Here is a 132391-nt window from a genome sequence, read left to right as displayed (position 1 = left end):
CTGAACTTTTTCCAATGCTATAATATCTTTTTTGAGGTGTGGTGACCAGAATTGCAAATGAGACCACACCATCGATTTATACAGGGGCATTATGATACTGGCTGATTCGTTTTCAATTTCCTTCCTAATAATTCCCAGCGTGGCGTTGGGCTTTTTATTGCAATCGCACACTGCCTTGACATTTTCAGTGAGTTATCTACCACGACCCCAAGATCTTGGTCAGTCTCTGCCAGTTCACACCCCATCAACTTGTATTTGTAGCTGGGATTCTTGGCCCCAATGTGCATTACTTTGAACTTGGCCACATTGAACCTCATCTGCCATGTTGACGTCCACTCACCCAGCCTCAACAGATCCCTTTGGAGTGTCTCACAATCCTCTCTGGTTCTCACCACCCTGAACAATTTAGTGTCATCTGCAAACTTGGCCACTTCACTAAGACCCATACATATACATTTTTTGCAATATGTATAGGTCTCACTAAGTGCCGCAAGACTGTTATGCTGAACAATGTGCTCCTTTCCAGAGGCACTTATTTAAAGCTACAAGGGTGGGGGGATACCCTGTGTCGAGCTTGGATAGGCTATGCCAATTTACTTGTTTGCTATTATCCTCATTGCTGGATATGAAACCAAGGCTATAGTTGAAGTAGTCAGTGGATGTGGTACCCAACCTGGAACACTAAGCTCTGCTTAAGAATTTTTTGAAAATGCCTTTAGAAGCTGTTATATCACTGCATGCTTCTAACGAATGAGAGCTTAGGAACATTTCTGGTTGGAAAAGAAAAGAAGTACAAGCTGGTGCCCTTCAAAAATAACAGCATTCCAATCAAACCTCCTTAATATGCTCACCTTTGCCCTTCTAGATATTCCCTCTTGGCCATTCACTCTTATGATTTAAATAATTTGGGGGGGAGCTTTTTTCAGCTACTAACTGCAAAGCAAAGCGCACAAGAAGAATAGTTCTTATTTAATTTAGTAGGATATTTGGTATATATAAACAATCATAAACACTAATGTACACGTACGCATATGCGCGGAAACCAAGGGTGGAATTCTAGCAGGAGCTCCTTTGCATATTAGGTCACACACCCCTCATGTAGCCAATCCTCCAAGAGTTTACAAGGCTCTTTTTTGTAAGCTCTTGGAGGATTGGCTACATCAGTGGTCTATGGCCTCATATGCAAAGGAGCTCCTGCTAGAATTTCATCCCGGGTGGAAACCATCTTCCACTGGTCCTATAATAAGAAAGACTTTATGGGGCTGCTGATTGTTGAGGGGAGGGGGTTGTCCATTTTGAAGTTATTTGCTTGTTTATTTTGGAACACTATTTCTGGGGCAGTGATGCTCTGTACTCTTGGTGCTTGGGGGCAACAGTGGGAGGACCCTTGCACTGGCAGACCTCCTGATGGCATCTGGGTTTTTTCCACTTTGTGTGACACAGAATGTTGGACTTGATGGGCCATTGACATGATCCAACATGGTATGCCTTATATTTCTGTGTATTCAAGTTAAAGAAGAAAGTAAGTTAGTCTAGATTTCTGAACAGTTGCTCTGAGTACCTCTCATTAGGATCAGTTAAACTCCACAAAGTAGGTCCTAATAAATTGTTTTACCTTATTAATGTTTTGAATTATTTTCTATGGACCAGCAGAGCTATCTGCAATTTCTGTGTTCTCCTAAAGCAAAAACAAAACATAACTAACCAACCAACCAACCAACCCACCCCTCTCCCACTGAAATAGTCTTTACCTCAGTATCAGTGATCAGCTGGTTTTCTAATGCAATATAATCCATCAAAACCATATTGTTACAGTTCTTTTGTTGCAGTACTTTTGTTACATATTGTTACAGTAAAGGAAAATTTATGTTTATACACAGAATGCTTACTGTGTATCTCTACTGCCCTCTGCTGATATATGTTCCAAAATTCAGTTCAGTTTGAGCTTTGAAATTCTACTGAAGGAGTCTTCAGACTGCTTTACATGTTCATTCAATATGATGAAGCCAAAGATGATATATATGCATATGAATATTATATCAGCACAAGATACCTTACCATCGCAAAAAAATACCATTAATTACCATACAAAATGGGTACAGAGTCACAGTACACATTAGATGAGTGTATGAATATGCAGATGTATAATACAGAAAAGCTTTTCACCCCCTTCATCACAATTCACACATCTCAAGTGTAATTCTAATATTTGTAATTCAAATAGATTACAAACAACATTGTGCTACTGAAGATAATGATGCAGTCCAGAATTTCCACTGATTCACTGCTTTAACTGCCACTGGTATTTCTCGTGTTGTGTATGTGCCATAGAATGTGTCTATGAGCTGAACATAATCAGGATTCATCTTCAGTGATTCAGCCATTACAGTACTTGTAGAGATTCAGCAGAGTGGGTTATTCACAGATCTGCAATTCCCAATTGTAATATAGCATCCAAATTAGCTTCCAGTCTTACCTGATTAATTACCACTTGTGTTTGAAGCCATTTCTAGCTCTCTTGTGTTGTCAGAACATGAGCAGAAAAATTTAAAGTTGGTTCCTGTCCCCACTAGTTTCCTCCGCAACTTGCTGCATTGCAAAAGTCACACTTTCAGCTTATGAGAACATGTGCTTTCTTTCTCAAGCTACCTATTTTGATCTGTTTCCCCAATTAAGTTTCCAGCAAATGTGCCAAATTAAGAATGCTGGATACTGTTTTATTGTACTCCAGGGGACCTACAGTGCATTTTGTGCAGTTACTCCTTTCTAAGGCCATTGATTTATGTGGGCTCAGATGGGCAACTCTGCACAGAACTTCACTGCTAATGAATTGGTACCTGAAGTGACATACCCTGGACACTCTTAACAACAGTACTGCTGCAGCTCTTTAAAAATAAGCATGAACTCAAACCCTGTTTTCAACGAGTATATGAAATGTCTGCAAAACTGGAAAATTTGCACTCTTCTTTCTTTTACTGTCTCTGTGCCCCTCCCTCATACTGTTTGGTTGGGCTGCCAGCTCTGGGTTGGGAAATACCTGGAGATTTTGGGGGTGGAGCCTGAAGAGGGCACAGTTAAGGAAGGGGAGGGACTTCAGTGAGATATAATACCGTAGAATCCACCTTTCATTTTCTCCAGGCAAACTGATTTCTGTTGCCTGGAAACCAGTTGTAATCCCAGGAGATCTCCAGCTACCACCTGGAAGTTCATAGGGACCAGCAGTTTGAGGAGATCAGCAGGCTGCATCATGTGTGAGAGGGATGAAATTCTGTTAGTGGAATTCTGATTGTATTGTGGATCTAAGCCTTTATTTTTTAAAGAACTGGTATAGCAAGGAAAAACTGGATCTTAGGTATCATCAGTGGATATCCAGTAAAACAGCAAATCTTTCTGCTTTATTGATACAATCTCATATGCCTCCTCAATACAATACAGTAAAATCCAGGGCTTAATTGATAGTGGGGCGCCCCAGGCCTCAGTCTGCTTCTTACTGTAATACTAATTTGCATTGATAGTAACTCCAAACTGCTTAGAGTCTCTCATATTCGGTACATGAGTGCCCTTCTACATTAGATACTAAGGCTCAACAGAGGAGGAATGATCCAAGTGGGCAGCCGTGTTGGTCTGAAGCAGTTGAACAAAGCAGGAGTCAAGGTGCACCTTTAAGACCAACCAGTTTTTATTTAGAACATAAGCTTTCGTGTGCTCTTATGCATACTTCATCAGATGAGGAATCCAGCACAGTGAGCAAAGCCATACATAGCTGGTAGGCAGTGGCCCAGAATACAACATGATACAGATTTAAGAACCAATGACAGTGAAGTAAAAATGGTCCACCACCTGAGGTGAAAGACAGAAGCAGCCATTCCTAAGTTAGTTGAGTTCCCAAAACTGCATTTCTGCCTCTTTGTAAGGATATGCCCAAGTAAAGGTGAATTTAGCACTGGTCTCCATTATAAATTAAAGGACCAAGTTTAGTAACAATCATTTTGTGCAAGTGGCTCTTATCTTCTCAACAATAGTATGCTTGCCAAAGGTCATTAACCTTGTGCAGTTAAGCTGAAGTAGTAGACTGCTGACCCTATACATACAGGAACTCTGAAGAGTTAGCAGTTTCCCAAATTAAATACAGAAAGAAGAACTAAGATATAAACAAAAAGTTGTCCTGCTTTGTTTCATGGCACTGAAGATTTCCCTTTTTATGATGTTTGTCAAGGTGTGTTTTTGTTGGCTCTATTTAGGTGTTTACATACATATTTTAAACTTTGTGTGTCTAACAAAATGTATGTGAAGACGGTGCATTCACACTACACTAAATAATGAATTTTGCAACTGGATTTTTGTTATTCTTACACAGTAAAAATCCAGTTGAAAAACACATTATTTAGTGTGAATGCAGCCAAAGGTAAATAACAAGTACTTGTTATGTCTAATGGTGTGAGGCCTTGCCTTCAAATGATCAAAGAAGGTCTCCTTCTAAAAGAAAAGCATGACAGATGATTGTGCATTTTGAAGTAATATTATTTTGCCTGTGCATAGCGAGCAACCTGTTGGTAGCAATTCTTTGTTGTCTTATGACTAATAAAATTGGGTGGGGGGTATCTCTTATGATCTCAGTTGCTGTCCAATTTACACATCCTATTGACCTCTGAGAAAATAAAAATTTCTTTTACAGTGAATATTCTGGAAACAATATTATTCAGGGACCTCCCAGTTGTTTATTAATGCTAGGGCTATACTCCTTGACATCTTGCTGCTTAGCCACATTGACTCTAATCCTGAACATGACCCCGAATTTGGCATGCAACCATTGTCCAACTGATTGGATAACAACAAATCACAATAATATCAAATTCAACATAGACATAAGTGGGAAGTTTGCTGGAAAATCCCCAGGTTTTCTCTATAGACAGCATTCAGACAGAGACCTATTGCTGCCTAAGCCTGTTGTTGCTTAAAACAGAGGATATTGGACTGGTTCCTTGGTGGAAGTAGAGAATCATGGAAGAGCTGATTGTTAGTATGTTTTATTGGTATGAATATTTTGAATTGCTTTAAGCATATATAGAAAGTCAACCAGTAAAATACTTCAAATAAATAGTTCTGACCTTATTTTGAAATATAAGTATTGGATATACTAACTGGGACCTCAACAGCTACTTTAGCTCTTGGTCATTCCTGGGACCTCAACAGCTACTTTAGCTCTTGGTCATTCCTGGCTTTGGGTATGTCCAGACCCCAATGGCATAGTACAAGATGCTTATAAAACCTCCCTATATTTCAGAAGAAGAAATTATGCAACATGCGAGAAACACAAGTTCAAACATCTTTTATGTATGTGGAACAGGTTGCACAATTCTCTGGATTCAAGCCTTTTCCCCATCGTTCTTGTAAAGGTCTGGTTCGTATAACATACACAGTGCTGAAGCTAAAGAAAATAACAAGTAATTTCCCTATCAAGACTTTTTCAATCAAAGCTTGTAGTGAAATAGATATCCTTCCTATGCTAAGAATTCCATCCTTTGAATTCAGTGATTTACCTTGAACCAAATTAATAAGTGCTTCTTAAATTCAGTTATTCTCCCACTGTTGGTGACCAGACTTGTAAAACAGGAAGTTAATGTTATATCAGGTTTCTGAATTGATGGCTGTGCACTGAAAAGTGTAAGAAGGCTGTGTAATATGCTTGTTCAAGCAACTTTGCCTTCCCATCTGTTAAGTGTGACAATTACTGAAATAGTGCACCTGAGTTCTCAGGGTAAAAGACAGGAGGTAATACTCTCTTTTACTTGGGAACACACTGTCTTAAGCCCCAGCACCCTTCTTTCTTTCCCCACCTGTTTTACAAAATCAGCTCTGGACTGATTTATTTCTCTACAGTGACAGCTCATAGCCAAAACAACTTTTCAGGTTTATATAATTCAATGCAATCCAAAATGTAGTTATAGCCTTCAACCATTGAAGGCAATAGCTTTAAACAGTGCATTTCTGTTTAGGAATGCACCGTACACCATATAATATTTTAGTCATCTATATTTTGTTACTCATACCATGCTAGATTCTCTTACAGTACCTGTGCTCAGCGTTCTGTGTCCCATTTTACAGATGTAAAGGTTGGATGTAAAATGGATGTCCAGTTTTACAGATGTAAAGGTCATCCATAGTGGTGGTGTACAAATCTGCAAATCTGAATGTCCTTGGCCAATAAAAGGCAGATAGCTGAAGACCAGGTGAAGCAGGAAGATACAAAAGTTTATTGCAGTGAGCTAGGCCAAAGCCTGTAGTACCAAGCTGCTCTTACTTCTTTAACAGTCACAATCTTATATACCCTTGGTGACACATTGGCACATTTTAACATATACACATCCTAATTGGCCACAACATCCAGCATAACTTCATTGTAAGAGTCAGGTACACACTACTGATACACCTTGCCAGGCTGGCAACAGATCATTGGCTAAAAACTGTGACATAGCAAAAAAAAAAATACTTTACATATGCCTTGACCAAATAAATCCAGTTTGGGCTATAAGAGCCCCCTACTTCTATAGTTGCTTAGAAACACAGTAGAAATGCAGTAAGGCATCGTGCAAGGGTGTCAAACTCATTTGTTAGGAGGGCCGGATCTGACACAAATGAGACTTTGTGGGGCCAGGCCATGTGTCATAAAATGTAATGTGAGGAGTGGAGATATAAACTTTATAAAGGAAACAGACAAACACAAAGATATTATTTTTAAAACTTAAAATACAAACATGCTTAAAACTCTTGCAATATTTTGTTTAAAATGGAAAGGTGGGGGAATAGTGGGATTTGGCAATGCAATTTTTAAAATAAAACATCAAGAAAAAGCACAAGGATCAAAGCAGAAACTTAAAATATAAAATGTTCTGAGCCTGGGAAAACAATGAAATGGCATTGCAAGCTTCTCCCCCCCCCCCCCCACCTCCATCTCCCTGCATCTATTCAGATTGGCAGTGGCTCTCCAGTGTAATATTTCCCTTTGGCTGTGGGTTCCCAGATTACTCACTAGGTCAGGTCTATTGAGCAGAGACAAGCTTGTTCAAAGCATCAGCCCTTTATTTGCAAGGACATGACTCCAAGAAACTTGAGCTTCAGCTGTCTATATAGGAACATTTAAAGCAGGGGTGGGGAACCTCCGTCCCAAGAGCTGTATGCAGCCCTCGAGGTCACTTGGTGTGGCCCTCAGGGATTTCTGGGCTGAACCAAGCCATGCGGCAGCCTCCCTGGGGCCTGGCTGGCCAGTGAAGATTGTGGGGGCCCAGCCGCACTGTACAGCATCCTCCCCAGGGCCCAGCAGAGATCACAGGTCCCAGATGTACTGTGCAGCAGCCTCCCTGGGGTCTGGCCAGCCGGCCAGAATTGCTGCAGGGCCTGGAAAAGTTACTGTCACAGTTCGGGTAAGTTTCCCCCTCATTTCTTTCTTTCCCTTTCTTTGTTACCCTTTATTCCCCTTTCTTTATTGATTATCCCAGATGGTGTGGCCTAATATGCTAATGAGTTTGTGAGTTCCTGCTGGACTTTTTCTACAAAAAAAGCCCTGGATCTATGCATTTGCCTAGGTCAGCAGGCCGGGTGTGTGTGTGCCAGATTAGGCTCTCCCCACATGACTTCAAATAGAAAAACTATTTTCATTAATTTTGCTGGCCTGAATCATTCTCCCTTGGCAGAGCACTGTTTTTTAAGTTGATAATTTTGTATGGCCCACGAATGATGTTATAAATATCCATATGGCTCTTGGCAGAAGAAGGGTTCCCCACCCCTGACTTAAAGGAACCTGATCTTCACTCCATTGAAACACATTGCAGCACAGACAAAGCTGCAAAGAAAACGTGGAATGGACCTTCCAACAACGTCCCTGGGCCCTATCTATCTGGGCACAGAGACCTTAATAGAAAATCCACTGCACATTCTCCATGCAGCTTTGATGAAGAGTCTGTTCCACATTTTTCTTGCAGCTTTGTTGGTGCTGCAGCCTGAAAAGACAAGGCAGAAAAGACAGGGAACTGAAAGAGAAGGGAACTTCCTCAGTCTTGGAGCTTCAAATGGTGAGAACAGGGAGGGAGAGAATAGAGTCCCAGGGGCCTGATTAAAGCCCTGGGCAGGCTGATTCTGGTGCAGGATGGACATTTGACACCCCTGGCATTGTGCACCTTTCTGTTATAGATAAGACTGGAATGTTGGTAGCTCTTCTGGGTTTTTCTTCTTCTTCTCAGTCAGACCTAGCTGTGTGTTAACCCTTGAAGATGTTACTTAAGTGTGCTTGTGGCCTTCCCAGTTAAAGTTGTGTCCCACAGTGGGATGACTTGAAACACATCCACAATCCTTCATGGATGCTCTGAAGTGTCCATTCTGTCCAATGGCTGGGCCACTGCTACCAAACATTATGTTAATTTAACCTGATTGAAAATGAAATCTTATTAGCTCATAGTGGTTTCTTCAACAAAAAGTTATGACTCTTTTTTCTCTTGTGTAATAACTTTGCCATAAGGGTTAAGTATATTCCTAAAACATATTTTCCTTGAAGAAGCCCAGCTGGCAGAAAATGATTATTCTGGAACATACAGATGGATCAAACATATGGGATTGCAGATGTACTCACTGATATACAGAAGACTCTTTTGGGCTGAAGTGGTAATGAAGTAAATACAATTAGAAAACAAAAGCATGTGTGGGAATTATTGGGGCATATTTTCCCTTAATTGATTACGAAGCCTTCCTCATCAAAATATCCTTGAAGCCTGTACTCTCCATTGTCCATACTTAATCCTTCCCTGGAAGAGGATGCAGAATGAGAGGATACAGTTTCTTGGCAGAATTATCTGTTTCCCAAACCCCACAGACACTAGCCAGATGAAACATCTGTTTGTCTCACAGTCAAGAGGAAAATAAATTGCCAGGAGGAAAATATAATGATTTGCTGCCATCAACTCAGACAGGCTTGTGAGCTCGAAGCTTTGCTTGATTACAACACGATGGCCAAAGTGAAATTAGCAGAATTTCTGTATACAGATTTCAGAGTTGCTTATATAAAAATTTTGTTATTAAGCTCAAAGATTATACAAATCAAGTTGGAAGTACTTATGACACCATCTACCAGAGCAAGATTGCTCTTCCTATTTGTATTTTTTAATGTTAATGAACTTCAGGACCCTGACCAATAAGTCCAAAGCTGCAGTATAGAAGGTTGCTCCTCCTAATACCTACAGTGCTGACTACTGAGTGGGGAGAATTTTTAAAGTATAATGCAGGAAGGCTGAAGTCCAACTGGTTATTAAACCATTGTTACCTGAAAACCTGCTTCATTCTAACCAACCGTTAGACCTTGCAACAGGTAGAGAAGAGTCATGGTTTTGCAGCCCTACAAAAAACAAACAAACCTCCCTGCAAATAATTTTTTAAAAACAACTAGTCCCTACACATCTAGAAAGTTGTAGCTTAGCCCTTCACAGGGTGATAAAACTTTTTACTTAAATGAAGTTATTAATATAAATAAACCTAGATACACTATGGTGAAGCCCAGCAGCAGAAATTAGGAGACATTCATTAGGGATTAGGTTGTTGGAAAGGAGGTGATGACCCTGTGGCCCTACTGCTAAGCCATTTACTGTGATTAAGAAATAAGGAGTGTTACACCTGCACTGGCGCTATTGGGACTGTTATCTGAAAAGCAAGATGTAGGGAGTAATCCTGCCATTCCACACAGAGTTGCACCCTTCTAAGCCTACTGACTTTAATAGATTTAGAAAGGTGTGACTCTATTTTAGGATTATACTATAAGTATATCCAGGCTTGAGATGAAAAGAGGCAATAAACAATTTGCTATGTATATGCACACACACAAACTTTTTTTACAGTATATCAGAAGAGTTGAGGCAAGTTGTATAGATCAAACATTTTGTTATAAAACATGCATCTTTTGGCCTTCTTTGTAAAATACGGACCTAATTCTAACTAAGAGCAGAGACATGTACAGGTTACAGGAAATACACAGAAAGTAATGTTTTTGTTGAGGCCTGGAGGCTGTTCGAATTTCTAATTTATACCTTGTACAAATTCAGATCTCATAAAAAAACATTTTCCTGCTTTAACTACAAATCTGTCATCAAATGTAACAGTAATTATTTAAATGTGATTGTAGATATTTATAACACACACTTGGATAAGTTCCAAGAACAATATTTAAAACTCAAGATACCTCCTTCAGCGCCAGTGTACTTTTCACTTATTAGCCATAATACTCTTCTAAAAGACGTAATTTTAAAAAGAAATCATTTTTTATTCCCTAACAGTGTAGGCTGTTTGTATTATTGAAGAGCATATAAGGAATAAGTAATTTTTTTTGAGAATTTTACATGCATCAAATGTTATTCCCCAAATTAATACTGTTAATTTAATGGTGAATAAGTTGCAATAAGAGGATGGAACTGGCATTGCTTTTCTCAGATGCATTGTTTACAGATACATATGGCTAGAATCCAACATAAAGTCTTGGGTGTTCTGGCCCATTTAATTTGATGTCATTTTTTTCAAAACCTTTATTTGGTACTGCAGCATTATTTTTGTGCCATGAACCTGTAAAACTCCAGTGTTCCTCATCCAAATTCTGTAAGCATTCTGAAGTGCCAGCAATGCATGGAACATTCCCTTCAAGGCACTTCTTATACTGAGTATTTGGGACACAGTAGGAATTCATACACTGAACTGAACAGGAAAGCCCTTGCTCATCCACAAATTTCTCAGGCATGGAACTGCTGGTGAGGCTTGCCAACCTCCAAGTGGGGCCTAGAAATCTCTTGGAATTAGAACTGAACTCCAGGCTGCAGAAATCAGTTCCCCTGGATAAATCAGCTGCTTTGGAGACAGGCCTATAGCCAGGATTTCAAAGGAGGGGGGTATAAATACTAGTTGGGAGGCACTTCTCCCTCTGACGGAACTCAGGGTGTGCAGCTTAGAGCACCTGTTCTTCCCTTTCCTCCTACATCTTCCCTCCTTTAAATCATGTGGGAGGCCAGCTGCTGCTCCTGCCACCCCTCCTGTGTGATCTAAACAGCCCTCCCTCCTGCTGCCACCCCCGAGGTGAAAGCTGAAAGGGTGGGGGCTACCCTCCCATGCAGTGTTGGGGGACAGAGAGAACGTCAGGGGCCTTAGTAGGGGCACCCCAACAGGAAGTTTATGACTATGATTATGCTCCTGTTTGGAGGGTGGGCTCTGTGGCATTATATCTCTCTCTCCAAACCCTTCCCTCCCCAAACTCCATCCCCAAATCTTCAGGTGTTTCCCAATCAAGAGTTGGCCACCTAATGCAGGGCTATGGCAATCTTCTGGGACCCCATTATGGCAATTACAGAAAGGAGAAATGGTCTATGTGAACCCACCTTTCCATCTGTTATAGGTGACTATTGATGTTCCCTGTGATCTTAGCAACATGGTTCCCACTAATTTTTTTGTTATTTCAGAATGGGGTTTTTTGCTCCTAAGTTTTGTGACTTCTACAGGCCATTTAAGTATTTGGGAAGCAATACCTTCTCCAGATCAGTGTACAGCTTTACTTATTTAGAAATGTGAGTTCTCCCTCGCTCATTTACTGGCAGAGTAGCTGGATTTATAAGGAAAAGAGAAGGAAAGTAAAGAATCTTCCTATTCAGATATTTATTTTAGAATAATTACAAACAGCTGCAAAATGAAACTCTCATGCAAAAAGCCCCAACAACTTTCAAAGATTGTTAATATTATTGCTTTATTATTTATTCCTGCATTGTGCAGGGGGTTGAAATAGATGACCCTGGAAATCCCTTCCAACTCTGATTCCATGATTCTATTCTATGATTAAGGTTATCTCCGTGTTTAAGTGACACTAGTATTTGCTGCTGTCAATGGTTAAAATGGGGAGGGTGACGGACACTTATCAGGCATATGTAGCTTGCTGATATGCCTGTGTATAGGGAAGGGTATGGGGAGATGGCAGGTACCAGTGTATCAACAGTGTCAAGTAAAGTGTTGTGACTACAGATTTTTAGACAGTAATTCACACCAAGGGGGAACACTGGGGAATATATAAGAATGTTCCATAAAATAATTTTATATAAAACAAAGCACATTCGTAGCAGAAGAGCTAAACAAGTATTTTTCACATTATATAGACCCTACCTATACAGTAGAGCTGTACATAAAACAACCTTTAATATAGCTTATATACAACTCTGTTATTTAATGACAGACATTTAGGTATGTCAGCTTCTTGCTTGGTCTCAAATTCACAATGTGATTTTTAGATTTTCATTGTATTTAGGCTACAATGTTATAAAACTGTATCACTACAGTAAATACTACAATAGCCTTTAACATTAGAAACTCAGACAGCCAGCGTTAAGTGGTCTTCAGGACACTGGCCAGAAACCAGTATAACAGTGTCCACTCCAATTTCTCCAGTTTTACCTTTCCCACGTTCTGCCTCAAAAGTGACCTGGCATAGGTGAGAGAAAAAAACAACATTGATAAAGATATGCCTACCCTGAATTTACTCGATGCTCAGAAGAGAGAAAAATCATTAGTTATGGCATCTGCAAAAAGGTTAGGTTGTTAGCACAATTTTAAAATATGTGCACTTAAGGCCATGGAATGCCATGCCATCTTGTGTAGTCCCCTTGTATAAGAATAGAATAAGTTCTATTCTGTTTTAAAGACTAAGCTAGTTTTCATAGTCAGATCTAGGAGTGTGCATTTGGATACATCTGAGCTGACTGTGTACCCTAAAATATGTTAGTGATGTATTTTGGAATCCCAAAGCTATCCAGGATTTTTCAGAAAAATGAGAGAGAAATTCTGGAAACCCCCTCCCCCCCCAGTTGTGCTGGGCTTGCAAAATCCCCCCACCCCAGCTCAGACTTTTTGTAACACTGTGCTTTGAGATCAGTCCTTCTACATTTGCAGAGCCACAGTGGCACTGGGTTCTGTTGGACATTCTGTATACTGAACTGCTTGTGCTGGGCTTTAAAAAATGCCCCCTTCTTCAGTTTGTACTGCAGGGATTCTCTGGTTTTGCCATTCCTCTTTTGCTTGCATTGCCACAATGGCATTGGATTCTACAGGGCATTCTGTACACTGAATTGGTTGTGCTGGACTTGCATCCCTCACCTGTGCTTGGATTGTGATTCTGTGCTTCACATCAGTCCTGTTGAGCTGACATTTCTACAATGGCATTGGGTTCTGCTGAGAACTGTACATTGCACTGGTTCTGCTGGGCTTCCAAGCCCCTTGCTTGGGGTGTAATTCTGTGTTTGACATCAGTCCTGTTAAGCTGGCATTGCCACAATGGCACTGAGTTCTGCTGGTACTCTGTGCATTGCACTGGTTCTGCTGGGCGTGCAAAAATGGATATATCTGAGCTGACTTTCAGTTTATATTTTCAATTTATACTGTAGAAATTCTCTGGTTTGACCTTAGTCCTCTTGGGTTTGCACTGGTTCTGTTGGGCACATTGCACTGGTTCTACTGGACTTGCAAAAATGCCCTCCATCTTCAGTTTCTGCTGCAGAGATTCTCTGGGACTTTGATTCTGTTCTGCTAGGCTTCTATTGCCCTTGCCTTTTTCCCCCCTCCATTCAAAACAATGGAGGATGGGGCACCTTCTTTGGGGGCCCATAGAAATAGATTCCCCAGTCCAATCTTCTGAGGAGATGCACCAGCAGCTATGTTGCAAATTTGGTGCCTCTACCTCAAAAGATAGCCCCCCCCCCAAGATCCCCAGATACCCCTGGATAGATTCCCTATTGACTATAGTGACACTTATAGAGTATAATGGAGCTGAAGATTTCAGGATTCCCTTCCAAAATCCTGATTCTAAATACCACACAAGTACTGGAATTTTGGAATAGCAGGACATACCAGTATTTTTCAGGCCCAATATACCTGGGGAAAAAAAGCAAAAAAATTGCTGACCCTTAGCTGAACCTCATATTGAAATCTTCATGGGATTTTTTTGTTTAGAGTGAAATTGAGCTTAGCATTAGGGGAATGTTTATTGCCTCTTCCCACTTCAATAGCTTTAAGAACAACTTTCTCTTTAATATTCATCTCATTGTGTTATACAGTTGTTGACCAAAATTTGTTTTCTCTTTATTTTTGCAAGCCAAAAATCATTGCCTTCTGTTACCTTGAGGGTAGCGATACTGGCGTGAAGATGGGTTCCTAGAGATGTGGATCCTCCCTGTCTCCTCAACCTCTTATGGTTTCCTAACATAATATCCTGGTCAGCAAATACATTACAACCTGAGCAATTCATATTGCATCTTCAGGAAGACCAAGACCAAGCTTTGAGACCATTATGTATTTATGTGATGTATTTATTACATTTACCTCCTATCCTTCTTCACTGAAACTCAAAGTGGCATACAAGGCTGCAGTCCAAAGAACACTTCCTAGGATATGCCCCAAGGGGTATAATGGGAGCTATTTCAAAGGTGTTCTTAGATTGTTCTTAGATTGACTCTCATCCCAGATCTACTTTTTTTCTCCCAGCAAGATTACCACATCAAGTGCTTCAAGAGCATGTCCTGATCCTTATTATACCTCAGCAAGGTTCAGAATATCTGAATCAGTTGTCAGCATGAATATACAGCACACAACTATACATTACCATCTTAGTCTTTTAACTTACATTCATTGATGATTCAGCCCCCACAAATATTTCCATCTGTCCAGTCTTCCACCGTTCATCATCTGCCAAGCTCTGTTCCCAGGAAGGAGTATGGCTATCATTGCCTACTATTACTCGTAGTTTCCCCACTCTGTCACCTGCAAGTCGATAACTAAAAATGAGACAATGGATGCCCTTTGGCTTGAGGTCTGTAAGGAGAAGTTTCAGACGACCAACATTCTTCTTGTGCCCCATGAAGGCTGGAACTGCCATGTAATATCCATCACCTAGAGTTAAATATGTTTGTTCAGAAAAAAATAATGATACTTTTTAGTGGGAAAGTGTGTTACAACACTTACAGTCTTCATCCCCACAACATTTTTGTACTTTTTTGGGGGGGGGGTTGTTTTTTTAAGGGAAACAGTTAAAAAAGAATAAAAGGCCTGAGAGCAGGCACTAGGATGGAAATATTTTTCCTTGTTATTAAATCCTAATGGCATCATTTCAGATATGCAGCCATATAATGCTTACAGCTTTTATTACATTCTATAATGGCATATATTTTTACAATACTTCCACATGTAAAAAAGAAAAAAAAAATCTATGGAGCAAGCCAGGCCCACAGGGGAAAACATAGGTCTCTTTGTGACATGATATGATATTCACACATACATATAGGAAGCTTATGGAATTCACAATACACATATCTGAAGCAGTGTAATTTAGGATTCTACTCCTCAGCCTACCATCTCTTTGTGAATAATGTATAGATGATGTGTTATCAAAGATTTCAGGTTTTCACGGCTGGTAACATCATTAGGGTTTGTGGAATCTTTCGGGATCAAGTGCCGTGTTCTACTGGAGAAAGTTTTCTTCCAGATGTTTCGTTCTCAGCTGCGGAGAACATCCTCAGTGGCGTCGCAGCCGGAGCAGGCGCTCAGACCTTCTTGGCTGCTGTGCATTGAGTGGGGCCAGGGCTGCTGGAGAGCTGCTATTTCTAGGCTGGAGGGGGTGTGATGAAAGGGCAATTAGTTTGTGGATGTGCCCATTGCTTGGTGGGGCTTCCTGGAATCCACCAATCCACCAATCTTGGTACCCAGCTCTACAAAACACCCTACAGACTATAAATTGCAGAAAGTCTCAGAACAACCAGCAAATTCCACAGAACAATCAGCACAGTCAACAACCATCTTCCTTATCTTCAAACCCCTTCCAACCCTCCCAGCAATTAACACGGAACAATGGTCACATTCAACAGCCAGTTTCCTTATCATTACCCTTCCAGGAAGCCCCACCAAACAATGGGCACATCCACAAACTAATTGCCCTTTCATCACACCCCCTCCAGCCTAGAAATAGCAGCTCTCCAGCAGCCCTGGCCCCACTCAATGCACAGCAGCCAAGAAGGTCTGAGCGCCTGCTCCGGCTGCAATGCCACTGAGGATGTTCTCCGCAGCTGAGAACGAAACGTCTGGAAGGAAAACTTTTTCCAGTAGAACACGGCACTTGATCCCGAAAGATTCTACAAACCCTAATAATGTATAGATGAACTTTATAGACCTATAGATGAACTTTATAGGTCTGTAGGCATGTCAACTTAAACTTTTTTTTTAAAGCTCACTGACTTCTATCCATTAATTATAAAACACATGCCATGCATTGTATCCTCCTGACCAACAGGGTCTCTCTCACACATAGCCCCAAATGTTCAAGAGCTGGCACAACAAACTAAGCTGCACAGTGTGTATGGGGAGGTGACCTTTTTCATTTATGTATTCATTTATTAATTACCTATTAAAATATATGATAATTTCCCAAAAAGTATTGAATAAAATATGAACCAATATAAAGACAATGAATTGATGCTCAAAATACTTTACGCCACTTTAATATCTTAAAAGTATATGTAGTCTTCCTGTTCTTTATGATCTTGCACCATCTTTCACCTTATTTATATTTTATGGAAATAGTGGGGCATATGATCTATGAGGTCACCCAGTTGAAGTTTCAAACCCGATGACATAGTTCCACAGTTGCTGAAAATCATAATTTTAAAATAAAACGTGTGAGGAATACAGAGGTCAGGATCAAAATGCCCATGTATGTAGGTATGAATGCACAGTGGGGCTTTCCCACCATCTTGTTTGTCAAACACAAAAGAAAAAGCTTCCTTAAATGTCTCTCTGAAGTAGAATTCAATGTAATGCAAAACTTGACAGTCAAAAAGAAAAATCAGCAACTTCTTCCCCCTTTCTACAAGCAGAATTGCTGATGGTTGGTTCCCAGGCATAGCTAAATACCATTGTCATGATCTGCAGGATTCCAGTCAAAGTCATCACTTGCATCTTGCTGCCAGGCACAAATCCCTTGACCAAAGCTGCAGTCCACTGAGAAACAAAAGGTGTGGTTCAGAAAAAGGAGATATAAGATACTTTTTTTAAAACCAGAGTTGTGCTTTATTTATTTACTAGAAATAAATCCAAAATGTAAGGAATATTCCAAAAGCTGAAGAAAGCACAGCCATGGATATGCACAAAAAGTTATATTTCACTTAGAAAGACCAATATGAAATGGTACAAGTGAGAAATATGAACCAAATGCAGATATATAAAAGAGGGAGGTAAGAATGAACATTGTTCTGTAGGAAGATAAAAGATTTTAAACAGATTCAGAGAAAAGATGTCCAGTACTTACCAAGCAGAAAAGAGCAAGAGCCCAGTAGCACCTTTAACAAAATTTGTGGCAGGTTATGAGCTTTTGTGAGTCACTGCTCATTTACCATGTTCAGCTAGAATAGATTCTCTCAAATGTTAACATTTTGTTTCAAAACTTATATACCCTAGTAAATAAGAGTTGCCAAGGAAACACACAGTGCTAGATGAAAACTACTGTAGTAATTTAAAATTTGCCCACCTTCCAGCTCTGCTTTTTCTAGTGGAATTTTTCTTTGAACAGGGGGAGGACCAAAAGCAGCAGCTTCTTTGGCTAATTCATAAATGGGAAAAAGAAAACTTTTGTTAGTTCAACAAAAAAATTGCTTAATGATCATTAAGAGTCCACAGTACTGTTTAACAATTGACATGACACAAGTTGCAGTCCTAACAACTTCCTGGTAGTAAGTTCTACTGAATAAAATAGAACTTATCTGTTTACTCTTGCTTCCCTATACATATTTAGGTATTTATTTTGCACCCCACCTTTCCCCCCAGTGAGGACTCAAAGCAGTTTGTGTTGCTTCCTCTTCTCCATTATCTTCACAACAATCCTGTGGGCAGGGTTGATCAAGTATGCATGACTGGCCCATAATCATGCATTAGAGCAGGTATTCAAACCTGGGTCTCCAGCACTCTAATAACTACTTCACACTGGCTTTCAGTTGTGACAGCGATGACCACATTGGTTTGGGTGATGACATTTTTCAAAAATTAATTGTTCAAAACTAACAAATGACCAAGTTATCTTCTGATCAAGTCTAGTGTATAAAATCCACTTCTTAACATACACTGAAATAAAACCAGTCACAACGGCAAAAAAAATTATATCAGTTTTGGTTATAAAACAATTACAAGTTCAATTGGTATTTGAAATCAGTGGACCAACAGAAATTCTTCATCAGTGACTGCCGTACAGCATATGGGTTTCAAAATACCATCTTCCTTGTACATTTGTGAAGATGCATGGGAATCTTCTTTATCCATAGTAAAAAAATCCTAAAACTGCTACACATGGAGATAGATCAAGATAGGTAGCTATGTTTGTCTGTAGCAATAGAAAAAATCAAGTCTAGTAGACTAACAAAATTGTGGCAGGGTATGAGCTTTCGTGAGTCAAAGGAACAGTATATTTGCAGCCATTAGAACCTGACTCCCAGCTGATGAGGAATACATTTCTGATATCCTGCTGGGGAAATTTTGCTCTGTATCTGTGATGATGCTCCATCTCCAAAACTAGGAATTAGGGACTTACATTTCACCCCTACAAACGTTAAAAATATTTATAATTGATTTTTTTTTTTTTTTTTTTACTTCTTAGTCTTCTAGTTTTCAGTGGGGCAATGGCTGGGCAGGGTGCTACCCAGCACTCCCTCAGCCTACTATGAGGCTTGAAGAAACTACACAGTATATTAAAAACTGCTAAGAAACAGGTTAATTTCACAGCTTGGTTGTTCCTTAATTTACCTTTTCTCCAACTCTCTCAGAATTACTGTACCCAAGTTATTGGAGAGCTAGCACCTCATAAAACATAACACTCATAAAACAGCTTTCTTGTTAGACTGATTCAGACTTTTAGCATGAAGGCTTTAAGCTTTTAACTGGTTTTGACAGGAAAAGCACCCAAACCCTACCAATCAGACCCAACAGTGTGATGTGGTGGCTAAAAAGGCAAATGCAATTTTGGGCTGTATCAACAGAAGTATAGTGTCCAGATCACGTGATGTGATGGTATCGCTTTACTCTGCTCTGGTAAGACCTCACCTGGAGTATTGTGTTCAGTTTTGGGCACCACATTTTAAGAAGGATATAGACAAGCTGGAACGGATCCAGAGGAGGGTGACAAAGATAGTGAGGGGTCTGGAAACCAAGTCCTATGAGGAAAGGTTGAAGGAGCTGGGGATGTTTAGCCTGCAGAGGAGGCGGCTGAGAGGTGATATGATCTTCAAGTACTTGAAGGGCTGTCATATAGAGGATGGTGTGGAATTGTTTTCTGTGGCCCCAGAAGGTAGGACCAGAACCAATGGGTTGAAATTAAATCAAAAGAGTTTCCGGCTCAACATTAGGAAGAACTTCCTGACTGTTAGAGCGATTCGTCAGTGGAACAGGTCTCCTCAGGAGGTGGTGGGCTCTCCTTCCTTGAAGGTTTTAAACAGAGGCTAGATGGCCATCTGACAGCAATGAAGATACTGTGAATTTAGGGGGAGGTGTTTGTGAGTTTCCTGTATTGTGCAGGGGGTTGGACTAAATGACCCTGGACGTCCCTTCCAACTCTATGATTCTATGATCTTCAAAATATCTGCAGTCCCTAATGGACTGCAGTTCTCTAAGCAGCATATATCCTTACCCAGGGGTAACTGCCAAACTCCTCCTTTTTTGCTTTTATTTTCAACATTCAAACCCACAGTTTGAAAGTGCTTGACTGAAGCTCCTGGAGGGCAGAACTTGAAACTATCCTTCACAGTACCCAGGGGTTTGTTTGTTTGTTTTTTGGGGGGAGAGTGGTGTCAGCAACCAGACTTGCTGAGATGCAATACATTCCAGGAGGTGATCAAAATCCCAGATGATTTCTCTTTTCTTCTTCCCACCCAAAACTTTCAGCTTGGGCTGCAGAGGAGTGGAGGAAAGAGAAATGAGCTTTCTCATCTCCTTTTTGCAATGGGGAACTCAGTAGTATTGCTTCTGCCAGCCCACCCTGCTCCAGCTTAGGAGGGAATAACTTCTTGCTGCTATTCCTCTTGCAGCTTTACTGTATACCTATTTTGATGAGGAGAGGACCAGAACATGAGTCCTCCTAGCTGATCCCCTGTGTGTTGTCTCCTGAGCAGCTGCAAACTCATTTGGCAGCAGCTCAAGGTTGGTTGATGCAATACAAACATATCCCCAATCAGCTCACAGTCTAACTGTGAAAAAGAGCTGAACAGTTCACTGAGAAATTTGTGGCATCCACAATCACTTACAAGTTAGCACAGTGGAATGTACTTTACAAGAGTCAGTCCTTGAAATTTGGAGAAATTCCTGGAGAGTTCTGCTCTCTATTTCTTGACTACAGACAGCTTCAAAGTGCAAACAATCCCCATCCTTGCCTGCTTCCATTGACTCAAAGCTCTGAGCACCCTAGACAAAAAGAAGTAAGGCTGAATTCTCCTCTAACTCCATTATTATTTGAAATCCTAAGGCTAACTGACACAATCATCTCCACTATGTTGGTTGAAAAACAGCTTTAGGACCAATCCCTGGTGTTCCATTGTACTCAGGGGTCATTTTGTAGAAAAGCAGGTGGTGGAGCTCACCCAGGGATTGTTATGCAGCTGCACCTACTATTCAATGGACAAGGAGGTGGAACTCTCAGAAGGAGGAGGTAGAACTCAGAAAGGTTCAGGAGTTGTCTTCCTGTGAGCTCCCACTGAATCCGAGGCCTGATTCTACTTATTATTTAATTAATCATTATACTTCAAGCCTGCTGTTCCTCCAGAGTGCTCAGGATGGCTAATCCTGAGCACTCCTGTTTCAGCAGCAGACCTGCATCAATGCCTTCAGATCATTCTCTGGGTTATTATATTTATATATGTGGATATAACAAACAGATGAAAATTCGGTTTGGATATGTAAAACTGATTTCATCTTTAATTCAACCATAATCTAAATTTATACAAAGTATTTAAAAATTTGTTGCAATAATTTGGTGTATGAGGTTGTGCTTTAATACTCTGCAAAACTGAAAACAGGCAGTTCTCTTCAGAGACAACACGCAAAGCCTTTGACAGATGTTGCTTAAAAAACAAATTCCATAATCTCCTTCACTCATCTGAGAAGACACAGGGAGACAGAGAATTGGCCTTCAAGTAAGTTAACAATGTTCAGCCAAATACGATTCAAGAAATACTATTTATTCAATAACATCCTGCCAAAAGCTTGTCTTCTCTAGTAATGTTGCAGGATTCAAGAAACAAGACTATAGCTCAAATCACTTACAGTGTAATCCTGTGCAGCTACTCAATTTACCAATCAGCAAATTTAGATGTGTAGTTCTGCACTGGATTCCCCTGTTAGAGAATTTTTAAAAAACACACAACTACATCTGAATCTCAGTTTTGGTGCAAAAGAATGGATAGGTTGGCTATAGGTTGGTGAGGTATGTGTCATAAAGATTATGAATAAACTAAATGTATTAAATTACATAATGCTTTCAAAGGAAATAAAAAATACCTTGCAAATACTTTTATCATAAACGGAAATTATTTTGTATTTAAATCCTTCATTGGCAAGAATATTTTCAGTACTTTCAGCGATATATATTTTAAACACAATGTCTTAGGAAAAATATTAATGAAAATTTACTTTAAAGTAGTGGTTCTTAATGTGGCCAGTAGGTGATCTACACATTCAGAATTCTGTGAGGAAATTGGGAAGATTTAGGGTTGCTAGGGCTTACCTGGCTGCTGGCAGGGGACTCTAGTCCTCTTCCCCGGGACCTTTGTCACACATGCAAACTGCACATGGTGCAGTGATGTCACCAGAAGTGATGTCATTGCATTGAGCACATCACATGGGGGATGCCCAATCATTTCTGGGGGAAACTCTATGGTTATTACAGAGATCCCTGCCCAAAGATAGAGCATCTCCCTTGCAATATGCCAGGCATGATGACATCACTTCCAGGTGATGTCATTGCATCAGGTGCACCAGCGGTCTTCAGGGTAGGGTTCCCCCCCACAGCCAGTTCTGTGGTGGTGGTGAGATGGGGGTCGCAAAATCGGGGGGAACCCCACCCCCAGCAGGAGGCTGGGAGCCCTAGGGAGATTGCAGATTTCAGGCAGCCTCTTTTCTCATTTGCAATGGCTTCCAAAAGAATTATAATGCAGTGAGAAAAAAAATCTTGGTCTGAAATTACCATACATTCAGTAAACATACAGTCCATTCCCACTAAAACCCAATAAGACTTTCACCATTTTTCCAACACCCAATTGCCATCCTGCTTGAATGAAACTCACCTTAGCCCAACTAGAAATGGTTCTCTTACATCAGCAAACTAACAATGGCTTTTTTTGTAGAAAAAGCCCAGCAGGAACTCATTTGCATATTAGGCCCCACACACCGATGCCAAGCCAGCCAGAACTGCATTCCTGTGTGTTCCTGCTCAAAAAAAGCCCTGGAACTAACTAAAATTGCACCATTTCAGACTCTGAAAAAAATCTTGCTTAAAAGATAAGTAAAATACTTTTTCCCAGTTCTTAGCATGTCAGTACCTTGTCCAAGTTTTACCATGCCCAACAGAAGATGGCCCACATCATTCATGACATAGCTAGCAAATTTAGCATCAATCTAACTACTGATGTGGATTTAATAGAATGAAAGTCCGCTAGGGTTGTACTGGCAGTTTAAAAAGAAAATTCGGTATACTGTCTGAATTTCACTTAAGCAAGAACGCTGCAGCTGCATTACACTATAGTAGATCAGATGACAAAAACTTATTCACACTAAGGCTACATCCTACCACTCTGTGTACAGAAGGTGTAGTTTCCTGTGTTCCTTTCCATTGCTATGGCTCCTTCTGACTCCTGGAGAGATCAGTCCTGGGGGTGTGGGACCTAAGAATGGCCAGGCTGGTTGAGAGGGCTGGAATGAGGAGGGACAAGGAGTTGAAGTGGTTCCTTTTTCCTGACCCTCCTTGTCTCCTCTTGTTCCAACCCACCTACTTCCATGGCTGTTCCTCTGTGTGGATTCTGCATCCCATTCTTTTGGAGTGTCCTTTGTATGCTAATCTCAGGAGAAGTTGTATTTCACCATGTTGGCCAGATGCCAGTTCCGTCTAATATATAGTCTTATGACCTGATTACCCATCTACTTGCTGACAGGGATCCAAAAAGAACTCTAGCACTTGCATTTTTTAAAACTCCTTTTGTCTATTGGATGATAAGTTATTAACAACTATTCGCTTCTCAAGATCAATGTATCATAGAGCTTTTACCTGATAAAAGACAATAACTTTGTTTCTTAGCATTGCTTACAAATACGATAGCTTCTGATGTCCCCCTTAAGCCTTGAGCACTATGCTAACCTAATATTCCTTCAAAAGCACACAGCCCTAAGCATGGGAGAAAGTCCAACTGAATAAAATCGGGCTCACTTCTTCATAGACCTTCTTAGGAGTGCTTCCAAAGTGTGTGAGAAGAAAGGTTCTCTCCAGTTCTTCTTTTTAAAATTTACTTGCTGAGCAACTTCAGAAAAACCACACTTACAGCTATAATTTATGCTGCAATCCTGCACCACTGTTGCTTAACTCTTATTGAGATTTAAAGAATTTGTGCACACAAGTAGGAACTCCAGAAAGAGAATTTAGACTTATTTTCTTTGAATAGCAGTACTATCTCATTCTTCCATGGCAAAGGTTTAAGGCCCCAGGAAATTCCAAAACAATCTGGAATGTATCCTGCCACTCCACAATTACCTGAAGAAGAGCCAATTTTATTGGAGACTTCTTAAGTTGTAAGAAAGCTTGAGACTTGCATTAATAGAGTTGAAGGATACAAAGAATGGAATGGGAACCATCACTGGAAATTCTTGCCTTAGGTGTGCCTAAAGTAGTTCATTTGAGAATGGGTATGTGCGCATGTAAGATTTACACACAGGGGTGTTATGAGGGCCTGATCTGACACAAATGAGACCTTGCCGGGCCAGGCCACGTCAGGCCAGGTCGTGTGTGGTCCTATTTAAGATTAGGTAGCAGAGATATAAACTTTTTAAAGGACACAGACAAACACAATTAAAGATTTTTTTTTAAAAAAACCCTTAAAATAAAACATGCTTGAAACATTACCACTCATTGGTCTTAAAGGTGATTTCTTTGTATTTCTCCCATGAGATCCAGGGAACTGGGTAAAGGAAATTCTGGCTCATTCCTTCCTTTCCCAGGGGACCAGGAGGGGAAGGAGCCTCAGCCAACAGAAGGAAGAGAAGCTTGGCTCAGTATCTCTGCTGTGTGACTGAGAGAGCCTGGCAAAGATCCCCCCGCTTCCTCCCCAAGGGAGGAGCCTCAGCCAATGGAGAAAATAGAGGTTTTGCTCTGTAGCTCTTGTGCAATTGAGCAAGCCTGGCAAAGCAAGTTGTGATGCAGAAGGGAGCAAGAGAGAGAGAGAAGAAAGCAGATAGCCAGCTGCTTGGGGGCCTGATAAGAGCCCTCCAGGGGCCTGATTCAGCCCTCAAACCGTATGCTTGACACCCCTGATTTACAGTGTAATCCTAAACAGAAATCCTTCTAGGGCCACTGAAGCCAATGGGCTTAGGAAAAAGTGTAACTCTGCTTGGGACTGCATTGTTAGTAGCAACGTTCAATGCAGTATTGCATGTGAGGCATATGTGAGAGTGAGGTCAGAACTGTTTGCTACAAACAAATCAATTATGTCAATGAGCCTAGTAATTATTAATCAGCTCTGGTGGTGAACTGTCTCCACTGGAATGATTCCCGCTGTCTCATTTCAGTGATTTCTTGGCATCAACAAAAGAGGAGGCATTTTGGCGAGACATCTGAGGGACAATGAGATTAGGATGACAAACACAGGACAGCATAAATCTTCAGGGCATCATCTGGAAGAACTTTCATCACATTACTTTGTAATACTCTCTGATCTCTGAACAGGTAAATAAATATAAGCACCTCAATAGAATAATATTCAAGCCTGATAAAGCAACATTGCAATGAACAATACCCAGACCACCAAGTCACCATGGAACAAAAAAGCTCTGATCTAAACCACTAAATGCATTCCCACACCAGCTACTTCTATTTATAAGCCAGTGCTCAGTACATACTTAATTTAGTGAAATACCACTTTATCTGAAACATACAAGGTAGAATTATACAGTACAAGAGATACCTGTTTGCCAACAAAACTGACAGCTCTGCATCGCTTTCATCCTTTCTTATGTAGCACTGAGCAAGTAAAAATATTGTAAGTGATATCCTCGTGTCATAATTGTATTTCCTAAAGCAGCAGCTAATGAAGTGAAGAGAAAATGAAGCACTATGACATCACACACATTTTATGAACGAGATATGGAGGAGAAAGAGCTGCAGTTTTGGGCAACAGCCACACATCTCTTGTAACATCTAGTTCTATAACTTTACTTGATGGCAACATTATTTCATGCCTTCTTTTTGACTCAGATTATTAGCAATAGAATAACTAACAGGTATTTGCACATTCTGACATGTTACTATTTTATGGTTTCCCACTAGGGTTCCCAAGTCCAACCCCAGAAATATCTGGGGACTTTGGGGTGGAGCCAGGAGACACTGGGGTGGAGCTAGGGGGAGGGAGGGAAACGGCACCGGGGAGCGTGGCGAGCCTCCCCGTCTCGGAGCGGGCGAGGCCGCCGCGCCGCTGCCGCCTCTTCTCCGCTCGCTGTGGCTGCTCCTCCGAGATGGGCTCAGCCTGAGCCCATCTCAGAGGAGCAGCCATGGCGAGCGGAGAAGAGGCGGCAGCGGCACGGCGGCCTCGCCCGCTCCGCCTCTGGGGTAGAATCGGAGGGGGGGTGGAGGCGGCCAGGGGCGTGGCGAGCCACGAGTCCGGGTCCTAGAAGGGCCCGGATTTGCGGCTCGCCATGCTCCTGGCCTGCCTCGCCCTCCCCTGCGCTGCTGCCGCCTCTTGGCTGCTCCTCCGAGATGGGCTCAGCCTGGGACCTTCTCGGAGGAGCAGCTGCGGTGGGTTGGGAGGAGGCGGCAGCGGCGCGGCGGCCTCGCCCATTCCGGGATGCGGCGGCTCGCCATGCTCCCCAGCGCCGTTTCCCCCCTCCCCCCGCTTCCATTTTTTGGGGGAGCGAGGGAAGAGGGTGGAAATCCTGGGGCCCCCCGCCAGGGCGGGAGGGTTGGGAAGCCTATTTCCCACGCTAATTCAACCCAGATCAAAGGTTTTCTGAATTTGTTAATTTTACTATTCTGCTATTGGTTTTTAACTTTATACCACTTGGCATTCCACACCCCACCAGCTATATGTGGCTCTGCTTAATACTGTACCTCGTTCCTCGTCTGAAGAACTGTGCATGCACACAAAAGCTTACGTTCTGAATAAGTTGGTCTTAAAGGTACAATTGACTCCTATTTTGTTTATCACTTATGTAGTCTATCTCCAAATGTTTTACAGACTGAAGCACAGGAAAGGGGAAAGGTCAGAAACAAGTTAAGTTTTTCCAATAGTAGAAATGTTATCACCCATAACAGTTAGCTACATTATTCAGATGTTGAAGAGTACAGTAAGGGGAACCTGTTAAGTTTTGCATTCCATGTAAGAAATGCTAATAGAGGTATAGGGGGATGCAGAATGGTATAGTATAGCCCTATCTTATCAGATCTCAGAAGCTAAACATGGTCAGTACTTGGATGGGAAACCACCAAGGATGGCTTTGCAGAGGAAGGCAGTGACAAAACAACTCTTATACACACACAATAGAGGTACAGAACCTAGCACTGCTTGTTTAGAACCAGGAAACCTCTATATGGGCAGCCTTAAGAAATTCTGATCTCTCTCTCTCTCTCTCTCTCTGTGGAAAGGGTCCCTTTCTCCAATGATTGTGTAATTTATGGGGAATATCTTATAATATGTCTGCAATGGTGCTAATCCATGCGTCACAGCTGGGTCAGCAAGAGATATAGACAGGACAGTCACAGTTTTTCAAAATGAAGAAAAGAAATCATCGTCTGTTTTTCCAGTATCTTCAGCAGATTTAGAATCCAGGTTCACATTACTAAGGGCACAATCCTTAGGAGTAAGTATGACTGAACACAGAGGGACTTACTTCTGTGTAAATATACATACAGTTCCACTTCATATCAATCAGGCATTTTTAAAAAAAAAACAATGAAGGGTCCAAAAAATCAGTCAGTATGGCACCAATTAAATTATACATATAAACTTTTTTTTGAAAAAACCAATGCACTTTCTGTATTTTAAAAAGAACATTCCACCACATAAATATATAGAGGTCACTTGAATTTTCAGCAATTGATAACTCAAAGCCAGATCACATGCTATGACTGTCACAAGGATGCTGCTTTTTCTAAAAAAGGCTTTGAGGGGAATTATTCAGCACTATGCATGGGATCCACTACACTGTCAAATTCCAAGCCATATATTTCTGACAGCCACTAGGAGTGGTGTGGACATTCACAACATGATGCCCTTAATGTACCAGGTGAGTACTCCTGTATATTAGTGGAGGAGTATTCAGCCTATAATGCATGTTCTCAAAACCTGAGATTTCTGGTACATGTCTACAAAGAATCATTTTGGAGCCAATGAAAAACTGTTGAAGAGCTAAACACATGCCTAGCTTTAATAAATTACGAATGCAGCTTCCACTGGTTATTATCCATGTCTTATCAAAATGCAACATAAACAGCAAAGTGCTTGTTTATTTATTTGAACAATCTGCACTGCAAAGCATTAAAAAGCCACCTCAAGCTGCCCCCCCGGACCCCATCCTTGTCCCCCATGGGGGTCTTTAAGTGGGGGGGAGAGACTGGGGCTGTTTTTGCTTAAGTGTAAGGAAGCAATTGGTTCAAGTGTCACCTGTCTCATGAACTCTCTATGGTCATAGGTAAATCATTATGTCTTAGTTTCAGCCGCACATCTGAAGTATAATGATCACCCACCGTAAAGAATTGTGAGATTCACTAATCAGTTTGTGCATTATACAACAATAGATAATTCATTAGAAATTATAGCATATAAAAGTATTTAAAGCATAATTAAAGCATAGAAAAGTATTTTTCAATGTAAGTAATTTCCAGCAGGTTTCCATTTTTGATTTATTAACATGTTCTTTTCTTAAAGACAGTGCTTTTGCAAGTACATAGTTTCATACTACTAATTTTATCTAAACAAAGTCATCTCAAGTTCTCTACTCCCAATTCCCCTTTTCCCTTTTTCTTTCTAAACTTAATAAAATATTTAAAATGGAAAAAGAATTGTGAGAAATACTAATAACTAAAAGGTCCATAGAGCACCTGAGTAATCAAAAGTAAGGATGGGCACAAGCAAAAAAAAAAAATACAAATTGTGTTGGTTCATGGTTTGTTGCCAAACTACAAACTGAACCAGGAGGTTTGTTCATAAACCAAACTGGCTTGTGGCCCTGCAAACCCTGTTGAAAGAGACTAGAGTCCCTTTATATGGGGTTTGCAGAAGGCACTCCCCACTACTCAGCTGTTTTTTGGGGGCTTTCTTTAAACTTTAAAGGGACTGCAAAGCACTTGAATAATCAAAAGTAGGGATGGGCACAAACTGGGGAAATACTCTTTAAACTTTAAAGGGACTGCACAAGACAGCCCAAAACAGTTGAGCAGAAGGGAACAGGCTGCCTCCTCCTGCTGCTCAGCTGTTTTTGCAACTTTCACAGGGAACAGAAACCAGGAGTTTAAAGGGACCATGAACTGCCACAAAGTGCTTTAAAAGTTTGTAGAAGTTCGTGAGGGTAGACCTGTCATGAACGTTGGTTCATGAACCACAAAAAGGGCAAAAATTCATCACACATTTTGCAGCATGGTTCAGTTTGTGCCCATCCCTACTCAAACGTACTATATAAAATGTTGTATTACTCTACTAATTTGGTTTACTGTCCTACGCAGGTAAATTCATAAAAAGTGGTAGAACATGCCCTCCTTTCTCTGGCCATTAACAAGTTAGGAGAGCTAGTCAAAAACTTGAAAAAATATGGTAAACTGAAACTTACAAAAAACATCTCCTCGAAGTTTCTTCTCAGGCTCATTCTGGTTTTCATGGTCTTCCACCTCTTCTCTCTCTTCTATTCTTTCATATCTTCCAATATCTTCAGTGCCTTTCTCCTGTGTGCTATAGGGACCTTCTATATATATGCCATCTTCATAGTCTAAAGGCCTGACATGAACTTTAGAAGATGGAGTCAGAGGAGGTTCTAGAATCACATTTTTGATGTCTTCATGCTTTTTCACACTGTTTTTATGCATAAGCAATTTCTTGAATTTCTCTTTGGCAGCTCCAGAAATCTTAGGAATCTCTTTCACAGAATTTTCATGAATAACTAGAACAATGATAAATACAAAAAGATGCCTAAGTTAGCTGCCATTTTACACCTATTAGATTTATAAACAATACTTTGGTGAGATAAAATGCCAATTGGTAATCATTTTTACGAGATGCAGATGAATTCTTATTATATGCAAGGGTGTCTTCACACAGAGACACAGTAGAAAACTTGTACCATAAAGGCTGTTGTTTTCCTATACAACTCAGTTATCCACTGTCAGGCAAAGATACTAGCCACAGTATAATGAACAGGATAGTTTCTTGCATTTGTTTCCTGTGTAGAGAAGAAGAAACTTCTAGGAATGATGTTTCACTAGTACCACCAGCACTAGCACTCAGAAGAAGGTCTCCCAGAAATATAGGTCGTGGTGGACCCAATTCTACACATTTCCTCATTAAGTAGTTGAGATGTAAGTCAGCTCTGAGTCTACATGGCTTTGAAATTTCTGGATAAAATTAATGCTGGCCTCATTCTGGCACAGTTCCTAGACGTAGTGGGGAAGTTTCTCAATCCCTAGAGGTAGCCAAGGAAGCTGAAAAGCAATTATATATAATGGTAACATCTATGTTGTTAATACGAAGGATAAAACAAAGCTGAAAAGAAGTTATTCCAGGTGCTGATAGACACATCTTTGGCTCCCACAATTAATAGCTTTTGCTTGTCTGTTTCTGGGAAAATCTGGGGAATGAAACTCAGGGGAATGAAACTGAAAACAACAGGTGGTATTTCACATATGGCTCATTTAATAATGGCAGTAAAGGGGGACATCTATTATAAACAAAAAATGATAATCTGGATAAAGCTGTAATGCAGGACATGTCTTCAAAAGTATCTTTTCCACATATTATGCTGATTAATTTTCTCCAAACTTTTGCCACTTCCACCTGAGGATTTTTCCACACATGGACAGCAGGAAGTTCCTGCAGCAAAGGGCACAAATTCTCCTGGGAATGAAACTCTCTCTCTTTTTCTTTCTTTACTCCAAAGAAAATATGAAATTGATTTTCTCAGAATTAATAGGGAAATTTCAGGGTGCCTGTGGGGAGAAGCATCCATTTTGGACACTCCCTTGTAGACACCATGGGGAGGGAGGCAGACCTAAGCTCTGCCTTCCCAATAACAGAACTGAACTCTACATTCTCCTCCCCCCTTCAGCCATTAAAAGTGTGTTTTTGTTTGCTTCATTACCAAACTATGGAGCACTATAGCATGGCTGAAAAAGGCAAGAGAAAAGGGCTTTAAAGGGGAAGCTGTGGGTAGAGGGAGCTATACAACATGCAGGTATGACAAGGAAGAACAGAGGATAGGGGAAGGCAGTACAGCAAACTTTGTGGGGTCTGGGTGTGTAGACGCTGTTCTACCCATCCCTGTGCTACTTGCTTCTCCTGACATGGCAAAGATATGTTTTCCTGAGCCCATTTAGAAGCATCCCAACAAAAATAAAAGAAGCTAAGATTATTTTTCTCTTCTGCTTGAATATAAACAAATTTATTGGTGCACATTCTGGTAGCGCTGTTTCATGAGAATTTAACTACAGGTATTTCGCAAGCTAGAAAGTGTACAAACAAAACAGAACTGCAAGTTCTGCCTTCCCTATGGATAATGTCTGCAGGCTAGGTTTGCTTAAGTGCCTATATTTTAAGGCTTGCTCAGTGATTCTTTCCCTTAGATGTACTGCTTAAAAGAATGTACAATTTCATTGACATGGTTCACAGAATCTCTGTTCTGGATATGGCAAGGGCAAATTAACAGGAAACCTTGATTCCCAACAAATTTGCTTTTAACCATCACTAACACAACCCCCTAGTGTTTCAATAAAACGTCTATGGAGATTTTCAAACCAGGGATGACTGCTCAGCAAATTCAAACATCTGCTTGCACTTCCTCCTTTGAAGTCTTCATGTAGGAATGAAGTTTTCTTACAACTCCATATGACTGTTCTGGCTTCAGAAAGCAAAAGAGACATTGGCACAGTACTTAATTGGGGGCTTGGACTGAAATCTGCACATCCCACTTTTCTCAGCCAGGCATAGACATATCTGAGGTGTCACAGTCCACATGCTGAAACCAAAACTTGTCCACAGTTTCCCCTACTTCCCCAGGCCAAGATAATTCTGTTCCTGGGTCTTAGCTAGATAAATCAGTTTGATGTGATGAAAGTGTTTGTTCCTCAGGCGATCATGTATGCAGTGTCTAGACCAAACTGATGGAAAGATATGCAAGATGGGGGTAACAGAAAGGATCTGGGCTCTGTAATTTTAATCCCCCCTCAGGTGTTAATCACATTGATGTGTCATTGGAAGTATGCTTCGTGCACTGTTCAATGAAACTGAAAGCTGTCTATACAGCTTTGAAATCATGCTCTGAAAACACTTGTTCTAACAGAAAGCTGTTGCTTCATGGTGTTGTTAATGCTTTCAGGGATCACTGCTTTTCAAACCAGCAATTATCAACAGACACATGCTTTTATGCATTGACAATAGCCACCAGCCAGGGATGGAATGGCACCTGGGGTGTGTGGTCACCTCTGCTTTTCTGAGCAGGCCAGTGGGCCCAAGCAACCTCTAGACAGCAAATGCATCTGGTGTTTTCTGAGGATGAAGTGGTCAAAGTCTGTCTCCATGTTATGGTCTGTCCAGTGTCTTGTAGTATTGGACAGTACAGCAATGTTATGGATTAGCCCTTGAGCTGATTTTTTTTTTAATGTGCTAATGACCTGATAAACACTTGCAAGCAAGTTCCTCCTTTGGCTTGAGCCTTGCACATCCCCATGTTTCCTCTTGCTTAAACAGGAAACTGTGATTTCAGAGGGCATTGTGAGTCGCAGCATGAGGAAGGAATCAAGGAAGTCACAATCCACCAATGGAAAGCCATTCCATTCTGCAGAAATCTATGGGATCCAATCCCAAGAGTATATTATTGTTTAGTGGTTTGGATATAACAGAAAACTGGTTTGCTGCAAGCCGGGAAGGAAGGAAGCCATAATGGAAGGGGAGGCGAAAACACAACAGCCCAAGTTTTATTTATGTACCATCAAGTCATGGTTTGGTTTTGAAACCAAACCAGCCTACAGATTACTGAAACCACAAAATAGAGAAAATTAAAAAATTAAGAAATGGGCAGCAATAATTACATAGTCAACTGCAAAGCAACCTCATGTTGATATTCACTGAAGTAAATAAAAGGTTACATATTTCATTTGTAAAGGAACAGAAATCTTTTTCAAGTTTCCATTTAGGAATTTGTTTGTTATAAATAAGAAGTTTCATATGTACATAGCTTTTGTAGGGAAAAGATCTGAAGACATATATTGGATGTGGTCCAAATGTCTGTCTTTCTGGCTAAACTAGCCTGGGGTTACCTGACAGCAAGATACATATTGAGGCTTAAAAGGTACATAAGAAGGCCAAAACAAACTGAAGGAAATCTGAGACAGGGGCTTAGCAGCACATTATTCTTTAAGGTTCATTTTACTAGACAGTCAAAACAAGCCTTTATCAAAAGCTTTGAGAAGTTCCATAAGTGAAAATTCCAAACCAATGCATTAAATCCACATTCTCAAGCTATCTGTTTGGCTGACAATTGGCCCTTTAAGAATTCAGCGTGAAACTAAGCAAGAATTGGAGGACACTTCCATAATAATGGATCAAACCATGCTCCTTATTTTATTGAAGAATTTGCACCTATACAACTATATAAAGGTTTTGGTTATGCTCATATGTCCCATTTACTAGAAAATCAAAGATTTTTTACCACTCTTCTGTGAGTCTATTTCTGGATTTTTACATTTCTACATTTCATTTCTGAATGAAACTGATCCTTAAAATGAACAGCAGAATTAATGTCCCCATGTCCTGATTGTAGTTTGGTTTACAGACTAGGAGAGAGAGGATACAATTCCAAATACAAAGAAACCAAACAGCATCTCCACAGACTCTGGAAGTGATTGGACTCCCCCATCCTTTGAGCAGGGTGGACCAAACTAATGGTACTTTCTTTGCAATGTGCTGCTACTTACCAGAGCACGTCAATCCATTTCCTCTGTAGCCCAATTTACATTTGCATTTAAAGGAGCCCTGAGTATTGAGACATTCTGCATGAAGGTCACACTTCTGTGTATTTGTTGCACATTCATTTATATCTACAGAGGTTTGTTGTGAAAAAAATGAAACAAAACAGGAGAGAAGTCACTGAAGTCATAGATTCATAAACATCACCTTCATGCTGGGAAGAAACTGAACCTGCTTATTCTGAAAAGTCATACATTTGTTAAAGGCTCAGGAGCCTTTTCAGAAAGCCATGAGGACTGCCCCACTCCCAATAAGTCAAGCAGATCTTGAGCTGGCAAATAGTTGGCTATTCATCTGACTTTCAGTCTGATGTACCTGACCTACATTTTATGTTCTTAGCAGTATTACAAGAGTACTTCTAATATGTGGTCACTGTGGCGTGATGTTTAAGTTATGATGGGTATTGTACAACTCCACTGGAATGGTCACCTCAACCTGACTTCTCTTAGGTATGGAAGAAGGTCTGAGGAAAACAGGAATTCTTAGTCTCAGGAATTTAAGGTGCCTCCTCCATCAACTCTGAAGGCAGGAAGAAGGCCTCTCCTTATATAACCCATTTCATAATATGTTGTTCAATACAGCACATGCCAGAGCAAAAAAGAAGTAAATATTAAATACAATCTAACCCAATAGTAAATAAAAACCATCAAAAATAACAGTAAGCCCAACAGCAGCTAATAAAAATATTAAATACATCATTGCTTTCAACTCCCAAATCAAGTCTTTTAAACAAGCTGCAAGCACAAGGTCCAGAAAACTTCAAAACTGTATTAAAGAATGCGCTGAGGTTTGTTAGGGGGCGGGGGAAAGCAAGCAGAACTAGAACCCAGTTCTTACCTACACAGTCATATTGGCCATTCACATACTTCATTTCATACCCAATCTGGCAGTTGCAATAGTAGCTTCCAAATGTGTTGACACACCTACGGTTGAAAGAGCACATAGCTTTGCCAGTAGAGCACTCATCAATATCTAGGGCATGAAAATGAAATCTGGTAAGGTCAAGAAAAAAAGGATCAGGAGCTCTACAATTAGAGTATAACAGACACCACTGTGAATAAAATGGGATAATATTTGCTGGAATCATATAAGCTCTTGTAGCTCAGCTGCAAATGTTTATCGACTTATAGATAATGATTAGGTAAGCACAATCCTGCTGATGTATGCAAAAATAACATTTCCATTCAAAAACTCAACAAATTTGGGAGGAAGGGAACATGCTTTTCTTCCACGTTATATTTATTGTTTAGCAACCAAGTTAAGAATTCACATGGGCTCATTCTATGCTTTCTCACATAAAGAAAATAATATCAGGTCATGATATCCATGTACAACTTGCTGTTGCGGCTGCATGTCCAAAGGCTGCAAGATGTCTGCCGAGTGGGGCTTCCAGATTGATATGTTTAACGATTGTACTGCTTGAATGGTTATGAATGTCTGCAGTCACAATCAGAGTCACAATAAGAGTCTGCAGTCACAATCAGAGTTTGGTGGACTTGTGAAAGAGCGAAAAAGTGTTGGCAGATGATTCAACAAGAGATTTCTAAGATCTTGGGATACGAATTTAACAAAGTTGCAGAGACTTTTCTGTTGGGATTACAAATGGAAAAATTTCCAAAAGAAGACAGAACTTTAATCTGGTACTTGTTCTCAGCTGCTAGGACATTGTATGCGCAGTTGTGGAAGCAAGAAAAAATACCAGAGAAATGGGATTGGATTGTAAAAGTTATGATATGGAGCGAAATGGACAAGTTAACAAGAACCTCAAGAGACTATGATTTGGAAGTATTTAAGATGGAGTGGAAAAAGTTCAGAAGTTACGTAGAAAAAGAGTGGAAAATAAAAGGACATTGGACAATTTTTGATAATGATTACGTATAAGAGGGAGGAGGATTTTAATTGTGGTTCTTAATAATTAAGGGTACCTTTAATATTAATGTTTTAAGTTTAGTACACTGGCGGGGGTCAAGTAACGGGGGGAGGGGTGGGTAGAAAGTAATATATGGGATAGAGGGGAAAAGTGGTTATTAATGATGTAAGAAATTGACTATATTACCATATGTTACTAATAAATTGTTTGAAACCCAGAGTCACAATCAGAGTTCAGTTCCTGTGCTTGTCAAGTATCTCTGAGGTTCTAAATCCCCCAAAGACTCTTGGCATGAGGAAATATTCTGCCTGCCACAGATGATTCCTTGCTTCGTCTAATGCGTAGTACTCTGTCCAGCTTGGAAAGGCAACATCAGAGAAATTATGGGGGAAAGCTTATTTTACCACCTTTCAAGATACTGAACTCATACTGAACCAATATTCAGCATTGCAATATCCAGTTCCCAGGAAAGAGAGAACAATCTTGCAATGACTATTTTTGGCTTCTGCTTTTAAAAAAGAGAAAAAAACCAACCAGGAGAAATGTGCATGCCAGCACTGCAAACAAGAAACACACATACTTCAAAGTGCGTAAAAACTCCTGCTCCACTAAACACAGACTGTCCTGTGGTACATCAATTATCAGCCCTATCAGAGGTGGAGCCAAGACACAATGAGATTGTCTCTTGCTATTTCACACTTGTGTGACATACTTGTGAGACAGCGGGAGACAAACTAAGTTTGTCCCACCAGTACAAAGCTTCCTGCACTGCTCTGCAAATTAGGCAAGTTGTTTTAAAGGTGTTTTAAAGAAAGCTGGTAGAATGATGAAGTGTCTCAAGCATAATGAGCCATGACTTGGGAAGTCTTTATTTCCCATCTCATCCACAAGCTATAGACTCTCTTAAGCAATTCACTGTCTTTTTGCTTCAGGGTCAGTGCCGCAATATGGAAAGAATGTCAACTTGCTGGTGACACCTGAGATAATTACTTTTGCTTTACACATGGCATCTGTTTAGGATAGTGTTTCTGGCAGTTAGGTGTTCAGAACTCAGGAAGGGTAGATAACTGTAAACCGAGGCTTCTTGGGACTGCTAGGTCCTTAAATCTTATCCATCTGGCTCCCTCAACAGAACAGCTACACGAAGTTTCAAAAGGGACAATTTCCCTCCAAACACCTTTTGTTCTCTGCACTGCCAAAGGAAGAGAAAGAGCTTGTTTTATTTCCCTTCCATCCATACTGGGTGGGGACAGAAGCAAAGCTTTTAAGGCCTGCATTGCAAAATGGAGAGGAGAAAAAGCCAGTTTCTCTATCAGCTTTGGGTGAGAAGAACAAAAAGGAAATCAGCTGGGCTTCTCATCACTATCAGTAAATCTGCTGTGCCTCAGCAAGTCTTAGAGGTACCAAAGTTTCCAGGATGAGAGATCAGAAGAACCCGGCTGCCAACTGATCATTTGGGATTTGTCTCCTGATTTTCATCCCCATTTCTCTTTTTAAAATTCTTGCTGATCACCACAGGTGAATGGGAAGTAAATCGAACTGGCCTCTGTTTGACCATCCCTAGATGTAAATAGTGGCAAGGAAGGTGAATTTAAAAAATAGCAGGTAGGAGGGTGTTTTTGGAGCTTCAGGCTTCTAGTTAATTATTATTATGTAACTACACAATCTACACACCATTCAACAAGTAATTCCCAAATCTTCTGTCTAGAATTACAGTCACTCTCTAATCCATTGTGCTTATTAAGCACTGTCAGTTCAGGTTCTTATAAGAAGTTTTTGTTCATGATAATAAGGGCATAAAAACATCCAGAGGTACCTATGCATGTCTTCCCATTTGGTGCCAACTGCAGTCCACTTGATGGACACAAGCATCGCACATCATCTTTCACCTCTTCACAGCCATACTGGCAATTCACCATGGCACACGTCCTGGAATCTTTAAAAACATAATATTTGTACAAAGCCAGGGTAGCAATAGGGAATACTGCATCAGAGGATCTTAATATCTGCGCAGAATATGAACTTTTATGGGTGGCAAGCAAAAGGGGATATCAGTGCATAGAAGAATATATGTAGCCGAAATTTTGCTGTTTTGGTTGCTGTTATTCCCACTGCTGAAGAGACAAGCCTGTACACTTTCAAAAAGTGACTTGTTACTTTAGTAATAGAAATTGCCACAGCAAAAAATAGCAAATAAAGTGACTGTTTCATTCACATATCCCATGTGTCTCCCTTTCTTTTAAATTGTGGCCATTAACAGTGCCTTCCTAAACAGTTACATTTTTCTAAGTCCATTTACTTCAGCAGACTTAGATGGATGTTACTCCCTTTAGGATTGTGCTGCAGGTGTTTTTACTTAGGCCTATCATGCATGGGTGTGTTCCCTTGCTTTCACTATGCATGTCCATCAGGTTTTCTTTGACATTTCTACATTGATTTTTCTTTCTTCAATGTTCAGTTCATTTCTGGTCACTATTTCCCCTGTTTTTTGAAAAAGCATTTGTGCCAATTTTGCCTTCTTTTGCTTCCAAGCCCTTGATTTGCTTCCAAGCCAAAGGTAATTTAAAAGCATACAGATCCCTCCCTACCCTTTTGCCACCCCTCAAAGGTCACTGTCCCACCCACACTGAAGTTATTCTGCCCACTCTGCACCTTTTACCATCCTCCCCCATTCATTAAGAACATAAGAGAAGCCATGTTAGATCAGGCCAATGGCCCATCCAGTCCAACATTCTGTGTCACACAGCGGCCAAATATATATATATATATATATATACACACACACACACACACACACACACACACATACACACTGTGGCTAATAGCCACTGATGGACCTCTGCTCCATATTTTTATCTAACCCCCTCTTGAAGGTGGCCATGCTTGTGGCCGCCACCACCTCCTGTGGCAGTGAATTCCACATGTTAATCACCCTTTGGGTGAAGAAGTACTTCCTTTTATCCGTTTTAACCTGTCTGCTCAGCAATTTCATCGAATGCCCACGAGTTCTCGTATTGTGAGAAAGGGAGAAAAGTACTTCTTTCTCTACTTTCTCCATCCCATGCATTATCTTGTAAACCTCTATCATGTCACCCCTCAGTCGACGTTTCTCCAAGCTAAAGAGCCCTAAGCGTTTCAACCTTTCTTCATAGGGAAGGTGTTCAAGCTTAATTTCCCTCTCATTTTTAATTTTTAAAAACTTTTTACAAGCAGCATGAGCCTAGTGATATGAGATTATCACTAGTCTTGGATCGCTGAATTTTTTAAAAATCAAAATGACAGGAGGGGATTTAAAAAGAGCTGTGTGAGGCTTAGTTCTCTGGTAGTATTGATTTGAAAGGGGGATCAAAGAGGAGGCAAATGGCAGCATCCCCACTGCAAGAAAAATGTGGATTTTAGTGCTGCATGCAAACAAAATAAAGGGGTGGAATCGTCAGCATAGAATGAAATTTACATGAGATGTAAAGAGAGAAAGAGACATTGGGAAGAGAAGCCTAACTCTTTGAAAACATTTTTCTCTTTCATACTTAGTGAACAAAGGTTTTTTTGGGGAACCATTTTGGCAGTCTTTGGGAGACTAACATTAAAATGGTGCCTGAGTCACATAGACTGTCTGCAAATCACCAAACATAAGAATCACTTGGGACTGATCCATTTGGAGGAAGAGTGCAATTTGCACAGGACAGGCTCTAAAAAACTGCCAAGATAATAACCAGTGTGCAGGATCAAATTAGAGAATCACCTAGATAAAACCAAGCAAATTTGCAGTGTTATGATGCAACTGCAGTAGGCATCAGTGAAAATCTCCCCCATTTTTTTCCAATTTAGTGGGACAAGACTAAAAAAAAGCTCTCCAGAGCTTCTGTCAGAGGACTCCTGCTCCATACAAATTGCAGCCCTGTGCAAAGTGGGGTTGAGTTGTAGTCAACTTTACACAGGCACATGCACAGACACACATGTTGTCAATGATCACAGCTTGCAATGCCAGCTTGTTGGTTTTTTAAATGGAAGGTGCTTGCTGCATGCTACTGCACAAACAACTTTGGACTTCATGTGATGGACTGAAAAGCAGCCTGCATGAGTGACAGCTGAGACACTCACTGTGATTGGCTAATCACCTCCATGGTGACCAATGTAACAAGTTAAAGGGGGCAGGGAGAGAGAATTCTCCTCAGTTCAGAGCAGACTGAGCTGATGTTCAGTTGAGTTCCAGTTTAGCTCTGGTGGAGATCAGACAGAGACGTCTGGGTGAGATGGCAGTCTGAGACAGGGATGGTGTTTATTAGAGCTCTTGTCTGTGAGAGATCCTGTTTGTTAGAAGGGGGTATCAGTGACCTTTTTCTGAGAAGACTCTCAAGGCTGTGGCACAGTGTGTCACAAGGCAGAGTGAGATTTTAAGGCTCTGCTGATGAGCTCTGTTAGAGTCAAAAGGGTAGACTCCTGGTTTTAACAAAGATCACAAAACACACACTGTGAAGGGGACAAAAGGTTCTTGTGGTTGTGTAAAGATCCCAGAAGACAGACAGAGATCCTATCAGTTAAAGGGGACTTGGAACAAGTGTATGAGGTGTCAGTGTGAAGGGCCCTCAAGGGTGTCAGTCCAGGGTATAGTTCTTCAGTCAGGAGAATATCTACTTTGCTAGGGGAAAGGGTCTGTAATGGGAAGTTCTGTCACAAGTTCAGGCAGTCTTCTCAGGGAGTGAGATAGTGTGTGTGGAGATATATTTGAGCAGAAATCCATTATAAAAGTCTTTTTACTTATTAGTGCTATCCAGTTGAGGGAAACACTATTTGTTTTTATATTATAATAGCATAAGTTTTTTTCTGACCTCCAAAGCTACCAGGTTGTATTTTTAAGGAACATTCTTGTGTGTTCCTAATTCAATTTTCTGCCTGCCAACTGTTTTTTAAATATACCAGCTTTTGATATTATTTCCTCCCTTCCCAGCCTATGTGTACATAATAAAACCTGTTATATGTTTTGAACTTTAAAACTGCTATCTGTGCCATCTTTTATTTCTGACAAGGTTAATTTTGGCTCTTCTGAGGTACTGGGCAAAGGTGTGACAGGAATTAAGGTGGTCTCCTTTGCCCACTGACCTTGACTCCCTCACACTCCACCCCCAAAATGTCACAACTGGCATTCCACCTCTATTTAGAAAAGTGATTTTTTTTTAAATTGTAGCTGCAGAATAAATACACCAGAGAAAAAAGAATACTGCATAAGGTAGGCTCAGAATCTGAAGTCAAGAGTAAAAGTTTACTGCTCTGAAAATCTGCAATAAGGTATGTGTCCATATTAAATAAATTGTTTTATATATATATATATATATATATATATATATATATATATATATATATATATATATATATATATATATATATATATATATATAAAGGTGTGTGTCCATAATGGGCCTTAGATGCTTCTATGCCTGCAAGCTTCGTTTCTTTCCCTCCAAAACTCTGAACCCACACCTGTCAACTCATCAGAAAAAAGTGCTTCTAGCTATTTATCTTTTGCTTTCCAAACTATGCAGTTCCATTAGCAGATGATAGAAAGATTTTATACTTATAAAAATACAGCAAAGCTGATTTTAAAAGCCTTTTTAAAATTACTATGCCATGTCAATAAAACAAACCACCACCACCCCATACACACACAATTTATATATTTGGACATGTTCAACTCTTTTTGGTTTGGCTAAACAGTTCTCCATCTAAAATTAACACCATTCCACAGGCTAACAACAATTCTCTAAACATTTATACATGCCAAATTAATATCTCTGCAAAGAAAACTTTTAAAAATTGTTAATGACTTCAAAACATAAGTTTTTTTCTGACCTCCAAAGCTACCAGGTTGTATTTTTAGGGGATGGCTAAAATTTCAGGTTTGACTTCTGATTTATTCACAGCCTGTAATAAATGATCAGAACTAAGAAAGTACTCAATTACTGTTTCCCAATGTATGTAAAAATATTGCAATCATTGGTCAAGGTCTAAAATTAAAGGATCTCAGGTAACATGGCAAAGATTTTTCATGTAAAAGCCGTAGCTCAGTAATAGAGCTGATTTTTTCTATGCAGAAATTCCAGGTTCCTCCTTGACATCTCCTGTTAAATGTTCTCATGTACTAGTATTGAGAAAAATCATTCACTGTCTAGACCCTGAAGAATGTCTTCATACTTTTATAGTTCTATCTAAAAACAGCAACAGTGGTGATATTATTTAATACTGCTATACTTTAGAGGGCTAATAAATTAATCCCATATAATAAGTCAGCTACTCTTCCCTGGTGTAAAACAAGTTACCGTGAGATTAGCCAGAGCAGTAATTTACAGTGCAATCCTAAACAGGTCTACTCAGAATTCTATCAAAGTCTGCTCAATTACTCCCAGGAAAGTGTTCTTAGGATTGCAGTTAATCTTGTTTTGTGTCCCATTTACTGGTTCTTAAATACTATTTGTCACTTACTTGCACAGGTACCATCAGGCATGAGCATATACCCATTGAGACAATAGCACTTGTAGCTGCCGTGAGTGTTCATACATCTGTGTTCACAGGGATGTGGTTTCAATCCACATTCATTTATATCTGCCAAAAAAATCAGAATAAAATCAGCACAGGAATCTTTGAAGGAAAAAACCCCCACTGGGTTTTACTTAATGCCTTCATTTTCTTGTAGGAAAAGAAGATATCTCCAGGATGTGACTGAGCCTGATGACTGAAAAATGAAAGATGGGAAATCAGCAGATCATCTGGTGGTGTCTGTGCACTAGGGTAAGGAAATGCCCCTAATTTCCAGAACATGGTAGTCACCTGTCTGGTTGCCAGAGTGCCTGGAGACAGAGCTCTCACACATCTGCCAGAAGGACGTGGGTTTGTCTACCAGAATGGAAAGGACTTATGAATACTAACAGCCACAACGCTAAAGCAGCGCCCCGTGTCCCTGGGAGAGCGCCAGCAAGGAGAACGGATGGTTTCCAGTCGCTTCCAGGTGAACGCCATTTCTGTCTTGGAGCGGAAGAAAGCGCACCGTTAGGAGCTATCCAGGCCATGCGGTTTTCAGCCTTGACCATAGAATCCACTTTGGGAGGCTAATACCAGCTATCTTCCAGCAGTGCCAAGACTCCATTTCAGCACAGCGGGAAGCACACATACACAACAGATGTTACCCACCCATGGAACCATCAAGCTTATCCGGGCGTGGATCCTGCCAGACCACCCAAGCCTTTGTCCAACGGAACCCAGGACAAAGACTGGTAGCAAGAAGAACACAGAAGAAGAGGAACACCATCTTCAGCCAGAGCCAAGTTCCTTTGTGTAAACAAAGTGTTACCTAGGCAATAATTTGGCCATCTATTGTCACCCTTTAAGATAAGTTTAATAATCTTAAGCACCCCTCCATCCAGTAATTTCTCCCATTCTTCTCCCCAACTGTCATTTTGGAGCCTCCCCCTTGGCCTATGGTTACCTGTACAGCCAATCAGGTAACCTGGGCCCAAGCTTGTTCATTGGTCAGTTATGGGTACCCAATTAGGTGCCACCAATCAACTTGCTATTGGCCACTTCAGAAGTCCAGCCCTTATGGTCACTGCAGAGCCTCCCCTTTCTCCTCCCTTGTACCTCCCATCCCCTAAGGGTCTAACTTCTGACCCAACTCCACTCATGTGTGAATCTAGCAGTACCCTATCTCCGCTGTCTAGATCCATCCCCGATTCTTTGGCAGTTGAGGGTCCCATTTCCCCCATCCTCTTTCGTCACCATTGGAGCCTTCCTTGAAGACTACGATAGGTAATTATCACCCTGTTTGTCTACCCATGTGTTCTTTATATATCTCTGTTTTTCTTAGGACTGTATGTATGAGCTTATGAGTATTTTATCTTGTATGTAAGCCTATATTTTCTGGAGTAAATTTTAATTGTTTTATTTAATGAGAGTCCCTAATATTTTTAAGCATTAATTTCTGGATGTGAAATCCTGTATACACAGGTAACAGATCCTGATTAAGCCAGGTGCCCACCTGACTATTCTCCAACCTCATTTTGAGGGCATTTTGGCTTACACTAGGAACACAAATGTGAAGTTCTTGGAATACCTGACAGAATCCAGGGAAATCTCTTCTACCAGAGCTTCTCAGACTTGGCCATGATAAATATCCATAGCTCAGATTTTAAGCTGTAAACCCCTTGTGAATATACACAAAACTATGAGTCATGCTTGTCTGCAGCTTAGGATAAGTGAAAAATAGAACAGATAGATCTGTGTGGGTCCACAACAAAGGAAAGTGCCACATTAGTCTATGGGATGGCATTATGTTGGTAGAAATGGATCTTTTCTTGTCTTACCCTTCCCTTAACAGCTTTCTGTGATCCCAGAAACACACTGATAGGAGTCTACAGATGATGACGATGATGAAGAACAAGAAAAGTTGTTTTTTATACCCTACTTTTCTCTTTAAGGAGTCTCAAAGCGGTTTACAATCACCTTCCCAGCTTGGTGTAGTGGTTAAGTACGCGGACTCTTATCTGGGAAAACCGGGTTTGATTCCCCACTCCTCCACTTGCACCTGCTGGAATGGCCTTGAGTCAGCCTAGCTCTCGTAGGAGTTGTCCTTGAAAGGACAGCTGCTGTGAGAGCTCTCTCAGCCCCACCCACCTCACAGGGTATCTGTTGTGGGGGGAGAAGATATAGGAGATTGTAAGCTGCTCTGAGTCTCTGATTCAGAGAGAAGAGCGGGGTATAAATCTGCAGTCTTCTTCTTTTCCTCCTCCTCCCTCCCTCCCTTCCTTCCTTCTTCTCCCCACAATAGGCATCTTGTTGTGAGGTAGGTGGGGCTGAGAGAGTTCTGACAGAACTGTGATTGGCCCAAGGTCACCCAGTAGGCTTCATGTAGTGAAGTGAGGAATTAAACCCAGTTCTCCAGATTAGAGTCCAGCGCTCTTAACCACTACACCACACTGGCTCTCAAAGCAAACAAAAATCACTGTGGCTTGGGCAGAGGGTGGGCTGTAGGGAGAAAAATTCAGCAGGATTACCCATCTTCTTTCACCAGTAGAATGTTCATATGATCCAACCCAGAACTGCAAAGCTGCCCTGAGCCACTTGTGGGAAGGGCGGGATATAAATTCTAAATAAATAAATAAATAAATAAATAAAATAAGATTGCTAAAGCTGAAGAAGACACATTACAAATTGATGGTGACAAGCCTGACCTATGCAGGAAAATGGCATCTTCTTCAGTGGGCAGAATCAATGTTTGAGTTGTAAATACCTGGGTCATATGGTAGATATTTATTTAATGCAAATTTTATGCCACCTTTTGTCTAACACACATTCAAAGTGGTTTACATTAGTGATAAACATAGCATAACCATTAAATGACAATTAGAACAACACTATATATATCATTTTATCCTGTCTTCCAAGGAACTCTGGGTGACATGGTTCTCCTCCAATGGATATTTGCAGCAAACCTGTGAGTCAAGTTAGGCATAAAAGAGCTGAAGGACACCCAATAAGCTTCAAGATAGAGTGGAAATCTGAAATCAAGCCTTCCTGTTCTTAGTCCATTTTGCTACCTACTATACCACAATGGCTCTCTAAAACTTTAAATGTTGCCAACTACCTTTTGCTGACTGGACTGCCAGCACTAATATCCACTAGATACTACAATTAGGGGCTTTCTACACAGTTTCCAACTGAATTTTACCCTTTGATAAGTTCACAGGTCTCTTTTCCCATATTTATAGTGTCAGCACAGCTTCTTCAGGAGGAGAGAAAAGACATATTATACTGTCTACCTATGTTTTGAAGGGAGGCAGGAAATTTGGGGGAGGTTTTGCATTCTAGAACAGCAGAGGGGGAACATACAACCTCTAAAGAATAGCATGTTTTTAAAATGAAGAATTCAGAAAATGGCAGATACTGCAGCTGTAGGTTAGCCTCACTGCTGTTTAGGAGACAGAGGAGACTCAGACACCTCTGTCTTTTGAGTTCTCTGGTGGAAGCTCTCAGTCTTCTAAGAGATGCTGAAAACACTGAAATAATGAAACAAATATAATTCAACAAATCATGAAGTCAACAAATCATCAAGTCAGGGGTTTATGTACCAGATTCCACAAACACAATCCTAGTAGCACTGTATGCATTATAGCAGGATGACTGCATTTGCCACCAACAAAACATTGTTCTATGAATGTTCATGAAACCCAGAATCTTTGCAACTGAAGCATACATCTCAAGGACTCTCTGGAACAGATATGAAACAAAAGAACATTCAGGGTACTGAGCAGATGTCATAGTGAGACCCTTAAGAAAGCTTTGCACCATGCAGCTTGCATTGCTTATCACACAAAGGGCTCTTGGCCTTCAAAATAATTGCTTATTATCCCTGCAGTGTTCCTTCTGTTGAGAGGTGCCTGAAGAGAAAAGACAGGAATAAAAGGGCTTTCCTCCCACTTCTGCCTCATAAATTAAGAACTGTTTTCGTGGGGCAGATGTTTAGTATGGTCTGAAATATTGCAAGGATGATGAAGGACAGTGGAACAATATGCATACAAAGTATTTTTAATGAAGGTTGCAGGACTAATTGCCATCTTGTCAGTTTTATACTATTTATCTTGTTTTTACCCTCTCACAAATGATAAAATCTAGTACCAAGAACAAAACTAAAAAAAATCACATTGTCAGAAACATAAACTTGTTTGTACTCTTTTTCTGCCCATGGAATAAAGAGAAAATATGATGTGTGTACATGATCAGATTTTTTTTAGATAGCATTTCCAGATGTCTGTTAAAGTTGGAATTTATAAGCTCCATGGAAAGCTAAGGAATTTTAAGCTCGTTTGCAAGGAGTGTACATGATTTAGCTTTACATTCTTTGAATTCAATGGGAGGCTATGTGATCATTACCCTGTATGCATGTGTGTGTGTGTGTATGAGGACAGACTTGGGGAGTATATGCACCCAAAAAAGTTACATGGGGTAGCAGGCCCTTTTCAAAGCTATTGATGAAAAGGGACAAGAAATTGCCAGCAATGTGAAGACATCATGGTGTCAAGGTACTAGCATATGAATCTCACCTTTCTATGACCCCAAGGCCAGATTAAAGGCACAATATCATATTAATCCATCCTTTTCTTAGACACGTACAGAAAAAGTCCTTTATTCCTGATCCCACCCCCCCCCATTTAACATCTTGACCCACAACTATGTCCTCTTGTCTTCATGGAGTGAAAAGGGAGTAGCTCTAGATGGCAGTCCTCCAGCCCAGAGGACAGAAATAAGCAAGCCAGAGATCATTCCTTCATCTCTCCATGACCAGAGCAACCCAGCTTGCAAACTTCTTAACTGAGCTGCAGCCAGTCTGGCTTACTTCTGGGGGAAAGCATCCCCGCCTGCCATGCTCCCCAAACTTCTCAGGCATCCAGGAGTGGGGCTATTTCTATTCTCTCCATATGATAAGTGAAGCACTGAGCATTGCTGGCTCCCTGTTTTTGATCTTTCCAGCCCAATAGTTGCAGCTGTTTGTATCCGGAGCTTACTTCATGGGGGGAGAGACTTAATTTGATGGGCAACTGTGTGCAACTTATCAAACTAGGATTCATTCTCTGGAGTGCGATAAGACAGTTCTTAGTTAGCAGATGCAGTCAAGTAGATTGTATTGGAGAACACATAAATTAAAATGTTGATTTTAATGTTACAAGGTAAGTTGCACTTACCTTGACTGCAAGTTTTCCCTACAAATCCAGGAAAACATTTACATTTGTTTGGCATCACACATTCACCATACTTGCATCCATGTTCACATATGGCTGTAGAAGGTAAAAAGAGAAACAGAAGGTTACGTTATGGCAGTAGCAACAGATATCCCTCCATTATTTTGTTAAAATGCATTCAGAAGAAAGACTTAATTGTTTTAACAAGTGAACTGAATAAAGTTGTTTATTTTGTTTTATTTGAAAGATTCACTCAAAAGGAAAATGATGCAGAATGTAAGATGGTCCCTTTAAAAAAATTATGCACAATCTTTCTTTTCTTATACTGAACCCAACTGTGTCTTGTGTGCAAATTTAAGATGGCCTTTTTTTGTGAGTTTTTTTTATAATTTTAATTGATTTTAACTACAAAGAGAAAAGGCACAAGCATAGATACTTTAAAGAGGGGAAGGGGTGGATACAAAGTGGGAAAAACAGAAACAAAGAAAAATGCAAATATGTCCGTTACAATTCTATCTCCAAATGAAATTCCCAACTCTTTCTACCTGCAAGTATGAGGTTCTTCTAGGGTTGCCAATCCCCAGGTGGGGGCAGGGGATCCCTGGTTTGAAGGCCCTCCCCCTGCTTCAGGGTCATCAGAAAGCATGGGGAGGGAAATGTCTGCTGGGTACTCATGATTCCCTATGGAGACTTATTCCCATAGAAAATAATGGAGAATTTATCCACGGGTATCTGGGGCTCTGGAGGTCCTGTTTTTTGAGATAGAGGCACCAAATGTTCAGTATAGTATCCAGTGGTTCTCCCCAAAATACTCCTTAAGTTTCAAAAAGATTGGACTAGGGGGTCGAATTTTATGAGCCCCAAAAGAAGGTGCCCCTATCCTTCATTATTCCCTATGGAAGGAAGGCTTTTAAAAGAAGTGCAGTCCCTTGAAATGTGATGGCCAGAACTCCCTGTGGAGTTCAATTATGCTTGTCACACCCTTGCTCCTGGCTCCACTCCAGTGTCTCCTGGCTTCACCCCCAAAGTCTTCTGGCTCCACCCCCAAAGTCCCCAGATATTTCTTGAATTGGACTTGGCAACCCTAGGTTCTCCCCATATATTTTACCATCTTTATCTTTCATTATAGATTTTTTACTAAACTATTACTTAAAATACAAGTCTAAACAATTCTTCTTCTGCACATATAAGTATAAAAGAGTCAGAGCAGTCTCAACACAGAGCTGGCTGGCTAAGCTTAACCATATTGAAAGCACAGACTAACTTGTTAGTTTAACAATATCGTCATTAAAATAAGCATATGAAACAAATATCTTTATTAGGGTTGCCAAGTCCAATTCAAGAAATATCTGGGGACTTTGGGGGTGGAGCCAGGAGACTTTGGGGGTGGAGCCAGGAGACATTAGGGGTGGAGCCAAGATCAAGGCTGTGACAAGCATAATTGAACTCCAAGGGAGTTCTGGCCATCACATTTGCCTGGACCCTTTTTTGAAGATGCCAGGGATTGAACCTGGGACCTTCTGCTTACCAAGCAGATGCTCTACCACTGAGCCACCATCCCTCCCCAAATGATACACAAGAAGCACATTAAATGTTCTTAAGTATTCCAATGATTCTTATTTTTAGTAAAAAAAAATAAACATAAATTTAAAAATCTGTTACTGCATTTAGCCTTTTCTGGCTTTTGCAATGCAGATGTGATTTTGGTCTCTAGAAGAATATACAAGTCTTTCCCCCTCAGATAACACACTAAATACACATCAAAAACATTACAACAACTTTTATTAATAATAATAATACTATTATTGCATTCTAACCGTTCTGCCCTTTATAAACCAGACACAGCTTTGCCCTTTAGCAGAATATACATATCTGCCTTTTACGATTAGGTAACATACAGGAGGAGCATGTTCGATGCTCAGAAATCTAATAGTTGTTGTTGTTATTATTATTCAAAAGGTCAAAGAGTGGGAAAGCGGGCAGAGAGGCAAGGCAGAGAACAGCAAACAAAGGAGGAGTTAACGAGAGAGAGAAGCGAAGAGGAAAGGTTTGGGATAGCAGAAAGGAGGACAGAAGCCAAGGCAGAGGCGAAGGAGGCGCTTCCCTTGACAGAAGGGGCGGCGAGCGCTCCAAAGCGGCCCCAGCCAGCTCACCCGGGCCTGTCGCTCCAGCTGCGAATGGAGCCCCGAGGCCTTCAGCCTGTGCACGACATGGGCAATGGTCAGCGAGAGGCCTCCCTCCTGGCCCAGCATGGCTCCCCAACCTCCTTCGCCCGCAAAGACACTGCAGCTCCTTCGCCAGGCAGTCCCGGCAGGCGGCTCTACACGGCGGGCGGAAACATTTCAGCGATGCTCCTGCCTAACCCCGGCTCAGGCTCGAAGAGTCCGCCAGCTGTTGCTAGGAGACGGGGTGCTTCGCCGGGGATTCCGTAGGAAACGTCCCCTCTGTAAGTATGGTTCCGCCCTGCTGCAATCCCTGCCAATCCCGCCACGGCCCCGGCCTGCCCGCACCCCCCCCCACGCTAGAGGCAAAGCGGGCGACGCTGCCGCGCCGCCGCCGACCCACCCCAGCCGCTCCTTCGAGATGGGCCCAGCCTGAGCCCATCTCGAGGAGCAGCCACGGTGAGCGGCAGCTGCGCGCCCGAGATGGGGCGGCCGGCGCCGCCTCCCCCCCTTCCCCCGCTTCCATTTTTTTGAGGAGCGGGAGAAGAGGGTGGAAATCCTTGGGGCCCCCGCTAGGGCGGGAGGGTTGGGAAGCCTAATCTTTATCCTTCTAACTAACTTAATACAAGCAGAAAGAAAGAAAAAAATAGATTTAAAATGTCATAGAACATAGGGAGGAAAAAAAATAAACTAAAGATAAAACATAATAGTTTATCTGTCTCAGTATAGACAGTTTCTTCAAACAAACATACTAAGAGCAGATCTACCAGATTACTAAATAATTGTGCTGTCTACCTTCTTAACAATTGATCCAAATTAACTATTTATTTATATAACATTTTTTGCAAAGCTTTTCAATCCTTAAGATCTCACTTGACCTTTTAAAATCACATATCAGTTCTTATTAAAAATTCTATATCTAATTACCCACAGAGGGAACAACAGTTCAAAGACCCTTCTTCCTGAAAGATTTCCACGTCTTGATTTTTTTTGCTGCTTAACTCAACCATATTGAAAATACAGACTAGCTTATTAGTGTAACAATATCGTCATTAAAATGAGCCTAAGAAACAAATATCTTTATCTGTTCAGAGCAAATCTACCAAATTACAAGATAATTATGTTGCCTATCTTCTTAAAAGTTAATCCAAGCCAACTATTTATTTACATAAAATTCTTTTCAAAACTTTTCCATCCTTTAGCTGTTATATCCATATTACTCAAGAAGAAACAACTTAATATAACCCAAAAATCTCACTTAGGCTTTTAAGATCGCATTATTGAGAGTTCCCTATCCGACTACTCACAGAGAGAGAGACAATTCAAAAACCCTTCTTCCTGAAAAATTTCCACATCTTGATTTTTTGGCTGAGGTGCACCTTCTCACTCCTTAATGCAGTCATCCCTTTCGGTAAAAGTAGGAAGGATTCCATGCCATTTGTTTCTCTCAAAAAAACTTCAATCAGTCTCGATTTCCTGACCTTCTTTTTAACTGCGCCATAAGGTTCCATTTTGGTTTTCTTTTGTTTGTTTCCCAGCGGATCACTCTCCTTTTCCAATTCCACAGACGTCACCATGATCTCTTTATCACTCTGCTCATGTAGATTTGAGATTTCACTGGCTTTCAGCATAAAAGCTCTCATTTGTTTTTTAATCAACCTTGTTAATGAACCAAGATCCTGCTTCAGAGAAATTATGCTGTGTAATATGTATTTGTTATAAAACATTTTGCTTGGTAATGCCATTTTTCTCTGTCAACAAACTCAGTCTACTAATCCAAGTTGAAAAGTAGCTCAGAGACCCAGTTAGTCTGTGTCTCCAAATCTCCTCCAGCTGTGATTTTGGATGCTACCATTTCAGTTGCAATCAGAGGACAAAGACAGATCTCTCCAGAATATATCTCATTTTTGTTCAGACCATATTGCAGCCAAATAATAGCCTCTTTAACACAATTATAATCAGGGTCGATTTAGGTATCTGAATTCAGTCTAATTCAGATGTTGTCAATGTGCAAAGTTGTTCTGTAACTTTTCGAAGCCTCATTCACAGGGAAAGTGGGGGTGGAATCCACCTCTTTCCCTTCCTTTGAACTGATTCGCTTGTTGTTATGTAAAATGACCCATTAGCCAGTGGCACTGAAAACACATTTACTTGCCAAGTAGAATTGCCATGCTTGAGGTAGGGAGGCAATAAATCAGAAGCTTATTGAGAGAAAAGAAAGAAAGTGGTTGGGCATTCATCTCTTACTGCTGTGTTAGCTATCATGGCAGTGGAGCTTCGGGGCATACAAGAAGGACAGGAACAGCCGCTGCTATGCCCCTGGCTTCTTGCAAAAGTCCCATGCTGAAAAAAAAAAAACCCTTCAGGGTCTCCTTGGGGGTGCCACATCTGTGGCACTCCTCCAACCACCTGATTCAGAGGGGCCTCTGGAGAAACGATCCACAGACCCCCACTGAGCTCAAGGCAACATAACCCAAAAGTCGGCCTCCTTTTTTTGTGATGGCACATGTGAAAAAAAATGGTCTTCCTTTTAGGTAAATAGGATATCATATTGACTTAAGATTGTTATTTTCATAGATGTGGAATATAAACACTAGCTCAGATTTTCATCAATTATAAGATGTTAATATGAGCTGAGGAAAAGAAATACAACATTTCAAACTAATAAGGCAGAAAATAGAGAAAAGGGCAGCCTTCTCTGATTGTGGGGTCACAGCTGGGCAATGCTTTTAGGATTGCTAGATCCCTTCTGGCAACTGGTGGGAGTGAAGGACTTACTGGCAGCAAGGGCCTAGAGCAGCATTGCCAGCAATGCAGCAATGTCCCTTCTGGCATGCACCAGAGTAAGCATAATCACATTAACATTGACTAGGATTACTAACCTACAGATGGGTTCTAGATTTCTCCCAGAATTACTACCAGTCTCCAGACTACATATATTAGTTCCCCTGGAGAAAATGGAAAGATCAAAAGGGTGGACTCTATGGTAAGCCACCTAGTCTAGGAGAAATTGAAGTCCCTCCACAGGCACCACCCCCAAATCTCCAGGAATTTTTAAAGACAGAATTGGCAACCTCAGCATCAACAATGATACAGGGATGCTCTGATATCTGAGCAAAAATCTCAGATATCAACAATGATACAGGGATGCTCTGATATCTGAGCAAAAATCTCTATGGTAGAAGCCATTTTTAACCACAGAATTAAAGTGTTTAAATAAACATCAAAAAGATGCTCTGTAAAATACTTTTATTCTTTTCCCTTCTCAATATCATTCTGATGCAGGAAAGCAGAAATTACAATTTACAGGAGTGATATTTTCAGAGAAAAACTGCATGATCAATTTTCATAGCCAAATTGATTTTATATGCTAGTTTCCTGTACTGTCCCATGAGAGCTGATATGTGATGGAAAACTCAAACATCTCATAACTGCAGTCAATATCGGGAAAAAAGGTCAGCCACCAACTTCTAAAGCTCCTTTCATTTGTCCCTTTTTCGGCTTCGCGAAATAGGGTTTGAAGATATGCCTGATAACTATTAAAGTAAAGTTGTCCTCATCTGAAAACTGCTGCAGAGAGGCTAATAAATCAAAACACCAAACTCTTCACAGACAGATTAAATACTATGAGAGATCTCAGTGTGAAAATGTACATTTGTAATCTTAGAAATTGCATGGAAGTTGCATGTCTTCAGAGCAGGGTAGAACCAATTAAAAGATGTGTTCTGCCATTCCAGGTGCTTCCTTTGGAATTCAATAAATATTCCTCTGAAAACATTTATTTCAACATAATTTGATTTCCTTCCTAATCATTACCAGATCTGCTTCAGGTTACTATAAATGCACATTTTTATGGATTGGCTTAAACCTCATGCAGTTCCCCTAAAAATTATGGTGAGGATGCACGAAGAATAAAGAAATAAATGTTCAGACAGTTGGATCTGAATATTTTTCTATATCAGAACCTAATATACCACCCAAGCATCACAAAGGCTGGTTGCCATAAACCCTACTTTGTAACATACAACAATACATTACAATAACTATAGTCTGTTCATCATTATTAGATTTTATTTCTACAAAGAACATGACCACCAGAGAAGTTTATATCAGTATGGTTTCAAATATGCTTTTGAATTTCATGCCAATGTTAATTTTAACCTGATGCTTCTATAGTGTTCTAACCAACTATTAGGAAGGAACATGAAAAGACTGGTTGGTAACCATGACAGTTTTCACTCTTACTTCAACCCATGTGGACTTGTTCACTGTGTTGATCCATTCGGATGTGATTTTTTAAAGTTAAACATTCATTTTTTCTGAAGGTACCTGAGGTAAGATGGACCCTGGGTGTCATCTGATTGCAGCTTTTGGCACACTACAAATTGGAGATGCATGGCACAATCTGTTAGGATTTTGTGTAAGGCTGCAAATCCTGGGTTGACCCTTGGTAAGGACCATAGTAGGTTATAATGTTGAAGAGCTGGGATGGCCAAACTGTGGCTCAGAGCCACACGTGGCTCTTCCATACATATTGTGTGTCCCCACCGCCACATCAGCCAGCTTGAAAAAGGCATTTCTGTCTTTAAATCACTTCTCCAAGCCAAATCAGCCAGCATCTTGGAGAATGCATTTAAAGTTAAAGTTGCTTTCTTTCCACGTCTCCCTCTCCCATCTCTTTGCCTGCCTTCCTTCCTTCTCTCAAACATCTGACATTTATTCTATGTGGCTCTTTTGTTAAGCAAGTTTGGTCATCCCTACCCTCCAAAGCCACTATTTCATTTGGGGGATGTACTCTCAGTAGTCTGGAGAACTGTTCTGAGTTGTAAAATGCCTGGAGACTGGGGATGTACTCTCAGTAGTCTAGAGAACTGTTCTAATTTCTGAAGATCTCCAGGCTGCACCTGAAGGTGGACAAAGCTACTTTTGGGGTATCATATGCTTTAGTGGATGGGCTTAACTTGTTGAGTTTTGTAACTGGTGTCTTTTTTATCTTACAGTTTCCCAGCATTTTGCAACACTTCCTTTGAACATTTCATCACACTTTAACATGTTCAGAACTAGGATCTGAAATATATCTTTATTAGAGAAAAAACACATAAAATATGGAGGCAAGAAGACGCTCAGAATTAGATCTGGAAAGGAAAAAATTAGAATTAATTGAAACATCTACAATTCAAAAAGAATTATTATATTTAAAACAAAAATATATTACCAGAACCTCTAGGTCACTCAAACTCCTGAAAAATAGAATTTCACAACAAAAAACAAATTCACTGATCCACGCTATTAAAGCATCTGCTGGTCAGATTGTTTCCAACTCAAAGGACATTACTGAATCATTTCTTCAGTTTTATAAAAACTTATACACCACATCTAACCCCAATCCTAAAGAGATTATGGAATATTTAAAATCTATTAAATTTAACAAGTTGTTGTCACAGGAACACTCTTCTTTTTTAGATAAACCAATTAATTTAACAGAGCTGAGAGCGGCATTGGCAAAAATTAAAAACAACAAGGCTGTGGGGAAAGACGGCTTCCTGATCGAATTCTACAAGCATTTTAAAGACCAAATTGCGGAACATCTTCTTAATACATGTAATAATATAATGACTTGCAGTAAATTACCTAACTCATGGAAAGAGGCGAGAGTTATTGTATTACACAAAGATGGGAAAGATAAGCTGAGCCCCTCCTCCTACCACCCAATATCAATATTAAACCACGATTTTAAAATTTTCTCTACAATTTTGGTGGAGAGGTTGAATAAAATAATAGCACACTACATTAGCAGTGATCAATCTGGTTTCATACCAGGGCGATCTATAACTGACAATATACGCAGAACTCTTAATGTAATACAATATTGTAGAATATCCAAAATTCCCTCGCTAATTCTTTCCCTGGATGCCGAAAAGGCGTTTGATAAATTAGAAATCCCTTTTTTAAAGTCCGTTTTAAGTTCTATGCAATTTGGCCCTAACTTCGTTCTATAAATGCTATTTATGACTTACCGAATGCACAAATTGATATTAACCATTTTCGTTCGGATACTTTAATTTTAAGCAGAAGCACCCGTCAAGGTTGCCCACTATCACCGATTTTATTTGCACTATCGCTCGAACCGCTAGCTCATGCTGTCAGGGAAAACCCAGAAATAGAGGGCATTTCGTTGAAAGGTAAGACACACAAAGTTAGCTTGTTTGCTGACGACACATTATTCTACCTTAGCAACCCTATGGTTTCTCTACAAAATTTGAAAATAGCTATTGATTTATTCAGCGTACACTCTGGTTTTACAGTTAATTTTTTAAAATCAGAAATTTACCCAATGGTAATAACCCCTTCTTTGAAACGAAGCATTCTAAGGAATTTCAACTACCAATGGGTAGAAAAATCTTGGAGATATTTGGGGATTAACTTTCCAGTGAACCTTAAAGATTTATTTCAGGCAAATTACTCCCTAACTATCTCTTCCATCAAAAAAACATTGGAACAATGGTCAAAATGTAATTTTTCAATTTTTGAAAAAGTGGATCTTTTAAAGTCTTTTTTACTTCCTAAACTTCTCTTTTTATTTCAAAATTTACCTATCTCAGTAAGCAAAGTGGAGTTAAAGAGATGGCAAGCAACTTTTTTAGATTTTTTATGGAGCTCCAAACAACATAGAATTTCAGTTTCCCTGATCTCTAGGCAATTAGAGGTTTGGGAGTTCCACTCCTGGAAAAGTATTATTTAGCATCCCAATTGAGACATATCCTCTTATATGCGCTACCAGAGTGTGACACCCCTTGGCTTAGTATTGAGAAGGCAGCATTGAAAAATACCCTCTTACATAAGAGCATTTGGCTTGGAAGGCTTGACAGACCAAGATTAATTTTGGACAACCCATTTTTGGAACACACTCTGAAAATTTGGGATCAATATAGAGAAACCTTAACTCCTGCAACGTCGCCGTTCTTGTCTTTTCTAGGGCAGCCTTGGTTTCCACCAGGTGAAGCAATAAGTGATTTTAAAATTTGGAGAGATAAAAACATTTTTAGGCTGATTGACATTACAACAAATGGTAAAATAAGTACAAAAATACAATTGGAAACAAAATTTAAAATGACAATACCATGGATGCAATATCATCAATTGTTCAATGCTTTGCACTATAATTCCATTCACGTGTGCAAATAGAACACCAAATTCTTTTGAGACCCGACTAAAGGCTGGTTCCTCCTCAGTTAGAGGATCAATCTCATGCATCTATCGAGTGCTGAATGAAAGGGAGTGGGGCCAGGCTACCTTGCAACAGAATCAATGGCACAAGGACTGCGGGGAAACTTTTTCAGAAGAGCAATGGAAAGCCTTTTGGAAAAGTTCTTTATTTAAATCTAGATCTACGTACATCAAGATACAAAATTTTAAATTGTGGTCCCGGTGGTACTTTACGCCAATTAAATTGTTCCGTGGCAACTTGTTCTCATCTCCAGAGTGTTGGAAAAAGTGTGGGGGAATGGGCACGTTGAAGCACTGCTGGTGGGATTAGGGGAGGGACGGTGGCTCAGTGGTAGAGCATCTGCTCGGTAAGCAGAAGGTCCCAGGTTCAATCCCCGGCATCTCCAACTAAAAGGGTCCAGGCAAAATAGGTATGAAAAACCTTAGCTTGAGACCCTGGAGAGCCGCTGCCAGTCTGAGTAGACAATACTGACGTTGATGGACCGAGAGTCTGATTTAGTATAAGGCAGCTTCATATGTTCATATATGTACAAGTGCAGGCTTTTTGGAAATCAGTGATAAAAATTGTAGGGGAAATAATAGATGTTGATATTCCTTTCTTGCCAGAGTCTGTCCTCCTAAACATTTGGGATAACAATTCAGGATCTAAAACAAAAATGGAACTTCTTTCATTTTTAATATTAGCAGCCAAAATCAATATAGCACAGTGTTGGAAAACAGACAAACACCCTACTATTCGCCAATGGTACAATAAAGTATGGGAATTGATGATCCAAGATAAATTGTCTACAAGCATATTATGAAAATCCAAGGCCAGCTGATAACTTTGTTAAGAAGTGGTTTTTCTTTCTCTCTTATATTAATGGGAAACCTTCATCAAGCCTACCTACTCCAAAAAAGTATCTGGATTTTATTATTTATTAACTGTCTATTTTTGTGATTTATTTTGAGTCTTTATCTGGTATGTAAACTGCTCTTATGTCAACTGTTAGGTGTGTGAGTGATTGTAAAGTATCCATTTTATTTATAACTTGTACTATTGAACTTATATCTAGATGTAAAATGATAATGCTTAGCTTATTTGTATATCAAAGATATTGCTTAAGCTGTATTGAGTTAATTAAAATAATAAAAATTATTAGTTATAAAAAAAGAACAAGGATCTGGATGTGATGTGCAGATCGACTGGTGAATTCATAAAGACTGAGATGGGTTCAATATAAAATAACTCTCATTTAGTTCCAAGGAGCAAAGTAAATGGTTCAGAATGTAGGACATAGCCGAGAGTGGGCAAAGCTACCTTTCCCCTATATACCCTGGACTCACAGGGGGCCACACGTTATGCAGCCATTCCAATAATGGACTCAAATACATATATTTACTTCTTCATGAAAAAGAGAATGGTTGCCTTCTATTTATATTATAAAAGTGGTAAAACTGTATGTGGGAACAACCTTCTTAAGGGATAAAAAATTTCCCTCATCCTGGATGACGCAACTCTTAGATGACCAATGTCTATCTAAGGCACCTCCTTGGCAATACTCCCTCTAAGCTGCAGAGTCTTGTGAGCAAAAATTCTGCTTGGTGAACTACTGGCATTAAAGCTGGGGGCTACTGCATAAATATGTTTGCTCTGGGGCCATTTTTCCTGAGCTAAGACAAAACTATGTGAGCTGGAGGCTAAAAAACTAACTTAGAGGGAACACTGCTCCTGGGTTATTGGGGAGGAGAACAAGATGATTCTGAGCCCCCCACCAGGAGAAGGGAAATCTGCAATGGAACCAAACAATCTACATTCTAACAGTGACATTGGAATAGAAATAAGATTACATTGGCTTTTTTATTAGGTCCAATTATTATGTCTATATTAGATTTTAAAGTTTTCCCCTTAAGTATAGAAATATTTCTGAGTGGATGTGACACTTGAAACTTTGCCTTGTCACACAGCCTATGTACGTCTTTGTATAAGCTACTGCAAAATGAGATACAAGCATAGAAGCAAGCTGAAGGAACTGGGAGGTCAAGGTAATAAAGACACTATGAAGTTATTTCTCAGTATTGATCAGCAGGCTGGCATGGAGAAAATTCAGACAGCAAAAGACAAGAAACAAGACACAGGACAGCACACTTTTTATTGTTTGATCTACTTGCTCCATATATAAAAACCTGTATCCCCCTCTGCTTTACATTGGCAGAGTTGTTCATCACCAGATTCCCATCCTTTGTCCAGCTGCTTTTAGATGAACAGAGATCTTAGATTCTGAACTTAGAGATTTTTCTTAGATATGGAGATCTTGTCATGGATCTCTAGCTCTTCATTTGCCTCTCTCTGTTTTGTAATGTTAGGTGGGTGGAAGCCAGAGAAAGGGGCAAATGAGGTACAGGAAGATTCCTACTCAGTAGCACTATAACCATTACCACTGTTGTAAATATGAAATTTTTACTTATTTTCCTAAAGGTGCCAGGGAGGGGACCGAGCAAACGGAAACATTACCCTCCCCCCGTGTCTGCTAGAAAGGATACACACACACCATTTTCTGGCTCCTGCTAACATCTAGCTTCTCAAAGGAGCTGCCCTTTTTATATATAGTAAGAGGCCTCCCCAAGTCATTGAGACAGAAAAAGAATTACAAGAAGCACTGTGATCAGTAAAGATGCCAGGTGGCAGCCCAGCAACCCCAGGAACATTGGAGGAGCAGTAACCTGGACATAGGCTTGCCAACCTTCAGGTACCTTGAGATCTCGCACTATTACAAGTGATCTCCAGGTGACCAAGTTCAGTGCCGCAGCAGAAAATGGCTACTTTGAAGGATGAGTTTTATGGCATTACATCCCTCCCCTCCTCAAACCCTACCTTCCCCAGGCTCTACCTCCAAAATCTCCAGGTATTTCCCAACCAAGAGCAGGTAACCCTACCTGGATATTAACCAATGTAATTCCATAGGGTTGCTAAAATGTTGGCAGATATCACATCTGAGTTTTTGCCTCAATACGATGTCAGCCCATAGCCTGACAGCAGCTCCATCTCCCACTGTTTCTCCCACCAGCCTAAGAGGCAAGATGGCCAGAAGGGTCCTTTCCCAGGAAACTGCCTGCTCAAAGTGTGCACTTGGCATGCCCAGTCAACAGAAACACCAATGAGAGATTATGCTGTGTAGGGTGAGCATGGGCTAAATGTTTTGGTTGGATGGCATACTTGTCAAGATACATACATTACTGCTGCAAGGAAATGGAATTTTGAAAGGCATCATGGAGATAGAAAAACTGATAACAAAGTACCATCACAGACATTGTGGCATCATCAGAAAAACAGTGACATCTGGTGCAGTCAAGGGTAATTTCATTTGGATTAATAACTCTACTGAGATTGACAGAGTGGTTTTACTTTAGATCTTTTCTTAATTACTTAAGTCTGAATGCACTTCCTCAGTAAATATTTTGATCACAGATTTTGTATTCCCTTTCATAGCATATGAGCTTCCTTGTTATAAAACTTTGTTTTAGTGCAGAATTGCAGGGGGTCTTGGCCATTGTTCAGAGTCCTTTCGAAACTTAACACAACCAAATCCTGCTGTTTCCTGTAATGCTCTTCTGAAACATATTAAACATCAACATCTGGTGGATTTAGACTATCTTTGGCTCCAAATTATTTAATGATATTTCACCCAGCAAGGAATCCTGATCAAAAGTGGCTTACTATGAAAGGAACAGCATAACAAAGAGAAAACAATACAGCAAAAAAAAAAATGCCTACATGTCAGTGAAGATGTTCAACACACATCATACCTGCCTCAAACCAGAAGATTTTTAAAAGCTATGAAAACTGGATACTGGTTGAATGTGGTTCTACTGAGTTTGCAAAAGAAAAAGAAAAGTGAAATCTCCCACATTATCTCTTTAAGGAACTTTTACATACTGTCATTTTTACTCCAGCATAGATTTGAGCTGATTTAGGGTTATGCAAACAGCACACACACACAATTCAACAGATGGGTATGCTTTCAACTGCCACTGTTATCTGAAATGTACACTGAGATAGGTCCACGGAGAAAAGGTTCTGCTGGCAGCTATCCCCACTGGACAGCAGTCTGGTGATCATATCAATTATGACATGAACTCTTGTTCATGACACCAGACACCCAAAGCTAAACTCATCAGGACGGCAGATGTAATGTATAAGAAATAAGACAACTCCTAAAAGTCAAAACTTTATGAGTTCATTCAGCCTTGCCAGAATCCATCTAGAGAAAGATTTCAAACTTCTCCCCAGTGTTTACACTATCTTTATTAAAAGATTAGACACTATTAAATAACCATAGGGCCATCATTAAACTAGTTTTCCAGAGGCCTGAAAACTGATCAGCAATGCAGGTAATCCTTTTATGGATTACGTAGACTGTCAGAATGATAGAAACTACCAGTCTTCCAACAACATGCATAGCTAAGGACAACATATGCCATTTAATCAAAAACACCTGGCTATAAATTCTCTGCCTGGCTTGCTTAAAGGTTGCATTTCCCCTGCACCTTCTCAGTTTATACCCCTGCAGTTTTGGATCAATATTAAAGCAAGAAACCACAGTGATCTTAAACTTCAGTTCCCAGCTCTTGGGTGTGTGTGTGTGGGGGGGGATCGTACCCAAGGGTGTAGCTCCAAGACCACTCTACTCATCAACTACAAATAGCATGTGCTGGCAAGTCTGCTGCCCCTGAATAACAATATCCACATGTGTCATCAAGTCCTCCAACAAAGCAGAATCCAGACCTCCATCATGCCACAATTCAAAAGCTGAATAGCATTTTCTTACATGTAGAGCTAGTAACTGAAGAAATACAAGCTGCAGAAGAGAGGTCCAGTAACATAAATGCTTTATTTAATCAACAAATTTGGCATGATGTAGAAATACACAGAGATTTATACTCACATGTTACATTTAAAGGAATTAGGAATGCAAATTATAATCAGTTCTGACTGTATGTACTTGTGCTGGATACCAGGGGAAAGTTAAGGTTCTTTCTGGTTTACTCTCCACCAAGTATGTGGTCTGGCTAACTAGTGTTGCAGTCTTTTAGACTGATAGTTTTGAGGAGCTTCAATATCCATATTAAACTAAGCTGAGGACTTTAACTGCCATGGAAACCATGATACCATCCCAGGTTGCACTGCAACATCTGAAAAGGTCAATACATTGGACTTACTTTTTTGCACTGAGTGATTTATGGTGACCTTGTTAAGGGATTTAACTGGTTCTTCAATCCCTATCACTGACAGATCTTTAACTATTGAAGAAGTTGTTGTTATGCCCCTTCCTCTCCAGCATCAATGAATCAGTTAGGACCATCCAGTTATGGAGGCTAATGGACCCAACTGGTTTATGGAATGCTCAGGCACAACTGCTGAAGCCTTGTCAGCACATAATTAAATTAAAGGACAACAGACAAGGTTGCTCCCTGGTGTCCTCTTCTTCCCACCAAGAGACACCTGGTTTATAAGGAAATCATTGGACAGAAAAAAGAGAAGGGAGATGGCTATAACATCATTGGTGAAAGGCTCATTCTGAATCAGACAGAGCATATTACAGAGACCAATTAAAGGATTATTAGGTGGCAGGGATTGCAACAGCCCCTTTTCTCCACTACTACAGCATTAGCTGAATTTTATCCAGCTCAATTGTTTAAAGTGTTTAGTAATCTGTTGACACCAATATCCAGACCACCTGAGGTTATCAATTAGCTGCAATGATTTTGGTAAATTTTTTTCTGATTAACACTCTTTTTTGTATTTGACCTGAAAGCCAGTTCAACAGGAGTTCCTACGTTTGGGGAAGTTTCAGAAGTATACTTTGTCAGAGTGATATAAATAGCTTCATTTTTATTTCCCTGACTAATATGCTGAAGGCCACTCTGAGAACTGTCCCTCTAGGTTAATTGTATCCTGCCAATAAAAGGGCAGGGAGAGTACCTTTAGCCAAAATTGTTAACATTCCTTTGGTTGAGGGTGTTATGTACCTATTCTCTCAACCAAATAAGTGAGCAATCCTTACTAGAGGTAATGTCAGAACTAGGGATGGGCATGAACAGGGAAAATGGAGGTTCATCCCAGTTCATGGAGCCTCATGAACCATGAACCTCATGACCCTTCCTGTTTACCAAACTAGTTCATTTTGTTAAGTTTGTGATGAGGTAGAACACCACTATGCATTCTCTTAAATGTCTAGTTCTATCCAGCAGTACGTGTAACATGAAATGAAAATATTTAGAACATTCATTTCTGGTTTTACAATACAGTCAGCTAATCCTGGTTGCTCCAGTCCAGCCATTTTTCTACCTAAATCCTGTTTCTTATATCAAACACTACAATATGGATCTAATTTCCATATGTCTTTTTTTATTCTAACCTCTGGCAGGCCCTTCAGGCAGATTCTCCCCCCTCCACCCAATTCAAAGCTAAGCATATATTTCTAGAGAAAAAGGAACAATAGTTTTGTTACTGTTACCTTCACAATGTCCATGGCTACTCCTTTTCCAGCCATAGCAGCAGTCAAGCTTAGAACCATAGCGACAGACCCCAGGTTGATTCAAAGGTAAGAGCTGCCTGCGACCTCTTGAGCTGTATATAAAACAGAACATCATTGCAGGTGTAGCAGAGGAATTAGCAGAACCCCTAAAGGTACAGCACTCTGGACTCATATCCTGTCTGTGCACATTAACATCACATCATGCAGCCTATCCACAGGAGAGAATGAAATTGGAATAAACCACTCTTGAAGCAACAAGCAGTATACTTCTAAGCAGAGTCACATCCTCATAAAAACATAAGAGAAGTCATGTTGGATCAAGTCAGTGGCCCATCCAGTCCATCACACAGTGGCCAAAAACCCCAGGTGCCACCAGGAGATCCACCAGTGGAGCCTCCTAAGTCCATTGGCTGTTTGGGATTGCACAGCTGATCACAAAATGTATGCAGAGAGCATTGTTGAAGACTGAAGAGCTGTCTCACACCACACTCAAAACATGTGATTAACTTTCTCTTGCATATCCCACACTTTTTCAAAGGACTTTAGAACAGCATGTATGGAGTTCTAAGAAGCTCCTCCCATTCAGCCTCTAGACTACCCTCCAGTGTTTTTCTAGTTCAAAATCACCCTCCACAAGTTACTTTTTCATTTGCAGGGACATCATATTTTACACTGTAGGTGAAAAAAGGTAGTTTTGACAGAAAAAAGAAAATTGACTGAAGGATAAAGGGCTAAGCAGCGTCTTTCTCAGGCCTCCCTCCTCTACTTATATTTGTAGTCTGTTTTGGGTTTTTAAAATAAAGAATCATGGACGTGCTGTAAATTTGGTTGCAAGTGTATTGTCCTTAAATAGTTAGTACTTTGGCCATCTTGAAAGGTCAGCACAGGCTTTGAATTGTGAACTGAACAGCAACTTTCAGAAAGATAAAATGAGAATCCAATTTCAAAACGTCAGCAGCTTCTATTAAAATATGTGCCATCAAGTGATAGCCAGTATTATAGTAAGATAATTGGTCAGGATCCAAGATAATTGGTCAGCTACCTTGGGCACACTAAAAAGATTGCACTGGTGGCTGAAGATCTCCCGCTGTTACCCAGGCGACAGAGATCAATGTCCCTAGAGAAAATGCCCACTTTGGAAGGTCAATTTTACGGCATTGAAGTCCTTCACCTCCCCAACCCATGTCCCTCCCAGGTTCCACCCTCAAAAACTCCAGGGTTTCCCAACCCAGAGCTGACAACCCTATTAAAGGATGATAGACCCCACAGGAAGTTTTAGTTCTTTCTTTGAAGAGTTCCTCAAGAGTCACTTTGGTGTAGTGGTTAAGAGCAGTGGACTCTAATCTGGAGAACCAGGTTTGATTCCATACTGCTTTGGGGGCTATAACTCAGCTGGGTGACCTTGGATCAGTCACAGTTCTCTCAGAGCTCTCTCAGCCCCACCTACCTCACAGGGTGTCTGTTGTGGGGAGAAGAAGGGAAGGAGATTGTAAGCCACTCTGAGACTCTAACAACTCCTCCTCCTTCATTACAATTTGCTTTTGAAGACTTCTCAGTTTCCAGTGGTTTACAATTTATTCAGTACATTTTTACCCCACTCCTTTTCATCAGCTCAGAACAACAGATATAAGATGCGTTCTTTAATTTATATTCACCACAACCCTGTGAAGTAAGTTTGATTGGGAGGGGGGCAGGCAACAAGCTTCATGGCAAAGTGTGGATTTGAACCCAGATCTCTCAGATTCTAGATTGACACTCTTATGTTAGATTGGCATTCAGTTGGGAGAAGTGATTATATGAGAAACACAAAATCAAAATACCTTTGGATGCTGATTTAGCTTTGTGACTGTATGGACTTCACCTACTAAATATGAGAAATCTGCATAATAGTACAGCTTCTATGATAAACATGGAAATCAATATTACCATACTTAGTGAGGCTTATTTCAAAATAAAGTTCTTTATGGTTGGGTTGTCATAATGGCAAAAAGATACACTAAACAGTAAAACGTGGATACGTGTTGAAACTTGTAACTATTAAGCCACAATATTGTTTACTGCCACAATATTGTTTACTGTCAGAAATGTCTCTTTACTAATCATCTGTACATACGCAAATCAAAACAGTTAAACATTTTCAGCAATAAATGCTATTAAACTGATAGATATACAATAACACAAATGAGAAAGGGTTTTAACTTTGTACTTCCATGCTGTGCTGGTAAACATATATAGCGCATTAAGTCCCCTGCCGTAAAGATTCCCATAGAAAACTTGGTCATGTTCCAAAACTCTCACAGAAAGCCAACTGCTACTAAAGGAAATCTGGTGGTTAACTTTCGCTTCCAAATTAAAAACAAAACTATGCAAAAAGCTCCAGGTCTACTTGAATACATTTTTTAAAGTAAAAAGCAACTCAGAATAATATCAAAAGGAAACAAGCACTTATATGTGACATTTCTACATTGGGGGAAAGCAGCAGACTGGTCAAAGGAAGGAAGATGACATTTCGACTATCAACCTACTGGAAAAGTAAAGATTAGCATAGTAGCACAGACAGTCATTAGGAATGGGCACAAACCAATAAACAAATCACGGTTCCTGCATGAATCAGGCCAATTTGTGCTTTGCTTCAAGCCGATTTGTGGAATTGTGTTGTCCCTGATTCAAAAATGATTTTCCTGTGTATCATTAGTTTTTGCAGTTTGTTTGCAAGACTGCCTGGTGCCAATTCAACCAATTCCTAGGCAACACTGGGGGTGGATTTCTGGGATCCCTTGAAATCCCCATAGAGGTGGTCCATACCTTGATATGCAGCTCTAGGAGCCAACTGTGGAGCTCCCATTCTGCTCTATGGAAGCAGACACCCTGACTCAGCTGCTTTCATTTTGCAGCATGAAGACAAAAGAGTTAGTTGTCATGAGAGAGCTGCAGCTGAACTTTCCTGGGAACTCCTGCTTTGGGGGGCTATAACTCAGAAGAAGAAGATATTGGATTTATATCCCACCTTCCACTTCGAATCTCAAAGTGGCTCACAATCTCCTTTATCTTCCTCCCCCACAACAGACACCCTGTGAGGTGGGTGGGGCTGAGAGGACTCTCACAGCAGCAGCCCCTTCAAGGACAACCTCCGCGAAGGCCATTCCAGCAGGTACAAGTGGAGGAGTGGGGAATCGAACCCAGTTCTCCCAGATAAGAGTCCGTGCACTTAACCACTACACCAAACTGACTCTCCAAATCCATTCCAAATCCAACCTTCATCAAACTTGGAGATTAGGTGGAGGAGAGCCTGCTGAAGACTACACCTCCCGAACCAAATGAACCAAAATTTTTTTCAGGAAATCAAATGAACCATTAACCAACATGACCCACTGGCTCAGGCAATCAAATGAACCACAAACCAAATGAACCACCATTTTTCTGGTTCGTGCCCATCTCTACCAGTCATAGATCTGAAAACTGCAGACTTCCATTCAAAGTAATGTTCAGCAGCAAATTTGTGGTTGCAGACAGAATAAACCTGGACCAGACCCATACCAGGCTATGGTTAAATTGAGTTGCTTTTAGGTCAGCTTGGGTTGCCAGGTCCAACTCAGGAAATACCTGAGGACTTTGTGGGGGGGAGCCTGGAGACTTTGGGGGTGGAACGTGAAGACTTTCCCATTTCCTAAAATAAATTTTTAAAAAATACAGCAGTGGTTCACCTGAATACAGTCTTCATTTCCTCATTCTTGTTTTTGCCTTCAAAAGGTTCTCCAGCAGCTGCACTTCCACTAAATGAAAGTGAAATTTGTCATACCCTCACAAGTCCTTTGTCAGGCTTTGGTAGCATTTCCAAGCATGGCTTTATTAAGGAACACAGTCACACTCACAAAGCAGCCAAAATAAACACAGTCTGCAAGCCCACACTTTTGTGATCTCACTGGGGCAATGATATAAATTGCTTTATGCACAGTACTTGCTGAATGTAACAGTCTGCTGTATTTCAACCAACTTCTTCAAACTAACACAGGAAAAGGAAAGTAAGGAAGAGAGCAGTCTAGGAAAACTCCATCCCATAATCAGGTTTTAAACTCATTACTGTCCATTTTACTATACAAACAACTTCTGAAAAAAAAAGCAAAACAAATAGGGGGCTTGTGCTCTCTTCCTTTCTCACACACTTCACACTCACTGGGAAGAACCAGGTGGCTCTGCCTGCACCCCTCATGCAGCTTTTGCCCTATTGAGATTTAAAGGCGCACACATTCCAGAACACAAACAGTCTGCAAACTTCTTCAAAATTTGCCAAGATTTAAAGCATATAATGGCTGTTGGGACAGGAGCTTTCAAAACCAGGAGATTCCATGCCCAGATGTGGGGGCTGCAAGCCTATGGCCTACTCACCTGAGCTGCTAACAGTTTTGATATGCAGCAATTAAGACAGATCACATGACATCACATAAATTGGGAGGGATGGTGGCTCAGTGGTAGAGCATCTGCTTGGTAAGCAGAAGGTCCCAGGTTCAAACCCCAGTATCGCCAACTAAAAAGGGTCCAGGCAAGTAGGTATGAAAAACCTCAGCTTGAGACCCTGGAGAGCCGCTGTCAGTCTAAGTAGACCATACTGACTTGGATGGATTGAGGGTCTGATTCAGTATAAGGCAGCTTCATATGCTCATATGTTCAAAAGATTATGTTTTGTTTTTAAAGGAAAGGTTCCAAGGTCTGTTATCGCCTTGTATTCAGCCAAAGCCACTACTCATTTTAATTTTTTACTATTACAAAGTGACACTCATACTATTATGATACTAAGCAATATAATAAAAAGTTTGAGCAATGCCCTTGACAGGCTGTAAAGTGAAAAGTATCGCTCACATCTAGGGTTGCCAGGTCACCCCAACCACCAGTGGGAGACAGGGGCATAGGGTTGTCAGCTCCACATTGGGAAATTCCTGGAGAGTTGGGGGTGGAACCTGGGGAGGACAGGGACCTCAGTGGGGCACAATCCCATAGAGGCTACCCTCCAAACATCCATTTTCTCCAGGGGAACTGATCTTTGTAGTCTGAAGATGAACAGTAATTCTGGGAGATCTCATCTGGAGGCTGGCATCCCTATCCCACCAGTGTCACAAGGGAGCAAGAAATTAGAATTAATTAGTGATCTAATTAGGATAAAGACAAAAATGAAATTGCATAGATAATTTCCTTTGCTGAAGTGAATTTACTGCTGAGTAGTTTTATACTACTTTTGAGATGTGGTGCTGGAGAAGACTTTTGAGAGTCTCTTGGACTGCAAGAAGATCAAATCAGTCAGTCCTAGGGGAAATCAACCCAGAATGTTCACTGGAAGGTCAGATGCTGAAGCTGAAGCTCAAATACTTTGGCTACCAAATGAGAAGGGAGCACTTCCCTGGAGAAGATCCAGATGCTAGGAAAGACAGAAGGCAAAAGAAGAAGGGGACGGCAAAAGATAAGATGGCTGGACAGTGTTACAGATGCAACAAACACGAATTTGAGCAGACTTCTGAGGGCTTGGAGTGACTTTGTCCACGGGGTCGCAAAGAGTCAGACTCAATTGTGCGACTGAACAACAACAAGTTTTATACTAGTATCTTGCCAATGGGAACAGATTTTTATATGGAATGAATGCTGCATAATGGGCTGTGTGGAACCACCATTTCAGTTCTGCTTCTGATTTTGATTAAGGTCTGCATGCAAAGGTGGTTTTTAACTGCTTGCTATTTGACTTCCTGGACTTGCTGGGGTTCTTCAGCATTGAAAGGCAGAATTGTTTTGGCCTAATTAATATTGATTCTTTTAAGATTATGGATAGCTGAATTTGTTATACATTTGATTGTATAGTAAAGTTTTAAAGACATTTTTGGTGAGAATCGCAGCCTACATATACATTTTATTTTTAATTATTGCACCTCAAGTGCTTGTTACAGGCACACATAGAAAAACCAGCTGAAATGGAGGAACCAATGCTAATACGCTGGTTTCTCAGAAGGCTTCTGTGACATGGTTGGCCAGGCCATATGTGTGCAAAGACCTTCAGTATCAGCATGGCACAAGAAATCATAATGCCATTTATTCAGAATGTGCTGACCCATACAAAGTATGGCCTGCAGTCCTGAAGACAACCTAGGATATTTTGGTTCGGGTGTCATTTGAACTACAGTTTAATGTAGGACTTTTGGCTTAACTTTGTAATTTTGCTAGAGATGCAATGCTAAGGCTGTTTTTCTCGCCACTGTGGCATATTGAGCTGTGACAGCCTACAGGAAGAATCTTCAAAATACCTAGTAACAATTGCATTTACATCTGTGGCTCTATTCCACAAGATATTTTCTCAACTCCCCCCTCTCCCTGACTTTTAAGTCAAGAATAGTTGGGAAAGGAAATATGAACTGAAAATTCCCAAACACTATTGCTATTACATTCCCATACAACTGATGGGAAGTCCTATTAATTATTGTACTTTATCTTCTACGGATTTCCCCCCCTGCATTTCCTGTGTTTTTGATTAGTTTTCTCTTTAGATGCATTAGCTCCCATTTTTCCAAGCTGATTCTAATTTTGCTGTTTCCTGTCCATATTTCTTAGCATTCTTGTATTCCTTTTGCATTGTTCATCTTCTGGTGCATTTTTGTTTAAATATAAGCTCCCAAAGCTGAACAATGTAGATCATTTTTAAAGGAATATGCTGCAATATTTATAATAAATAAGTGGCCCAAGGTCATCCAATGAGTTTCCATGACAAAACAGGTATTTGAACCCAGGCCTCCCGAATCATAGTCCAAAACCACTTTTTAACGATTATACTAACATTATCTCTCTCTCTCTCTCGGCTTGGCTTCGCGAACGAAGATTTAAGAAGGGTGCAATAGTCCACGTTTGCTGCAGGCTCGCTGGTGGCTGACAAGACCAATGTGGGACAGGCAGGTCCGGCCACAGTGGCTGCAGGGAAAACTCTGATTTAGGGTTGGTCCTGTAGCAGTGCGATTCTTCCTCAATCTCCTTTTGTCCTCAAGACCAGCTATGCGTGTGTTCTCAAAGGAAGAGACAGCCTGGTGGATGGTGTGCCTCCATGCTTTGCGATCTGAGGCTAGGTCAGACCACTGGTGATGGTTGATGTGACAGGTGCTAAGGGATTTCTTCAAGGAGTCCTTGTACCTCTTCTTTGGTGCCCCTCTATTTCGATGGCCGGTGGAGAGTTCGCCATACAGGGCAATCTTGGGAAGGCGGTGGTTTTCCATCCTAGAAATATGCCCTGCCCAGCGCAGCTGCGTCTTCAACAGCAGTGCCTCGATGCTGGTAACCTCTGCCCGCTTGAGGACTTCAGTGTTGGTCACAAAGTCACTCCAGTGGATGTTGAGGATGGTGCGAAGGCAGCGCTGATGAAAGCGCTGATAACATTATACACTAGCTTTCATCTGGTAGCTGCTGTTGAACAGTATCAAGCAGCCAGGCCTGGGTGAATTATGCAAGTCAGACGGCAGCAAGTTGCCCTGAGGTTGCTACTGGGCCTTGTCCCAATGAATAGGGTTGCCAGGTCCCCACAACTCACTGGCAGAAGGCAGTGTTTCAAGAGTGTGGTGAGGATCTGCCCCCAACAACAATGCTTTTGTGTGATGTCCCTGATGTGATGACATCATGCAGAAGTGATGCCATCATGTTGGGAGCATCATGGGGCAGTGCTCTGGTTTGAGGGCAAATCTCTTTGGTAAAATTGCCTTCAAATCATAGAGTTTTACCCTTAAACCAGAGCATTGCCATGCAACATCCCTGATGTGATGATGTCACTTCTGATATCACTGCATTGGGGACATTGTGTGAGGACATCACTGTTTGGGGGTAGGGTTCCTTCCCCCACCCCCGGCAGCTGGTCAATGGTTGGCAGAAGCTCCCCCCAAAAAAGTGGGAATCTCCCTTCCCTGCCTGAGGAATGGGAACACCACCCATGAGGCCTCCCTCAAAAGCCAAAAAAGGGCCCTGCCCCCACCCTCTGCATTTTGCTGACAAAATCAAGGCTGGAATGCTGGCAAATGTTGTTGTTTTATTCTTCATTGTATACTGTCCTGAGCCCTATTTACAGGGAAGGGAGGCATAAAAATTTAAACTAATAAATAAATAAATATGTGTATGTGACTTCTGAAATTATTACACTTTTTATGAGAGCAATAGAAACTTCTCAATGCATACAAAAATGTCTCTTTGGAACAAAGATGGGGGGAAATGGAACTGATAATAATTATGCAATATATTAAGCAAATCAAGACACCAACTTCAATAAAGTCAATGGAAATTTTGTGCCTGATTTCCATGGGATGCAGATTGTTCTAGTGCTGCAACCATAAAAAGCCCTTCTATGTCCAGAGTCAATTGACTTAGAACTCTGCTTAGAACTGCTCTGTAAACTTGTGATATGCCTGTACTTGATCTATGCATCTGAATACCCTCTTCAACCTGTAACATTCAAAGCATCAGCAGTCTTAAACCCTAATTCCTCACTGCAATGTAATCTTCTAGTCCACCTTCAAATTATGGAAAGAACACTTGGTGAAAGTAGCAAACAGTAACACACTGCAAATACTCAAAGCCATTGCCAAAACCGACAGCTGCTGAATGATTGTGCACAACCATATACATTTCAGAAAGCACAGAATTTAGATCAGTTTTCTGACAACTTTTTAAAAATACAGCACTGACAAAAAAAACCACAAACCCAGATCGCAGTAAAATATGGATACTTTGCTTGGGAAGGACAGTGCTCTAAGAGATTGAGCTGTAAACCAAGAAAGAGCTGGTTCAAATCTCATGTCAGCCAACCATGATGATGCTAGCTTTTGTGTTTCAGCTTCAGCTCCTCATTAGTATTATGGGAACATATGGTGGTTACAAGGATCACTGACAGGTAATGTATGTCAAGTGCTTTGAACAAGTGCTATACAGTCTAAACATTATGTGTGGGTGGTCTGTAATTCCCAAATAGCTACTGTACCCTTCTGAGCCCTGAAACATCTGATCCTGGCAGTGAAGGAGTCTTTGAGCATAAAGCCTACATTCTGCAGAGTTTCAGAACCACACTCTTCCTCATGACCACTTTCAAGGTTACAGGCGCTGAACATTTTCTAGGGCTGAGCTCACAAATGGTCAATTCAAATTTACAATGAATTGGATCCAAGTTTGCCATTTCCCACCCCAAGGAGAGTTATTCAGGCAGAACAGCATTTCTGTTTGCAAAGTAGAAGGTGGTGATTTCTGCCCATTTGCCTCTCCCACTGCAGATCTCCCCTGCACTTCTAGCAAAGACCCCTTCCCCACCAGAAGCAGATGTGGGGGTGCAGTCAGAGGGGTGCAGTAGAAGCAGAGAGGTGGGAAAGTCCTGAAGGTTTCATTCTCCTGGAAGGATCAACAAAGACCGAATGAAAAGGGGCAATGCCAGTCTCTTGCCATTCATTCATCTCCTGCTGCATGTTATCAGAAACTTCCACAGCTCTTCTAAGGAGCAAATCATGCAAGCCCAACTTTGGGTGGTGCTTCCCCCAAATCTTCCAAATCAGCCAGCTGCAGGTTAAACTATTTCTAAGCTTGACACTGGCCCCACAAGAAGCTCTCATGGTAGCCCCAGCCTCAGTCAAGGAGTGGTTTGTTTTCAAGAGAAGAGGTCCTTGCTGACACCAGGCTTGTTTGGAATCTCCTTCTCATGTCTAACAAGCACTATCTCTTAGCCTCAGTAGGCATTACTCAGTCAGTGAGGATGGAAATGCACTTTGCATAGCCTCCAAAGCACCCACATCTTTAGAACTTCGCATGTTCCAGCACTGAATCTGAACTTTCAAAACCAGTACCGGTGATCAATCCCAGCTCACACTGAGCCCTGATCTAAACTCTGGGTGAATTCTCACAGCAGCAGCAGCAGCAAGAGAGAACATGATGTGCGAAAGGGGCTCCTGGACTACACGTTCCTTGCATCATTTTGCATCAAACATTCCGCTGCTGTGCTGAAAGAGGGAAATGGACACATGAAGCTGCCTTCAGTTGAGCCAGACGACCCCAGGCCAGTGTTGCGCCTTCTGACTGGCAGCGGCTTCCCAAGGTCTCAGGCAAGAATCTTTCACTTCCTCAATTCCAAGAACTGAACCGGGGACTTTTTACATGCAAAAGAGATGCTCTGCCTCAGTCCCACCACCTATGCAGAGCATCCCCGCCGGCTGTCAAGTTTGTGCTCATGAAGAGTAGAGGTGCCAAGGCCAGCAGCAGACGGCTTCTCAGAGCAATCCTACCACGCATTCTCCGGGATGGCTATCAAAAGGGACCGACAAGGCAACTCCGTGGCCCTCTTTGCAACTCACCTGACAGGGTCAGCAGATCCGCCTGCAGCAAAAGGCAGCCAGGAAAGCGCCAGGAAAGCGCTCCAAGCCACCCGCCCCATGCTGGCCCGGCGAAGAGACAGGGTGACCCGCGAAACTGGAAGGCAACTCCGAGGACGGCAGTCAGGCGACACCCAGGCTAGGCAGGGGCTTCTCCTGGCCTCGTCGCGGCCCCTTCTCCTCCTCCGCGACGGCGCGGGGCCCCTTCCCGAGCACAGCCGCACAGCCTAAGGCTGCAGGATCGGCGCCCCCCTTGCCGGACGACACATCCTCGGTGGGCTTGGCGCTTCTGCCTCGCCGAGGTCTACATGCTTGGGATGGGGGCGGGTCCCACATTTGCATTGGCGACCCCTCCCCAGCAGCTCCCCCCCCCGCGTCGTTCAAGTTCTCTCCCCCCCCCCCCCCTTCCCCGCTAAGGATGTTGAGTGCGGCAAGCTCCCCGCCAGAACTGTCGCTGCCGGAGGGACAGAAACAATCGCCGAGTGCGCTGAGCTCCGCCTCCGGGAAGCGGGGGGAGAGGCTGGACTGCGACCCCCGGCGCCTGGGCAAGCGCTCATTTGTTTCCTAACGACTCGGTGCCTCCAAAGCAAGGGAGCAGAGCAGGGAGGGAGCGCGAAGCAGAAAGCAAGGACAAGGGAAACTAGATGAACAAAGCAGGAGTCAAGTGGCACCTTTAAGACCAACCAAGTTTTATTCAGAACGTAAGCTTTCGTGTGCTCTCTCAGCGCACTTCATCAGACGAGGGGATCAGGTATTGTGGGCTGCTTGCAGTCAAGAGTTGAACACCAGGGGGCTGTTGAAAGTACTGGTGGGATGTCCCTGCAAGGGAAGCTAGAGACGCCCAGACCGCTGGGAGCAGCTAAGCGGTTCCCTCGAACATCTCCGGCCCTGCCTGCATGAGCAGCACTCGGAAGCTGCGGCATTTCACTTCGGCTCATTGGTCTTTCTCTGCCCCGGCCCCAGCTACTCCCCCCACCCCCCGCGCCGGTTTGGTTCCCCCGGCAAGGCAAAGAACTGAGCGCGCGGGGGGGGGGGGGGACGGGGAACACAAGACAAGGGCGCGCAGTCGGCCGGGTGTGCCAAATGCGAGAAGTGAAGCCAAGAGGCGTTCTGTCGAAGCCATCAAGTGACGGGTGGCAAGCAACCTGCTACCATATAGCATCTCCGGACGCTTGCCTGCTGACGCCCCCCCCCCCCCTCCCCGCCCCGCGGTCGCAGGCAGACGGTCCTGCCTCTCTGCTCTGCCTGCCCGGAGCTGGAATCAAGAAACGGGCAAGTTCCCTGCTGCGGTCTGCGCCTTCCAACAAGGACTCCTTCTTAGCTCCTGACAGGCAAGCCACGCTCACTCCTAGGCGCCTAGGCTGCCAGGCGCCATAAACAGCCGTAGGCAAACTGGCAGGGACATTTAGGAAGACTCGCCGGGGTTCCTGTTGCAAAGGCATTCCCAGTTACCGGGATTCTAAAGATTTCTCTCTTACTTTACCACTGCATAAAAACACAAGAGCCCTGCTGGATCAGAACAGTGGTCCGCCTACTCCTGCATTCCATTTCACACAGTGGCCGAATAGTTGCCCTGGAGAGCTGACAAACAGGCCATAGAGGTTAAGGCCTCCTCTGGATGTTGCTTGCTCTTATTGGTATTCAGAGGTTTGTGTGTGTGTTAAGTGCTGTCAAGTTGCTTCTGATTTATGGCAACCCTATGAATTAATATCCTCCAAGGTGTCCTAAATCATTAACAGCCACTCTCAGATTTTGCAAACGGAGTGCTGTGGCTTCCTGGATTGAGTCCATCCAGCTCATGTTGGGTCTTCCTCTTTTGCTGCTGCCTTCAACTTGTTCTAACATTATTGTCTTTCCCAGTGGCTGTTGCCTTCTCAGAGTGTGATCAAAATATGATCGTTTCAGTTTAGCTTCTTGGGAGAGTTCAGGCCGGATTTGATCTAGAAATCACTTATTTGTCTTTTTGATAGTCCCCTGTATCCATAAAACTCTCCTCCAATACCACATTTCAAAGGAATCTACTTTTCTCCTGTGATACAGTGGCACATCCTTAACTTAAGGATCTTTTCTAGCTCTGTGTTGAAATTAAATCAGAAGAGTTTCCGGCTCAACATTAGGAAGAACTTCCTCACAGAGCAGTTCCTCAGTGGAACAGGCTTTCTCAGGAGGTGGTGGGCTCTCCTTCCTTGTTGGTTTTTAAACAAAGGCTACATGGCCATTTGACAGCAATACAGATTCTGTAAACATAGGGGAAAGTATTTGTGAATTCCCTGCATTGTGCAGGGGGTTGGACTAGATGGCCTTGGGGGTCCCTTCCAACTCTGATTCCTTCATGACGGCCCACTCCTGTCTCAGTCTCCTGATTTCTTGGATGCAGTCTTCCTTTTGGGTGATGATGGAGTCAAAGAATACAATTTCAATTTCTTCATTGTCAGCCTTAAAGCTGTAATTTCCCAGTAATCATTACTTTTGTTTTCTTGGTGTTCAGCTATAGCAATCCTGCTTTGGAACTCTGTCCTTTAACCTTCATCATTAGTCATTCATGTCTTCACTATTTTCTGCCAGCAGCATGATGTCATCTGCTTATCCCAAATGATTAATGTTACTTTTACCAATTTCTCTCTACCTTCATTTAAATCTAATCCAGTTTTCATTATGATGTGTTCTGCATATAGATTGCAGAGATAGGGAGATAAAATGCATCCTCATCTGTCATCTTTGTCAGTTGGAAACCATTTTGTTCATGTATAATCTGTCCGGACAGTGGTGTCTTGTCCAGAGTACATTAAAATTGCTTAATATTATTTCCCCCTTTCCGTTCTAAGAATGCTACAGAGTGTGACTTTGGAGAGCACGCCAAAGCAAGTCTGTCAGAATCCCAGGAAAGCATTCTTAAGATTTCCCTGCTGAACTCTTTCAACATGCACTGAAATATCTTTCTTTTGTCCCTCCACCCCCTTCAAAACTACCATTCAATATGATGAAGAGCTCTGGTGAACAAATGCCTGCAGTTACTTAGCTATTTCCTAATATTTTGAATGGGAATGGCAAACTACCGCATGAAAAAGTCTGCCGATGTCACCCCAAAGTTGGAAATGACTGGTGCTTGCACAGGGAGCAACCTTTACTTTTTAAAATAAAAACATATTACACTGCTGCTGATTATGACTCCATGTATCAACATAACTGTCAGCTCTGATTTCTGTTTTGGGAAATGAAATATCACACATCTAGCAGTCCAAGGTCATGTTTCTATAACAGGTGAATTAAGATGAGATTCTGCTTCTGGGAGGTCACCTCTCCCCCAAATCATTAGGTAGTGTTACTTAAATTTGGCATTAGGTAGTTTTACTTAAAGTTGTGACCTGCTGCATCGTCTAGAGTTGTCCCCCAGCTTTATCAGGATAAAGATTGTCACATTTTCCTTCTGCTTTGAGTCTGGGGGCCACTGTGGAAGTGGGAAGGCTAAAGCTGGGACCAGGGCTGAGCTCATTATGTGTCTCATTAAGAGCAGGTAATTCTGAAAACATAAACATTGACATGAACACAGTCATCAGGTGAACTTACCTTGATCAAACATCATTGATTATATGCAAAGTGAGCTCTGTACTGAAGTGTGTGTGTGAGAGAGAGAATGAGTGAATGAATGAACTGACTAATGAATTAATGAGAAAAACTACACCAAATGCAGGCCTTTTTTTGTAGCATATTTGGCCACACACCCCTGATGTAGCCAATCCTCCTGGAACTTATAGTAGGACCTGTAAGCTCTTGGAGGATTGGCTACATCAGGACTTTGTGGCCTAGTATACAAAGGAGTTCTTGCTACAAAAGAAGCCCTGGAAGTAAAATCAATCGTTGGTCAGTTTGCCTTTTGTTTGGGAAGCACTTGTAAAGATTTTTTAAAACAGCACAAAAGTTGTGTTGGTGTATCAGCTGTCAGATGTATCACATTCAAATGTAAAGCAAATGACTATGGCAAAAAAAGATTTTTGTGTGAAAAAAGCATACCATATTTTCACATTAGTCTCACAGAGGTGCGATGAAATTGACAGACAGTTTGTAAATACTGCATATTCCCTACTGTGTATGTACCTGAAGTGAAAGTTTACTTAAATCTGTGTATGTACCTGAGATGAAAGATTACTTAAATCCTATTCCAGACATCAAAGATATGGCCTGGGGGATGAAATCGGCCCATCCAGGGCTCTTATCCATCCTGAGAGCAACTGGGGGGAAACCAATCCAAATGTGGACTGGAAGGGCCTATCTTAGGGTATTATACCTCCTGCTGAGGTCCTTCTCTGCTTGAAATGCAGGCTCTCCCCAGGGTCTTCTCCCAAATCTCCAGGCAGGCCTGTAGCCATGGGGGGGCATCTCCACCAAACCACCCCTTTGACCTGTATGGCCCCTCCTGGCAGCCCCACTCTTCACAGCTCTCGCGGCCCCGGTTCTCTCAGCTGCCACTTCTCTGGCAGCCCCTGCCACCTCTGTGGCACCTCCGTTCCTCCCTCCCACCTGGTGAAGCGTCAGCTACTGGGGCTCTTTCAAGGCCCCCCCCCCCCCCGCCGATCAGCTGTTTAGCAGGGGCTGCCAGAGCAGCAGCGGTGGAGCGAGTGGGGGCTGCCAGAGCGGGGGGCTCCTCCATCTGAAAATTTATTCTGTGGGCCTCCCCACCTAAAATTTTCTGGCTATGGGCCTGTCTCCAAGGATTGTTCAACTCAGAGTTGGTAACTATAAGAGGGAAGGAGGACTAGTTTGGCCTTGAGCTCTGCTAAGGAGGGGGTATGAGTCACAGTCAGTTGGCTATATCAGTACCTCCAGTATCTCCAGTACCTGACATTACATTTTATGGCACACATGTCTTGGTCCAACAAAGTGATATATATGTCAGATTCTGCCCTCATAATAAATGAGTTCTCTGTCCTATACTAAATAATAATAATAATTATTATTATTTGCCACCCATGTGTGTTAAGTTTTTAATGGCTATTATCACTTTTAAATTAAGTAAATAAATAATAAATAAGCTCAAAAGCCTGCTGTTTTCATCTGTCAAATGCTGAAGACTCTGCGACAAAGGACTCCACAACAATGTTTAACCTATCATCAGATTGTAACTTTAGCTTAACTAGAACACTGTACACTGAATTTTCCTGGCCAAATATCAATGTACAGTTGATTCCCAGAGTGCTGTGGGCTGCCCAACTGAATTACTGGTCAGAAGCTGTGTTTTTAAGAAAAGCATGCAGGACACCCCCTCCCACCCCCAGCTTTCATGGCCTGGAGAGAAAGCACAAACTTGCAACTACTGCTGTCCCCCTCCCCTCCCCTCCTGGTTTGTAGATTCATTCCCAGTTAAGAATTTTCATCAACTCTAGACCCCAAAGGTCTCAAGGTCTGGCTAATAAAGGTGCGTGCCTATCTTCCATACCAGCAGGATAAAGCAGTATTTTGGCATGGTCCCCACTTTCCCTACATTCTGTGGTTGCCCTGAGCCGCCTCGGTGGGAAGGGCGGGATATAAATAGAATAAAATGAAATGAAATGAAAAAAAAAATGGTCCTCACTGGTGCTAGCAGCAAAATTCTGAAAAAGAAAATATCACTTATGGCTGGATCTCTGAAGGCTGTGGATACAGTCAATACAGCTGCTATTCATATTTGAGCTGAATGGAATGAAAATACATTGGGGTGAATTATGACCTAACTAGAGACAATGTTCAGACAGTACCACCCATTCCTGGCTTTGTCCTGATATTTACTTACTATGTCTACCAAGTTTGAACTCCAGTAATGGTACCTTTGGGACTGGATGGAGTTTACATTCTTCTTCTCAATGTTCTTTCAGTCTATTTCTGTATTACGTGTGTAAGTCACACAAAGGAAGGAGGCTGCTAAGTCCTACAGGATTTGTAAATCTTCAATTTGTAGGCAGCGAGCTAGAATGCTGATGAGTATAGAACCCAACAGCTAACACTCAACATGTAATATCCCTGCCCTATTTGAAATCTTATTGGCCACCGGCATAGATTTTTGATCCGCATCTGGGATTTCCATTTCCCTTTTGAATAAATGGAGCAAGATTTTATGTGATCTTTGCTACAGATTGCTGAACACATACTTTTCTGTCCTGGAGATGGGTTTATTTAGTTGCAGCTGTATTTTCCAAAACATAGTGAATCTTTACATAGACAATGTAATTGTGACCAATAAATGGTTGATAAACTACATAAATCTGAATGTATGTATTGTGGATCTTTTTGCATGGATGTTTTACAGTGTGAAAAAAACAATTTAACTCTTTTAGAGAGGTGTTTCCTGCTAGTTTTTAAAAATAAGTTTTATTTAAAAAATTAAAAGAAAACATAAAAAGGAAAGAGAAAGAAAAAAAGAATATAGTTAAATGGTTATTAAAAATAAAAGAATGGGGAACTACCAATTTCTTTCTGTGACAGAAAAATATACATTTACATGTTACACCCTTACTCTAAAGTTATGATAGAAGAAATACATCTCCTTTCCCTGTAATCTTATATTTTTACCTTCTAATCTTCAAAGCCACAAATTCATCAATTTATTTTTTTTCCGTTTCACACAAGAAGTCTATAAGGGGTTTCCAGATAACAATTAATTTGCAAAGTGTTTTTTCCCTAATAAAAAAAGTAAGTTTGGCCATCTCCTCAAGCTCTATCACCTTCATCAGCCATTCCTCTATTGTAGGTATTGTCAAAGGGCGTTTTCGCACTTACCTTAAGCCGGAGCGACGTCCCTCTTCACCGCGCAGCGTCTGCACGGTTTTTGCACCAATTGCTCCGGAGCACCTGGAAGAGCTGCAAAGTCCCGCAGCTTTTGCGGCACAAATGTAAACCACCAAAAACTGGTTTACATTTGCGCCGCAAAAGCCGCGGGACTTTGCGGCTCTTCCAGGTGCTCCGGAGCAATTAGCGCGAAAACCGTGCAGACGCTGCGCGGTGAAGAGGGACGTCACTCTGGCTTAAGATAAGTGAGAAAACGCCCCAAGTTTTCCATTTTTGAGCATATAACAGTCTTGCTGCCATTGTCATATACAAAAACAAAATTCCGTGTCTTCTAACTTTATCCATTAGTCTCAGCAAAAGAGCGTCCAGTTTCTTTTATATATTTAAAATCTTCTGTATAAGTGTATGTATTTGTACCCAGTATTTTTGGCTTTGTTACATGTTCAGTGTTTCTTGCTAATTTTGAACATCATAATATGTTTTTATATTTGTGAGATTGCCTCTCCCCCTATACACCGCTGTGACAGCTTTGGTCATCTGATCAAAGTTTTGAAATACAGTGGGAAAACCAGTCCTTCTAGCTCAATTCTCCTATCAGCTGTTTCCCCCCATTCTCTACAATGCAGTTTGGCTTAAGCCAATAAAATAGCCTAGCCTAAGACATGTGACAACCACTTGCTACTTAGAATAGCTTATCTTTTTTTGAGAGTCAATCCAATAGTACTGCTAGGGCAGCGCAAAGGTTAAAATGTGGTTACTTTCTTAGATAAGAGTCACTTGCCTTCCAAACTCAAATATTATGTACATACTGTACATACATGTTGTAACATTCTAGGAAATCCTTCTTCTGCCTTGCTGTTGTTCCCAGATAGTCACATGGTAGTTGCAGCACTTGTTAAATACCCATAGACCCCCTCCAAATAAATATTTTAAATAGCGCTCTCTCTGAGCATTTCCCGTCTTGATTTCAAAAGTTAACATTTCTGGTTGTAGGATTTACCCTCTATCCCTTCCTTTCTTTGCTTGAATCCTCCTTTCTGGGTGGCTATTCAGAAAAGTTAACTCTCTTTTCATAACTTTCTTTTGTTAAGCATGGAAAACAATCACTGAATTCATCGAGCAGTTTTCATACTGAACCTTCTATCCAGCATTCTTTGCAGAGGTAAGACCTCCCTGTTCTTTCCTTGAAGAGATTCATTATTCTTTTTCTCATTCTAAACTCAGTGTCTGGTAGCTTGACAAACTATTCCCCACCGTGTTAGGCAACAAGCCCACTAGTTCTGCAGACTTAATTCTCCCTTTCAAATACATTCCAATCCTTAGCACTAGCAGAGAGTTTTTCCACATGGATCTTATCATAGGTTTTGGCTCCCTGCTGCTTTAGTTCATATTCTGGTTTCCACCCTCATTTTTGTGCCCTTAGCTCCTCCCTCCTGCCTGGAAAATGAATGGTTTCATTAAAAAAAAAAAGAATTAAAATATTTCTGTATTCATGTAATGCCGTAACAATAGGTCAAGTAGGTTCTCTGAATCCCCAGATTTCATTTTTAAAAGTCAGTCTTTAATCTTTTCCCTCGTGAAGATATAAGGGAAAAAAAGGCAAGGTAAGGAACTAGAGATTTGCTTTTGTTTTTAAACAAAAGCTGGCAATTTAGAGAGCCTGCCTGACCTATCTTTATAGTAGTTTATTGATATGTTAGCGCCATTTTAAAAAATGCAGTCATTGTATTGATATATCAATATAAACATGCACAAAAAATAAAATGGGGTTCCATGACATCACTGATGACACTACCAAATGGTGAAAGCACCCTCCCTTGAAAATAATGATTATTTATAGTATGTGCAGAAGAAAAACTGACTCCACAACTGTGAAAATACAAATGGAGAGCAGACATGTGAAAGAACCATGCCCAAACTAATTCCCATGTTTGTGGATCAACTCTTATGAAAATCAGAAGTAAATTGAGTATGCAGAAAAGCCCAGTCTGCTTTTCAAGTTAGGGCTGCCAGCTGCGGGTAGGGAAATAACAGGGGATTTGGGGTGTGTGGCCTGAGGAGGCTGGAATTTGGGGACGGGAAGGATTTCAGTGAGGTATAATGCCATACAGTCCAACTTCCAAAGTGGCTATTTTATGCAGGTGATCTTTGTTGCCCAAAAATAAGTTGTAATCTGAGGAGATTGACAGCTGGAGGTTGGCAACCCTATTTCCAAATGAATCCTTGGACTATCCATATTTGTGGAATTAGCATTCAGGATCAGATCAAACAGGAGCCATTCCAAGGCCATGTATATACTATATAAGTATTACAAAGAAAGACTGGAAATCAATTTACTTCTCACTGTTTCTAAGAGTTATGTGAGTTACAGTCAATGTACCAAGAATCTGTGTTAGAAAACTCTAACCATTCACTCAGTGGTTAAAAGTCATAACAATTTTAACAGGTTTAAACATTAAAATGTGTAATGGAGGTGGGGATGGAGTATCAGTTTAATGCAAGTAAGCTCTGCCATCCACATAAGAGCCTCATGGGAAGACTACAGGACATACAGTTTTGAACACTTGCAGAAAAGAATAATTATTTATGGGCTTAACCCTGGGCTACTGAGCACCTAATTTTAATGTTCATGCACATATTTTCCACTTCCCAAGCAAATTTGCTCCTCACTGTACAATAAGATTGGTAGACTTAATATATTCACTTTCAGAGTTTATTTTGCCACAAAGTGGTAAATGTGCAAAAGTGAATATTATTTAATTTCTTAGCAAAGTGTGCCCAGTTCATGTTGCTAATGAAAAAAATGAGGTGCTGCTTCCACACAGTGATGATGTTACAACACAATTCACATTGCTGAGAATTCAGAGGAATTTGCAGTGACAGCAGAGCATCCACAGAGCAGTTTCCCCAATACCTTCCTGGCCTCAGTCTTCTGTCCCTGCTGTTCTCCCCCCTTGTTCTTTGTGTCATAGTGTTATAACAATCTGTTTCAACAATGTACTGAGGGCGGGACATAGATTCCACTTAAGAGTATGCTGATAAATGATGTAACTAAGCCAGAAAAACAACACAAAAATGCATCAGTAACTCTCTTCCACTGCTGTTCCTACAACTCCAGTATCCTGAATAGGGATGCCAGCCACCGAGTGGGAACTAGGGATCTCCCAGAAGTACAGCTTATCTCCAGATATAATTTTTCCTTGAGAAAACAGATGCTTTGAAGGACAGACTATGGCATTGTGCTCCAGTGAAATCCCTGTCCTCTTGAGGCTCCATCCCCTAGGCTCCTGGGGTTTCCCAACCTGGTTTTGGCAACCCTAACCTCACATTCTCTGCCAGTGGCTGGGAGGAATCTGGCAACCCTAAGATTCCTGATTATATAACTCCTGTTTAGATACTATGGTCTCTCTATTTCTAATACATTTTTTAATGCAAGCCATATGCAGTTTCTTTGGCTGCTTGGTTTTCCAGGTCAACTGATTTTTGTTGGTTTTTTATGTCTTAATTTGGTGTTTAAACTAAAGCCCTAATTTTGTCAGTTTTCACTTCTTATGCACACCAGTTCTTGGCTTGCGAGCCTGCAATCACACATAAATAGGCAGTAGAGTGAATATGTTCAAGCTAGCTCCCCCTCTGTGTATTGATCTCACTGCTCATATATTGCCTATAATGAAAGGGTTGTATTAATGAAAACACTTCTAAGATTCGAAAGGGAATGAGAGTTTAAAAGTAACTGAGTTTCTCGTTTTGTCTGATTATTCCAGCAGATTTTTGGTAAGAACATAGAATCCACCAAGTGTAGAGAGGGATTAAGGGAAAGGTCAGGGGAAAACTCTGCATGGAGGGTCAAAATAAGTGGAAGGTGATCACTGATAATGAGATCGCCTATGCAGAAATCTTTTATATAAGAGCCTAGTGAGGGAGGTACAGTAATGTAATCAATTGTGCTGCAACCCTTCTTAGAAATGAATGTAAAATCCCCAGAATGAGAAAACCTTTCCAGGCCATTTAGCCAGACCCTATTGTGTTGGATATAGAATTTGGCAAAGCAAACGCCTTCCAAGTTTGAAGAGTTATCTTTAGCTTGCCTCCTATAGGAAAAAAAAAGGTGGTAAGGTAGCATCTAAATTGAGGTTAAGGGCCTTAAAAAGGATTTTTCATCATTGCCAACTCTTGCATTAAAATCCCCTGCTATTTTTATTTCAGTGGAGGGAAATTTGGTTTCCAGTTCATTCATAATTATATTCAGATGTTCCCACTGATGTAAAAGGGCCTATTTATCTAGGGCAGAAGGGATATATGTGTTTACCAAAATCACAGAAAAAGTCCCATAAACAAGCTTGATAGCTTGTTCCATAGCTCTTCCAGCCTATAAGGGGATGAATACAAAATTATAAAGAAGAGACACAAATATAGTCAAACCCATTTGAAAACGACCTCTTGAGTTGGTTCTAAAGGCTGGTAGCCAATAGGGCTTATAGCCTTCAAGGTAGATCGGACTTTGGGACCAAGTCTCTTGAAGTCGCCCTGAGCCTGCCCAGGCGGGGAGGGCGGGGTATAAATAAAAGTTTATTATTATTATTAAGTAAGATGACATCAAAGTTCTTAAGGTAACTAATGAATTCTGCGTCTTTGGTTTTATTCCACCAACCAGCCACGTTCCACGAGATGATCTTAATATCCGATAATAGAGAAGTATTTGGAATTGAAGACACTGAAGTGGATCTCAATCAGTCATCTTGGAATAATTGGTTTGATGAACAGGAAGAAGTAAAAATCATACTTTCATTTTCAAGGCCTCTAGAAATGTTTTTGCTAAGTTCACAAAGGCTTGGCCAGATGAGTTTATCTTTAGGATTGATGGAATTATTCATAAACGTGGTGGGCGATGAATGGATCTCAGCAACGACCAGCCTTTCTGAGGGCCGCCTGGTTTCAGGTTGAGAGTAGATGGTTGATGGAGTCTCAGATGGAAGAGCAGGTATCGTATTATCAAGATTCGAGTTTATTAAAGGAGAGTGAATGGAGATTGAAAAATGAGGTGGATCTTGTTGATCTAGATCGATCAAAGGCACATCTTGGAGATCTCTCAACTCAGCAGAAGAAGTCTCAGGAAATCTCTTTTGATGCCCACTCTGCTTTAATAAGAGACTTTCTTTCAACAAGTCTAATCTTTTTAAAATGTCTTGTTGATTATAAGTCTGGAGAGATTGGAACTGATCTCTAATGTTATCTTCCAAGATGTTGGTTGCAGAAAAAACCTCTATAGGTTCATTAAGAGGGTAAGACTGAGGTAACAAATTGGCTGTGGCAGATGAGATGTTCACATTCAGGATGTCACAAGTTCTATCTGCAACTGTTAGAGAGTTATTTTGTTGGTCTAGATATTTCTTTTGATGAATCAGGGGTAGAATGATTTCATTCTTGAAGACACGAGTAGGGAAGATTCATTTAGATGAAAGGTATTTTTAGATCACAACAAAAGCTGAGGAATCTGCGCTGACCTAAATGATAGTAGCACCATCTGAGACTGGAAACTAGCATCAAAGAAATCTACCTCATGAAGATCAATCTGGGTCATTTTCCCTGGGAATAAAGTTCTTAGATGTCTTTTGGATAGTTGCATAGTGTTCCACAACGGGCACCTCCCCTTGTGGTTGCAGATGGTTAAACAGATTTTGTTTGGGGTGGGGATAAGTTTATAAAGTTGTTCTCGCTCATCAGATAGAGACTTTAATTTGTTACCTACTGTTGACTTTGTTACTTGCTTTGGAGAGGCAGTCTTGGGATAGCTGTCCAAAAAGGGGCTTTTTGAGGATTCCAACTCACCCTGTTCCTGGAGTCACTTTCCAAAGTAAGAGAGCTGCTTACTGACATGGTCAATTTTGCTGTGCAGCAATTTCGGTTATAAATGTGCTCAACTGTTATAGCAACAAGGCTGAGCAGATCAGATGGATCATTAGAATTGTTGCACTCAGTGATGCTTAAAGGGCTCAGCACTGCCCCATCAGGCTTACTACTGTTATTAATTATAGGGTGAAGATCACCGACTTTTTGTTTAGCTAAAGCTGGTTCATTTAGAGCTAGTTTATTTAAATCATCATTGTAATCAGCCAAAATCTCAAAACGATTTGAGGTTGGAATTTGTATAGAGTAAAAATCTCCAATTCTCTTTTGCTTGGGAGGGGGAAGTAGAGGTTCCTCTTGGTCTCTTCTACGCTTGGACACACCCATGTTAGTCTCAAGATATAATAGCAAATAGTAACTGCTTTAATTCCTTGGCTCAGGATGATAATAAATCATAGGGTTGCATCACAGAATAGAGTCAATCAGGGCAGAAAGTTAGCAGCTTCTCAGGTTATAGCAATTACATGCTATTCCTCTGAGAGCACCAGCTGAGAAATGAGCCAGTAAATTCCTAGCAACCAGCTATTTATAAAACAGAGAGATAAAAGTCGACCAGGGAGACTTGACTATGTTGCTGTTAAACTGATTCAACAATTGGCAGCTTGAAAAGACAGAGAAAAGGTAAATGCTGTTTAAAAACTAATAAAACAACTTAGCGTTTTTGGAGCTTCAATGGCAGCCGCCTACATTCATCGCCCGGAAACCGGAAGTCTTGTTCCAGAATTGGATTAAAACGCTTGCTTGCCCGTTGTATCACTTTCCTTATCTATAATAAGCTCCTTTTGAACTATGACAAACCTAAAATTGTTGTATTTTCCAAATCTTGGAAGCCAACTAAATGGTCAAAAGGTGGCAAAGAGATGGAACAAATAAAATACTATAAATACTTAGGAATTCATTTTCAATATAACACACTTTGGACTAATCACCTTAACTGTATAATTAAGTCAGTCAATGTTAACGTTGCAGCTATTCAGCGCTTCTTTTATAGTAGAGGCAATCAGTTCATCCCAGCTGCACTAAAAATCTTTAAGGCTAAAGTGATACCACAGCTCTTATATGGGGTCCCAGTTTGGATCACAGCCTTGGACAACAACATTTAAGGTGTCCAATCAAAATTTCTATGGAAAATCCTGGGATTCCCGAAGTGCGTACCATATGCAGTTCTGTTTAGAAACAGGGACGAATCTTGTGGAAACACAAGCATGGCTAATGTTATTTAAATATTGGTTACGGCTATTTTTCTACTCTGATTCAGAGAGCCTTCTATATCAACTGCTCTCAGAATCCAATATGTCAAATTGGTTAGTATTTATTGAGAGGAAAATTAAGTCTATGGGCATTGATATAGATTCACTTTTTATGCTATCCCTAAAAGATGCATTCTTGAAATTTAAGCTTAGAATCTTGGCTATTGAAATGCAAACATTATATAGCCTCACCAACAAAACTTGCTCCCTGCTGAATTTTGAACTTCCTCTTTCTGCAAGGAAATTAGTGTCATATTTCTCCTCTCTGCAAGCACCACAACAACGGTGTGCTTTCTCATTAACGAGATGCAATGCATTACCATCTGCTATTTTATTTGGCAAATTTAACAGGATTGATTACTCTGCCAGACATTGTCTTTGTAATCCCAAATGTATCAAAACTATCTCCCATGTATTATTGAATTGTCCCCTTTATGATGATATTCGTCGTATATATTTGAAAGATATTCTAGCAGATATGTTGAGCTGTGCTGATTCAGGCAAAGTCTACAGACTTTTAAATGACACCTGCTCTGAGTTAACTTTAACGGTTGCCGAATTTCTTCAACAGGCCATGGAAATCCGACAGAGACTGGCTCTGGAATGACCATATCTTATTTGTTTTATTCATTTAATTTTGTTAAACTTGAAATTACATCTATTTTACTCATTTTATGTACATTAGCTCCCCTGCGTACTTTATTTTCCAGGATTTTATATTACTTACATTGTTATTTGTACTGCTAAATCTGTTTTATGCCAATAAAGGCTTGTTGTTGTAAAGGGTTGTAAATTAAGTTGTAATGGAATTTCTTCCAACAACCTGGTACTGACATAGCAAAGATTGCCTTTTCCTGAGGAGAGGAGGGAAAGCCAGGGAGAGAAAGGGAGGGAAAAGTGAAACTAGAGGCCTGAAGAAGTACAAGCCAGGAACAAGCCTATGAGTGCTGAGAGGACACCAGAGGGGACTGAAGAAGCTGGAGGAAAGGACTTCTTGGAGTCCTGCTATCAGACTGAAACTGAAGGCAGGCCTGGTGCATGGGAGCTAGGCAATGACTTAGGGCGCCGGCTTCCGCAGGGGCACCTCCCTCAGCCACGATCAGTTGCCCTCCCTTTGCTGTGCTGGAAGCCAGCACTGCACTCCGCTCCCCCAGAAGTACCCTAGGTCTAGGGTTGTCAACCTTTGGGTGGGACCTGGAGATCTCCAAGAATTACAGACAATGGAGATTTGTTCCCCTGGAGAAAAATAACATCCCATTCAGTCTTTTTATAAAGAAAAAGGACACTGTTGTGTTAACTCTAGATCAATTCAAATTTTCCTTTCAATTTCCCAGAGCTTCATTTCTCAGCTTACAGTGTTCAGTGTCCCTGTGAAGCATCTATGACCTACTTTTGAGCTCCACAAACAGTTGGAGAACCACTGGCTTTGGGTTTTTACCTTCACACTGAGGCTCATGAGCCTAATCTTGCCCAAAGACTGCTTTTAGCAAAGAGGAAGAAATATCCTATGAGAACATAGGATAGGATGAGAACATAGGATATATCCCTGAAATGTTTTCAACTGGAATTCAATTTATTACACACAGAGACCTCTTTAATATGTCCTCCACCTCTTGCTCTGTAAAATACAGCTTTCCTGTGGAGCAGATCTCTTCCCCAGAAGCAATACTTTGGGTTTGTGTTTTTATAGTAAAGATTGGCTCATGGTCTAGGAATGCCAATTTTGAAAAAAATTATAATAATGCCAGTGCCAGTTTGCATTTAGGCTTGGTTGTTTGATTGAATTCTAGTTCCCAGGCGTACTGGTAATTGATAAAACAGCATAGTAGTGAAAAAGAATAACAGGAGATCAGGAAATATAAAGTGAATAAATCCAGGTCATTTCCCATCCAGGTTTACTTTCCTCTATTTATGCCTGCACAGCATGTCAAAAATTACTCTTTCTCTTAAGGAATATTTGCATTTTGTTTGTCAGGGATGTGGACCTTTCCTGGTTTGGTCAGTTCTTTCAGAACATAGTATGTTCTAAAGCTATTTAAATAGCTAGTGTGCCTACCCTGCCCCCTTTCTGCCAAGAACTTTCACATAAACTTTCCATTGATATGTAATGGGGATGAATGTTAAACTTCTGATGGGGGTGGTGTTGGTTTCTACAAAGAATGCTGAACAACTTTGACTAACATAATTAAAAGTTCAATTATATAACCACTGCTGGTAGTAAGTAGGACTGATACTCACTGCATTCTCTGTTTTGTGATGGTGTGTGATGTATTTTAGTTTTTATGTTTAAATATTTGTTTTGTAGACACTGAATTATTTTGTTAGGTTTTTGCATGCATTTCTTTAAAAGATCATAGAAACTTCTTTTTTTTAAAAAAAAAAAGTTTTAAATGGCATGTCTTTGAAAAGTAAATATTCCTATAGGAAAAATATTTCTTCTTTAGTGAGAATTCCTGGTTGGAATTCGGATCCTATATGTTTTGCATGCCAAAAACAACATGTATAATTGCATGACTGGCTCACAACTAATGCAGAACAGGCATTGCCTGCCAGAAATAGTCAAACAAGGATGACACCTTTATTCTTGGCAGATGACATATTTCAAAACTGCTAGATACATCCTCCAAAAGACTTGTGGGGAGCACTTCAGACTATTTTCCTTTTCCACACCCTCCAACTTTTTGCCAAGCAGGTTAGTTCTGACCATTAAATGCATCATTAAAAGATGGTGAAATTATATGTGTGAAGTATAAATAACTTCTTTCAAATATAGTAACCCTCAGCTGGTGGGAGCAGGAAGGAGAAGGGAATATTGAAATAGGAACCAGGAGGATTTAATGTCATTCTTCCATGCCTTTCAGAGAAGAATTTTTATTGCAAGTAACAGTAATAACTCTCATCTTGCTATTTAAATGAAAAAGAAGTTCTCTCACCCCATCCATCAAAATACCAGGGATATCCTGAAAATAAGCAAAGAGCTGTTCCAAAGTTTAATGCCATATTTAAGCGTTGCCTAGACAATCACCATAGAGAATGGAGTTCTCATTCTAAGAGTTCATTCCAAGGCCATGGACAAATCTAGGACACTTTAGCTCAGCAAAAGGCTCCTCTCAGGGATGCTAACCAGTAATGATAACATGATAATGAATGCCTGCTCATGTTCTCACTATTACAGAGGCAGTGAAATAACAAAATATCACATAAATACAAGTTGAAATGCTGAGATAGAAACAACAAAGAACAGTAAGCATAGTTTATATTTTAGATAGTTTATTTTCTTCCTGCTTACCCTAAATTATTACATTCTACTAACCACAGGAGGAAAGGATAGTTAAATGTACTAAATTACATCATATGTTAGACATTTCTTTAGCTGTATAAATGGAATTCTACTGGCTTCCTCTAAAACGTCTATTTAAATTAAAATATGGGGGCATTTCCATTTGTTGCCACACTATTTTATATTTGGGTAGAAAGTTTCCACTGAGTTTAGAGTGCTGAATTAGGAGCTTCGAGACTCAGGTTCGAATGCCCTCTTTGCCATGGAAGCTTGCTGGGTGATGTGGGGCCAGTCCCATTTTCAGCCAAAATCTACAGCAAAGTGTTATTGTGGAGATAAAATGGAGGAAATGAAAATTATGTAAGCTTCTTTGGGTCCCCACTGAGGAGGAAAGCAAGGTATAAATGAAATAAATAAATTACAGCATGAGGCAGGCCAATCATAAGGAGTTTTTCCATGGCAACAGCTAATTGACACAGATAAACCACAGCTAATATCCTTTGGAAAGAGCCCATCATACCATTTCAGTATGAGATGGAACAGTTGGTGTCCTGACCATCCAACAGGAATGATTCACATTTTGTGGAGTGCATAGCTGGAGTCTGGGGGTCCCCATCCTGTGTAACAGGCAGACATGAGATGCAGGTTCTGCTCAGTTCCCACACGTATTCTACCCAATTTGGAATAGGTCCATGGCATATATGGAGAAGGTGTTTCAGTCTTACTCCTGTGTCATTTTTCTGACCTGAAATGACCTAGAAAGGGGCTTATTTGGTCCCTTGGGAAAACCCACATGTATCCTAGGGACATGTGGGTTTCCACAACAGGATGAAAAGAATGTAAGGAAAATAATCCCCTTTCACCACCTGGTATGTTTCTGGGGTCTCCCACTATAGCAAGGGACCTCCTGGCGATAGCCCTCCATTCCCTCATGATGCTTTATAGGCTGATGGGAAAAAAAATGGGGGGGGGGGAGAATGAGTGTGTGTGCCACTATTGCACCAACACATGACATCACTTCTGGTACATAACCAGAAATGACATCATTGTGGAAGGTTGAATTTTGTCAGTCCTCGAATGTTACCCCAACCTGATGACATCACTTCCAGGTTTGTGCCAGAAGTGACATTGTGCGCTGGAAGTGATGCCAGCATGCCTGCCCATGCTGTCTGGTTGCTCCCTAGTCTCCACCACAGTGTGCAGACAGTTCCTTTCAGCCTTGAAGAATTCTATAATCCACATTCAAAATGCATTTTCTGACAGTTCTCCTAATGGCTTAATATTGTAACAATAGTTTCTTGAATTCTGAGAAACTTTTTGAGACTGTACATTTTACTTTATATCCTACAGTAGTTAAGGTTCACAGTTAAACGCTGTTCTATTTCTTTTTGGAATTAAGCACCTGTACCTCAAAGGTTGCTACTGATTGTGACAACATGATTATCTACAAAGGCAGTTGAACTTTTTAGAACTGTCTTTATTGCCTTTAAAACTGTCTGAAGTGTTAACAAAGTAATTCATCTAAATACAAAACGCCTCCTTTACATGTGATACAAATCTTGTACATTCTGTTTAAAATATTCTCCTGAACTGTTGCTTGTTTCTGGATTACCCATTTCTGATAGCACTACAAAGTAGAAACTCTCTGTAATGGTGAACATTCTAGCAGAAGTGTTAAGCTTAAAACGTTATGTTTACTTAATGTACTATACTTTGCTTGTACATGTAGAGCTTCATGTGGTTTTGTGGTACAATATGGTTGATTCCCTGCATTTAAACTTGAAAGGCATCATTTATACTTTAATATATGATACTGTTTGGTAAAAAGTATTATCATCTGCTTCAAATCACTCCACACAGTGTCATCATGTACTAACACACAGCATCAGTTTTCTCCTGCAAATGTCTTATCATCCCCATTCGTCTCTGGTGTCATGTAGAAAACTGTGATCTAGGTGGGAAGCCACTATATAAGGTTACCTCACCGTGTGTAGACAAATGCTTCATGGATTGATTTAAAGTACTGATTATTATAACAAGACCTTTGGATTCATTTTCTGAGGGGAGATGACTTCAAAGCCTGAAAGAAAATACTGTGTCTGTGAAAAAAAGCCTTGGAGCAAGAATTAGTATATCCATCCCACTGGTTGATCTATTTGGCCTTTGCAAATACTTCTGGAATGAAAGTTGTTGTAGAAGCTACTTTGACATGGATAGAAGCTAAAATTAGCAATGCTACTAGACCAGTCTTATTTTTGATGAACTGTCATTTTATTCTTGCTGGATCAGGTAAAGATTTCCAAACTCATGATATATTGTGGGTTATTCATTTGATTGGGATGCCACAAATTTTGCCATGAATGTGTTTGACAGACATACTCATCATAGTTAACTGTGATGTTTGATTAGTGTGCAATGAATAATTCAAATGCCAGCCAAACAAATTTACACTGGTTCAGGTGGGTAGTTGTCTTTATTCTGTCACAACAGAATAAAGCTTGAGTCCAGTGACACCTAGGTACCACTGGACTCAAGATTTATACTGGATTATTGCAAAACTGCACATATTTTAAAAATTCTGCTGATTCAAATGGATAAATAAACAGTATTTATTTGACTGATTTATGAGATTTGTGGCTGATTTAACTGTTTAAACAATTTTTTGCTTATTGGAGTAGTGATACAACAAAGAATAGGAGAAGTAGAACTCTACTTAAGAATACTCTGTTTGAGAATACACATGCACAGAAAGTAAATTGTGTTGTACTGCACTGTTTCTAAGATTCAACTCTTTAAAAAGTGTAGTTTGGCCTTCACACTACTGACAAACTACAGAATGTTTTTAAAGAGACATACAAATGTGCTGTTGAATATTTCAGACTAAAAATGCATAGCGTACATCAAGCTTTCAAAAATAGCTTGCAGACACTTATTTAATGGCTGTCAGCTCCAAGGGGCTTTCATACCTTTTATCTAGCCAAGGTAATTTTTAATTTAGAGCCTGAAGAAAATGTCACCTGTAGCCACTAACATCATTCCTGCTGCAGGTGCTGTAGCTGTGCTGTCTGCAGATGTTCAGAGTTAGATGCTGCCAGTACTACATTCTTTTGCATTAACCATTAGACTAAAAAGAAGCTGTCTCATCACAGAATATTGCTTGTATTACCCAGACAGGCTTGCATGTTGGGCCTGTAACATGCAAAGTGTTCTTTACATGTATAGGGTTAAATTATTTTACTAGAGGAATTATTTTGTTTTCAAATAGCTTGATGTATACTTGGGTCCCAGTTTAGCATAGCACTCTGTTTAGGGAGCAACAATGATACAGACAGAGAATCTAAAAAAGAAATAACTTTTATTTCTCTTACAATATACAAGGCTAGAAAGATGGAATTACAAGGGAAAGGGGGAAAAAATGAAACAAGGTTGCAATAGAGAGCCAGTTTGGTGTAGTGGTTAAGTGTGCGGACTCTTATCTGGGAGAACCGGGTTTGATTCCCCACTGCTGGAATGGCCTTGGGTCAGCCATAGCCCTGGCAGAGGTTGTCCTTGAAAGGGCAGCTGCTGTGAGAGCCCTCTCCAGCCCCACCCACCTCACAGGGTGTCTGTTGTGGGGGAGGAAGGTAAAGGAGATTGTGAGCCGCTCTGAGACTCTTTGGAGTGGAGGGTGGGATAGAAATCCAATATCTTCTTCTTCTCAATACAATCCTAGGAATCCTGCAGGTGGTGAAATGAAAAACATATCCTGAAGGGAAAAGTCGATGGAACTGTGATCTGGAGTAAAACAGAAGAAAAACTAGTTCCGAAAAGGAAAAATCCAAACCAAAACTAAGAAGTTGAGAGTCCAAGCTGAAGGTTCAGTGAGTCAAAGTGCATTATTGTGTGATTGAAAGTACATTATTTTTTTGTGTGTGTGTGATCACAGCTATAGACAGCTCGAGTTTTTAAACAAAAGACATTTAATCAATGTGTTCTTTAAAGCTTTCCAGCAGTTGGACTACTTCTGTGTGAGAATGTCCAAGGATATTCCTGCTTTGCTATCAAGCCTGAATCATTTATACCAGCCTTGGGCAGACAAGTTAGAAGGTCTTTTGGAGGCCCACAATACAGGGATGGAGGATGGCCTTACATGCAATACTTGATTTGCATTCTATCTCACATGTAAGTAATGCCTGTATTGACAGTACAAGACCTGCTATGTACTTCCAGTGATCTCAGCCTTTTAAGCAATCTCTTTGTCCTGACTGGTGTTTGAAAGATGCTTGACCAAATGCTAGTTTGTGTATTTTGAATGGGATGCTTCCGGTTTATGCTTCTTCTTCCTGGCATGCCAGGGAGCAAGTTGATATCAGCTGGCCACAACCCTGTATCAGCTGAAATCAGTTAAGCATCTGATAGATATCCTACAAGATGCACATCCTTTGACACTATTTCTGGAAACATATGTCCTACACTTTTTGTTGTTGTTATCCACTTCAATGAAGAGTTCTGGAAGATTCCAAGATTTGCACACTGTTTTGTGTCATTTTGGTTGGTCTTAATAAAAACTATTATATGACTTTTGTATTGCCTGTTATTGACCACCAGAAGAGGGGAAGATGACCATTTCCCTTTCATGTCCTCAATAAGCAACTGTGGCTTGTGTGCGTAATATTTGTTTACTCCTTCACTGTGTTCCACACTGTTTACAAAGAAGGATTAGCCCCCCCCCCCCCCGCACACACCACTCTATCTGCTCTCTTAACTTCCCCATTCCACTTCTCCACCAAATGAATGTAGCCCTCACTGAAGTTAACACTAGAACAATCAAGGAAATTTCCAAGCTAAAAAACTGGTTTCTCTCCATCATCAATGTACGGAGACGTAACATAAACCAATCAATTTTCTGGTCATTACTGCCCATTACTTGGGTTGCAAGTGGTGCTTATCTCATAAAGAGGAAATCTGCTGCAATAAAATTTGAGTAATTACAGACCGGCAGTGGGTAATTTATGAGTATGCTCTTTGTCTTCTTTTGTAAACACTATCAGAGGGTTCATCATTGGTCAGCTTGCAGTGTGGATTCAGGCATTCCAGAAGCAGAGGCCTTATGGCTCTGAGGCCAGCCAGTTTGCTTTATCATCAGACATTATACTCCCCGCCCCCTCCCATTAATTTATTTCAGAGCAATTTGACTGCTTGCCAAGTATCTGACAGTGGATTCAGTGTGAGGCAGGGCTGCCGTTTCTAGAAATCAGTTAATTAGATTCCCTCAGGGCCCCAAATGAAAAGCCTCTTATCTTTCCTCCGTTTAATTTCTGCTGTATCCATTTGTGTCAGTTTTCTGTGAAAGAATCTACCTTGTTTGGTTGCCCACTCCTGCTGCTCTAGTCCTTGAAATTCTTCTGTTATCACAATTCTAAATCTCACCAAATTCGATCACCTTCCAAAGCTAAACAAGGTTTGCTTTTGTGTGTGTGTGTCCTTTGCATCTTTGTCTTTCACGAGCCCTCAGTAAAGATGCAGTCATTCATGATGATGACCACCACAGTGTCCCTAGTACCACCACTTACCTGACAGGTACATGAAATATCTAGTCTTTGGCCTGGCAGTGAATGCTATCACAACACATTTTCTCTATATGAGGGAATAAATGTTAATATTTATTCAATTATTTCATTTATACTTTGCCTTTCTCCCAAACTGGAGAGCCAGTTTGGTGTAGTGGTTAAGTGTGCGGACTCTTATCTGAGAGAACCGGGTTTGATTCCCCACTCCTCCATTTGCACCTGCTAGCATGGCCTTGGGTCAGCCATAGCTCTGGCAGAGGTTGTCCTTGAAAGGGCAGCTGCTGTGAGAGCCCTCTCCAGCCCCACCCACCTCACCGGGTGTCTGCTGTGGGGGAGGAAGGTAAAGGAGATTGTGAGCCGCTCTGAGACTCTTCGGAGTGGAGGGTGGGATATAAATCCAATATCATCATCATCATCATCATCATCATCATCATCATCATCTTCTTCTTCTTCTTCTTCTTCTTCTTCTTCTTCTTCTAATGGGTATTCTAAGGTTACATTGTTCTCTTCGGTGCCATTTTATCCTGACAACAACCCTGTGAGGTAGGTTTAGGCTGAGGGTGTGTAATTGGACTAGGCTCCCATGTCAGATAGCAAGCTCCCAAGTCAGACCAGGATCATGGAATCATAGAGTTGGAAGGCCTCCAGGGTTATCTAATCCAACCTCCTGCTCAATGCAGGAAATTCACAAATACCTTCCCCCCACACACCCCCAGTGGCCCCTCCTCCATGCCCAGAAGATGGCAGAAAACCTCCAGGATACTTGGATTTCCAAGATCCTTTCCCAGTACTCTAACCACTGTACCATACTGACTTAAGACAGTAAATTAAAGAATGTTGCCCTTACATGTTTCATACTAGTTTGTTTGTTGTTGTTTTTTAAAAATCTGTGTATTGTGGCTTTTATATACAGGAAAAGAGATGCCTGCACTCTGATTTCTCTTGAAAAACAAGCTTTTGTCAATAGCCAAATAGAAGCTCTGCAGAGCCATTTCAGATCAAGTGTGAGCTAGCTTACAGTTTTTTAGCCTTCAGCTCACACATTTTGTCTTACCTCAGGAAAAATGGCCCCAGAGCAAACGAATTTATGCAGTAGCTCATAACTTTAATGCCAGTAGCTCGTGAAACAGACTCCACACAAGACTCCACAGCTTAGAGCAGGGCTGTAGAACTCATTTGTTATGAGGGCTGGATTTGACATAAATGAGACCTTGTCGGGCTGGGCCATGCATGTCATAAAATGTAATGCCAGGTAGCGGACATATAAAATTTATAAAGTATACAGACAAACACTATTAAAGTGGGGGTTTTTAACTTAAAATAAAACATGCTTAAAACATTAGCATGCTTGCAATATTTTGCTTTACGGTCTCTGATAAATGCTATCTTTTGCTATAGATTATTGCATCAAATACTGCAAACAAAGTCTGTGTTGTACCAATCTTGAACATGTTGTTCAAGTGTGCACATCTAAAGCTGCAAACCCACTTTTGATTTATTGACATTCATTACAGAGATCTCATGGTCAATGCTTTGAGCCTAAGAGGAAAACATGAAGCAGTTGGGCATTGTGAACTTTGTACATAAATTGCTTCATGTGTTGGTCAAGAACATGTGAAGGCACCGTGGCAAAGACTGAGGGCTATGTGCTTGTCTACAAAACTATAGTCTTCCCCAGAGAAATGACTATGGCTCCTATGTGGCAGTGCAAGAACAGAGAGACAGCCATGTACAGGGGTCAGTATCAGCCTACTATCTCTGAAATCGAAGTTCAAGATCCCCAATTAAAGGGGGCTGAGGAGAATGCCTGACAGGGAGGCAGTTTCTGAAAATTCCAGGAGGCACTTTATGTCCTCTTGCAACCCCTTTCCCTCATGGTCTGAGAACTTGCTGGGGGAAGAAGGGAAGTCACCATCCCTGCTCACCTGACACTCACTGCCACCTGACTCCCCAGCTGTTCAGATGTGTGGTAGCATCAGCTGTACCCCTTTTCCCTTTCATTCCTCTATTCGCTTCCATGGCTGGGATGTTTCTTCCCTCAGAACAGCACACAGAAGACAGCCCAGTTGCTTCTGCACTGGCCCTCCTTTGCATCTTGCCCCTGCTGGCCCCATCCCTTTGTCAGCAAACTGCTGATCTGTGCACCTGTTCTCACGAACTCCCCCTCCTGTTGACCAGTTGAAAAAATGTGAAGCCAGTTGTTGCAGTTGTTACAAATACTATGCTGGGGGTCATGATTCATTTGGACAAAAAAAATCTCTTGTCCCTTTTGCTATAGGCCCATTCTAAGTGATTTTTTTGTCCAAATGAATCATGACGCCCAGCATAGTATTTGTAGACACCCAAAGCAACTCATCTTGTAAAAGCAAAAACAAAAACAAAAACACCACATTAATACAATTTAAGTTACCACTGCCACTATCTCCAGAAACATATGATGTGGCATTGAGCTGAATAGGTTATGAATGTATCATATTTATTGATCAAATAGGCACGATCAGGGCTTTTTTAAAAGCAGGAATGCAGTTCCACCTTGCTTGCCATCAGGGGAGTGGCCTGATATGTAAATAAGTTTCTGCTGGACTTTTTCTACAAAAAAGCCCTGTGTAAAACAATGGAGATAATGGATATGATCTTGTCCAGTTGTCCCTTTTGCTATAGGCCCATTCTAACTGGACAAGATCATCTGTGTTCCTCTTGCTTCTGCAGAAAAGCAAGTAAGAATAAGATCCTATCCATTGCCTAATGATTAAATAAAGCAGGGGTACAAATTGTGTGCAGAATTTTTGAGCTACTCGTAGAAATACGAATGCATTAAGAATTTATCCTCCTTTTCTCTTTCCCCCCAGGAAATGCCTAACTAGCTGGAAATCAGTGCCTTGATACTTAGATCCACACTTCTTCCCATGATTTGATACTGGTTGTGAGTAGGAAATAAGGAAGCAAGTTCTTGAGATGTTTAAATCTGTTATATATCGGTAATGTGTCTATTATATGGAGTTCTTGCCTGGCTCATTGGAGCCTGTAGGACCAAGCTTGGGGACTCGGGAACAATGGGCAGCAGGATCCAAATCCCTGTTGCCCTGGTCCAATCACGGGCCCCCTGCTGGTTTGAATGGTCCAATAGAACATTAGCACAGGAACCTGGAATGTATATATAGTTGGCCCTTTTGGCCCAGTAGTTAGTCTTATAATGCAGCCCTACACTATGCTGTATTTAATAAAGAGCTGATAATCAGTACCGGTTCACCTCTTCCATGAGTTGAACCCACTATATTATAACATACACATTATAAAAGAGTAGTCTCCTTCCTGCCCGCCCTATAAAGGAATTGAGGCATCAGAAACCATGTTTGGGCACCAGTGGCAATATGGGTTTTTGCAGCCCTCTTAAAACAGCATATTTCCAAAATTTATCCAAAATATATCTTTCAAACTTTGCATTCTATTAGGCTGGCAGTTTAGAACCTTTTAGAAAGAAGAATTTGTAATTTGAAAACTACACAACAATTGTTGTGTGCTATTGTAATCCTATTGGCATGCAGCCAACCATCCATGGAATTTGCTGAACAGAATTTTTTCTGCCCCTTCCCTTCTGCTGCCTGCTGAGCTCCCTGAAATTTTCTTCCTGGCAGTCAGTTAATCCTCTGGAACAGAATGGGGGGACAAATGGGGGTCTGCAGTGGAAGTTGGGGGGACTGGCATATATCACCACCCCCTTTCCAACCCATAGAAATGCCATTCCATCAGAGGAACTGCATGGTTGGATACCTGCCATTATTATATGATCTTGATAGGAGATACATAACAAAAGGCCAGGATTGCAGTCATTGTGCAGACTGTGGACAAGCGAACATCCAGTTGACTGAACAATAGGCCGTGCTTTAAAAAATAGAGAGAGAACTCACTTAAAGAATGGTGGGAGGTGCATCCAAACTGCTAATTAGCGGGCCTGTCAAATGCATTGCAACTCCAAAGGAAAAGAAAACACAGCAAAACTTTCAGTTTTAGGAATGTTTTTACACATTTGGCTTTGGACTGTTACTGACATCCAAGCAGCAATAATGGTGATATTAAAAACTGTTACAAGAAACAGATATTCTTTTGGAGAGAAGTAATTGGCTTCAAATCCATCAAACTGACTGCTATTATTTTGTATATTCATATAGTCTGTCCAGTTTTTATGCAATCAGAGAAGACTGGACTTGAAATTCTGTATTCTAATATACCATCTTATTCTTATTACATCAAGCTGTATGCGTACAATGTACAGACATGACCAGAAATCTGCTAGCCTCCTCTTACTAATGAAAACACACAACACAGTGCATAGCTAGCAAATCACTCTAAACCGTTGGAATCCCAATCGGAGCCTTAGTAAAGAGAAGCAGAGAAAAAACAAAGCAAAGAAACAGATGCACCAAGTATGCTGTATTGCTCAGAGTGATGTTTCTGTCCCAGTAACAATATAAAGGGGCCCTTGTACAGTTTCTTCTGCAATATGAAAATGACTGAACTGTGTTTCTTATAGTTTTTTAAACCCTATATTCTGTGGTTTTATGAAACAAGAGTGACACCTAATGGCAGGCTGTAGTTATGTTTTTACAGTAACTTCGATAGTACTTAATTGCCTGTCTGCCTCCAGTGTTAATTTTAAACAAAGGGCATTAGTATTGATTCACTATTTACCACCTTCACACTTTTCCTGGAAGTAACTTCCTCTGAATGGAGCAACAGGTTCTTCTTGGGAGATCTCTGGCTGAACCTCTTGAAAAGCAATGAAAAGGGCTGGCAGCTTGTTTCTGCCTTTGCAAACTTTGGTGTTTTCCAGACAAGGGCAGTTTTCTTGCTTAGGACCGGATCTACATGTTTTTTGAGGGGGGTCACAATTAAAAAATGACCCCCCTTTATGGGCCATTCTATCTTATGGTCCCATAGAACACAATGGACTCCATAACCAATTTGGCGCCCCCCCTCAGTCGACGCCCAGGGCAAGCACCTTCCTCTCCCCCCCCCCTAGATCTGGCCCTGTTTTTGCTGTGCTGTGGGTGCTAATACAGGGTCTCAGCAATAAGATGCCCACATAGCTTTCACATTGTCTACAGTTTCTCTGCTCCAGTCCCCAGTCAGCAGCCATTTCTCCCCCTCACTGCCACCACGACATTTTCAGTTTTTTTCTTTTTCTTATTAAAAAACCCAGCAGTTGAATATTGTCCTATAGTTAAAATGATATAACAACCTGCCTAACTTTTCTTAATTCCCAGCTTGCTTGCTTTTTTTTTTTTAAGGTATCTTACCCATTTCATTGCAGAAGTATACCTTTCCCTTTTTATCACCACAATAAAAGAGCCTAGAGATTTACTTTTAAAACTCTTTAAAGCTGAGAATTCAGAGAACCTGATACTCAGACCATTATATTATACATAGAAGTGCACAGAAAAACTATTGGCTTGTGAGTGGGAAGCAGAGGCAATATTTTAACCAGGATTCCTGCTTCACAACTTGGTCTGTCAGCTTCTTATCTTACTAAACATTATGAATCTCTTCTAGCAAGCAGAATTATGCTTTTATAGATAATATACAAATTAAGATTTACTAGAGGAGTTTGTTGTAAATAATAACTTAAAAGTAGTCGAACAGAAGAGTAAACCATTATTAGAATCTATGTCTCTTGAAAAACTGGGCTCTGGCAACAACATCATTGCCATAATCATTCCCTGTTGTGCCAATATCCACTCCATCATGGGTTTGGACATTACAAAGTCCTGCATAATGGGCTGACATTCCACCTAGAATTATGGTAAAATAAGTTGCATTGTAAGCATTATTTAATATACATATCCTATCTGTTGAACAATAGTAATCTGAATTAATAGATTAATCAATAATCTGAACACTCCTACTCCCCACAAATGGAGATTAGTTAAAGCATTACAATCTAAACACAGAAGGCCCATTTTAAAGACAGTGTTTTGCACTACACATTGGATACAACTAACTATGTAGACTTCTGTTCATACAGTGAAGTTTTCCCATATCCCCCTTCCTGCTGCAGCCACACGTACCCTCCACCCAACCAGAGGATCCTCCTTGACAGCCTGGGGTGTGGTCTACGGCTGGATGTGGAAAAGGGAAAGTAAGCAAGGGCCTGAGGATCCATGTAAGTTCTAAGTTACTTTGGACCTTTTAATTTCATACCTTTGAGTTGCTGTTCCTTGGTCCACTGTGGAAACTTCTTAGCAACACCATCTATTATGTCACGCAGAATGTTAGCACCCTGGGTGATATGTGCCTTCTATTTTATGGTATCTTTTATCAACCTAGAAGAAACATTTAACACATTTCACTAATTTTGCAAACATTATTGTTTTATACCAGACTATCATTGCATATCACTTTATAAAGTGATAAGAAAAATACAAGTTTCTAATGAGATGAGATTACAAAGATTGAAAATTAGGAGATTACAAAGTGAAGCAAGGTAATAAGCAAGGAATGTGAACACATGTATTTACACCAAGTTTTGACTTGATTGGGATAATTTGCCCTTCAAAACTCGAGTATAGTATCATCATGGAATAGATGAGTAGTGGGCCTTACAGTCTGTGCATTCACATGAAATATCAACACTTTACCTGCATCAAGCCAAAGCCAAATCTCAATTGAAGAAAAAGAGAGAAAGTAAAATTATTAATAAAATTGTGGCTGATGGAAGAGAGATAGTAGATCAAGAAGGAATAAAAAGACAATTTTTAAGTATTATGCTAATTTATTTAAGGGTGTGAAGATAAAAAAAGAAAAGATTGAAGCGTATTTGCAAAATATTAAAATAGCACCCTTAACTGAATATATGAAGGAAATTTTGAATGATCCAATTGAAAAAATTGAAACTGAAGCAGCAATTAATGCAATGAAAATGGGAAAGGCACCTGGGCCAGATGGATATATGGCTAAATTTTTCAAAACCTTTAAAGAAGAATTAGTACCAAAACTGCAAAAATTGATGAATACGATAAGAATAAAAGGAAAAATACCAAACACTTGGAAAGAAGCTGTAATTTCGTTGATCCCCAAGGAAGATAGAGATGTTACGAACATACAGAACTACAGACCAATTTCATTATTAATTAATGATTATAAGATATACACAAGAAACTTGGCAGAATGACTTAAACAATATTTGATTAACTTCATAAAAGAAGATCAAGCAGGATTTCTCCCTAAAAGGCAAATAAGAGACAATATAAGAACAGTTGTAAATATTGTAGAATACTATGAAAAACATCCAGAAAAGGAAGTCGCATTATTTTTTGCGGATGCAGAGAAAGCCTTTGATAATTTGAACTGGGACTTTATGTTTGCAGTAATGGAAAAGATAGAAAAGATAAGAATGATAAAAGCAATATATATGGAACAGCGAGCAAAGTTGTGTATATCTGCAGACTTCACAGAGGATATGATGATCAGTAAAGGTACAAGACAAGGTTGTCCACTTTCACCATTGTTGTTTATAATGACTTTTGAAATTTTGCTGATGCAAATATTAGATGATAAAAAAAATAGGAGGGCTGAAAATTAGAGAATTTACTTATAAATATAGAGTGTTTGCTGATGATATAATGTTTATAGCTGAAAATCCTATACAAGTAATACCTTTGCTGATAGCCAAGATACAAGAATATGGAGAGCTGGCGGGACTTTATGTTAATAAAGAAAAATCGAAAATTTTATGTAAAAACATGCAAGTAAATAAACAAAAGGAATTGCAGAGACTGACAGGATGTGAAGTTACTTCTAAAGTAAAGTATTTGGGCTTGGAGATAACAATGAGGAATATTGATTTGTTCAAAAATAACTATGAAAAGCTATGGCATAAAATGGATGAAGATATGGTGAAACAGAATAAACTTAATCTGTCATTGCTGGGCAGAATAGCTGCAATTAAGATGAATATTCTGCTGAGAATAATGTATTTGTTTCAAACCATGTATTTGTTTCAAATGTATTTGTTTCAAATGTCAGAACTTAAGAACTTCAAACGGATCCCATACTTGGTTACAAAGCTAGGATTTTATTAGAGAGAACTAAGCACTGGAAGAGGCAAGATAACAGTGATGGCGAGAGCCAGCACCAACTCAATTTTATACACGTAAAGCAAACATCTCACAAAGCCACAATTCACACCGTTACAGGCACATCTGTCTTCTCACCATCACTATCAGTAGAGAGGATGCCTCTCTACTCCGAAGGCCATGCTGTTCGGCTTCAAAGGGTCCTAGTGTGAGAATGTGCAGAGACATAACATAACTCATTCTACAGCCCCAAATATTTTGGATACCAGTGGGGCAAGGTTAATTACTATTCAAGCACTTTGGGTTAAACAAGGGTTACAACATGGAGTCGGTTTGGTTCAGTGACAAAGCCGCTCTGAATCACAGTAAGAGTACAATACAGCATTGGTTGCATTATAAGGAAGCAGCAGTAAAGATACAAGTTCTGACATACTGCCCCCCCTAAGCGCCCCCTCCCGCGGGGCCCGCCTTGGGCTTGTGCGGGTACAATAGGTGAAATTTTTTCAGCAGTTGCGGAGCAGCTACGTTCTGAGATTCGACCCACTCATCACAGCTCGGGGGGAAGTGTTTCCACCTGATCAAATAATACAGTTTTCCCCTTTTGACTTTGGAGTCCAGGATCTCCTGGACTTCATGGTGACTCTGACCCCTCACTGTCGTCGGAGGGGGCGGTGGGGCCCTGGGATGGAAGGACGTAGCACCAGGGTCTTTCCGAAGCAAGCTGCAATGAAAAACAGGATGGATCTTACTTAGAGCTTTGGGTAGATCGAGTTCCACCGTTACTTTGTTTATGACCCTTTTGATTTTAAAAGGCCCCAAGAACTTCAGTGCGAGTTTACGGCAGGACTGGGGAAGGGGAAGGTTTTTTGTTGACAAGAAGACTGTATCCCCCACCCTTAGATCCCACTCTGGGGAGTGTTTTTTGTCAAACTGCTTTTTGTAGGCTTTTTTCGCTTCCTCCAGGTTTTCCTGAATACCCTTCCAGCCTTCACGAAGGCCCTCCCACCATTGCTGGCATGTTGGTTCGGACGGGCTGGCAGGGAGGGTGAGTGTGGGAAATGGCTTGCCTTCGTAACCATTGATGATCTGAAAAGGAGAGGTTTTGGTAGAGCTATGGAGGCTATTGTTGTAGCCATATTCCGCAAAAGGGAGGAGGTCCACCCAGTTGGACTGTTGGAAATTAATGAAACAGCGGAGGTATTGTTCTAGAAGACTATTAACCCTCTCTGTCTGTCCGTCCGACTGGGGGTGGTAGGCAGAGCTCAGTCCTTGCTCAATGCCGGCCAGTTTGCAGAACTCCCGCCAGAAGTTGGCAACGAACTGCGTTCCGCGGTCGCTAATGACCTTGTCTGGGAATGAGTGTAGGCGTACAATGTGGGTGAAAAAGAGCTGGGCGAGTTTTTTGGCCGTGGGTAGTTGTTTGCAGGGGATGAAGTGGGCTTGCTTTGAAAATGTGTCCACTACGACCAAGATGACTGTCTTGCCTTGTGAAGGCGGGAGTTCGACAATGAAGTCCATGGAGACTACCGACCAAGGCCGGGTGGCTGTAGGGAGGGGGACCAGGTGGCCCGGGGGTTTGCCGCCCCTTCGCTTTGCCATGAGGCAGGTGGGGCATGAGAGAACAAATTCCGATACGTCTTTTTTAATTTTTGGCCACCAAAACTGGTGGGTGAGCAAGTTGAGAGTTTTGACATAGCCAAAGTGGCCGGCCAGGCGACTAGAATGGCAACGTTCCAAGACTTCCTTTCTGAGGGGAGTGGGCACATAGATCTTTTCATTGTGCAGCCAGAGACCGTTCTCGGCTTTGACTAAGTTGGGTGGGCGGTCAGTCTCCTGGCTATACACTGAGAGGAATCGAGGCAGCAGGTCTGAATCCGGAGAGCTGGTCTGCCTGCCGGAGCGGGTGGTGACTCCCCCCGAAATGGCTGAGGGGGAAATTAGTGAGTCCACCACCTCCTCCCGGAGACTGTCGTGTTGCGGCATGCGAGAGAGGGCATCCGCCAAAAAGTTCTTCGAGCCAGGGATGTGTTTCAGCACAAAGTCGAATTTAGCAAAGAAGCCTGCCCACCGGATTTGTTTTGCAGTCATTTTGCGGCGCCCAGTGAGGGCTTCGAGGTTTTTATGATCGGTCCAGATTTCGAAGGGGACTCTCGCTCCCTCTAGCCAGGAGCGCCAGGTTTTAAGGGCAAACATGACTGCAAACGCTTCCTTGTCCCAGACTGACCAATTTCTTTGTTCATTGGAAAATTTCCTTGAGATATAGGCACACGGCCGGAGCACCCCATTCTCTCCTCTTTGCATTAATATGGCTCCCACTGCGGCGTCGGAGGCGTCGCATTGGACCACGAAGGGTTTTAGTTCGTCGGGATGAGCCAACACGGGTTCAGAGGTGAAGAGGCGTTTCAGTTCAGTGAAAGCCTTTTGGCAGTCAGGCGTCCACGTTAGGCGCGCGCCTGGCTTTTTCGCCTCGTCACCCTTCCCTTTGGTTTTGAGGAGTTCCGTGAGGGGGAGCATGACTGTAGCGAACCCCTTAATAAAGTCGCGGTAAAAGTTGGCGAACCCGATAAAACTTTGTAATTGTTTGCGGGTTCGAGGGGGTTCCCAGTCCAGCACCGCTTGGACCTTTGCGGGGTCCATTGACAATCCCTCCCCCGACACTCGGAAACCCAAGTAGTCCAGTTCTGTTTTATGAAACTCGCATTTCGACAATTTGGCATACAGTTTGTGTTTACAAAGGGTGCTTAACACTTTTCTAACCAGTGGCACATGAGATTTTAGATCTTGTGAATAGATAATGATGTCATCAAGGTACACCACCACCCCCTTAAAGAGGAAGTCCCGTAGCACTTCATTGATAAAGTTCATGAATACACCAGGGGCCCCTTGCAGTCCGAAGGGCATAACTAAGTACTCAAACTGTCCCAGAGGGGTGTTGAAGGCTGTCTTCCACTCGTCTCCCTCCTTGATGCGGACGCGGAAGTACGCGTCTCGGAGGTCCAGCTTGGTAAATACTTTTCCCTTTGCTACGGTGTTCAACAAGTCTTTTATCAACGGGATCGGGTAGGCGTTGGACATGGAAATCCCGTTCTGCCTGCCGTAGACTTCCGCGGGCTCCAGGTTCGCGGGGCGGGGAACGCGTCGACCGAGAAAGGTGCTGGGACCTTAATTTTGCACCGAACCCCCGTCACTTTCGGGTCGAGCGGCGGGTCCTCCGTTGGGGTGGTGGTGTACCTTGATGACATCATTATCTATTCACAAGATCTAAAATCTCATGTGCCACTGGTTAGAAAAGAACTTATGTTATAATGTCAGAACTTAAGAACTTCAAACGGATCCCATACTTGGTTACAAAGCTAGGATTTTATTAGAGAGAACTAAGCACTGGAAGAGGCAAGATAACAGTGATGGCGAGAGCCAGCACCAACTCAATTTTATACACGTAAAGCAAACATCTCACAAAGCCACAATTCACACCGTTACAGGCACATCTGTCTTCTCACCATCACTATCAGTAGAGAGGATGCCTCCCTACTCCGAAGGCCATGCTGTTCGGCTTCAAAGGGTCCTAGTGTGAGAATGTGCAGAGACATAACATAACTCATTCTACAGCCCCAAATATTTTGGATACCAGTGGGGCAAGGTTAATTACTATTCAAGCACTTTGGGTTAAACAAGGGTTACAACATGGAGTCGGTTTGGTTCAGTGACAAAGCCGCTCTGAATCACAGTAAGAGTACAATACAGCATTGGTTGCATTATAAGGAAGCAGCAGTAAAGATACAAGTTCTGACATATGATTGTGAAAGATAGCAAACAATTTAATAAATGGCAAAGGAAGATTTCAGAATTTGTATGGGCTGGGAAGAAACCAAGGATTAAAATGAAAATTTTAACAGATGCTAAAGAGAGAGGAGGATTCCAGCTACCAGATTTAAGACTATATCATGATGCAGTTTGCTTAGTATGGATAAAAGACTGGATGACGCTGTTGAATAAAAAACTTTTAATGTTGGAAGCTCATGGAAATAAATTCGGCTGGCATGCTTATATGTACTATGGGAAGAAAAAGATGGATGGTTTTTTCTCTCACCATTATATCAGAAATAATTTGTTAAATACATGGATGAAGTACAAGAAATATTGTGATGAGAGAAAGCCATTATGGATAGTGCCAGCAGAAGTAATAAAAATAACAATTAATAAATTAATTAATAACAAGTAATAAATAAGTAATAAATAACAAGTAATAAAAATTTCTGATGACCCTGAAGCGGGGGGAGGGCCTCCAAACTGGGGGATCCCCTGCCCCCACCTGGGGATTGGCAACCCTAGTTGCACAGCTTTTGATTTTTATGGGCCCACTTGCTGTACATGGTGTTTCAAATTTAGAAATCCTTGCATTTCTCATGTAATGCCACTGTGTAGCAAATTAGTTTCGACACCTTCTTTGAAGCAAGATCAAATCTGCAGCAAATAACTGACCTTTGCTTTATTGGGTACATTGATGACACTTTTCACAGCAAACATTTTTAGATTACCTATTGCAAAGTTCAGTTCTGTTAAACTGTGGTTATCTGGAATTCTGCAAGTGATGACATGACCCTCATATTATTGTAGCATATAGTGCATAGTAAAGGATCCTGATACATAAATAACTACCTACTAGGCTTGCCAGTCTCCAGGTCTGGGTGGGGGATCTCCCGATTTCAGGCCCCTACCCTCGCTTTCTAAGAATGGGCCAGCGGAGGAGAAAATGGCAACCACATCTTGTCGGGTTCTCCCAGATTCCCCCTGCCAGTGCCACCCCAAGCCAGCACTCAGGTTGCTGGCAGGGTCGAGGAGTGGGCTTTGCTGGGCTCCCCCCATCCACTCCCAGGAGCCCTCATTTAGTGCTGGGCCAGCCATCTGTTCATTGACTACCTGTGTCCCCCTGAGCTGACCTGTCAGCATCAGTGCTCATTGGTGGTTCAGGTGAGAGAAGTGTGGGTGGCCCCCAACCCTCACAGGTGCTGCCAGTCAGGAAGACCTCAGAATTCCAATCTGCAGGCATGCTGTCCGGCTGGGCAAGTGGCATGGGGGGCGGGGGCAATGGAGTTACTAATGCCTGCACTTTGCTTTGCCCTGAGGGTGGGATGGGGTTGGGGTTGGGCCCCTGCCACCAGGCAGCATAGTTGGAGGACTGGGAGGGAAACTGACCTGCAGCCATGTTCTGTGGGCAGGGTGTGTACCAATGCCTGCAGTTTGCATTTGGCACCCCGACCCAAGTCGCAATTTGGTTCCAGGGGAGGGACGATGTGGGGGTTGGTCTCCCTGCTGCCTGCTCACTTGGGAAGCTGTTGCCCTGCCCGTGAGGGAGGAGAAGGTGAGAGGAGGCGGCCACCAGCAGCTCGTCCTGGTATCTGGCAAAAGCAACTTTAGCGCATGGCCCGGGAGGTGGAAGAGGCAGAGCAGGGGTGGGGAAGGAAGGAACAGCCTCACCAGCTCTTATCCCAGTCTTGGAAACCAGCAGTTAGGCGAGTCTTTCAGTTCGCACCCACCCCATGACACTTCACCCTCCCCAGTTTCAGCTGCTCTTATCCCATTTTTAAAAAAATTTATTAAGTTGTGCTGGTCAATAAGCAAGTGAGTGGCGGGCTCTCTACCTGTCAGCCAGACACCAGATCTCCCCTGCTTTCAAACAATCACAGCTTTTGGACTGGTCTGTGTGCTTGTTATTTGACAGTATTTCTCCTCCCCGAGTGCGGCAGTTGGGGTGGGGAATGCCACAGTGTCCCTTTTCACAATTGCAAACTGTGTTCTGTAGTGGGATGAGAAGAAACAAGCTTTTATTGCCATAATTTTCTTTGTAAATGAGGCTGCTGCATTAGTTTTGTAGAAATTAACTGTCCCCCAAGAAATGTAAATGCTCCTGATCAGGGCTTTTTTTGTAGCAGGAACTCCTTTGCATATTACAGGGGTGGCCAACGTTAGCTCTCCAGATGTTTTTTGCCTACAACTCCCATCAGCCCCAGCCAGCTTGACCAATGGCTGAGGCTGATGGGAGTTGTAGGCAAAAAACATCTGGAGAGCTACCGTTGGCCACCCCTGGCATATTAGGTTACACCTCCCCTGATGTAGCCAATCCTCCAAGAGCTTACAGGGCTCTTCTTAGAGGACCTACTGTAAGCTCCAGGAAGATTGGCTACATCAGGGGACTGTAGTCTATTATGCAAAGGAGTTCCTGTTACAAAAAAAGCCCTGCAATGAGGAGGGGGGGACCTGACTTTCTAAGGCTCTGGGGGTTCTTCTGGTTATTTTTGCACCTGCCTGCTTTGTAACCAACTCCCATCACTGTGCTGGCTCTCTTGTAGGCCTGGAGCTTTATGAGCTGTTGCAGTTATTTATTATGCCTTTGTTTAAAAGATAACTTTCACCCATCTGTCCCCACCCCGTTCTAAGTTAGTGTTATATTGAAAAATACTTGGATTTGTTTTTAGTATTTAAAATACACCCCCCCCCCCGGTTCTGTGTTAGTGTATTATTGACTAAATATTACTGGAGAATGCTTCCGTTCTAGACCCACACCAGTCCGGCTTTCGCCCAGGCCATGGGACGGAGACAGTGCTGGTCGCCTTAGTGGATGATCTTCAGCGACAATTGGATCAAGGCGGGTGAGCAGTACTGTTGTTGTTGGACCTGTCGGCTGCGTTCAACATGGTTGACCACCAGCTGCTGGTCCATCGCCTCACCGATGCGGGGATTCAGGGGTTGGCCTTGCAATGGCTTTCCTCTGTGGTCCGGGACAAAGGCTGGCAATTGGGGGACGATCATCCCAGAGGCACTCGCTCAACTGTGGGGTGCCTCAGGGAGCGGTGCTTTCCCCAAGGTTATTTAATATCTATATGTGCCTGTGACGGTAAGGTATGGGTTAAACATAAAAACAAAGACGGACAGAGCCTGCGTCAGGTGACCTGAGGGTGGGGGCCAGAGTGCTCAAAACTCTCAGTGTGAGATTGACAGCTAACGGCTGAGGCAGTCAGTTAGTGTCTGACAGAGGCTGAAGAGAGTTAGTGCCTGACAGAGCCGGAGAGAGTTAGGGTCTGTCAGAGTCTGAGAGAGTTGGTCTTGGAAGGAGCTGAGACAGCAGCTGAGGAGAGAAGCAAAGCTGACTGCTAGCTCTAGAAAAACAGCAAGGGGCTGTGTGTGACTAAAAGGAAGAGTCACCATGAATACCTGAACGGTCACAGACACATGTACATATCTCTTAAGAGGTGGTTGAGGGAATATATGTGGGTCTAAAAGTCTGAAGAGCTGGGAGTAGAGGCTCCAGTCGACTTGAGAGACTTGGCACAGTATACCCAAGAGGCCAGCCTACGCTCTTGGTGGAGAGTGTATTATATAGGAACTGTGAACCTGAGAGACCTAAGAAGAAAAAGATATTTTAAAGCCTGAAACAACTGAGCAACTTGTTAACTGTGTGAGATACATTATAGCCCGTGTATATATCACCCATATCCCCAGTTTAAGACTTTGTGTTGAAATAAATATCTGTGGTTTACGTTAAAGTTCTCTGGTGCCTATAATTTGGGAAACTGTCAAAGCTGCTGTGGTCCCCTATGAATTAAATTATACATCCATCTGAAAACAAATACCCCGAAGAGACTTGTACAGTGAAATCCATATCATACCCACCCCTTGAGCTTTATATTCCTGAGGTAAAAGTTTTATAAAGGGTGAACTGAGGAGAAACTGAGGGGCTGGGGTAGCCATAAACAGCACATAGAAGTGATCTGGTGGGACCGTGAGGCGGGTGCTGTCATAGTGCCCCTTTGCCCAGATTGTCCGGAGATTTGGACTGGGTTGCCATCAGTACGCTGATGACACCCAGCTCTATTTGCTGATGGATGGCCGGCCTGCCTCCGCCCCAGAAAATCTGGCCCTGGCGTTACAAGCCATGGCGGGGTGGCTCAGGCTGAGTCGTTTGAAGCTGAATCCAACAAAGACAGAAGTCCTTTGTCTGAGCCACGATGGTCTGGGAAGGGAAATCCCTCTACCAGCTTTTGATGGGACGCCACTAATACCGGTACCCAAAGTCAAGAGCCTGGGGGTGCTACTGGAGCTCACATTGGCCATGGAGGCCCAGATAGCAGCCACTGTGAGATCTGCCTTTTTCCACCTTAGGCGGGCATGACAGTTAGTAATGCCCTCTACATGGGGCTGCCCATGTCTTGAATTCGGAAACTGCAGCTGGTGCAGAATGCAGTGGCCAGGCTGTTATTGCATCTCCCTAGCCGGGACCATATACACCCGGGGATGCGGAAACTGCACTGGCTGCCGATAGTGTTCCGGATTTGCTACAAGGTGCTGGTTATCACCTTTAAAGCCCTATGTGACCGAGGACCTGCCTACCTTAGGGACCATCTCTCCCCATATATTCCCCAGAGGGTACTTAGATCCTGATCGCACAACCTATTAGTAATCCCCAGGCCAAGGGAGGCAAAATTGAAGGCTACTAGAGAAAGAACCTTCTCTATTGGCGGCTCCCCAACCCCCCAACTCCCAGATGATGTTAGAGCCTTGTGGGACCTTGTACGGTTCCGCAAGGCCTGCAAAACAACGCTATTTCAAATGGCCTTCAACCCAAATGTATAGATGCCAAACATCACTGAAGAATGGCACGATGTTAGCACCAAACTGTTGTTTTAAAACGGCACTAAAAATTTAAATTGTAACCTGTTTTAACTTTTAATGGACTTGTGATTGTGATTATTGTTGACATATGATGTTGTTAGCCGCCCTGAGCCTGCTTCAGCGGGGAAGGCAGGATATAAATATGAAAAATAAATAATAAATAAATAATAAAATGGGTTTATGTATAATGTTCTTTGATGCTATGCAGGCTTACTTGGGAGCAAATCTTGCTCTTTGTGTGAGTGTCTGATGTCTGGCTGGCTAGTCTGGTTTTGTGAGTGGTGAAGGGGACCTAAACTTAATTATCCCCCACCCACTCTAAATATGTTCTTGCTTGTCTTTGATGCCAGGGAAACAAACATACTAAAGAAATTATGTTAGGGGGTAGGGACAGAACTAGATCACGGGTCCTTTCTGCTTTTTAGAATGTTTTCTTAAACCCAGGATCTCTCAATAAAACAAAGTTTGAGTCCTTTAATGCCAACAAAGTTTAATTCTGGGTATAAGCTTTCGTGAGCAACCCCATTTCTTCAGATATCTTCAAATATCTATCAGTTGCCTTGCCCTTTACCTCACTCCTGAAACATTGTGTGCGTGTTTTTTTTTTTTAAAGCTGGGGAGCAAGTGAAGAGTGGGTGGGCTTATCTGTCCTACTGAAATCAATGAAGAGGGCTTCACTTGTTATTTCCTGAGGGAAAGGCACAGGAATTGTTTTGTTGTGACAGGAAGAAGTAGTGTTTTGGTGCAGTGTGCTGAAAGTGACAACCCTGGAAAGGCAGAGTTTGCAAAGTGACCTCACTTGACGTTTGACCTGGAAGCTCCTGTCTCCATCCCCAAAGTCTCCAGATATTTATTGAGTTGGACTTAGCAACCCTACTATCTACCGCAGGGGGGCAAAATCCTAGTGGTAGAAGTAATTAAACAAAAAGTCCTTGGTAGTTGTGCAAGCTTGAGGTAGCCTTATCAGACTTACTACAATACAGTAATTTGGGTAATTATGCAGGAGGGAGCATTTTTCCCAGTCCTGCTTCGTCCAGTAACCATTATCACAACTCCCTGCCTCCAAAATTCAGTCTTGTTTCCAGCAACAAAAGGTACAAGAGGGTATACTGAATGTGACAATGAAAAGGGGGATTCTGATCATCATTACATAGAGCAAAACATTGTTTTCTGTGCTGCAAAAGCCATGTCTTTTCCATTTAACACAGAAACAAGTGTGTAGGTTGTAGAAACATCACAAGAGACCCTTAATAGGGTAGGAGTGAGTGGTGCCCAGCCAGCTTTTGACTGCATAGGAAGTGGGGAAGGGGCAGACAAGTATGTATGCTTACTGTCAACCCTAGCAGGCAAGACAGATGACTGACACAGAAACATTTATCATTCTTTCATCTAATACTGGAATAATGGCAAAGGCTGACAAAATAGAGCAGAAGGTGCCAAGCAACAACAACACAACCCCCTACTTGGATTTTTAGAGAAAAAATGCTTTTTTATCATTTAAAATGGAAATCAGTCTCTTGGGCATTTATATTCTCAAAGCTTTGTTAGCACATTGGTGATGGCTTCACACACAAGTTTCATCCTGGGTGATGCTTCTTACCATGCAGAAACTCAGCCCCTTTTGAATTTGAACAATGCAACTCCAGAACCTACGCCAGATACTTATTGTAAGTGAAGTGATCCAGGTCAAGTGTGACTGTGCTGTTTATTGTGTGTGCTTGAAAACTCCTTTCTTCACCTTGCTGGTAATGTATAGAATGATGATTATAATGTATGTTACATGTTAAAAAGTAAATTAGGTGGCCGGGAACATCACTAGGGAAAACATGTCCTTTAACCTAGACTTGTAGCAATAGAGCAATTAACAGGCAGCTTTTATTACCCTTTATTAGTTTCCCACACAAATGCTATCCAGACAAAATGTGCTTTCAATTTGTTTATTTCACTATTTTGCCACTGGATGCTAACATATCACTTTGCATTCTTAACCACTGCCCACCAGCTATATGTAGCTCTGCTCATTCCCTCCTCTGAAGAAGCATGCATGCATATGAAAGCTTACATTCTGAATAAAACTGTGTTGGCTTTAAAGGAGTGACTTGACTCCTACTTTGTTCTACTGCTTCAGACCAACAGGGCTGCCCACCTGGATCTATCTTGCTGGTTGAGAGTGGAATGAGAAAGAGCCCCCCACAAATCATAATGCATATTGTGACTGGGCCAGAAGAGGGCACTATTTACTTTGCTATACGCATCAGAAGGACTCGGTAGCAAAAACCGGAAGAGGAATGTGTTTCTTTGTTTCTCAGCGATGAAAACGCAATACTCTTTTCTTGTGATCGCCATTTAAAATGCTACCATACAGTGTACGTGTGTCACACATAAAAAGCATCTCGCTGTCTGTGGTTTTCAAGACAATGATTACAAACCCTCTGCAGCAGCCGGTCATGAATAAGCTTGCTTGTGGCTTCAGAGGAGCGATGAAGACTGGAGCACAGAGGAGGAAGAAGGGAGCGGGGCTGGAACAGCAAGCAAACAGGAAGCACAAGACATTTGCATTTCCTCTTCTAACCACATCGATCAACCCATGCAGACAGCTGGGTGTAACCCAGAGCATGTCGGTAATTGTTCTCAATTAACAAATAAAAGGGTGGGGGTGGGGGTCACCTCATATCAAGTGTGCCTCATAATATTTCGCAAAGTGGTAATCTGTAACTGGCTCTTCTGAATTTATATGTGGTTAATATAAAGTTGATCTGAGATGCAGTCATAATTGCCTTATATGTTATGTTTATCGTATTGACTTCATTACCTCAGCTTTCTAGCCATAGGGGACCCAAAACAACCCCATGACTGTGAGGTAGTTCAGGATGAGAGTGTGTGACTGACCCAAGACTGCCCAGCAAGCTTTCATGGTAATTTTATGCCACAGGAAATACATCCCATAATACAGAACAGAAATTCTTTATTTCATATCATTGATCAAAACAATTCCCATTTGCTTTCTCTGGGAGTTTCAATGTGGAAAGTCTCATGAAAATGTCCAAAGGCTTGTGCTTTCAAAGGAGTTACCCACCCACGGAATCCTCTTCTGATTGTGTTGTTCAAGTGAGCCTCCTGCAGCATCACACATGGTTCTTTCTGAGATCTGCAGCTAGCCAGCTCCCACCACAAAGGAAAGGGAGGTTGTTTAGCCAAATAAGGAAGTGAGTTCCTCCTGGCTACTCAGTCACCATCTCCCCTGTATCTGTGAGCCAAGAAACAGAGGAGGACAAAAGGTTTCACAAACTTGTCCTCTTGGAAAGAAGCGGAGGGTTTTTAGAATGACTCAGACTGATGAAGTAAGACAATTTACTTCTTCACTATGCTGGGATTCTTGGAATGGATTCTTGAAGTTCAGAGAAGAAATTATTTCCAGTCATGTAGGCTTTCAAGATAGTAAATATTTCATTTGTTAAAATAAGTTGGACTCACTGAGTGAACTCATGGGAGTGCTTCATCAGAGACCAACAGTCAACATTTTCTTTTTCTCTCCCTACTACAGTAACAGTGCAATCATAAACAGGGTTACACTCTTCTAAATCCATTAAAATAAATGGACTTAAGATGGAAGCAACTCCTGCAGCTTGATAGACATATGTCATTTCCAGAGTTCTCAGAAGATTAGACTTGCCAGAGTTTTGCCACCATTTTAATTGCCTGGGCAACTGAAATGGTGTCCAAACTCTTGAAAGAAAGTAATATAATGAAAATTCACAAATAACAATAGGGAATGTGGATTGCCATGCAAGCAACAAACAGGGTTGCCAGCCTTCAGTTGGGGCCTGGAGAGCTCCCGCTTTTACAACTTATCTTCAGCTGGCAGAAATCAGCTCCCCCGGAGAAAATGGCTGCCTTGAAAGGTGGACTCCATGGTATTGTACCATGTTGAGGCCCCTCCCCTTCCCAAACCCCACCCTCTCCTGGATCCACCCTCAAAGTCACCAGGTATTTTCCAACACAGTCCTGGCAACCCTAAGCAACAAAGAAATTAGAGTTATCTCTTCAAGCTCCTGGGGGGGCGGGGTGCACAAGCCACCTATTGCTACTATCTCAGGCAGCAAAACATCTTGCACCATCATTGAGCTACATTTCAAGACATTGAGGCCTGTTTCCTAAAGGAGTGTGAGTGTAATTGTGCTAGAAGAGAATCACTTCCCCACCTCCTCCCTTTCAATGCAGCCTTTTGTGCCCCCTCCCCTGGCCCAATTGTGCTTCTGTGGGTCAGCAGACCTGAAGGAACACTGATAGGAAGCAATTGGAGTCTACAATAGAAGAAGGTTGGCAATGGCATTATACCTCCCCCTTCACTCAGAGTCTCAGAGTGCTTACAGTCTCCTTTCCCTTCCTCTCCCCAAAACAGACATCCTGTGAGATAGGTGGGGCCAAGAGAGCTCTTTTGAGAACTGCTTTTGACTAAGAGAGGTAAATAAGCAAACATCCCTCACCCCTGCTCCACAAATGGAAAAGCCCTATGAGTTGCTGTAAGACAGCATGCAATAGTCATCCTCCCCTTCCCCCAGTGTATATATGATTCATGCTCCTGGCCTTTGCAGGCTAAGCATCCTCCCAATAGTACATTAAATCATTTGTTTTTCTGTTTTCATTTTGAATGACTGCCACTTTTTACCTTCCTCCTCTTTAGAACTGCAGCCATGTCCCAGGTGTCCCCTGGAATGCATCTTTCATTCTTTACATATAACCTTTCCATAATGCATACACTCCCTGTATTTGGCCAAGGGAAACAAATGCCTTTTATTGAAAAAGTCTCCCTTTGGTCCGAACTCGTCAGTTCATTAAAGAACTATGGTGCTCTTCTGCTATGGACATTAGTCCTTCTCAGACATTTTATTTTGTGCTCCAATCATGCATATCAGAGGTGGTATGCATAATTCTTCCTATATGTCTGATCACAATTTGGAATGCATGGGATAATGCACATATTTTCCATGTATGTACAGCTTCAGTAGGCATGAATGGACCCCAGATTTTCTAAGAAATATGCTCATGCATATCCTGATCCCTTAACTCTTCAGCTTTTCCCCTCCCTGGCTTCCACCCTGTGAGCAACTGAGAGGCTGGAGTGTCAATGTGTATGTAGGGTTGCTTGAACCCCCTTGTAGGGAACCTAGCCAGCTTTCTTTCTGTCCTTCCGGGAGCCTGCTGCCACCAGTCAGACAGTTATGCATCCCATAAACCCCTTCAGTGGTCTGAGTAACTGAAAGTGGAGGTTCCATGTGTGTCCTTGTATGGAGTAGCTATTCTCCCTTCTCCTGGCCACAGCTGTTCCCTACAACTCAAGTTAGATGTTTTATATCTCTGCATGGAAGAATGTCCAGGTGTCTGGGTGGGAGTTGAACCACACTCTGAGATCTTAATAACATAAAAGATCTTTATCACTAATAAACATCCTATACAAGTTAAGAGCACAAAAGCATGATAATATATACCCAGTTCAATTTTATTATGGTCCACAACCAGATCCAACTGACAAGTCAGAACAGTATATAGGTGACTAGGAAATAAAAGGCAAAAGCAATACTTGCTAAGTCCCATTAATAACATGTATCTTAACATTTGCCTCTCTGAGCAATGGACCAGGACAGCTGGGACTTTGAATAAAATCTGGATGCAACTTCATCTCTGGTTTTTTCTCTCCCCCTGTGTTTGGGCATGGTATACAAAGCCAGCAGAAAAATTTTCCTTCCCAGCTGAGGGGGATTCGGTGCAACCAACCCTGTATGGGAGGGTGAATTGCCCGCTTTCCAAGTTCCCACCAAATGCAAGACTGTGATCAGGCAGGCAAAAAGGGACTATGAGGAGCATATTGCAAAAAACATAAAGACCAACAATAAAACTTTCTTCAAATATATTAGAAGTAGGAAACCAGCCAGGGAGGCAGTGGGGCCCTTGGATGACCAAGGGGTAAAAGGATTACTGAAGGAGGATAGGGAAATGGCTGAGAAGCTAAATGAATTTTTTGCCTCCGTCTTCACTGTGGAAGACGAGAACTTTTTGCCCGCCCCAGAACCACTAATTTTGGAAGGGGTGTTGAAAGACCTGAGTCAGATTGAGGTGACAAAAGAGGAGGTCCTACAACTGATAGACAAATTAAAAACTAATAAGTCACCGGGTCCAGATGGCATACATCCGAGAGTTCTGAAAGAACTCAAAGTTGAACTTGTGGATCTTCTAACAAAAATCTGTAATCTTTCATTGAAATCTGCCTCCGTTCCTGAGGACTGGAAGGTAGCAAATGTCACCCCCATCTTTAAAAAGGGTTCCAGAGGAGATCCGGGAAATTACAGGCCAGTCAGTCTGACTTCAATACCGGGAAAGTTGGTAGAAACCATTATCAAGGACAGAATGAGTAGGCACATTGATGAACACGGGTTATTGAGGAAGACTCAGCATGGGTTCTGCAAGGGAAGATCTTGCCTCACTAACCTGTTACATTTCTTTGAGGGGGTGAACAAACATGTGGACAAAGGCGACCCGATAGATGTTGTTTACCTTGACTTCCAGAAAGCTTTTGATAAAGTTCCTCATCAAAGGCTCCTTAGAAAACTTGAGAGTCATGGAGTAAAAGGACAGGTCCTCTTGTGGATCAAAAACTGGCTTAGTAATAGGAAGCAGAGAGTCAGTATAAATGGGCAGTCTTCGCAGTGGAGGACGGTAAGCAGTGGGGTGCCGCAGGGCTCGGTACTGGGCCCATGCTCTTTAACTTGTTCATAAATGATTTAGAGTTGGGAGTGAGCAGTGAAGTGGCCAAGTTTGCGGATGACACTAAATTGTTCAGGGTGGTGAGAACCAGAGAGGATTGTGAGGAACTCCAAAGGGATCTGTTGAGGCTGGGTGAGTGGGCGTCAACGTGGCAGATGCGGTTCAATGTGGCCAAGTGCAAAGTAATGCACATTGGGGCCAAGAATCCCAGCTACAAATACAAATTGATGGGGTGTGAACTGGCAGAGACTGACCAAGAGAGAGATCTTGGGGTCGTGGTAGATAACTCACTGAAAATGTCAAGACAGTGTGCGTCTGCAATAAAAAAGGCCAACGCCATGCTGGGAATTATTAGGAAAGGAATTGAAAACAAATCAGCCAGTATCATAATGCCCCTGTATAAATCAATGGTGCAGTCTCATTTGGAGTACTGTGTGCAGTTCTGGTCGCCGCACCTCAAAAAGGATATTATAGCATTGGAGAAAGTCCAGAGAAGGGCAACTAGAATGATTAAAGGGCTGGAGCACTTTCCCTATGAAGAAAGGTTGAAACGCTTGGGACTCTTTAGCTTGGAGAAACGTCGACTGCGGGGTGACATGATAGAGGTTTACAAGATAATGCATGGGATGGAGAAAGTAGAGAAAGAAGTACTTTTCTCCCTTTCTCACAATACTAGAACTCGTGGGCATTTGATGAAATTGCTGAGCAGAAAGGTTAAAACGGATAAAAGGAAGTACTTCTTCACCCAAAGGGTGATTAACATGTGGAATTCACAGGAGGTGGTGGCGGCCACAAGTATAGCCACCTTCAAGAGGGGTTTAGATAAAAATATGGAGCACAGGTCCATCAGTGGCTATTAGCCACAGTGTATGTGTGTATATAATTTTTTTTGCCACTGTGTGACACAGAGTGTTGGACTTGATGGGCCGTTGGCCTGATCCAACATGGCTTGTCTTATGTTCTTATGTTCTTATGACTCATTACACCACACTATGCACTACTTGCTTTGATGCTGGCTTATTTAAAGTAATCCATCTTCTCCTTTCCCAATAGGCCAGCCAAATGGCTCCTCCATCCCACTCTCCCATTTGTCACCATAAATGTGTGGGTTTCTCGCATGCGGGTTCAATGACGAGTCTAGGTTGCTACAAAGACTACGTTTATTGACAGACCGATACTTTGACTCAAGCCGTGGCTTGAGAAGAATGAAACCAATACATTGATACACAAGTTTTAAGATACACTTCGAAGGGATTCCTACGGGGAGGGGAATCAAGGGAGCGTTCTCACATAGAATATCCAAACTACATACATTCCCAGGGCGTTATCAGGCATTCGGCCTTGCATTGCCCAGATGGCGCTTCCTCCCGCAGAATGATTCATGGGAAGGTGCTGATTGCTTTGTTCCCTCTAATTAACAGTCATAAAACAAAGAGGAGCCAGGAAAAGATAATAAACTAGCAGCATTTGGTTCTCTAGGATCTTACCCAGGCCTGCTTTTGCCAGACCATAAACCCATCAGTTATTGATCAGAATTAGCCATGCTTGACACATAACAATGCACACCAAAGCTGTATATGTGTGCAAAATATGCATGTTGTTTCAGTCACACAAAATGGTGACTATGCATATTGGGAGCTCACATATAGGGTGTATTCCCATTACACACAGTTGGAGCAGCAAAAACTAATGTCTAGGAAAGGATTAAAGTGGTCACTACCTTGTGAAAGCTTATGCCACAAAGAATTCCTTAATAATCAAAGTGCCATAAGACTTTCCACTGGGATTAATGTACAGCTCTCCAATGAAGTAATGCAGGTGAAGGATTGATGATTATATATATACCCTCCTCCAGAAACTCCAGCTGGTGCGGAACACTGCTGCATGGATGTTGATATCATTGCCTATACGGGTATGGATCCATCCTGTGCTGCGTGAACTGCACTGGCTACCCATTGAGTACTGGATCTGGTTCAAAGTGTTGGTACTTACATTTAAAGCCTTATACGGCCAGGGGCCAGCATACCTATGGAACTGCTTCTCCTTGTATGAGCTCCATAGGTCTTTATGATCAGTAACCCAACAACTTCTGGTGATACCCGGTCTCAGAGACATCCATCTGGCCTTGATGGCCCTGCCTGGTAGAATGAGCTTCCCCTGGAGATCCGGGCCCTGCGGGATTTGCTTCAATTCTGCAGGGCCTGTAAAACAGTGCTCTTTCACTAGGCTTTGAGGCAGTGGACGTCACTTGTTATCGACCTCCCCCCTTCATTCCATCCCAGTGCTATAAGACCTGTTGGACCTGTACAATAGGCCATGTCTGTGAGGCAGAATTTACCATTTTAGTACCTATTGTTACTTTGTAATTTTAGATTTTATATATTTTAAAAAATGTTTTTTACTGTTTGTTTTTATGATGTAATCTGCTCTGAGCCTGTTCTATGGGAAGGGTGGGCTAAAAACCGAATAAAAAGAATGAATGAATGAATGAATGAATGAATGAATGAATGAATGAATGATGGTTAGGTAATATTGCAATCACATTTAATGTGTGGGTGAATCAATTCTGAAGACAGTCCAGCAGTTCAGCTACCTGGGGTGCATCATCTCCTCAGATGCTAAGATCGACAAGGAGATTGACAACAGGCTGGCAAAGGCAAACCGTGCCTTTGGCTGACTGCACAAAAGAGTGTGGAGCAACAAGCATCTGAAAAAAGGCACAAAGATCAATGTTTACAAAGCGGTTGTGATGACAACCCTCATCTACGGCTCCGAATCGTGGGTTTTATACCGTCATCACCTGCGACTCCTTGAGCGCTTTCATCAGCGCTGCCTTCGCACCATCCTCAACATCCACTGGAGTGACTTTGTGACCAACACTGAAGTTCTCAAGCGGGCGGAGGTTACCAGCATCGAGGCACTGCTGTTGAAGACGCAGCTGCGCTGGGCAGGGCATATTTCTAGGATGGAAAACCACCGCCTTCCCAAGATTGCCCTGTATGGCGAACTCTCCACCGGCCATCGAAATAGAGGGGCACCAAAGAAGAGGCACAAGGACTCCTTGAAGAAATCCCTTGGCACCTGTCGCATCAACCATCACCAGTGGTCTGACCTAGCCTCAGATCGCAAAGCATGGAGGCACACCATCCACCAGGCTGTCTCTTCCTTTGAGAACGCACGCATAGCTGGTCTTGAGGACAAAAGGAGATTGAGGAAGAATCGCACTGCTACAGCACCAACCCTAAATCAGACTTTTCCCTGCAGCCACTGTGGCCGGACCTGCCTGTCCCGCATTGGTCTTGTCAGCCACCAGCGAGCCTGCAGCAGACGTGGACTATTGCACCCTTCTTAAATCTTCGTTCGCGAAGCCAAGCCGAGAGAATTCTGGTTTTTGTGTTTGTGGAATGTGATATGCAGGAGACCAGAATGGTGCCCTAGAAACTGCATTAATAGAGAACTATTTTGGAAGCATCAATTCATTGTAAAATTGGCTGTTAGATAAAGTTGTAGCTAAGAGCTGGAAATGGAAGGACAATTGTGGAAGGTAAGTTGGATCAATGCTGCAACAGCTGCTCACAGAAGAAGAAATTTTTGTAACCTTTCCTTCGCCCTTCCCTCATCTTGCATCCTACACCAGGCTCGGTCTTTGTCTATCTCCCAAGCATGTCTGATGAAACACCATTTGAAGCAGGCAGTTATGGCTCATAAATACTTGTGTGTGTCAGGTTATAACATCTCCCCTAGGAGAGGCGGTAGTGTTTGGATAGTGGTTACACACACACTCCTCTTAAGATCTCATCTCCCCAACATCAAAAATGGATTTTAATGGTCACAAGCAGATGGTGTTCATAAAGAACAAATAGACTGGATTGTAACTCATATCGAATAGGGCAGATAAAATAATCTCACAAAATATATGGTACTGGGGTTGGGGTTTTTTTTTACTGTTACAGTTTGACTGCTCTGAAACAGTGAAAAATGTCCCTATGAATCCACTGAAGGCTTACTGGTAGGAATGCATTTCTTACTGAAATACTCCAAAACACTGGAATTTACTTACAGATGCACACAGGCCAGATTGCAAAATTCAAGTGAAATGGATTTTTTCTCAATTTTTGGCTTTAAAGAAGAAAAAAGAAAAGCGAGAGATGAGCAGATTCAAACTCTTTTCTCTTATATTATGCAATTTTTTAAAAACACAAGGCAGTTGACATAATACAGCACACTGTTGTGTTGCTTCTGACTCAGGCACCTAGTGGGTGCCTAAGACTCTTTTCTCCTTTGTTTCAAGCTATGCGTGATCATTTGGGAACACACAGATATTATCTCCAGCCAGCTTAGTACTCAGTCAAGATGGGTAGCCATGTTAGTCTGTCTGTAGCAGTAGAAAAGAGCAGCAGTCTAGTAAACATCTTAAAGACTAACAAAACTTGTGGCAGGGTATGAGCTTTAGTGAGTCACTGCTCATTCTTTCAGATACCTGAAGAAGTGAGCAGTGACTCATGAAAGCTTATACCCTACCACAAAATTTGTTTGTCTTAAAGGTGCTACTGGACTGTTGCTCTTTTCTACTACATTTATTATAACGACATGGCCTTGCGTTTTCAATATGCATGCCAAAAGCACAAGCCTCTCATTTTTTTTAATGATTGCTTGTTTTGTACTGATAGCATTGCTACAATTGCTACCTTCTAAGCCAGTATCTGTAGCTGTGTGTTACCAAAGTCTAACTAGGCTTGCCAGTCCCCAGGTCTGGGCAGGGGATCCCCTGGTTTTGCAGGCTCCTCTCCGTTGCCAGCCAGTTGGCCAGCAGGAAAAGCCCCACTCCAACAGCCACAATGTGCCTTTAAGTTCAGAAGCTTGCAAATTACTTGCATTTTGGAAGGGGTGTGTGTGTGCCTTTAAATCTCAGCAAGACTGACGCTGCAGAGGGGCAAGTAGGAAGAGCCACTTATGTGTGTGTGTGAGAGAGAGAGAGAGAGCCTAATTCCTCTGTTCATTTTGCATTCCTTTCAGAAGCTGCTTGCATAGTAAAGGAATACTAAAGAGTTAACTAGAACCTGAGTATGGGATAGAGGAAAACTCCACCCCCTAAATCTCTCTCTTTCTAAGTTGGGTGAAATACAGCAGATTGTAACATCCAGCAACTCCAATGATTAAAGCTATCTATACCATCACCCCAGGGAGATCGCTAACGTGTGGGCATTTTGGTGGCTTTGTGTGTGTTTGTTTATTTTGGCTGCTTTGTGAGTTCACTTTCATTTTAGTGTAAATGCAGCTGCTGTAGAACTGTTTGAATGCAAAAAAGAGGAGGAGGAAATGAAGACTGTATTCAGGGGAACTGCACTGCTGTATTTTTATTTATTTATTTTTAGGGAATGGGAAAGTCTCATGGCTCCACCCCCAAAGTCCTCAGATATTTCCTGAGTTGGACCTGGCAACCGTAAGTCTATAGCAAACAACAACACTTATCTCTGTGCTACAAAAACTCCATTTCTGCTGAATCACAGCTAAATTAGTGGGTTTAGTGTAATTCTTCATAGTATTGTGTAAGCCAAAATGCCCTCAAAACGAGGATGGGGAATTGTCAGATGGGCACCTGGCTTAATCAGGATCTTTTACCTGTGTATACAGGATTCCACGTCCAGAAATTAATGCTTAAAAATATTAGGGACTCTAATTAAGTAAAACAATTAAAATTTATTCCAGAAAAATATAGGCTTACATACAAGATAAAATACTCATAAAATCATACATACAGTCCTAAGAAAAATAGAGAGAGAGATAGAGAAATACATGGGTAAACGAACAGGGTGATATTTACCGATCGTAGTCTTCAAGGAAGGCTCCAATGGTGACGAGCGAGGAAATGGGAGAGGGGACACAAAACTTGGCCTTAGAATTGGTGATGGATCTAGACAGCGGAATTAGGATACTGCTAGAAGCACACCTGTGGGTAGCTAGTCCACAGGTTATGACTATCTTGAGCCTTTAGGGGATGGGAGGTACGAGGGAGGAGGAAGGTGGTCAGCTGATGCATGACCTCCCAAAAAGGGGAGGCTTCGCATTGACCATAAGGGCTGGATTACTGCGATAGCCAATAGAAAGTTCATTGATGGCACCTAATTGGATGCCCATAACTGACCAATGAACAGGCTTGGGTCCTGGGTTCCTGGGTGAACTTGCAGGTTGAAATGGACCAGGGTGGGGGTGCTCCAAGGTGACAGTACAGAGGAGAATGGGAGGAAATCACTGGGTGGAGGTGTGCTTGAGTTTATCACACTTATCTAAGAGGGTGACAATAGATGGCCAAATTGTTATCTAAGGTAACACCCAGTCCATAAAAAGACACTTGGCTCCAGGTGAAGATGTTCTTCCTCTTCTTCAATCTTCTATTGTCACCAGTGTTTTGTCCAAGGTTTCACTGGACAAAGACAGTGGCGGTTGGATAGTTATCCACACCTGGGGTGGGTCGATTGCCTGCAGTTACAGGTGCCATCTGGTGAGTACGTGAGCCATTCGCTTCGCTGGAATGGAGTCTGGCCTGGTAGGAAGATGGCTGCATGTGGTGTTAGCCTCCACAGTGGATTCCATGGTCGGCGCTTCAAAACCGTTCACCTGGATAGCTCCTGGTGGCGCAGCCTCCTCCGCTCCATGGCCGAGATGGACGTCATACAGAACAGTGGGAAGCCCTCTGTTCTCCTGGTGGGCACTCTTGTACCAGTCTTGAGTGCCTTCGTAGCATTATGGCTGCTAGTACTGCATAAGTCCCTTTCACCCCTGGATAGGTTCACTTACACTCTCTGGCCAGACGTGTGTGAGTTACTTCTCCAGGTGCTCTGGCAACCAAGTTGGTGACTACGATGTTCTGTAAGGGGTTTTTCCTCACAATTGCACCACCAGCCATTGTGGTATAGTGGTGAAGAGTGGCAGATTCTAATCTGGAGCACCAGGTTCAGTTCCTCACTTCTCCACGTGAAGCTTGCTGGGAGACCTTGGGCCAGTCACAGTTCTCTCAGAGATCTCTCAGCCCCACCTACCTCACAGGTTATCTGTTCTAGAAGAGGAAAAGGAAGCAACTGTAAGCCACTCAGACTCCTTCGGTAGTGAAAAGTGGGGTATAAGAATCAATTCTTCTTTAGAAGAAAAATGCCAAACAGAATGCCACTCAAACAATATTATTATTGTGCTTGCAGAATCTGTGCTAATTAGTGCTTTATACCTTTTTTTTTAGCCACCAAGGACACAGCTCTTTGCAAGGTAGAACAACCCACATTTCCTGTCCAGAGTGCAATTTAGAAAAACATTTAGACAGTTCTGATTGAAAACATATTACAAACAATAGTACAACACAAGCTGGGAACCCTTCTTCTGCTCTGTTATTGTCTGTCAACTAAATGTGAATTCTATGGGCGTTTTCGCACTCACCTTCAGCCGGCGCGACCCCCCTCTTCACCGCGCAGGATCTGCGCGGATTTCGCACTAAACGCCGCGGAGCAGCTGGAAGAGCCGGAAACTCCCGGCGCAAAAGCCGCGCAAACGGAAACTGCTTTTTGGCGGTTTCCGTTTGCGCCGCAAAAGCGCCGGGAGTTTCCGGCTCTTCCGGCTGCTCCGCGGCGTTTAGTGCAAAATCCGCGCAGATCCTGCGCGGTGAAGAGGGGGGTCGCGCCGGCTGAAGGTGAGTGCGAAAACGCCCTCTGACACACGTTGGAATATAGAAGTTTTTGCTATACATCTTTATAATACAGAACCACAGATTGTGGTTTCCAGTGCTAGAGTATACTATAGGTTTTTTAAATTGTCACTATATTGACAAAGTATTTCTTCACAGAAGAGACTCAGCATATATATTTTCTTTGTGGGTCTTATTCACTTGATAATAAACGTTGTGTAGGTTCCTGCTCATTGCAATGTGCTTAGTGGGTGCTGCCTGTCGCCCTCCATCATCCAAACCCATTGTTTTCATTTTTTAAAAAATACCAGGATCTTTGCCCAGGGCTCAAGCAGACAGAAGACTGGGAGTTCCACATGTAGAATTCAGTCTCCCCCCACCCCCCTCTAAAAATCAGGCACACAAGGGCTTAGTTTGGATTGGCACTGTTGCACTAGAAGGGCTGAGCTTTCTTTAGTATTATTTACTCAGTCTGAAGCTGAACCCAATGAAGACAGAAGTCCTTTGTCTGAGCCGTGGTGGCCTGGGAAGGGAAATCCCTTTACCAGCCTTTGATGGGGCCCCACTGATATCGGCGCCTAAAGTCAAGAGCCACTGCGAGATCCGCTTTTTTCCATCTTAGGCGGGCACGACAGCTGGCACCCTTCCTGGAGCACAGTGAATTAGCAACAGTGATTCATGCTACGGTCACCTCGAGACTAGACTACTGTAATGCCCTCTACATGGGGCTGCCCATGTCTCGAATCCGGAAGCTGCAGCTGATGCAGAATGCTGCAGCCAGGCTGTTACTGGGTCTCTCTATTCGGGATCATGTGCAGCTGGAGCTGCGGAGACTGCATTGGCTGCCAATAGTATTCCGGATTCGCTACAAGGTGTTGGTTATTACCTTTAAAGCCCTATATGGCTGAGGTCCTGTCTACCTTAGGGACTGTCTCTCCCCTTATATTCCCCAGAGGGTACTGAAATCTGGATCACAAAACCTATTAGAAATCCCTGGGCCGAGGGAGGCGAGACTGAAGGCTACCAGAGAACGAGCCTTCTCTATTGCGGCCCCCCACTGGTGGAACCAACTCCCTGATGATATTAGAGCCTTGCGGGACTTTGCCCAGTTCCGCAAGGCCTGCAAAACACTTTTTTGTCTGGCCCTCAACTAAAGTGCAGAGCTGCTTAACATCATGGTATGGAACTTAGCACCAAAACTGTTTTAAAAATGTGTTCAATATTTAAAGTGCAATTGTTAATTTTGATCTTACTGTAATTGTTTTTATTGCTTTATGGTTTTATTGTTTTATTGTGGATTTAATGTTGTTGTTTGCCGCCCTGAGCCTGCTTCGGCAGGGAGGGCAGGATATAAATGCGAAAAATAATAAACAAACAAATAAATACTCCAACCTGAAACACCCTGTGGAGTCACAGGGAAGTACTGATATGGATACCAATATGATTCTCCAGTGGGGCTCATAGGGCCTTCTGGGGCCATTTCAGGCAAGTCAATTGTATGGAGGGAAGCTTTAATTCCCCTCCCCTTGCTCTACTGTAACAATCTGCTGTTTCTATTGACCTGAATGTTTTAGGGGAAAACCACCACTGGGAGCTCTATTCATGGATCTCCCAGAATCACATCAATTTGATGTCTCAGTGTGTCAATAGTTTTGTCCCTGATTTGGTGAGGGCAATGTCCCACACTAAAATCACTGACTGGTACTGTCCTCTAGCCTTTCCTCTAACTTCTTTTTATTTGGAGTTATGTTCCTTTCCCAGTATCTAGCACAAACTACTCTTGCAGATATTATGGCATTTAAAAAAAAATTCTTGAGTGTTTTAGAAAAGAAGTCTATATAATTTAACAACAACAAAAAACATTCAGGGAGAGAAGGCTAATTCTATTCCTTGAGAAAGAGTTCTAGAAATTACTTTCCAATATTTTTTGCATGTACAGCATTTCCACTATATATGTATAAATGTGGCATCAGCAACCCATAAAATCCAATAACCACTTTTAACCACTTGATTGATTTTGGCTAATTAGTGAGGGGATAGATGCAATTGATTTAATCATGGTCTCTTCAGCAGTAACATTCACTGAAAATTTAATGCTGCTATCCAACACTGAGGTTCAATTACAGATTCCAAATCTCTAATCATAACTTTATAGTTTTTCCCCTCTTCTGATTGGCATCTTAGTCTTTTGTTAAAGATGACATACTTCAGAAAATGCTTTTCTTTCTATAGCCATTGCTAATTGTTCCAATGGAAATGTTTGTGACTATTTCTAGTGAATCAGGATTTTTGTGCTAGGCTATGTATCTGAAGGGAGCAGAAAGGCAGCATGCCACAGAATTACAAGGATTCCAGAGACTTTTTTCTGCCAGTTGCTAGAATATTACTCAGCAAGACAGGCATTGTTAGAATATTACTCTGTAGGATATGGGGTATAGGCTCTATTCCTGCAGCTTCCCCACTTCCATCTAAAATTATCATTCATTCTCCAAGAGACTAAGTTTAGCTCTATAGAGACTGCCTTCCCAGTTTCTCAGTGCAGTATATTTTCATACTGAGGACAACTTTCTGTCATAGCTTCCCTTATTCCATTTCCAATTGTCTCCTTTCCTTCTTTCTTCCAGAACCTACTGATGTACAATTTGTGTTATTTCTTTTTGTTGTTGTTGTTCAGTGGCACAGTCGAGTCGGACTCTTTGCGACCCCATTGACAAAGTCATGCCAGGCCCTCCTGTCTTCCACCATCCTCCGAAGTCTGCTCAAATTCATGTTTGTTACATCAGTAACGTTGTCCAGTCATCTCATCTTTTGCTGTCCTCTTCTTCTTTTGCCTTCTGCCTTTCCCAGCACCAGGATCTTCTCCAGCGAGTGCTCCCTTCTCATTTGGTGGCCAAAGTATTTGAGCTTCAGCTTCAGCATCTGACCTTCCAGGAAACAGTCTGGATTGATTTCCTTTAGAACTGACTGATTTGATCTTCTTGCAGTCCAAGGGACTCTCAAGAATCTTCTCCAGCACCACATCTCAGAAGCATCTATTCTTCTGCGCTTGGCCTTCCTTATGGTCCAGCTCTCACAGCCATACATTACTACTGGGAATACCATCACTTTGACTATACGTACTTTTGTTGACAGGGTGATGTCTCTACTTTTTATTATACTGCCCAGGTTCGCCATAGCTGTCCTCCCAAGGAGCAAACGTCTTTTAATTTCATGGCTACAGTCACCATCTGCAGTGATCTTGGATTCCAGAAATGTGAAGTCTGTCACTACTTCCATGTCTTCCCCTTCTATTTGCCAAGGTGTGATGGGGCCGGATGCCATGTTCTTAGTTTTTTTGATGTTGAATTTCAAGCCTACTTTTGTGCGCTCCTCTTTCACCCTCAACAAGAGGTTCTTTAGGTCCTCCTCACTTTCTGCCATTAGAGTGGTATCATCTGCATATCTGAGGTTGTTGATGTTTTTCCCAGCAATCTTAATTCCAGCTTGTGCTTCCTCCAGGCCAGCATTCCGCATGATGTGCTCTGCATGTAAATTAAATAAGCAGGGTGACAATATACATCCTTGTTGAACCTTTTCCAATTCTAAACCAATCCGTTGTTTCATATCCTGTTCTGACAGTTGCTTCTTGACCCTTGTACAGGTTTCTCAGTAGACATGTGAGGTGGTCTGGCACTCCCATCTCTTTAAGGACTTGCCACAGTTTGTTGTGATCAACAATCTAATCAGAGGCTTTAGCGTAGTCAATGAAACAGAAATAGACGTTTTTCTGATACTTCCATGCTTTCTTCATAATCCAGCAAATTTGATCTCTAGTTCCTCTATCTCCCCGAAACGCAGCTTGAACTTGTGTTATTAGCATTATTTATATGAAGTCTGTGATTCCATGATAGGGTTTAACCCTTCTCCTTGTGATAAGGGGAGGGGATTCATACCATTGCCCAAGGACTATGATTTTCAATAAATCCCCACATTCACAGTGGACTCTAATGAACTGTGTACAGATTGGCACTCATGCCATGCCAGTTTGGGCAGTTGGTCCCTATGGACTGTTACAATGCTGGGCCAAACCAGGTTTAGAGCACCCCTGCTTGGATTATTGCACTGCTGGTAGCTCCTGTCCCAAAGCCACAAAGACTTCAGACTGTGCTTCACCCCCAGCTGCGTAGTCAGCAAACGGACAACTGCAGCCCTGTCTTTATATAGGGATGGCTCTGGTTTCCCCATGCTATTTCCTTCACCATTTGTCTCCACCAACCAGCAATGGGGGAGTGGTTGGCAGCAGAGGATCCCCCACCCCTGGCAGAGGGGGTAGTGGCAGCTCCAGTCTAAAGTATTGGAAGTCATCTTAGATGCACTATAGGATTGGTCTGCCCACCTGTAATTCCACTATCAAGTAGTGCCTGCTTGGATATTCAGATATTCACAGTTAAACGTGTACTAGGTTTGCAAAGGAAAATAAAATATCAGTCATAGTATACATAATACAACTCAGCCACAGCAGCGTGCAATCGTCCTTTGAAGACATTTGACTTCTGGATTCAGTGGAAAACCCATAGTGCAGAAATTCACCAAATAAATGGTTTCCTCATCTGCAGGGGTTGTTTTGTAGGAAAATAGGTAGTGGAGCTCATTTGCATAACTCATTAGCATAACCCCCCAACCAAAAGCAACCTGTTGCAGGAAAGGAGAGTCTTGGGTGCATGAAGCCTGCTTGGGCTGTCTAGAGATCCAGCCAGCCCAAGCAGGCCTTGCTTATCTGGGCTGTCCTTGGCTGCCCCCCCCCACAGTCAAAAGACCAGCAAGCCACCCACTGCCCAAAATCACATAAGAAGTGGAGAAAGGGTTGATGTGGGCTTCTCCAGGGGTTAATGAGAGCTGCTGGGGGTGTGGCAAAATTCCTGGTGACTGGTTGGCTGCCCACTCTCCTAATCCAGGGATTGTTATGTAGCTGCACCTCCTATTCAATGGACAAGGTCGGTGGGGAGGAGGAGGTGGAACCATCAGAAAGGTTCAGGATCTGCACTTCTGTGAGCTCCTGCTTAATCTGAGGCCTGCTCATCTGTATGTCAAAAAGGTCATCACTAGAGCCAGAATAGATGAAGATGGAAG

General features: G+C 41.8%; 1 protein-coding gene across 1 annotated transcript; it reads right to left on the bottom strand.

Annotated features, from left to right (window-relative positions):
- Window positions 1-12065: 12065 nt before the first annotated feature.
- Window positions 12066-73438, bottom strand: EGFL6 (EGF like domain multiple 6). Its single transcript, XM_060233983.1, has 12 exons — window positions 73344-73438; window positions 62983-63095; window positions 47100-47192; window positions 41851-41970; window positions 37190-37309; window positions 34341-34475; window positions 33452-33574; window positions 29101-29427; window positions 17573-17644; window positions 16960-17046; window positions 14681-14946; window positions 12066-12487 (listed from the first exon to the last, which is right to left on the bottom strand). Exons 1-12 carry the CDS (start codon window positions 73421-73423, stop codon window positions 12377-12379), a joined length of 1647 nt encoding a protein of 548 aa, XP_060089966.1. The 5' UTR covers window positions 73424-73438; the 3' UTR covers window positions 12066-12376.
- Window positions 73439-132391: the final 58953 nt, after the last annotated feature.

The sequence above is a fragment of the Heteronotia binoei genome, chromosome 3, assembly GCF_032191835.1.
Source record: "Heteronotia binoei isolate CCM8104 ecotype False Entrance Well chromosome 3, APGP_CSIRO_Hbin_v1, whole genome shotgun sequence".
NCBI lineage: Eukaryota > Metazoa > Chordata > Lepidosauria > Squamata > Gekkonidae > Heteronotia > Heteronotia binoei.
This window is presented reverse-complemented; position numbering and strand designations above follow the sequence as displayed.

Excerpts from the sequence above, each read along its gene's own strand:
- EGFL6 (XM_060233983.1), bottom strand. The coding sequence starts at position 73,423 with ATGGGGCGGGTGGCTTGGAGCGCTTTCCTGGCGCTTTCCTGGCTGCCT. Across the intron at positions 63,096-73,343 it reads GGATCTGCTGACCCTGTCAG|CTCAAGAGGTCGCAGGCAGC; the intron begins GTGAGTTGCAAA and ends TTTTATATACAG. Across the intron at positions 34,476-37,189 it reads AAATGGGAAGACATGCATAG|ATATTGATGAGTGCTCTACT; the intron begins GTACCTCTGGAT and ends TTCATGCCCTAG.